Genomic DNA, 144,179 nt, shown 5'->3' on the forward strand with positions numbered 1-144,179 from the left:
AAGATTCCAACTCGTTTTCATTTATTAGAATATCAAATTATGTGTGTAAAAAAATTAACTATCATATAAAAATATGTACTTACAATTTTTTATTATGTTATTGTAAAAAAATTATTTATTTAATTATCAATAATATTAGAAAACTAAAATAATTTTAGCAAAAAATTAGCCAAATGTTTTTGAGTGAATCTAAAATCTCTACATGGATAGTGTTTATATTAGACATTAGAATATTTCTTTTCTTTGTAAATTGGATGGTTATAAATCTGTTTCCTGGAGAGGGAAAGAGGGTAAAGAGACGAAAATTAATTGAATCAGTTTTCGTAATTCACATTGCAATGATACTAAACGTATCTCCTCCCAATTTGAATATAGTAAAATATTTAATAACTAATATTTTAAATTATATATAAATAAAACTAATTACTATATTTATAATTAACTAAACTGTTCCATTCTTGGTTGATTTGGAGTTGGTTCATATACTTTTTCTTTAATTATTTTAGCTAATATGTATATTTGATTAATTCTAACTATTATTATTTAATTATTAGTCGATTCGTTGTATTTTTTAAACAAAAAGTAAAGTATCGTTTTTGTCCCCAATGTTTGGGGTAAGTTTTATTTGTGTCTCTAACGTTTAAATTGTTCTATTTGTATCTCTAACATTTATAAAAGTGATTCAATGTTATCCTACTATCAATTATACAAACAAATCAGATTATATTTTTCAATTATTCTCACTTGAATGTGTTCGATTTTAATATTATACCCACTATTTGTGTTTAGATTCAATTATGTCCCTAGAAAAATGAATTATATAAATATTGTAGGAATTAGTTTCAACTTTTGATAAGCTATTTTTTGGAGTGGATCATCGATTCTATTCCAAACATTTGCATTCTAATTTTAAGAAGAGATTTTTAAAACTAAACTAAAGCATTCATGATGTGTAATTGACGACATGATAACATTGAATCACTTTTACAAACGTTAAGGATACAAATAGGATTTATCCCAAACATTAGGGAAAAAAACATACTCTACTCTTTAAACAAAATGAATAAGTTATGTTGTGATCCAAACCGCCGTATGTTAATGTAGCATATATTAATGAAAAAAGTTTGATAATTAATATTTTTATTTTATATTTAGATTAATACAAGTTAATTTTCTAAATTTTTTGAAAATATTATTATCCTAAGCATTTTCCCTTATTAATAGCTACTATACCTGTTAGCTACCTTTCTTCCATTGCCACAGTACACAAAGAAACACACATAAGAATGGAGGATGAGAGAAGAAGAGTGATAGTGGTTGGAGCAGGGCCTTCGGGTCTCTCCATGGCTGCATGCTTAACCAAGAAATCAATTCCGTACATACTCCTCGAGAGAGAAGACTGTTCAGCTTCTCTTTGGAAGAAACACACCTACGACCGTCTCCATCTCCATCTCAAGAAGCACCTCTGCCACCTCCCTCACATGCCATTCCCCCCTTCTTCGCCTTCCTACGTTCCCCGCAACCAGTTCTTGACTTACCTCGACCACTACGCTGCTCACTTCGCGATCTCTCCGTTGTACCGGAGGACCGTGGAGTTTGCCGCGTACGATCAGGAAGCCAAGAGCTGGAGGGTGAAGGCCAGGAACGAGGATTCCGGCGAGGTTGAGGAGTATCTAGGGGGGTTCTTGGTGGTGGCTACGGGGGAGACAACTGACCCTTTTGTCCCTCAAATTGAAGGGTTGGGTAGTTTTCCTGGGAAGGTTATTCATTCCACTGAGTACAAATCTGGCAAGGGATTTGAGGCTCAGCATGTTCTTGTTGTGGGTTCTGGCAATTCCGGCATGGAGATCTCACTTGACCTTATCAACCACGGTGCCATAACTTCCATTGTTGTTCGAAGCCCGGTAATTTAAAAAAATATATATTAGAGAATTATCAAAATTTATTATTTTTAATTATTAATTAATTATTAATATTTAAAATAGTAGATTAAAATATATTATTAAATTACTAAATTAAAATAATAAAATTAATAGTTAATTATAACGACAAAAAATAATAAATTATAAGAATTTTTTTAATATTTTTTAATTTATTAAAATTGTATGTTATTGTGAGCAGTCAAAATTTTCAGGTGTGTACTAAAATTCAGTCGTTGTCTTGTATAAAAATGTATAAAAATAATACATGAAATTTATGTACAAAGATATAATAATAGTTAATTTAGTAATTTTTTTTAGCGTACGAATAATATTTTAATTTATTAACTTAAATTTTTTTTATATATTTACTGCGTTGGGTGGCTAATAATAATAGTCATCTACCATTTTTGTTTTAGATCATTTAATGTTACACTGTACTAATTCATCATAATTGTGTTAAAAAATATTAAAGTAAAAATTGTAGAGCTATTTAATTGGAGAGAAACTTATTAAAGACACTCTTTTTTTTTTTGTATGAAGAAGGAACATCTTAATAAACTAGAAGCGTCTTACTTACTTATTATACAATGATAGCTTCTTGCATTTTACTTATAAGAGCGTGTATAAATCTAGGATAGATTCTCATTATTGGTTCGTTGTAGTATATTGCAATGATTGATTCGATCTTGAAATCGTTGAACGTTTTGCATGTTCAATCAAATGATAAGTAGCATTTTCCTTATTATTATTATTTAGTTGCATTGCACAACGCAATATATGAATAGTAATTAATGGTTGTTGTTAATGATGATTAATTATGGTTAGGTTCATATTGTGTCCCGGGAGATAGCGAATATGGGGCTGTTTCTGTTGAATTATGTGGGAGTAAGGAGGGTGGACAAGTTGGTGGTGATGTTGAGCAGGTTGATGTACGGAGACATGAGCAAGTATGGGATAGCCAGGCCTAATGAGGGACCCTTTTATATGAAGGTCAAGTACGGCAAGTATCCCATCATTGATGTCGGAACCTCTCAAAAGATCAAGTCTGGAGAGCTCAAGGTATGTCTATGGTTCTAATATTATCAATGACTCTGTGTGCCTTAATTTTGTAACTAAATATGGTAAAGAGAGTGAGCATTTATTTAGGCCAATTTTATGCTGTTTTTTATTTATCGTCTAATTTTTATTTAACTTATTTTTTATAATAAAATTTAAATTTATTAATTTTTATATTTTTGAATTAAATATTAATTTTAACTTTTTTTATAACTAGACATTAATTTTTAGATATTATAACAAACATCTTTTATTAATATTATTTAATTTTTTTAAAAAATAATTTTATTTATTTTAAATTTTAAAATTTTAATTATAAATAAATTTTTGAATTTTAAAAAATTTAAAATTAAAAGATAAACTAATATTAATTACAAGTTAACTTTTTATATTTTTTCTTTATAACTATGTTACATGCACTTCTCGATAATTAATTATATTTATATTCTTTATTTTATTTAATTTTCTTATGGTATAAAAAATATTTTTTATTTTTTCATTTTATATTAATTATGTTTAGTACTAAAAAAATATACAAAATTTATATAAAAAATAGTACATATATCTTTTCTCTAAAACTATAGGTAGATATCAGATGCTCATGCACGTGTATAAGAATATCACTGCATCCAAGTCTATTAACGTTGTTTACGTTATAGTTAGATAAAATACATTGCCGTTGCTTCTCTCTCCATTTTCCTCTCTAAGGACTAAGGGGGTTGTTGGGTTGTGTGCTATACTTGGGACACTTTTAATTCCTTCATTTCATAATTGCAACTTCAATTTAAAGCTACAGATTGCATATTTTTTTTTCTCGTCACTTTAACATATATGTATCAATATTAAATTAACAAAAATACTATTCGTATATTAAAATTGACCATCAATATATTTGTGGATAATATATATGGTTTAATTTATTTATAATATATATTTATATTTTAATATATATTTTATACTAATAATTAATTTTGATATACAATTAAATTAATACTACTACTCTACTAGTACTTTGTTACAATTTACAAATATTCTCTACGAAAATATCTTTCTTTGATGACATTCAAAACAAAAAAAAAAATCACGGAGACATTATCTCTCTGCTAGTTGCATACATGTCAAAATAAAAAATACACTAACACTATTATAATTTAATGAGTAAAGTATTGTTTTTTTTTTCTAACGTTTGTGTTAAGTTTTAAATTTATTCTTCATGTTTTAATATTATATTTATATTTTTAACATTTTAAAATCATATGAATTTTATCCTACCGTTAACTTTGTTAAAAATTTTAAAAAAACTTTTAATAATAAAAAAACCTCTCTCAAAATAGAAAATACAAAACAAAAAAAAAGAAAAACTCTTTTTTCCTCACTTGCACTCTACCGTCACATCATCACCATACAAAATGTACAACTCCACTAGCGAAACAGCGCTGTCGCAGCAGTAATAGCAAAATAGTGACCAATGGCAGTAAAAATGCATGGGAGACGATGGTGCATGCGTGGCTGAGCTCGCAGAGGCGAAAGAAGGTGATCATGCTTCGCTTCAATCTCTGTCTCATACTCGTCTCCCTTCAAAACTGCATGAGGCTCCCTCTCCAAAATCCCAAATCACGAACCTTCATCCTCTTCCAATTTCTAAATTGCATTTCTAAAAGCATGTTTGTCCGCAAAACCCGATAAAACTGGCGACACCACTCCCTCTTTGGGAAAGAGGTTCCTCGAACACCACCATGCGACAGAGGATGCGAAGCTCATCATCAAGGAGAATAAGAAGAACAAGAACAAGAAAAACAAAAAAAGCCTCTGAAGTACTACATGCTGCAACCAAAACCTAAAAATTCAAACAGTGAAGTACCCTAATACCGAAATCAAAAGATCTGGTGGGGATTGAGGAATCTTCAATTTTGAGAATTTGTGCTTGTGAGAGTTGCTGGGCTTGGGTCTGGGGAGCTCTGCGGCGGAAGCGTCTCTTAGGGTCACCGTTTTTGGCAATAGGAGTATGGCGTTGGAATTTACTTGAGGATTGGGTATTGCAGCTACCTTAGCGTCGATAACCGATAATTGTTTTGGGCACCATGGGCTTGGCGGGACGGGCACGGACGATTGATGCTGACGATGCTCATGATGCAGCTGAACCAGGGAAGAAGATGAAGTTGAACGAGGGAAGAAGATGGAAGTTTCGAACTTGGCATTATGTAGTGAATGGGTTCTAGTCTCAGATTAGGTTGGGTTCTTTGGAGTCTGGGTTGGATTGGCCCGGTCTGACCCGGACAATGTCCAAAAAAATAATAATAGAGGTTAAAGGATTTTAACAAAATTGACGGAAGGATAACATTGATAGATTTTAAAACGTTAGGGATTACATATAACGATTAAAACGTTAAGGACAAATTTGAGACTTACTCCAAATATTGGAAACAAAAATGATACTTTACTCTAACTTAATTTGGTACTGATATAGTTAGTTACAGCAGCACTAAATTAGTTAGACACTTATGAAAATAGTTAGCTGCATGTGATGTGAAGAGGTATCTGTTAGCCAATACTATATTATTAGATTAGTTAATTGTAATTTAAGTCACTGAACTAGTCAGTTAATAAATAGTTAGTTACATCAAGTAGTTCGTTACCTCACTAATGTAGCTTGTATATAAACTCCCTCTCGGCACGCAAGATCAATACAACTAATTCATCATTTTCCATCTAATTTGATTTATCTAAGATGGTATTTGAAGATATTCTTCTTTTTTTTAACCTTCTGCTCCTTCATCTTTTCTTCCCCATATTCGTCTTCCATCTTCTACCCCATTCTTTTTTTTCTTCTCTCAACTCACACGATAGAGTTTGACGAGAATATATCAATTTCACAAATTCCTCGTTTGTAGAAATTGCGGTTCCGATCAACGAGTTTTGAGAAGAAGATTCATCTACTTCTTATTCATCTCTGTGCTGCATCCTTTTCTTTTGATTTATGTAGAACTCTACTTCCTCTTCTGCTTCTTCAATGAAGATTGATCCTTATTCTCTATTCTTGTCCAATCAACTAGGACTTGTGCTGATCACTCAGCAGCTTACTGAAGACAACTATAACTCCTATATTCGAGTCATGAGGAAAGCATGAGCGTTAAGTGCAAGCTCAGATTCATTGTGAAATTTTTGGCCATTCGATTGACAAATGCTACAAGATCTATGGGTTTCAACCCAAGTATGGTAGAAGTTGAAGGATAAAGACATCTGTCCATAATGTTGCTACTTCTCAATTGAATCAAGATCAAAAAGCACTTTCAACTCAGAGTTAACTCAAACATAAATTCAAAAATTGCTGAACTTGCTAAACAATCACCAAATTCATGAAGTTATCTCCAATGAGTTGACAGAAGTTGCACCTCCAATAGGTATTATCCTCAATACATCAGTGATAAGATCAAAATTACCAAATACTTATTGGATTTCAGACAATGAAACCACCATCCACATCACATGTGACTTGTCTTTATTCAATTCAATTCACACTTCACAAAATTACTCAGTTGCTTTGCCTAATGGTGACACCTTTCATGCCAATTTTATAGGCACATTCTTAATCAATAAACATATCACTCTTATACATGTTCTTTTTGTCCTTAATTTTCATGTAAATTTTCTGTGGGCATCAACTTTTTTATCGAATTTTACATTCACAGTCACAGTTGGTTCTGATTATTTCACTATTTGGGACAGAAACTCATTGAAGAAGATTCGAATAGATGATTTGCAACAAGGATTATATATCCTGAAAGTAGAATCCCAAATCAATGTTTTGTTACCAAATACACAAGCTCGTCCAGTTTCTAATTAATGTCCTATATTACCTATTTTTCTTCATCAATAAACATGTTAATTCACAATTGTGGCACACTCGTTTAGGTCATATTCCTTCTAGGCTTTTGCATCACTTAGATGACACTTTGCATTTGACAAATAAATTAAATTATAGTAACTGTGAAGTTCATTCACTACCTAAATTCAGAAAACTTCCATTTGAGTCACACAATAATATGTCTTCACAGGCTTTTGATCTTTTTCACTGCGATATAAGAGGATCTTATCATGTCCCAACTTATAATGGAAAGAGATTTTTCTTTATAATTGTTGATGATGCTACTTGTTTTTGTTGGATCTATTTGTTGACTAACAAATCTGATGCTACTATTTGCTTAAAAAATTTACTCTCTAATTGAGACTCAGTTTAGCACTAGATAAAATGCTTCAGATATGATAATGCTAAAGAGCTTGCTCTGACTGATTTTCTACAATAAAAGAAAATTCTGTATCAATCTTACCCATATTAACCTCAACAAAATGTTGTTGTCAAAAGGAAGCACCGACATTTATTGAATGTTGCAAAAGCCTTGTATTTTCAGTCTAAGGTGCCCATCAATTACTGGGATGAGTGTGTAGCTACTACTATGTTTCTAATCAATAAAATCCAAAGTTCAATCCTAAAATTCAAGACACAATTTGAATTGCTCTTCAAGAAAGCACCCTCCTATATAAATTTGATAAGTTTTGGATGCATTGTCTATCTAGCCACTATACAACCTAATTTTTCTGTCTTCATTGGATATTCAACTAGCTATAAGGGATATATACTATATAACCTGCAAAGCAAGCACATTTTCATCTCAAGAGATGTCATTTTTCATTAAAACATGATGCCATTTGCTTCATCACTTCATCTACAGACTAGTGAAGATCTATTTGTAGATCTTGTCCTCCTCAAACCTACTTAGGATCTCACTCCACAAGTACCACACTCTACATCTTCTCCCACCACTCATTCCTCTCAATATGAACCTTCCTTGTCCAATGCCACAACCAACATCTACCAAACCAACTTAGGAGATCTTTTAGGCAAATTCAAATCCTTGCTTATCTACATGATTATGTTCACCACGCTACATCTTCCTATCTCATCTCTAACTACATCAGTCACCATTGATTAATTCTTACCTACCATCACAGCATCCCCCACGCCAATGTCATACCAAAACCTCAATTCTACCACCAAGTTGTTAAATTTTAAAAATGGAGGAATGCCATGAAGGAGGAGCTTGATGCACTTGAGGCCAATCAGACTTGGCAATTAGTTCTTTTACCCACAAACAAGCATGCAATTGGATGTCGTTGGATTTATAATGCTAAAATGAGCGCAGATGGCAGTCTCAAATGGTACAAAGCACGCTTAGTCGCCAAAGGCTACACACAACAAGCAGGTGTAGATTTTCGTGACACTTTTAGCCCTATTGCCAAAATTACAACAATGAGAGCCCTCTTAACAATAGATACAATGAAGAATTGGAGTTTACTCTAGCTAGATATTAGTAATGCATTCCTCAATAATGAGCTCAATGAGAAAGTCTATTTGGACTTATCTCTTGGCCATCCACAACAAAACCAAAGTCTCGTGTGCAAACTTACTCGTTCACTCTATGGCTTATGTTAAGCCTCTTGCCAAAGGTTCACTAAGTTCTACTTAACTCTCACTGTACATAGTTTCAAACAGTGCAAGCAAGACTACTTTTTTTGTTGGGTGAAGGTAAGTCTACTATATTCTTTATTCTGTATGTAGACGATATCATTATTGCTAGATCCAAATATGAAATGGTGGACTATATTAACCAAAGACTTCAGTCAATTTTCAAGTTAAAAATATTGGGGAATCTCAAAATTTTTCTTGGCCTGGAGTTAGCAAAATCCAAAAAAGGCATTGTTCTCTTACAACGTAAATATGCTTTCTCTCTCTTAGAGGACACTAGTTACTTAGATTGCAAGCCTGCCAACATCCCATGGAGGCCAATCATAAACTCAAGGCCAATGAAGCTAAACCTGTCCCAGATCCTAAATGCTATTGACGACTCATTGGGCGCTTAATGTATTTGACAATCTCGCATCTAGACATCATATTTGCGTATGTGAAACTCGCACAATACATGTCTGACCCTTGAATCCCACATTGAATGTTGTGCATGTGTTTAGATATATCAAAGCCTCACCTGGTCAGGGTCTGCTCTTCTCGTCACGTCGTTCAACTACTGGCTATTGCACCTTTCTTTGTGACTCTTTGGTATCTTGAAAAAGTAAGAAGCAGGATGTGGTTTCGTGAAATTTGACCCAAGCGGAATACATGGTTCTAGCCAATACAGTATGTGAAATCGTGTCCATCATGGCTCTATTGAAGTTCATGAATGCCAACATCAACTTAACCATGTGTGTTACATGATAATGTGTCTGTCATTCATATGGCTAGAAACCCAGTCATGCATGAACACTCCAAATATGTTGAAATTAATTGTCATTTTAATAGAAAAAAGGTGGAAGCTAAAATTGTTAAACTGATGCATGTTTTGAGTTGGTGTCAATTAGCAGACATCTTGATGAAAGCTTTTCATGATCCTCAATTTCAATTTTTCATGACCAAGTTAGGCACATACAATTTATATGCTCCCACTGGAATGGAAATATTTGCCACTACTATATTAAATTAGTTAATTGTAATTTATTAAGTCACTGAACTAATTAGTTAGTAAATAATTAGTTAAATCAAAAGAAAAATGGACAAAAATACACAGAATTTTTATACGACAAACAGATGTACACTCCAATTTTTAATGAGTCATTTGTACACACCAATATAAAACTCTATTGTTATTTCTAATCTTTTGTCACCTAAGTAATTTTTCTGGCGGTAGTGAAGGCCAAATGGCACGTTATTGTGTAATGTGGCCATTTTGGATGACATAATAAAAATAAAATTATTAAATTTGTTAAAATAAAATTATTCTCACTGCCACTCTTCCATTTTCATTCCTCACCTCCATCACCGCAACCACCACCCTCACACCTCCATCCCCAACTTCACGACCTTGACTTCATACCCCTCTCTCCACATTCTTGTCTCCGAATTTGTTGCTTCATTCTTCCATTTTTCTGAATCTTGATGTCTTTCTTCTCTCAAACTTCTTTTTATTATGAAAAAAATGGAATGTTGTTGTTATTGTTGGAATTAAAGAATATGATGGTACTAATAGAATTGTGATGGTAGAAGTTGGCGATGACATAAAGATGAGATAGGATGGAATTGATAAATTAGAAATTTGGGAGGGTAAGTGACAACAGTGAGAGGTTAAAAGTTTGGAAGGGTGACATGGCTGGAGTGACAGTGGAAAGGTTGGGATATAATTTTGAGGTGGTACTTGTAAAAGGTGATGTTGATGTCATGGTGTTGGTGTTTGCTCGAGAATGATGTCGTGTTAGTGGCGGCAATGGCGGCGGCGAAAAGGTGAGGATGAGACTGAAAATGGAAGAGTGGCAGTGAGAATAATTTTATTTTAACAAATTTAATAATTTTATTTTTTTACCATGTCATCTAAAATAGCCACATCACACAATAACGTGTCACCTATCTTTTATCACCATCGAAAAAATTACTCAGATGACAAAAAATTAGAAATACAACGAAATTTTATATTGATGTGTACAAATAACTCATTAAAAAATTAGAATATACATCTATTCACCGTATAAAAATTCATATATACTTTTATCTATTTTTTCTAAATTAAACAATTAATTACCTCATTAATGCAACTTGTATATAAATCTCCTTTCAACAAGACCAATACAATTAATTCATTGTTTTCCATCTAATTCTAATTTATTTAAGATCACCACTGGAATATAAGTTTTTTCTTCCTCCCAAAAGAAGGTTGAGAAAATTGATTCACACATTTGATCAATGCATGAATAAACCCACTGTGATTCTCGGTCTTCTCCTTTCTTATATTTCTTGCTCACAATAATTCTGACAATTTTCACATAATTAATTCTATCATCTATCATTATAATTTTAAAAAAAATATTTAATAACAAAAAATTAATAACAAGTAGTTAAAATTTATTAATTATAATATTAATAAATATTAAATAAAATAAATTTTAGTTTTTTTGTCTAATATTACCAAGATAATGAGGTTATTTTCGGTTAATTTACTTTCTTCTTTCTTGACCGTAATTCTCATGAGTATTTAATTATCTTTAATGATAATGTTAAAGGAGATAACTAATTATCTTTTAGAGTTGCTTTGTTGTCTTTCTCTTTTTTGTTGTGTGGGTCAAATTATTATAAATTATCTAAAAAAAATGTAAGAGAATTTTAACTTTTTTGCATGTGCTGTGTAGCTTATGTTTTTTTTTTTTTGAATAAGAGAGCTCAATACAATAAGTGGAGCAAGAATAACAATAAATAAATAGAAAAATTAAAAAAAATAAAAAAACAAAAAAATAATGACAATGAAACTCATCAATTATTTTTTATGTTCCTCTTTCTATAATATACTAAAACTCTATCAATCTGACTGCAAGATCGGCATGTAAACCATATAAACTTCTGAAGCGGAAGTCCACCTATTGTATATCTTGTATCTAATTCTTAGAATCATCGTAGCCGCTGTTAATCTGGCGGCATCCTTTCTCTCCTCCACCTGCACAATTTCGTTGAAACTTCGCATATAATAAAATGGAAATTGACTTCCACCCCTTCAACACATAATTAATGCTCTCATTTATGCCAGTGACTCATTTTAAATATTATTTCATCCCAAATTAACAACAAACTGCCCGAAGCATCCCCGACCCAACAAATTTCCAACCCACAGCAATACTCTCTTAAATTTTTATTACATCAAACTTTGTCATTACCTGCTTCTTAGTCTTAAATAAGCCTAACATATTCAAATTAACATTTTTTTTGAAGTTTTTGACCATGCTCAAATTTTTATCACCCCTCAATCTCTTCGTCACTACCTGCTTTTTTTTTTCTATTTTGCCAATATTCTTTTCTGAACAATTTTTTTCATTATACGCTTGGAGAATAGTAATGATATCATCTTCTTTATTGTATAAAATTGCACCTGATTTTAATGCGAAGTCCCAAATTTTTCTATTTTTAAGCATCTGCTCCTCCAAAATACCATCTCTGTTTTTCTTACTTCCTTTATTCTTGTCCAAACCACCATGATCAACAACTCTCTTCCCTGCTACTTTTTCATTGTGTTCTGACAGCTTCCCCTTGCACTTTGTCAAAGTTGTTCCCTTTTTGCCAGAATCCATGCCACTATCATTCACAATGTCATTCCTATCACCCATTCCTTCATCAACATCTTCCGCACCATCATCATAAACATACCCACCCAACCCACCTGTTCTCCGCCACCAACTCCTCCTCGATTTTATGACCCAACATAGGCGGCGTCAGTGAGCCTCCTCTGCTTCGACTAGCCTTTAGCTTCCCTCCTTCAACATCGATTCGGCCTCCTTCGGTCACCTCCACGCTAGTCTCCAGCACAAGTGTCATAGATGAAGCTTCCTACACAATTGCCGTAGACCCTTCTCTAACGTGGCTATCCCTATCATGGAAACTATACTCCATTTCCATCAAGCCTGACTCGGGTTCTAGACCCAACCCAATATCACCGAACCAGTAGATTGAGGAAACCACGTCCAAGGATCCCTCCGTACCTTGGTTGGACATCCTTGAGTTGTTGGGCTTAGCACCAAACCTACAAAAAATCTTCTTCTTTCTTATTCCTTTTGCCCCTCCTTTCCAACCCATTAAAGTTACCTTCATAAACCCATGTAATTATATTTTCAGAGCTAGCTTCATAATTAATGTAATCACATCCCACACAATCTGTTTTTTCTTCAATTCCTTCATAAATTAGTTGATATATTACCGTTTTTATCTGACTTTATTTTGAATGATCATTAATCCACTCATTCAAAATAATTTCAGAAATTACCAACCTACCTTTATCTTTTCCGTCTTTTCTTAGCTCTTCCATCACCACATCGGTTGCCTGGTCATTGAAAATCGCCAGTTTTGTAGTTCGTGCACTCTTTAAACTCGTATCCGCACACTTCCTTTCTGCAAGTGCTCTTCGTTGTTCACAATTATAGTCACTTTTTCCATTAGCTTCTTCATAACAATTTAATCCAAAAGATTTCCGTCTCACTTTGTTCACTAGCACATTGAATCTATTGATACCTACTGTGATATGGACCCATTCATTAATCATATCCATGATATAAGTATCAAATTACATTCGTCCAACACTAAAAGACATGCGCAATTCTGTCACTTTGTCATAACCAATTATTTTTCCCCATTGGTTTCCTAACATACTAAAGGTATCTGCTGATTAGGCATGTAACGAAACTCTGTAGCATTTTAATCATATTCTTCGAATTTTACATCGCTTTGTCTCATCCCATCTCCATACACTATGGAGGAAATGCAAGAGACTATTCATTGTAAACGTATATACTTCTTCTGCATTCAATACAGATCAAAAGTCAAAAGAACTTTATACGCTTCCAGTTCTCGTACTTGGACAACTTAAGGCAAGTTTTTTCCAATCAATTGGTTTCGTTATACCGCCGACCAGACTTCTCTGTACCTAGTCCAGATTCTCTTTCACCGCCGATACTTCCACTTTCTTCGTCCACCTATTTCCATGTGGGTTTGGTTCTTTTTGGTGCCTCGTTAGTTTTTCTACCTGTCTTTGGTTATCTCCTCTCCGAGGCTAAAAATTTGTCTTATTCCGACTATCACCTTCTTTCTGAACTGTCTTTCGAACATTTGTCTTAGTTATTCTTTTATACTTTGCTTTTCCCACGTACACAATCTGCCCTCTCAATCTCATATGATTTATTTCAGCTATAGTCTTCAGAGTCTCATCTTTCGTTGTGTATCAGATGAACGCAAAAACATACATATTATCATCTTTTTATTTTTGTGATAGATAAATATTATTAATGCATCCAGTCTATTTGCACAGATAGAATAATTCATTCTTCAAAATATCTTTAAAAAAAATTATCAACAAAAATAGAAAAAAAAACTCGTTGTTTCAAACGTTAGTACTCTTTTTAATTTCAAATCATGGAATCTTTTACGTGTTCTATCCAAAAACTTAAAAGTTGCCTTTAGAAACTATCCATTCTCAGATTTTTGGTCTGAAATTCGTGCATCTTTCGGCCCAGATCTCCTTAAACAACACTCTTTGGTTGGATACCCAGCAAATAGCAATGCGCCAATGTCATAAGCTAGGAGTGTGTAGTTGACACCTAATTGAGATGAAATATTAGCATATTACCTTATGTTTCGTTATGTTAAAGTGTTAACGTGATGACAAAGAAGCAATGATTCTATTGGTGTTTACTTAGGTGTTGCCAGCGGAAATTGAAAGCGTAAGAGGCAAGGACGTTATGTTCAAGGATGGCCAATCGCACCCCTTTGACTCCATTATTTTCTGCACTGGTTTCAAAAGATCAACGCACAAGTGGCTTAAGGTTTGTAAATACTAAAACTTATTGACTTATTGTCTCCTTCATTCTATTACTTTTATCCCATCGGCGTGTCACGCAAACACAAAAACAAAGATAGCTAGAGTAGTTTTTACGTAAATATGAGATATGATAGTTCAACATGACAACATCATCAGATATTTTACTATAAAAAATTTTAAACAATCATCATAATTTATTATTTTTAGTTATTAATTAATTATTAATATTTAAAAATATAAGTTAGACTATGTTGTTAGATTATTAAAAAAAATTAAATTAATAATTTAAAATAATAATTAAAAATAATAAATTTAATATCCTTCAAACATTTTTTATTTATTATATTAATTAAATTATTTAACATATCATACTTTTACATTTTGTTTATCTTCTTCCTATAAAAACTACTTTACACGTTTTCATGTAAATAACCAATTAAGTCAAATAAAAAAAAATACATAAACCAGCTAGATAGCTATCAAACTTCAATAACATGTATACAGTATTGGAAATAAATTATCAATTATTCCAAAAATATTAATAATTCAGTTAGTTTTAGTAGTTGATTTTAATTATATATTTTTATAAAAATATTATTTATATATTAAAATCAAACACTATAATATTTATATATAAATATATATATATTATTTAATATATATTTCATATTAATAATAGATTTTAGTATATATTTATTATAATTATATTTTTTTATAATAAAAATTAATGATTAAAATTATTAAAATTTTAATATTCTTAGAACACCTGACAACTTTTTATAGTATTATTATATAAAATAAGATTTTGCTAAAGATGCTCTCTTCTCTTATACGTATAGTGGAACAATACAAAGATACAGAAAAAGAAAAAAATCACATGGATCCCTTTTTTTTCTTTTTTATTTTGACAATGAATGCGTGTCTTTATATTTTATGTATAACTTCGATATGTATGTGAGTATTTTCTTTTACTAAAAGGCTAAAGAATATACCTGGGTATCAGTCAAAGTTTAACTAATAAATATAAAATACTTAGAAATATTCTATTATTTTGTATTAATTAGTTAAATCCATGTAACAATTAAGTTTATGCGCGTAGGGGGATGATTACCTTCTGAACGAGGACGGGATTCCAAAGCCCAGTTACCCGGACCATTGGAAGGGAAAGAATGGGTTGTATTGCGTTGGGCTTTCCAGGAAAGGCTTCTATGGAGCTAGGTATGATGCTGAGAATATAGCAAATGATATAAGCTCACTCCTCGTCCAACTTTAATTATGTATAATTATTACAACACAACACAGGCACATTGTGAACTGGCACTAGTACGTACTATGCTTATGATTCTCCAAATACATAAGATAGGAAAAATAATGGGGTGTTTATAGTTTAGTTGTGAATAAATCATATTACTAGTATGATGTTGAATTCACAAGAATTGTACGCTAATGTAATAATATGTTCTGCTTTTTCTTTAAGTTATATATAATAATATTATTTATCTTATGCTATTAATTTTTTTAGATTCAACAAAGATCAAATAATCGAACTCTAGATGTTTCAATCATAAAAATTTTAATACTATATTATAATACTGTTACGGTGGGTAACTGGAGATGAATAAGATGGATGGCGTCGGTCAGCCCAAATGTATGAAGGAGGAGGACTCCAGATGGGTTTGCAACTCGGGAGGCTCCATCCGACTTGTGCTCGCGAGTGAATGGGGGGTGGTACCTGCAAAGACACTCTGATGCCTAAGTTAGCAAGAGTGTGAGCAGGTCTAGAGAGTATTGGACTTAGAGATACCTGAGGGGTGTCAGTGTACTTATAGTGGTGAGCCAATAACCACCGTTGGTGTAGTGCCGTATCTTTAGGATATTAACCGCCCCATTATCTTTGGGAGGTTAAGATATGGCTTTAGGAAGCGGTTAGAGAGATTTTAGGGGCGGTTACTCATTTGAATGAGTGTTTATCTGCCAGCTAATCTCATACCCGACTTCTTTAAGGCAAGTCGTGGTTGGTACCGACTTCTTATGTGAAGGTCGGTACTTAACTAGGCTTAATCCTTTGGGTTAGGCCTTTTATTTGGACCTGGGCCTTTGACGTTGGGCCAGGGTATGAACAGTGCCCCTACTTGAGCCCAAAGTCTCTTTAGAGCTTGGGTTCAAGTATTTAACTCGGGTTCGTAGCCGACTTACGTGGAGGAAACACGGGTCTTATAAACCGATGTGATTTTCGCGACCCTTCGCTTCTGACGGTTACGTCAATTCAAGCGTCGTGTCCGTTGGAGAAGTGTTGAGGGCTTTGGTAACGGTGCAATCTCATTAATGACTGCTCCGTTTTTACCATTATGCCCCTTGACATGTTTATAAATACTTTCCCTCTCTTTCCATTTTCCGTTTCTACAATCTTTCAAACTTCCTCTTTCTCTGTTCGTGTTGTGCTCATTTATACTATACTTTCGGGCTTCGGAGACTTCTGCTTCCTTATCTTCAGAAAGAGGTTAGTTTCTTTCTTTTGTTCATGACTTGACTTTGTAGAGGGATAGTTTTGTAGATTTTGTTTGGCTCTTTTTCCCTTCTCTAGAGACCTTTTTCATTTTTTCTTTTCCATTTTCCTTTTGTAGGTTTTTCTTTGTTTACCTTTTAGAGAAAGAAAATGGCCTCCGTAGATTGGGTTGACGTTACAGTTCTGGGGGAAGAGCCTTTGGTTGATGCGGAGTTCATCACTCACCTTCGCACCCATCATCGGCTCTGCACCTCGGAGGAAGATGAGCCTAAGTATGAGTTGCTTGTTCCTGGTTTGGAGGACCGGGTTTGTCATGGGAGAGCCAACGAAACGGCCCCCCACTTCTTCTTTATGTATGAGTGCATGATCACCCGTCTGGGCGTCTTTCTGCCCTTTTCGGATTTTGAGATGTCTGTTCTACAGCATTGTCGTGTTGCCCCTACCCAGCTTCATCCCAACTCCTGGGGTTTCTTGAAAATTTACCAATTTATTAGCCATGCTCTGGATTTCCCGACTACTCTGAAAATCTTTTTCCATCTTTTTCATATGACCAAGCCCTTTAGTGGGTTGAATAATAAACAACAATGGGTTTCCTTCCGAGCCATACAAGGTCGGAGGATTTTTACCCTTTTTGATGAATCTTTTCATGACTTTAAAAATTTCTTTTTCAAAGTGCAGGCTGTAGAGGGTCACCATCCCTTTTTCTTGGATGATGACTCTTTTCCTCGCTTTCCTTTGTACTGGCTGGAGGCCACCCCTTGCGAGAAATATAGTGTAGATGATCTGGATGAGGTAGAAGCTGCTGTCGTGGGGTTCCTCCGAGAAGTGTGGGGGAGGGCCCCTTATTTGGATACTAAAAAATTTCTCCAAAGGTCTCCGACCTTTGTCCAATCTCAGCTAGGTAGTTATTTTATAGTATGTTGAATTCCCGACTTGTTATCGTAATATTCCGACTTGTTTGATTCTTTAGCTATTTGTTTTCCTTTTCAGAAATGGCAAAGAAAAACGCTCAAGAATCTTTTCAAAGGGTCCAGGAGGCTAAAGCTAAGTCTCGCGCTCGAGCTGGTGATGCCAGGGTTATCTCTCCTCCTCCTCCTCCTCGTAATGTTGGCACCCTTTCTAATCCTATGGTGATTTCTTCTTCAACTCCCTCTCAGCCGTCCTCCGTCGTCCGACCTGCTCCCGATCCCAAGAAGCGCAAGCTCCTAGAGTCTGGTTCTTCTGGGGAGGTTAAGGCGGACGCCCTTGCCTTCGTCCGAAAGAATATCTATCCTTACGCTCGTATAGGTATGGATGATATGTCTGTTCGGAGCCACCTTACCACCATGGTCGAGGAGAGCCTTAAGGCGGCGGGGGTCTGCGGCAAGCTCTTAGACATTTTTGATAGGGCTCCTCTCAGCTCCTTAGGGGCGTCCTCGAAGGTTGAGGAGCTGGAAGGGAGGCTCCGTATTTATGAGGAGCATGAGGGTGAGTTGAAGAAAGAAATTGCCAAGTTGAAGGAGGAGAGAGACACTCTTCGGGAGAAAGGGAAAACTTTGCAGGCCCAATGTAATATGGAGGCAGAACTGAGGAAAACGGCACAGGCCAGTTATCAAAGCTTATTCAAGGATCATGTGTCCGTGAAGACTGACCTGTTTAATTTTCGGAAGGCATATGAGGAGTTAGAAGACTCTATTGCCGATGGCGCCGAGGAATCTTGGAGGATTTTTCTGGAGCAGGTCAGAGTTATTGCTCCTGACTTGGATCTGTCTCCTTTACATCCTGATAAAGTCGTCATCGACGGCGCCATTGTGGATCCTCCTGTCCCCAAAATTGTTACTGAATCCGAGTTGAAGACTCGGGGGCAGAGGATCATTGAGTCTCCCCCTCGCTCCAAAGATGCTCCGAGTACCTCAGTTGTGCCTCCGAATTCTTCTCCTCTTCCTGGTTCCGGCGGTGTTCCTCCTGGTTCTGATGTGAAAAAATGATCTAATGATTTTTAGCTATTTGGGGTCCGGCTTGTGGTTCCCCCATTTTGAACTTTTATTTATTTTCTGCAGTTCTAACAATCGTTTTTGGCCTTTTAAGGCCGTAAACAAAATGTTTTGATTTGTGCCCTTTTCTGGATAAGGGTTTTTTTTAAAAAAAAGCCAATGCCCTTTTTGGATAAGGGTTTAAGTTACCTTGTGCGCGTATGCTTTTCTGTTTTTTGATGTTTCAAAGAACCCTTTTTGATCTTTTTTCTGAAAACCTTTCTCTTGGCTTGTCTTGCTTTTTCGAGCCCTTTAGCTTGAGGGCTTTTTACGCAGCCTTCGATCCTAGGTTTTTCAATCTCTTTTTGTTATCCTTTATACTCAACTTTGCTTTTTGATGAGTTTTCATGACTTAGGTTATTTTTGCGATGCGTTTTTCTTTTACTCGGAGCTTTTCCGAGTTTGTTTTACTCGGATTCTCATTTCGACTTAAGAGTCGGATGGTTCCCGAGTTCTTACGATCAACTCATATAACCTCTTTACGCCGACTTGTACCTCGTCGTTTTATCCTGACGACCATCTAGGTCGGTTCATGGGATTTTCACGTTTTGTCGAGCTTAAGTCGGCGCGTTTCGTAGAAAAACTTAGAAAAAAAATAAAGTAGGATATTATAAGAGATATTGTAAATGAAAAAAGATCTTTATTGATTAGGAAGGTACCTTCTTGCTACTAAGGGTCTTGATAGCCTATTTTCCCTTAGCCTCTACTATGATGCCTCGTTAAAAACCCTTCTCCAGAAAAAATCCTTTTTGGAAAAAAAATCATGAAGTTGGGAAAAGAGTACATCAGGGAGTAGAGTTCGCTTTTAACTGTAGTACCTTTTCATATTACAAGCATGCCACGACCTTGGTAGCTCAGTGCCATTCAGGTCGGTTACTCTATAATAACCTTTCCCTAGCACTTCCTTGATTTTGTATGGCCCCTTCCAGTTTGCGGCGAGCTTTCCTTCTCCTGACTTGTTGACTCCAATGTCGTTTCTGATTAGGACCAGGTCATTTAAGGCAAATGTTCTTCGAATGACTTTCTTGTTGTACCTGGTAGTCATCCTTTGCTTTAATGCTGCTTCTCTTATCTGGGCACCTTCTCGGACTTCGGGGAGCAAGTCGAGCTCCTCTTTGTGCCCCTGTATATTTCCGACCTCGTCATGGAGAATTACCCTTGGGCTTTGCTCATTGATTTCTATTGGAATCAAGGCTTCTACGCCATAGACTAATCTGAAGGGTGTTTCTCCTGTGGCGGATTGGGGAGTTGTCCTATAAGCCCATAGCACCTGAGGGAGCTCTTCAGCCCAAGCTCCCTTTGCTTCCTGTAGTCTCTTCTTTAGTCCTGCCAGTATGACCTTGTTAGCTGCCTCGGCTTGCCCATTGGCTTGTGGGTGTTCCACCGAGGTGAATTGGTGCTTGATCTTTAGACTGGCTACTAGGCTTCTGAAGGTGGCATCGGTAAATTGGGTTTCATTATCTGTAGTGATGGAATAAGGTATTCCATACCTTGTGATGATGTTTTTGTAGAGGAATCTGTGACTTCTTTGAGCGGTGATAGTGGCTAATGGTTCTGCTTCTATCCACTTTGTGAAGTAGTCTATTCCCACGATCAAGTACTTGACTTGTCCTGGTGCTTGGGGAAAAGGACCTAACAAATCCATTCCCCATTTTGCGAAAGGCCAGGGAGAAGTGATACTGATGAGCTCTTCTGGTGGAGCTACGTGGAAATTTGCGTGCATCTGACATGGTTGGCATTTTTTCACAAAGTCGGTGGCATCTTTCTGCAAGGTTGGCCAATAGAATCCTGCTCGGATTATTTTCCTGGCCAGCGACCTTGCTCCGAGATGGTTTCCGCAGATCCCACTATGTACTTCCTCCAACACCTCGGTGGTTCTTGAGGTCGGTACGCACTTTAGCAATGGCGTTGATATCCCTCTTCTGTAAAGGACATTTCTCACCAAAGTATAATGTTGTGCTTCCCTTCGGATCTTTTTAGCTTCTTTCTCCTCCTTAGGGAGGATGTCGAATTTCAGGTATTCGACTAAGGGATTCATCCATCCGAGGTTTAAACCGACTACCTCAAGTGCCTCTTGTCTATCTTCCGTTTTGGATACCGAGGGCTCTTGGAGGGTTTCTTGAATCAGGCTTCTGTTGTTTCCTCCTGGTTTGGTACTTGCTAACTTGGATAGGGCATCCGCTCGGCTATTTAGATCCCGAGTTATATGTTTAACCTCGGTTTCCGCGAAGTGCCCAAGGTGCTCCAAGGTTTTTTCTAAGTACCTTTTCATATTGGGGTCCTTTGCCTGATACTCTCCGCTTATTTGGGAGGTCACCACCTGTGAGTCGCTGTAGATCATCACCTTTGTAGCACCAACTTCTTCTGCTAACTTTAATCCGGCGATCAAGGCTTCATATTCTGCCTGATTGTTTGAGGCCGGAAATTTAAATTTTAAGGAGACCTCTATCTGGGTTCCTTTTTCATCTACCAATATTATGCCTGCGCCGCTCCCTGTTTTGTTGGAGGATCCGTCTACATAGAGTTCCCATGTAGTCGGCTTTTCCTCTTGTTCTCCTGCATATTCTGCAACGAAGTCGGCGAGGCATTGGGCTTTAATTGCTGTCCGAGTTTCATATCTCAAATCAAACTCGGAGAGCTCTATCGCCCATTGAACCATTCTCCCTGCAACATCCGTCTTTTGGAGGATTTGCTTCATGGGTTGGTTTGTGCGGACTCTTATTGTATGAGCCTGGAAGTAAGGTCGTAACCTTCGTGAGGCTATCACTAAGGAGTAGGCAAACTTTTCTAGTTTGTGGTACCTTAGTTCAGGGCCTTGTAGGACCTTACTGATGAAGTAGACCGGGTGTTGTCCGACCTCGTCTTCTCTTATCAGGGCTGACGAGACAGCCCTGTTTGCTACGGATAGGTATAGGACGAGGTCCTCTCCCGGTATTGGTCGGGATAAGTTAGGAGGTTGGCTTAAGAATTTTTTGAACTCTTGGAACGCCTCCTCGCATTCCGGAGTCCATTCGAATTGGCATCCCTTCCTTAATAAGGAAAATAGTGGAAGGGATTTTAGTGCCGATCCTGCCAAAAATCTGGAGAGGGCTGCAAGTCGGCCATTTAGCTGTTGAACCTCTCTCAAACAAGTCGGGCTTTTCATTTCTAGGATAGCTCTGCATTTATCGGGATTGGCCTCAATCCCCCTCTGTGTTAGCATGAACCCTAGAAATTTCCCTGCCTCGACCGCGAAGGCGCACTTTGCAGGATTTAGCCTCATTCCATGCAACCTTATAGTGTCAAAGACTTGTGAGAGGTCGGTTAAGAGGTCGACTTCTTCCTGGGTTTTTACTAGCATGTCGTCGACGTATACTTCCATCAAGCTCCCTAGGTGGGGAGAAAACACTTTATTCATCAACCTTTGATATGTGGCTCCCGCATTCTTTAATCCGAATGGCATGACCACGTAGCAGTAGTTAGCTCTGGGTGTGAGGAACGATGTTTTCTCCTGGTCGGGTTCGTGCATCGGGATTTGGTTATATCCCGAGTAGGCGTCCATGAATGATAAGTATTGGTACCCCGAGCTGGAATCTACCAGGGCGTCAATACTTGGTAGGGGATAAGGGTCCTTAGGACATGCCTTATTCAAGTCGGTATAGTCGACGCACATTCTCCATTTGCCATTCTGTTTTTTGACTAGCACCACATTGGCTAGCCATGTTGGATACTTGACCTCTCTAATAAAGCCGGCTTCCAAGAGGGCCTGTACTTGTTCTTCCACTATTAGGGCTCGTTCTGGGCCGAGTTTGCGTCTTCTTTGTTGTACAGGTCGGGATCCCGAGTAAACCGAGAGCCTGTGGGACATGAGCTCGGGATCAATCCCGGGCATGTCGGAAGCCTTCCATGCGAAGAGGTCGGAATTAGCTCTCAGGAGTTCAGTCAACCTTTGTTTTAGGGTTTCCGCTAGGTTGGCTCCTATGTAGGTGTTTTTTCCTTCCTCTTTACCGACTTGTATCTCCTCGGTTTTTCCTCCCGGTTGGGGTCGCAGCTCCTCTCTGGCCCTTGTGCCGCCGAGCTCTATGGTGTGGACTTCTTTGCCTTTTTCTCTCAGATTTAGGCTTTCATTGTAGCATTTTCTTGCCAATTTTTGATCTCCCCTCACCGTTGCTATTCCTCCTGGGGTCGGGAATTTCATGCAAAGGTGGGGAGTTGATACCACTGCTCCAAGGCGATTAAGGGTAGTCCTGCCGATTAAGGCATTGTAGGCTGACCCTTCATCGATGACTATGAAGTCTATGCTCAGAGTCCTTGATTTTTCCCCTTTTCCAAAAGTGGTGTGAAGGGGTAAGAATCCCAGTGGTTTTATTGGCGTATCCCCTAATCCATATAGGGTCTCGGGGTAGGCTCTCAATTCTTTTTCATCTAACCCTAGCTTGTCGAAGGCGGGCTTGAAAAGGATGTCCGCCGAGCTTCCTTGGTCTACTAGGGTTCTGTGGAGATGGGCATTGGCTAGGATCATAGTTATCACCACGGGATCATCGTGCCCGGGGATTATCCCTTGCCCATCTTCTTTTGTGAACGAGATAGTTGGGAGGTCGGGTGTCTCTTCCCCGACCTGATAGACTCTTTTGAGATGTCTTTTGCGAGAGGATTTAGTGAGCCCTCCTCCCGCAAATCCCCCTGAGATCATATGGATATGTCTCTCTGGAGTCTGCGGCGGTGGATCTCTTCTATCCATATCATCTCGCTTTCTCTTTCCATGGGTGTCCGACCTTTCCATGAGATATCTATCAAGCCGACCTTCTCTAGCCAGCTTTTCTATCACATTTTTGAGGTCGTAACAGTCGTTGGTGGAGTGACCATATATTTTATGGTACTCGCAATAATCGCTGCGGCTTCCCCCTTTTTTATTTTTAATAGGTCTAGGGGGTGGCAGCCTTTCAGTGTGGCAAATCTCTCTGTATACATCCACTATAGAAGTTTTTAGAGGAGTATAAGAGTGATATTTCCTGGGCCTCTCGAGACCGAGTTCTTCCTTCTTCTTGACTTCCCTTTCCCTCTCTTTAGATGAGGGAGGGGGTCCAGGTCGCCAACTCAGGTCTCTTAATTTTGCATTCTCTTCCATGTTGATGTACTTTTCAGCCCTTTCTTGTACATCACTTAGAGAAACGGGGTGCCTTTTAGATATGGACTGTGAGAAGGGACCTTCTTTGAGCCCATTGATTAGCCCCATTATGACTGCCTCTGTGGGCAGGTCTTGGATCTCTAAACATGCTTTATTGAACCTTTCCATGTAGGCTCGTAAAGACTCTCCGACCTCCTGTTTTATTCCCAGGAGGCTCGGTGCATGTTTTACCTTGTCTTTTTGAATCGAGAACCTCATCAAAAACTTCCTTGAGAGGTCCTCAAAGCTGGTGATTGATCTCGGGGGAAGGCTATCGAACCACTTCATTGCCGCTTTTGACAAAGTGGTCGGAAAAGCTTTGCATCGAGTAGCGTCAGAGGCATCAGCTAGATACATCCGACTTTTGAAGTTGCTCAGGTGATGCTTTGGATCCGTGGTTCCATCATAGAGGTCCATATCAGGGCTTTTGAAGTTTCTCGAAACTTTTGCCCTCATTATGTCCTCGCTGAAAGGATCTTCTCCACCCGAGAGTTGGTCTTCTTGTTCGTCGCGGGAGTTGTGACTCTTGAGGGAGGATTCTAGCTGTAAGAGTTTTCTTTCTAACTCTTTTCGCCGCTCCATCTCCTCTTTGAGGTACCTTTCGGTTTCCTTCTGTTTCTCCCGCTCTTGCTCCAGTTGTTCCAGGCGGCTATGGACTAATCCCATTAATTCAGCTACGTGGGATGGTCCGCCTTTTTCTGATTCACGCCCGTCTGAGGAATTTACCTTCGGATTCTTCACTCCGGAGGTACCCTCTCTGTGTTGGTTGTTATCTTCCTGGTGTTGGGCCAAGTCTTCATTGTCATTACCCATGTCTAGATTCTCTTGTTCAGAATCTGTTTCCACATGGCCTTCTTCGTGGGATCTATCCGCCATCGATGGATGATCTCTCGGGTCCCCGGCAACGGCGCCAATGTTACGGTGGGTAACCGGAGATGAATAAGATGGATGGCGTCGGTCAGCCCAAATGTATGAAGGAGGAGGACTCCAGATGGGTTTGCAACTCGGGAGGCTCCGTCCGACTTGTGCTCGCGAGTGAATGGGGGGTGGTACCTGCAAAGACACTCCGATGCCTAAGTTAGCAAGAGTGTGAGCAGGTCTAGAGAGTATTGGACTTAGAGATACCTGAGGGGTGTCAGTGTACTTATAGTGGTGAGCCAATAACCACCGTTGGTGTAGTGCCGTATCTTTAGGATATTAACCGCCCCATTATCTTTGGGAGGTTAAGATATGGCTTTAGGAAGCGGTTAGAGAGATTTTAGGGGCGGTTACTCATTTGAATGAGTGTTTATCTGCCAGCTAATCTCATACCCGACTTTTTTAAGGCAAGTCGTGGTTGGTACCGACTTCTTATGTGAAGGTCGGTACTTAACTAGGCTTAATCCTTTGGGTTAGGCCTTTTATTTGGACCTGGGCCTTTGACGTTGGGTCAGGGTATGAACAAATACTATTCTTTCCAATAATTTAAATTGATAAAAAAGAGGTAACATGAATGATTATATTTCTAATCATTATTCTTAAATTTGAAATCTAAAGCAGGTTAGTCTTGTATATACAACTGTCATTTAATTGATACATAAAAATTAGAAATTGTAAATTTAAACTTACAATTTTATTTTACCAACAACAATTATATAATAAGTATAAACTCCAGAACCTAGAGTAATTGGACATTTGAACTTCACAGTTCACACTAGTGATATACCAGCAATTGAATTGGGGTTAAATGGGGTCACAACCTACATGGGCTTATAAAATTTAATTTGGGCCTACCTAGTTGAACATACAGCAGCTCCATTGACACTACCAAACAACACACTACAAGTTAACAAAAAAACAAAATAACAAAGGGATCAAATCCAAACAAGCAACTCTTTTATACAACTTTGTGAAGGAAAAAATAAATAATATAATATGATGTGGTTTATGTGCAAATAGTGCAATTGATTCCTTTCTTTTAACACACAATTTTGATTCTTTAAGTTTATGAACAGTTTATTTCTTGAGGTATAAAAATGTAAAAAAAAAAAAACTCTTAAAGTAAGAAAATGACTAAAGTAAAAAAGCGAAAATTAAATCACTATTAAATTTATAATTTTTATTATGTGTGAATTTTATTATTGTAATTTAAAAATTATTATAATATGATTAATTTTTTACTTTATCAATTCTTTCATACGTAAAAATGTGTTAGTAAATGATTTTGTTATTTTGCTTTGGAAAAAAAATAGTGTTTGAATTTAATAGATCAAAACTATCTAAAATAAAAAAGTTGATTAAATAAAAAAATAAGTCTAATTATTTTAAATTAACTAATTAAGACAGCAGAACTCACTCATTGATAGACATTATAAATTTAATAATAATTAATTTTCATTTTATCAATTTATAGTTTATATTTCTTTGTTTTAAAGGATGTTTTTGGAATTTAACTAGCGTGATTGGATTAAAAGGGGGGATATAGATATAGTAGCAAATAATATGAAGTGAAAAGGGATGGTGTATGGTAATGGTATAATGAATGATTGCATTGGGTGAAAGCGAAGAGCGCCGTACCAGAGTGCCAGCCTTAGCTTTCTGTTTCTGCAATCACTGACCATCCCCCATCCCCCCACCCCCCCCCCCTCTACACCTGCATCCATATATTAATGTATATACACTGCATGCATGCATTCCCATTCTCTCTTTCTCTCTCTCTCTCCAACATAATCTCTCTCATTAGTCATTACCTTACCATTAAGTCATTAACAATTAACATTATTATTAATTATTATTCAAATTATTACAATTTTTTGTAGTTTTTTTTTTTATCTTCTGTAATACTCGGAAAGTCCAGTGTTCGTTGTAATACTAATTTGAGTGAATGGCCTGGATTAGATAAGAATGATAATACAAATAATAAGGGGAAGGGAAAGGGAAAGGGAAAAGGAGAAGGAGACGGCAAAATGGCGATGCGATTCATGACGGATTTTCTTGGCATGCAGTGCAGCTTCGTTCGTATCGTCGCAAATTAGAAAACATCGCCACCATTGTTCAGTTCCTTTTTCTACTATACGTTTTCTTGATAATATAATAACAGTAATAATAATAAGAACAATAACTTGTTAACAAAAATCTTCACTAATTAATTAAGAATATATATAATACAAGAGAAGAGTGAATCGGAGGAGTACGTGATCAAGAGTCATGATATGATATGTATCTCTTTTTAAACATACAGTGTGATCGGATATGATTTAAATGCGGTTGAAATTATATTTAACTAAGCATACAGTACTTGCATTGAGTAGTAATATTTATTTTATTTTACGTTATTTTCCTTTCTGAAGCTACGGGGATAAAGGGATGGTGATACCGGAGAGAATATAAGAATGAGGTATTGAGAAGCTGCGATGCGAAAAACGGAATTCGTCTTAACACCAACACCAACACCAACAACACATGAGAATAAATAATGAAAATAAAAAGGAAAGAGAAACGCGCCCCTCGCTTTGCATTTTTCAGTTGCAGTCGTACTCTCTCTCTCTCTCTCTCTACCTAGCTACTACTGCTAGCTAAACCCCATCTCTCTCTCTCTCACTCACTTTATACGTGTTCTGTTACAACTGCTCCACCCGCGTGCGTGTACTCGAATGCACTGCATCCTTCATCGGTAACCGAGAGAGAGAGAGAGAGAGTCAGAGAGAAACCTGAAGAAACACAAGCTACCTTAAAGAGATAATAGAGATACTACTACTACTTGTCGTGGTGAAGAAACGTTTCAGCTGCTTCCTAATTCGTATGCCGATCTGCTCCATCTCCACAAAAGAACACTCTACCATTTAAAAGTTTGTTAGACGGAGAAGATCGATGGACGCTGATGGAGTCACCGCCTCTTCCTCTCCAAACGCTGCTGACGAAGGTATACAGTACGACGCCGTCTGATCTTTCCGAGTATTCCAACAATTTCGATCTGATTATATAGCTGCTTATGGAAATGATTAATTAATCTATCATTCTATCCATACTGAATGATGTTCATCTATCGATCGATCTTATAGGTGTGAATAATTATAAAAAAGATGGTGATGAGTTGTATGAGAGAGTGTGGCGAGCATGCGCGGGAGAATGTGTATATATCCCCCGTGTCGGAGATAAGGTGCTGTACTTCCCTCAAGGCTACTTAGAACAGGTTCCTTCACGTTTCTTCCTTCTTCTTCACACTCTCTATTCTATTTCTATCTTTTGTAACTACTTCTGTAAATTTAATATGAGAAATTATAAGTGACCAGCATTTAACTAAAAAAATGAGTTATCGTTAAATATAATTTCATCCATTAAAAATATTAATAATAACTAATTAATAGTTATAAATTATAAAATATGCTACACTCTAACGCTTATGATTTAATATTACTAAGGTACTGTTATTAGAATTGTTTTTAAGTTTTAATGTTTTTTATTCATAATTAGTAAAATGATATTTGAAGGAGTTTATCACTAAATTCAATAAAATTATTATCATGGCGCTTGGCATAACATAGAGCGGGGGTCTTCATCCTTACCGATTATATTTATTTATTTCGAATTTATAGTGATATATATGTTACCGTAAAAATGTATATGCAAATATTTTTTTAAAGTTAATATTTGATATTAATTAAATAATTTAATAAGTTTAATTTAATTATTGTCAAATAATTTTTAATTATTAATTTTACATAAACATAATTGTAAGTGATTTTGACCATATGTTATACATGTTATATAGGTGGGGTGATGCAAATATAATATTTTTATATGTGTAATATTTTTTAATCATTTAAGAGTTAAAGACTCCTCAATACAAATATACATATATGTTGTTTGTTATGCGTTTTATTTATTATTATTACATGTATTGCTGAAGTACTGGAGAATATTTGGAGATGATTTTATATTTTTCGATCGCCTCTCGCAAATTGCCTTTTTGATATATAACACGCGTTATGAACAAACGAAAAATAATATACCTTCTTCGCTAATAAGGTTACTGGCAGACAAATATAACTTAAAGATTATTCGTCCATGGTATTAATTTGTTATCATTTTGATTCTTAAAAGTGTATATGATTTATTAAATAAATCTACGAATTTACAGAAAATAAAATGATATTGTGTTTTTCTTTTTAAGGAATCAAATATTAAACTAGAGGCTGCTAAAAAATATCAACGTATATTGAGTCTAAAATTTACTGATCTATAAATTATTTTATGATCATTGACCTATGATTTCTTAAGCAGTTTTTGACCTCCAAATTTAATGTTATGGAATCCAGAGTGGTGTATAACTTTTATCAGACAAATTTGTGTTAATTAAAAAAGAGAAAAAAAAGGCGGTGGCGGGAAAACCGGCTCTTCTTTGCTTGATATGACTTTAATAAATTAGATAGCATTATACATGACTTTTAAGGCAGTTAATGCAAGGACCAAACACTTGTAATGATATGATAATATGTGATTTATGATTTGCCGTTACACCAACAATACAATTAAACAACTACTTTTCATCACTGATACAGAGAGTAGGGACTGTTCCATCAACTTTAATACACCCTTTCCTGTACAGATACACCTCTTTTAATTCCTTATGTGTGTGTAGTTTTTAAGTAGTTACCTAATTAGGTTGTTGGTTGTCGATAAGCATTATTGTTTATGGTGTGATTCCATAGTTGTATAAATTTTTTTACATGATAGTAGATCCATATTTCTCTAACCACTGTTTCATGGTCTTTTATTGAAATATGGAATAGGTTGCTTCATTCACTCAGCATCAGCAAGATGGTCACGTGGATATTCCTGTGCATAATCTACCTTCTAAGATCCTGTGCCGGGTTGTGTTTGTTCAGTTAAAGGTAGTATCATCTTTTTACACAGGTTAAAAATGTGTAATACCCCTTAGAAATTATATATTGTTATTAACTTGATTTACAGACTGAAGCTTCCAGAGACGAGGTTTTTGCTCAAGTTACTCTACTTCCAGAGTCCAAGGTTAGTAAGTTAATACTTAATTCTCTTCTAATATTTATATTCTTCATATTTCGCTTTCTCCTGGTTTATGGTACTGGGCCCATAATTGCTTATTACTTCTGCTCATTGGTTTGAACTTTCACTGTTGGTGTAATTTTATGTTGTTATTTCTATATGCTTTGTCTATTTTGAGTTGAATCATGAACAACGAAATGCAGTTGCCAGTGTTTATATTCAGACATGTTGATGTTTTAACTTTTAACAGAACTGGTTTTTGCTCTGGCTTATTTGCAGCAAGATGAACTTAGTTCCAAGGACACAGACACAGCTCAGATACCCAGCAGATCTTCTGTATACTCCTTTAGCAAGATACTTACTTCATCAGACTCTGGTGCTCATGGCGGATTCTCTATTCCCAAGAGGCATGCTTATGAATGCTTCCCCCCTCTGGTTGTAATCCTTATCTTGAGTTATATATCAACTTAAACAACCTTTCTAATTTACAGAATGCATTGTGTATTTTTGTGTATAACAAAGGAATATTTTGGTTGATTTAAGTTTTTAGTCGTGACTTTTTTACCAAGTCATAATGTTTTTCCAATATCAATTTCATACAGAGAACAGGTGGCCGGAATTCATGGAAGCACTAAATTATTTCTTGTTGTTTAGTTTACTCATTTTATCTTGAGCCACACGATACTTTTGTTATGTGCTTCCCTGTCAAAATTCTCGAGCACTATTTTAGCACGTTTAATTTTTTTTTTCCTTGATTCCAATAGGCATCTGCACTAGGAACCTATGTTTATTATTCTATCTGTTTCACAATAACTATGGTTTTGGAAAGAATTTGCCTTATTTTATGCCTTCGATATTGCAGGACATGACTCTTAAACCCCCAGCACAAGAGCTTGTTGCAAGGGACTTGCATGGGTACGACTGGCGCTTCCGACATATATTTCGTGGTAAGTTATTTTATTTCATGTCAAACATTCCTGATCCAGTTGCAGTAATGTAGCCATAACTGTAACAAAATTTTGGATCCTTGTGATTTTGATCAGTCCATGACACCGAAATCTTGCAACTGCTTTGGGAATTATACTTTGTTCTTTAGCTACAAATCATCCACATTCAATTGCAGCAGTCTTATGCATCATTTTGGTAAAATATTTGTTTGATTGTGTTAGAAACAAGAGACAAAGCTGAGGAAAATGTTTCTGTGTATTATTTACAGTATATTTAAAAGTACAATATACAAGGGGTATTTATAGGTGCTAGATGAATTAAATAAAAAAGACATAGAATCCTACAATTAATATACAGATATGCTATATGAATATAAACGATATTAATTGATCTAAATTGATTCTAATAATTCTCTAACATCCCCCCTCAAACTCAAGTGGGAGCTAAGGATACCAGCTTGAGTTTGGATAACAAAGTTCCGAAATGAGTCGGGTGATGAGCTTTCGTTATCAGCAGTCTGATCCAGTGTTCCAACAGCAATGAGACGAACAGCATCAATAAGGATACGTTGTCGAACAAAGTGATAATCAATCTCAATGTGTTTGGTGCTTTCATGAAACACATCATTATGGGCAATCTGAATAGCACTGCGGTTATCACAAAAAACATCAGTAGGGGACGACTGAGGAGCACCCAAACCTTCGAGAAGCCAACGAACCGAGATAACTTCAACAGTGGTGTCAGTGAGGGCACGGTACTCAGATTTTGTGCTTGAGCGAGCAGTGAACGTTTGCTTCTTAGCACGCTAAGAAATAATAGCGTCGCCAAGAAACAAACAGTAACTAGTAGTAGAACGACGATCAGTGGGATCACCAGCCCAATCAGTATCAGAGTACGCCTGAAGAGTCAAAGAGGAATTGGTAGGAAAATAAAGGCCATGAAGTAGAGTGCCTTTGATGTAGCGAAGAATGCGAAGAACTGCCGCATAATGAGTAGGAGGAGGAGCTGACAAGAACTGGATAGGCAATGTCTGGTCGAGTGACAGTCAAGTAGACGAGACCTCCAACTAACTATCGATAGAGAGTCAGATTATCTAAAATGGTGCCATCCATAGGGGTAAATCGAACATTAGGCTAAAGAGGAGTAGACTCAGTGCGACTGTCTATAATCCCAATGCGAGCAAAAGGATCTGAAGCATACTTGGCCTGAGAGAGATAGATGCCATCATCTGTGGAGATGACTTCGAGACCAAGAAAATAGCAGAGAGAACCAAGATCTTTCATCTCAAAGGTAAGGTGAAGTGAGGCCTTGAGATCAGCGATACCATCAACATCATCTCCAGTAATGATCATGTCATCAACATACAAAAGTAGAAGAACAACTCCACATTCGTTTTTACGAATGAAAATGGCATTCTCATGAGGACTAGAAGTAAAACCAAGACTGCATATGGTAGTGCTGAACTTGTCAAACCATTCACGAGGAGCTTGATTAAGTCTATAAAGTGCCTTGCGAAGGAGACAAACCTTACTAGAAGGACAAGGATACCCCAGAGGTGGTTTCATATAGACTTTCTTTTTCAAATCTCCATTAAGAAATGCATTCTTCACATCCATCTGACTGAGAGACCATTTTTTAACCACGGCAATGGCAAGAAGAGTTCTAACAGACGTAAGGCGAGCGACAGGAGCAAAAGTCTATTCATAATCAATACTATACTCTTGCGTACAGAGCAACCAAGCGTGCCTTATAACGATCAATAGAGCCATCAGAGCGTGTCTTGATCTTGTATACCCATCTACTACCCACAACTTCCTGATCAGAAGAAGGATCAACCAAATTTCAAGTGTGTTCTTTTTCAAGTGCCTGTATTTCTTCCTGCATTGTTTGTTGTCAATTTGGATTTGTGAAAGTTTTTCTAAATGACTTAGGTTCATGTTAATGAAGAATAGTAGAAAAGCAATTATAATCAAGAAAATGAGGAGGTGAATTCCTTACCCTAGAAGTACGAGTGGGAGGAGGAGGCATGACGGAAGGAGTAAGATCGCCGTCCGGGCTGGAATCATCGGGAGATGGAGAAGGTGGAAGAGCAGGGCCCTCGAGGGATGGACTTGGGGTAGATCCTGTAGTATCATCACTAAGAAAGAGACAACATTTGGGTTAGTAAAAAATGGTGACATAGTAGAAGGAATGGACTCAAAAGAGGAAAAACTAGAGAACATGTGATGCTCCCAGAAGACAACATGACGAGATATACGAATACGGCGAGAGATAGGATCCCAATAATGATAACCCTTATGTTCGGAAGCATAACCAAGAAAATAACACATGCGAGCTCGAGGTTCAAGTTTATTGTGTTCATGAGGCTGAAGAAGAATAAAACAGACACAACCAAAAATACGGAGAGAACTGTAATCGGAAAAAGTACGATAAAGACGCTCAAAGGGAGTAGTGTTACCAAGGGCAGAAGAAGGGAGTCTATTGATAACATGAACAACAGTGAGAACAGCTTCACCCCAAGCACGCTCAGGACAGGAAGAGGAAATAAGTATCGAACGGACAGAGTCAAGAATATGATGGTGTTTACACTCAGCTCTGCCATTATGTTGAGAGGTACTAGGACAAAAAAACTCGAACAAAGCACCCTATTCAGCGAGAAAGTTTAAAAGTTTGGAGTCACGATATTCCATAGCATTATCACGTCTGAAAATTTTAATGACATTTGAGAATTGAGTGCGAACCATAGTGGCAAAGTTAATATAAATCTGAGGCAACTCATAACGATTAGTCATCAAATAAACCCAAGTAAAACGTGAATAATCATCAATAAAGATGACAAAATATCGAGCCCCTCCCATAGAAGTGGTGGGAGCGAGGCCCCAAACATCAGAATAAATAAGATCAAAAGGAGAGCAAGTAATAGAGGAATTATTATTAAAGGATAAGGCAGGTTGTTTTGCAGTGCGACAAGAAATGCAATCGAAAGACTCATTTTGAACTTGACCTAAAACACCCATAGATATAAGAGGACGCAATTTTCCTAAGGAGTTATGAGCAAAACAACGGTGCCACAAGTGAAGAGTAGACGGAGAGAAAACAGCACAGAAATTTGACGTAGAGGAAACATGAAGGTTCTTGAGCTCAAATAAATGTCCGACCTTACAACTAGTCCCGATGATCTTTTCCATCCGACGATCCTGCACACGACAACCAGAAATAGAAAAAATGACATCAAAACCAAGTTCAACAAGCTGACCGACAGAGATAAGGTTAAAATTCAATTTTGGAATAAAATAAGTATCAGAAAGATGAATATTGGACTGTGAAATAATCCCGTGATGTGTTGCATGCAAGAGGGAACCATTAGCAGTGTTGACAGAAGGTGCATTTGTAGTGGGAGACAACGACGAGAAAAGACGACGCAAAGGAAACATATGATTAAAGCAACCAGAATTAAAATACCATTTAGAATTACCTGGAGGATGGAAAGAGTAGCGGGGGTATTACCAAAAACAGAGATAAGTTACTTAAGAAGAAATTCAATATCTGATAGAGAGATAGAAGGTGTGTTGAGAGATGTGGAATGGGTGGACTCAGTAGCAGCAGCAACAATAGAGGCATGCACATGCGGAGAGTTGTTGGGACGAGGTTGATACTTGTTCTGATCTGAATGTGGTGGTCTAGTAGGACAGGTAGCAATCAAATGACCCGAGAGCTGACAATAATGGCAGAACAGTTTCGGGCAATTGGAGCCAATGTGGCCTTTTTGTTTGCACTTACGACATTCAATAGAAGGATAATCGGAGAAGGAAATCACAGGCCGATTACAGTTTCGACAGATTTTGCCCTTTTTGTCAGTGGCAGCAAAGACAGTTTCACTTTTAGAACGAAGCAATCCCAAGCGCATTTCTTCAGACTTAAGACGAGGAAGAGCATCTTCAAGATTAGGCAAGGGATTCTGATGAAGAAGAGAAGCCCTGACTGGCTCATAGTCATCAGAAATTGGATGAGACGTGTCCGGTTTCGATAATCCTCATATGCCTTAGCATCAGTGAGATTTTTAAGAACAGGCTCACAAGAGGTCAATTGATCCCAAATAATCTCCATCTGAGCAAGAAAATCAAAAACTGCTTGGCCACGTTCTTGCTTAAGGCTATGAAGTTCCTTAAGCAATTGGTACTGATGAGAAAGATCAGAAATAGTGTAACGTTTTGTCAAATGATCCCATACCTCTTTAGTAGTTTGAAAATGCCCAAACTGTAAGTGAATACCAGGAGTAGAAGTGTTGTAGAACCAAGTGATAATCTGATGATTTTTACTATCCCAATCTTCTAATTTCTCTGCAAAGTCCTTCTCAGCATCCTCTTTGGATTTGGAGACACCATCTTTGGATTTGTCAGTCACAGTTGGCTTAACAGGACATGCAATATCACCAGTAACATATCGCCATAATTTTTGCCCTTTAAAAAATCCTCGCATAGCTTCGACCCAATGTGCATAGTTGGAGCCATTAAGGAAAACAGGGATAGGCTGAAAGACATCCGGTTTTTCCATAGTAATAGAAAAAAATGGTAAAAGGGAGAAGAAACTGCAAATTCGGGGCATAAAACGAGAAAACGGAGCGCGAAATCGAAAAGAGCTCACCAAAAAATCTTAGGGAGGGTCCCGCTTGTCTACCACGTCAGCAGTGACGTCAGCGCCACGTCAGCGGAACGACGACATGTGGCGGCGCCTGAGAGGAGCGGGAGGACACGCTGGCGATGAGGTGGAACGCGGTAGACCATTGGACCGGGTCGGGTCGTTCGCGAGTCATTGGAGAGCGAGGATGGCTTGCGTCGCGACACGTGGGAGCGCGATGATCGTGCGATCAGCACCAAGATCCAACGGCTGCTGAAAACTGGAGCGCGAGGATGGCTTGCGTTGCGACACGTGGAAGTGCAAGGATCGTTCGATCGGCACCAAGATCCAACAGCTGCTGAAGCTTCTGGAAGGAGAAACAATGGAGGTGGGCAGCAAGGTTCTGGCGGCATGTGAGAGCGCGTCCAAGGGCTTCTGGCGGCAATCTCGGCGACGTTGGAAAGCTGACAAAGAGAAGAACATGATGATGCCGGAGGTGACGAACCAAAGCGTCAGAAACAGATAAAAAAACGAGAGCAAAGAGGCACTGTCGGAAGAGAAAAACAAGGAGGCTATGAACAAAATTTCATTGAAAAAAAACTTTAGACTCTTGATACCATGTTAGAAACAAGAGACCAAGTTGAGGAAAATGTTTATGTGTATTATTCAGTATATTTAAAAGTACAATATACAAGGAGTATTTATAGGTGTTAGATAAATCAAAGTAATAAAGACATAGAATCCTACAATTAATATACAGATATGCTATATGAATATAAACGATACTAATTGATCTAAATTGATTCTAATGATTCTCTTAGAGATTGAATGTTTTGAAATCAAAAGTAATATATATGGGCATGTAGCATCTTTCTGTTTAGTAAGAAATGAAATGCTCGTCTAAAATGATTAGTTAATTTAGAGTTGGATTAACATCATAATGTAAACTGCCATGCAGGTCAGCCAAGACGAAACTTACTTACTAGCGGTTGGAGCACATTTTTAAACTCCAAAAAACTTGCTGCTGGAGATACATGCATATTCTTCAGGTATTCTAAAACTTTTTGTTGCATTTGCAAACAACTTTTTGAATTGTTTGGACACCGCCAATATCTTTTTCAATTAAGAATTGCTGTATCCATGATTCACGGGGTCTGAACTCTAAAAAATAGATGTCACTCATTTGATTTCATGGAGGAGAGGGGCTCAAAATTCATAAGATTCATGCTATTTTGGTTTTAAGATACAAATTTTTATACGAGGAACCCTGTAAAATCTAAACAATTGGGGTTGTTAAGTCAACCATGATAGTATTAGACCAGTGATAATGAAAGTGTGAGTAACCAGGGCAATATTTATGCCATTGCAGGGGAGAAAACGGAGAACTCCGAATTGGGGTTCGTCGAGCTATGAAACGGCAAAATATTGCATCCCCATCTGCTTCTCTGATATCAGCTCATAGCATGCAACTAGGAATACTGGCTAGTGCTTCCAATGCTGTTGCCACAGGATCCATGTTCACTGTATACCACTACCCTCGGTGAGTGCTTTGGATTTCATTGAAACTCAAATGCACATACTGCCTACTTTTCTTGTATAAAGTTTTTCTATGAATTCCTAGAAAGAGCCGTTAGCCTGATATACACATCTCTTGCAGGACGAATCCCTTTGAATTTATCATTCCTTTGCAACGTTACATGAAGTCAACTCAAATGAGCTATGCAACTGGTACGAGAGTACAATTGCTGCTTGATGTTGAAGAACCTAGAAAAAGGTGCTGGTCTCAAAGTTTGTAATAATGGTATCTACGAGAAAACGATGTATAAACATGTCCTTTTGCTTGTTTGGTTATCCAGATATGCAGGTACAGTAATCAGTATTGAAGATTTTGATGGCATTAGGTGGCCTGGTTCTGAATGGAGAAGCCTCAAGGTAATCAGATCAGATCCTTTCCGAATCTATAAATTTATTTCCTTGAGAGATTATAATACATATTTTGTTTTATTTTACCCTGATTCAATTTATTTTGTTTCTCCTGTTAGGTCCAATGGGATGCTACACCGCATGCAGATATGCATCCAGAAAGAGTTTGTCCTTGGTGGATTGAGGCCTTGGACTGTGCCAAGCAGAAACACATTCCTATTCTCCCCGCACCAAAGAAAGCCCGTCCAAATAACCTGCCGTTGCCTGAATTAAGTGGCTTTGTCAAGGATGGTCAGCTCTTAACCATTTTTTTTCTCCCCCTCAAATGCAATTTTTCAATGAAGCTATAAAATTCTCTAAATTTTCATGTTTTGTTACAATGTGTAGCTTTCCCAATGAGAATGTGACTAATTAAATCCTCTTCTTGTCATCAGAGATAATTCGGTATTCAGCTAAGCCTGCAGCTCAGAGACTGGAAAGGGACTTGCAAGGTCAAGACTACAATGATGTAGCTTCTCCACAGCCTGTGCTAAAACAACCATCATCAAAGGTTATTTGTAACTCAAACCTTGGGATTGAGAATCAGCTTCGAATTCCGATTCAAGACCCTGTTCACCAGTGTACTGGAAGCTCAATGTCGTTTCCACATGAAGACTTGTCAACTTCCAGTTCAAATGCGTACTGTCCGGGATCTGAATCCCAAGGATGGCCTTCTTCTGAATCTAAAGATGAAAACGATGTTCCTTTTGGCCCACATAGCAGTTGTACTACATACAAGCTTTTTGGGATTTACTTAACTGATTGCCAATCGGAGCTCCCTTCACCACAATTTTCTGCTTACAGCAAGATTCCAAGTACCATTTCTATTCCTCCAATGTCTCACTCAAGTATTTATGCAACAATCCAGGCAGCAAAACAGTGCGGAAATATTCAAGGTGTTTCCTCAGAGAAAAGATGCAAGAAGTGTCGCTCTGATAATAGTAGAAGTTGCACAAAGGTAGAAAGTCACATTTATGATCTAACCATGATTCCATGAATGATTTGTTTATAGTGAATATTATAGAATTTTACTCATTGAAGTGCACTTATTTATTGTTTCTAGGCTTCTAACTAAAATATGGGTAGGATCCCCTTTTCCCTTGGGTGCTTGGAAAAGGATGGGATAACTTTCATGTGAAACTTTTTTCCACTTGGCAAGGCCATGTGAAAAAATACGTACAGCACTGTGCATGGTCTTTGTTTCATTGTATACTTTCCAGATGACCCTGTCATGTGAAAAAAAACTGCATGGCAGGATCTAAATCTCTCCAAAGGGGGACCTTCATGCCTAACTGTCAAAGCATTTTGTTAGTTTGACGAACTGATTCATTCAACCTGTTTTACTACATTGTGACTGAAATAATGTAATGCTTAGCTGAAGCTGGAACAATCTATAGGCTTTTGGAAATCTGAGCTAAGGCGACCATTCATTTATTTCAGGTTCTTAAGCAAGGAACTGCTCTTGGCAGAGCAATTGATCTCACTCGTTTTGCTGGATATGACGAACTCATTTCTGAACTTGACTGGATGTTTGATTTTGGCGGAGGCTTAATTAATGGAAGCAGTGGATGGCATGTGACCTGCATAGACGAGGATGGAGATATTATGCTCCTGGGAGATTTCCCATGGCAGTTAAGTAATAATTTATCAAAAGTAATATATCATATGAAAACAACAAATATTATGCAGTTCAATGTTATTTCTTTGCAGATGTTTCTACACATTATGAATAACAAATATATGTTGTCATCACTAAACTATGAACCTGGAAAGAAACCACTGTTTTCTTTCTTTCAAAGACAAATATATTTGAAAATTACAAAAGGCAAAAATAAACTCTCTTCGAATTTTAATTTACTTATTAGCTAGTTCAGCAAGTCTTGGAAAAATTAAATGTCTTGGTTTGGTAAAGTAATTTGGTTTGCCCCTAACTATTGTGTTTTAATCTTAATCTTAACATGTGTAGGGACTTTCGATCCATGGTGCAAAAGATGATAATACGTCCAAAGGATGCAATTAACAATCCTAGTCCAAGCTCCTCTGCATATCCTGCAAGCATTTAGTGGGTGTCTGATCTCTCATTCCCTGACTTTGCGGGCACCAGGAAAGTCCTATGCTGCAGTAGTTGTGCATCTATGCTTGTTCTCTCTCAAAATTATGTGAATGCTCGCTTTATTGATATATAGCAAAAACTTTGCAATAATAGCAAAATTCAGTGTTAAAAGCTGAAAATTTTGCTTGTATTTTAAGGAATAAAATTTTCCAGATACTTGTGGAAACTTGTTAGAAATCATGGTTGTGTTGTTATAATATTGAATGCATGACAATATATCTCTATGGCCTTTCTATCTATAGTGATAGCAATGGCCAGAATTTCTAGTGCTTTAAAAATCAAAGCAAATTTCTTGGTGAGACAGTGATTTTGTTAGACCCCGTTGGTTAAACCTTAAACCAATAAAAATTAGTTAGAATTATAAATAGAAATTATTATTATTATTGCACTGGAAAAGAAATTAATTAATTGAATATTAAAGTTGGTTTAATTTTAAATTTTTCTCCTTGACTTGAAGAGAGAGTACTCCCTTAATCAATCCAAGTATTCCTCTTCAAGTTAAAAAAAACTTTAAATTAAACTAAATTTCATATTTAATTTATTTTTTTTCTTGACTTGAAGGAGGAGTACTCCCTAAATCAATGCAAGTATTCTCTCTTCAAGTTATAGAAAAAAAAAAAACTCTAAATTGAACCAAATTTAATATTTAATTTATTAATTTTTTTCAATAGTAATAGTTTTTATTTATAATCTAACTAACTATGTAATTTCTATGGATTTAATTAGTGATCCATCCTAACCATTTTAATGTAAAAAATCATCAAAGTGTATAACAATTGATTCTTTGGTAATTTTATAAAGATCCAGAGCCTAAGAAGAGATTTTTAAACCCCAAAAAGATATAGTTAACGAGAATAGTTGCACTGCCTCTAGCCCTATGGTGCCGACCTTATCCTAAAAGCTTGCATTCTATGTGGTCCATATTGGTAGCCGTTTGCATGTGCAGTCAGGACTCGGTAAAAACTAGACAATACAGCACAACCACCTTTCTACGATGAAAACCATGACAACTTTGAAACCGAATTCTGGTCAGTTCATGATTCTGTTTTCCAATGTCACCCGGTTCATCTCGTTCTCGCCCTCCTATCTTACCCTCAGTCACCAACATCCTCTACCTTTTTTATCAATGTTTCATCATCCTCATATTCAGTCCCCAACACTTGTGAAGTCCTATTCTCATTCAATACCTGATTCTGATGACCAAGTTGAAGACCTATGTATTCCAGATCATTGGTTAGAGCCAACCATGGCCTTGCAGGTACTCTTTTTTAAATAATTATGCCTAGTGGACCAAGAAAGTTAGTTGAGATTTTTACCTTTTTTTTTCTTTGAATTTGGTTAGGAATCAGAATGGCTTAGGATTACTTTGCATAAATGGTTGGATGATGAGTACTGTCCAGAGGAAACAAATGTTGAGATTAGCCGGATTGCTGCACAATCATACTACAACTCTTTGCTACAAAAGCAAACAGATCTTGGTGAGATTTTATTGAAGATGGCTCTTCAATTAGAATCTATCTCTTATAAAGAAAGTTTTCATGGGGCTTTTTCGTCGGCTAATGCTGCTGTTAACTTGATTGCAGAAAGAATAGAGCAACTTTGAAATTACTTGAATTTGTTTTTGCTCAACTTGTTTTTGTTAATTTGTAGTTAAATGATGATATAAATCTGGTCTTGCTAATTTCTGTATGTGATCTTGTGATCTTAGACTATTGTTTTAGGAATATTATGATGCTTATTTCTTATAGTAGCCAATAAATAAACCAAAATTATGCAAAGAAATCTGTCTGCATACTCAGCTAGGTTAGTTGAGAAAAAAAAAATCTAATATGACAAAATCCATTGAAGCCAAAGTTGTTGCATAGGTTTTCCTTACAAGCTCAAGTGAATTAAGTTCAAGATGTATATAAATCAAACAGGAAACGAAAGAGAAAAGGCAAGGAAATGCAGAAAAAATTCGAAAAAGAAAACGAAATCCTTTATATATTCGCGCGTTGATTAACTGAAAAATCTGTTAAATAGGCATGTGAAACATAAGGTCCAAAGAGAAGCGCGTTTTAGGGATAAGGGATATTGAGGACTTGTAAGACTTGTATAGGAAAAAGACTTGTATGTGGAGATTTTCTGTAAATCAAACATATTTTGGATGAACCAAAAATTGGGCAAATTTTATCCTAAACATTCTCTGTTTACATTTAACTCCTTTTCTAGATAGCTTTGTGTTAACCTGTATTTTTGTATGTTTGTCCTACAATAGTTACCAAATGGGGCCTTAAAGTTTATTTTTTACTCTTCAAAATTCTTTTCTCCCTCCCTTTCCCCTCAAGAACAACACTTCATAAACAAACAATTAGGTTAAGTTTCAAGTTTTAACTTCCAATCATTAGACAAAGTTCAAGGTGATGTAAACTATATTTGTATATGAATCTTTTTTAAGTGTGGTTCCCTTCGCCAAGTAATATATGGGAGGCAGCTGTAAGTGTTATCATGAGGAGGCCTACTGATGGAAAGTTGATTGGTTTCATTATTGATAGTGAGATTTCTGTCAAAGTTATTTTACATCTTTTCATGGGTGAGTATACTCTAAGCATATAAGCATCTTTCTATACATTATAAAGTAAACAAAAGGATCCAATTATTGTATCAAAGAGGAGGTAATGAATGACACGAAATGACTGTGGTCTAGAGAAGATTATCAAATGTCTATTCAGAAAGTGGGGAATCTTTTCTGGCTCATTCCAATTGAAAAGTGATTGCTGATTTATCATTCTATGAAATTGTTTAAACCAGAATCGTAGGAAAAAGTAATTAGAAAAAAATATCTTGAACTTCAATGTTCTTGACAGTGAAAAAGTAACATCTGTTTGGCTGAACTAATTAGGGAGATAAGTTGCAAATGGGGATGCTCACAATTTTCTCCAGTTGCAGGGTGAATAGTTCTGTTTGTTGAAGCAAAAGATGTCGGAAGGAAGAACTTCCCTTCCATGCAAAAAGTAAGTTGAGTTGTTGTTTTTAACTGCAGCTATGATCTTCAAAATTCTAAGGTTGACTTTGTGAATTGTGGTCTTGGAGAGAACGGACGGAAAGGAATGACTTGATGAGTTGCTCACAATGATCTCATGTTTTGATCCAACAAAAAGTGCATTACTACAGTAAATGTTGTATGCAACTATGCATTCTCCAATTAAAGTAGATTATCCTATAAAATCCATCATATGTGGGTTAAAAGTTTAGGTTATGGAAAGTCTATGATCTTGTTTTCCGATCATATTGTATGATAGTACTATGACTGCCTAGTTTCTATACATACTTTTTGAAAAGTCATTCTCTCTGTAATCATAGTGAGATAAGTAATGAGAAAGTGAATTTGGCTTTCTGAAAAATAATCTAAAATTTGAAATTGGCAGGTTCTTTTCATCATTGTGATGATTTTTTTCTCTATAAATATAAATTACACAAACTTCTACTGCACTTGATCTGGTGCAGGAAAATCCAAATTCTTGAAGGATGTAAAACCTCCATCCACAACCAAATTATGACCACTAACATACTTAGCATCATCAGATACAAGAAAAAGGGCAGCATTAGCAATATCATTTGGTTCACAATTTGCTCCCTTCAGAACACCAGCATTATGAACAATTTCCATATGTCTCTGAGCATCAACATTTGGATACAACAGATTCATCTCCTCCATAACAAAAGTAGTAGGAATTGCAAAAGGTGATATGCAATTCACTCTTATTCCATGCCTGCATAGCTCTGAAGCCATGGATTTAACAGTACCTATAACAGCACACTTCGATATTGAATATGTGTGTTGTGACATCCCTCCCATCACACCAGTGATACTTGCTGTGCAGAGAATCGAGCCCGTTCCATGCGGGATCATAACTCGTGCTGCATGCTTGATACCGGCCACAAGCCCGCCAACGTTTATCTTCATGACTTTGTCAAATACTGTCATGTCTAAGTCCACAATACTTGGAGGAGTTCTACATGCTATCCCTGCATTGTTGAACATGATATCAAGCTGTTTGTGTTCAGAAATTGCAAAATCAACAGCATTGGATATGTCTGATTCTTTTGTGACATCACATGTTATAAAACTGGCATTAGGCCCTAGTTCATTTGCGGTTTCTTGACCAAGTTTTTGTTGGATATCTGCAATAATAACTCTGGCACCATTATTGATAAATTTGGTTGCTGTAGCTTTTCCTATTCCACTAGCTGCCCCAGTTATCAGTGCTACCTTATCTTGTAGCTTCCTGGACCACCACAAGAAATTTGAATTGAAAGCAACCAGTAAAGTTACATGGCATCTTCTGTACAATAACATTATTTACCAACAAAATTTTGGCGTCTATTTAGGCGCTTATTAAATGATATTAAAGTTTATTGTAGAGTCTACGTCAGCTTATGTGACTTTTTATCGTCCATTTCAAGGAGAAAGTCTGAAAGTGCTGTAAAGAAACAAATCCATTTCTCATTAAGAAAGCAAGTGCACCAACTCAAAGTGTTACCTATATTATTTTTATTAGTTTAATATTGATAGTAATTAATTATGATAGGAGTACATAAAGAGTACATAAAGTTAATCATTCATTTGAATTTACTTAGATTATTTTTTATTAGTTTAATGTTGATGATAATTAATTATAGTAAAAATACATAAGGTTAACCACAAAATATTTTTTTACATAATAAAACGTAATATCCTATCATAAATATTCAGATATGCTAAATAATATTAATTGATCCTAAATTTACTCTAACACAAAGCCAAAAAAAGAAAATTTTGTAAGAATACTAATGTTTTACTAGTTTTAGCCTGTATATATATTTTATGATTAAGATCAATGGCTAAAACCATTGAAACACCAATATTTTCAAAATATTTAAAAAGCTTCTAAATATATATTCTGTTTAGAAGTAAACAACTTTTGGAGAGGAAGTCCAACTAAGTGACAAATAACAGGTTAAATGTCACATCCTAATCCAAATCTTCAAGAAAAAAAAATATACCGCCAGTCTACCGATGTAAATTTCATCTCTCATACTTATATCTCAGCAACCTATGTTATTAAAATATAGATCAAAATTCTTAAGTGTCTAATTATTTACAGTGAAATTGGAAGGACAAAGGTGGAAATGAAATGAACTAAAGATATGGAATTCATGAAGCATGCTAGTTGAATAGTTGTATTGTGTCTAGATATGGATACATTATGAACATTCATTTCTTCATTTATTTATTCCCTTTGCTTCTTCTCTACCTTCCATTCCTAACTATGGCAAAGAAAAGTAAAACAGAGAGAAAATTAGCTGAAAGGTAAGTTGCCTTAGTACCTTCCAGTGTGAGTAGACAACAACCTGTGGAAACTCTCTCCAAACAAAGCCCTTGAATAGGAACCGTTTTCACTGTTTCAATAATCACCACAAATTATTAATAAACACAGTAAGCTATGGTTTAAGGTTACTTTAATCAAAGAACGAACTGAAAGGAAAATCCACATGTACGATCAAAGGTAAACAATTAAATAAAGAAAATGTGTCTCATAGCCATTTTCGTAGTTCAAGATGCTTCTAGTAACAGAAATTAAGCTGAGTAATTAAAGAGATTCAATAGTAGATGAAAGTGGCAAGTCGAGAGATGCTTCATGTTTTCAAATCATCAAACGGCAAAAACATAAAGTTTCTATGAATAAAAACACAAAGGCAAGTGAAGCCAGTAAGGTGAAGTTTGAAACAAAACAAACCTTAAACCAATTCTCAGCATGATTTTTTGCTAAAAATAGATGGCTGTGATGCAATTCACAGAAAGGCTAGTGTTCTAGTTTGACCTTTAGCTTTGTAGGAGAACCTTGCTTTGTTTCCAGCTAGAGAGAGATATTATGATATGTGGCACTTTCTAAGCATCATACAAAACGAGTCAAGGGTAATATGGTAAATGTGGATAACGAATCTATCTATATCTTATAAATATGCATATGATTGAAGGTTGAATTACCTTTTCTAAATGCATGGCGGAATCAGCTCCAAGACTCTGACATAAATAACATGAATCTGAATATATCATTGGTACATGTAAGATCTATTAATATAAAAAGGTCAAATCACATGGACTCATAAGTCATAATAAAAAATACACAGAAAAATATGTGCATTAAAATATTGAAATAATACATTAAAAATAAAAAAGTTGACTATGTCAAATCCAAAGAAAATTTAGGGGCATTCCGAGAATTGAACTCGGGACCTCTCGCACCCTAAGCGAGAATCATACCACTAGACCAAATGCCCATTTGTCACTAGCTGTCAAAATTAATTTATATAAAAAAAAATCTTAGTTGTTTCCCTCCAAAAGATTGAAATGAAAAATTTATGCTTCATTTTTGTTTCTCTCTCATTTCCGCTCCAAAACCCACAGATTAAGGGGTTCCTTCATGAACTCGTTGCGCTGATTTCCGAAACTCATCATCATCATCATCATGTTCTTCTTCTTCTTCTTCAGCTGCATTCTTCTATGATCATTGTTTTAGGGTTTCAGTTCAGTTTGACGCTAATCAAATTTCTCATTTACATGTGCCTAACCCTTGATCAACGCTAACACTGTTCAAAATACTCCAATGGCTGATGCCTCCTACGTCATTTGTTCTTCGTCACCACCTGGTACCTTTTCATTCCTCATTATTGCTTATTTTTGTTCTGATTTTGTTGTTAACTTGTTTGTCATTTACGTTGATCATTCCGCTTCTCGTTGAAATGGAAAAATAACAAAAGAAATTCACTGATCATAATGAGTTTTCCATGCACATGAAATTTTGTACCAAACTATGCAAGCTGTGTACGAATTAAAGCTGATTGTAGTGAAAATAACGCAAACAAATCTCATTCATGATCTTCGATAGTGGGACTGCTTATGAGTGTTCTTGTAGGAATTAAAAAGCATTTGTGGAAGTTGTCACTTCTGATTGTAAGTGTAGAGAATATGATAGATAAAAGTATCTTAGCCTGATGATTATGTTGTTATGTTTATAATTAGGAGGTAAATTCAAAGATGCTGATGAAGATGCTCAGTTTCAAGAAACTGAACTCGTCAATGACACCTTAGTGCTCAATAGCCCCTTCACTGAACCCCAACTGGAAAATCTCAATCTGAACACTGAGCTTGTGGAGGATTCTGACCCTTCGGAGAATGTGGAAAGTGGTCCAACATGCGAGAATGGACAAGAAGTTGTGCTTGATAGCGAAGATGACGAAAGGGACAATGGAAGGGCAGCATCTGCTGTGAGAGGGTTGGCTGATGATGGAACCAGTCCAGCTGCAAGAATTCCTTCAATGCACTTCCAGAAGGGACCTGTAAAGCCACCTTTCAAACAAGCAGATTCAAATGGCACTGCTTTTAGTAAAGCTGCTATTGGTATGTTTTTGTTATGAACAACATAAGAATGAGTTCAACGTTTCTTTTTTATATGTATAGTTCTTCCTATTAAATGTCAAAGTTATTGTTGATAATGGTATACTGAAGTAAAGAACAAACACCACATGCTTGCAGGGGAGAAAGGAATTTCAGTTGATACCAAGATGTTAAATAACATTCACTCACCAGAGCCTGGGGATTCAACCCAAGCTGCTCTTGGGTTTGTGGATGAGTACTTGTCATCTAGTGATATGGACTTGCTTCAAGGAATTTATCACATAAAGCCCACTAGAGAGAAATCACTCCATGTCCTGAGTGCAAGAGGATCACTAAGTTTGGCTAGAAAAATTAAAACTCAAACCCAGAATAGAGAAAAAGAACCCTTCAGATGGGATGGCGATGATCAAGATGACAAAGGAGCTGGTATCTTGTGTAGAAAGGTTAACACAGCTTCAAATATTGGAAGTGAAAACCAGAAAGAAGGTGGACATCTTCAGAGCCAAGGAATACGGTGTGCAGGTGTTAGATGTGATGATGAGATTGAGAACATGGTCCAAAGACATGGAATTGAAACAAAAAATGAAAGTAACTCTCTCAAGGAGTTGGATGTTCAGTCAAGTTTAATGAGAGAGAACGAGACTCCTTATTCAAGTGTGATACATACAGAAGACATGTTTGGTATTGGTTTAGATACTCAAATAGCTGCTGAAGCTATGGAGGCATTAGCATTTATGCCCACAACTGGCTGCCATTTCCATGATGCTCACCAACCTGAGAAAGCACCTGATGGCTCTTTGAGTGATTTGATAGAGAATAAAGGTCACTTGAAAAACTTGTTGCATAAACAGAATTCTGGTTTACAGTCCATAACAAAGAAATCAAAGAAGAGAAAGCACACTGAGAATCAGGAGCCAAATACTGTGTTGGTGGAAACACAAAAAATGATGAAAAGCAAGTCAACTATTATGGGACAGTCTGAAAATAATACCACTTCACCAATACATAGTGAACTTGTCTCAATTGAAGAGGTTTGCTCAACAGGAGAGTATACTAGTTTTCAACCAGCCACCACAGAATCCAAAAATAAGAACAAGAGCAGAAGGCCAAGAAAGAAAAATCAATCAATCCATCATACAGAGAGGAACAATAATGTCAAGGCGGATGACACTATTAGGTGCAAGAGGAAGGGGGCTGATATAGAGGCTGATCCATTGAAGTTGGGAATTAGGACAAAACGTCTCAATTTACCTACCAATTTGTCTGGGAAGACTGGGAAAAACAGCCTGAATCACCAGGTTGAAGTTAGTCCACAGCTATCTGGATCCAGCAGTTTTTTAATAAATGATTCTCCTTCTTGGCTTTATCCTAAAAGAGCAAGGGGGAAAAGAAAGAAGGCTAATGTGCAAGACAATCTTGATGCACCTACTATTTTGTGCATTGATGGAAATGAAAGCAATGTCTGGTCCACTAACAGTATAGAACGCCAAAATGATGAGGATAAGTCATGCGTTGACAATAGCAGATGCTTGTCACAGGGGAATTCTGTTCAACCTGGTTCAGCTGACGATACCATGAAATTTGAAAGCTCACTTGATAAGCGATCCTCGTTGGCACGTGTTGAAATATCAGCTAATAAGAGCAGTGCACAATCCAGTCCAGAAATTCCAACAACAATCTCCTCCAGTAAAGACTTAATAATGTCAAATAACAAACGCCTTCGAAAGTCTCCCCTTTTGAAGGAGCTTATTAGATTAGGAGTTTCTGAGCCCACATCAGCTTCAATAGGGAAAGATCCAAGACAGCGAAGAGATATGACATTTGTTCGAGTTCTCTTTAGCCAGCATTTGGATAACAATGTTGTCAAGAGGCAACAAAAGGTAGCTGTTGATTTATGCTTGTCACGGATGTGAAATATAACCAGTTCCTAGTGGTGATTGTTTCATCTTTCTCCGACAGGTTGTGGCAAGGCTCAATATATCTACTGCATCAAGCTCAATGGATGCCACACATTTCATAGCAGACAAATTTATACGCACAAAGAATATGTTGGAAATTATGGCTCTTGGTAAATTAGTGGTGACACACTTATGGCTTGAGAGCTGTGGGCAAGCAAACTGTTTTATTGATGAGAAAAATTACATTCTGAGGGATGTGAAAAAAGAAAAGGAGATAGGCTTTAGCATGCCTGTGTCTCTGGCTCAAGCAAGACAAACACCACTCCTGAAGGTATTGATGCAAATGTTCCTGTGCTCAAATTTTTGTGTACTCATCACTTTCTGCCTTAAAATGTGTTTGTAATGTTGCATGCCTCCACAGGGTAAAAGAGTCTACATCACACCTCAAGTTAAACCTGATAAGAAAGTGGTTGCAACCTTGGTCACAGCTGTTCAAGGCCAGGTATGCATATTCACCTTTGTTTAATGCTCTAGAACTGCAGCACACTTGTGGTTCCAATATTTGGTGTTTTCTACTAATTTAATGGGTTATGCTTCTTTCTGAGTATAATTTGATAAATTGGTTCACTTGTAAAATGTCTCAACTCTTTAGGTAGTTGATGAAAGTCAGGTATGTGCAGAGAAGGATGATAAATTCTTAGATGATCTGTTGATTCTTTCTTGTGAAGAGGACTATGCAATATGCCACCATTTCCTTAGTAGAGGTACTGGCTCCTTCCGTTCCTTGATGAGGCAGTTATGATTTATCGAATTTTCATTCATTCGTCCTATGGAATTACTTCAACTTGCAGGAACTGCTGTCTACAGTTCAGAGCTTCTTCTGAATGGCATTATTATCCAGAAATTGGAACCTGAGAGGTATGATAAAATTTGGAAGTCATTCTTCCTCAACTTCAACCTTATTCCCTCTTTTTCCCCTGGTTTTCTTATTTTACATAACCTCAAGCATATACTTAAGGGGGAAAACAATTTCCTTCCCAATATTTAGTGATGATGCATCATCTCAACAGCTCCTGCAACATTCTAACATTAATTTTTGAACTTTGACAGACATCAACTCTTTGTGAATCAAGCTACAGGAAAAAGGCCAGGTATGTCTAATCGATTTGGGAAGGTATATTACAGAAGGCATTCGAGACCCATATCTGCATCATAGTTGATAATTGAGACAGTGCTATTATGTTTCAAAGTAAGACTCACATTAACCAATGGACATGTTCTTTTGTTGGGTACTAACGCTTATTCTGTCTCTCCCTTTGGACATGTTCTACTTAGAGAATCCAACTGATGACAGACAAAGCATAGCTGCATCCTGCATGCATAGGTTAAGGTTAGTGTAGGGGAGGGACAATGTAAGTTTGCTGAGGCAATAGTGTACAATGATTCTAACAAATTGGCCTATCCTATTCCTATGTAAATAAAGTATATGTATTTTCTTTTGGTGGTTATGTGTCGATGTCGTTGAAGAGGTGAAAAAGAGAGTTAAAACAAACCGTAGGGGATTCATTCACCACAGAACAAATATTAGAAGTTGCTTGCTTCCTGCTGTGGCTTTTGTCATTAATGCCTCAACCAAGCTGCGGACTTTCTTCAATTTTTTTTTATAAAGGCGGTATAATTAATCTGGAAATGAGAAAGATTTAGTTTTGGGCTTGTGCTAACCGATACTCTGCATAATACTTTAGATTTTTAATGGTGAAAAGTTTTTTCTTCCTCAACTTTGAATATATTGGCAATTCAAAAACTTTGCTTGACTCGTTTTTTGTTTTGTTTGATCTTTTTCTTCGTAAGTAAAATTCATTGATATATATCAATGAGATTTAATTTCTTTTCTATGTCTAAATAGACTATACCAAGGCTATGTTTGGTTGTATAGGATATAGGGTGAAATGTTTGTTTGGTGTAAAATAGCTAAGTATATGTTTGATAGGTGTAAAAAATAGGTAAACATTTGTGTAAAGTTAAACATCATGAAACATTGCTTTTATTATTATTATTATTATTATTATTGGGTATGACAAATTTTAGAACTAAGTAGCTACTAGCTATCAGTTAATTATGTAATTGTTATATTTCATTCTAGTGATTGGGGTTTCCACTTTCCAGCCGTCCATGAAAAAAAAAAAGGAAAAGAAACAAGTTTGAAAAACAATTGAATATTTAAGCTTTATTTTTTTCATAAATATGTTGAAGTACTTCTTTCGGTCCAACAATACTATTCAAGTATCAAACTGCATCATACAGCAAGATCCCAAAAGAGAGGCGCACGAAAAATCTGAATTTTATTGTTGTTGTTTCTTGTTTAGGAAGTGGCCCAACCCAAGAATGATGTTCCATCACACTCATCTCTTTGCATGTATCTCAACCGTCACTATCGTTTATAAACCCCATGAGATTTCATTCCCCACGAAGATATATATATATAGATAACATAGCATGCACTTTTTTGTATTATACACATAGCATGCACTTATATATATGTATAATATGTGTGCTTGTGAGCAAAAAATAAATGAATGAAAAAAGGTGCCTACTAGATGTTGATTTGAGCTAGCTTGGTTGGTCCAATTGGACTTGGTAGCAATTTTATTTACCTTTTGGTGAATGATGAATGCAGCTTCCATATTCCAATATTGGGTCGATGGCTCTAGTTGCTCTTTTTGCTTCAAAGTTGAAAGCAATGGCCCTTTTAATTTGCAGTTTACTCAATACTCACTCACTCACTGTCCTTTTTAGTTTTTATATCATTTATATATATCCCTTGTTATCATGTGGCCACGAGACTCGATAAATATCCAATCTCATTCTTCCATCCCTCACCACCAAAAAGGTAAGCGTCCTTTACACAACCATTTGACAATCTTTATATTTGACTTGATAGTGAAATTAAAATAAAGTGAAAAGGAGCTGTCACCTATCTTTAGTTTTAGTGTGATTGATTTTGATTAGGGTCTTCTTCCACTTATTCATCTTATAGACAAATCATTAATATTATTGACTAAGGAAATATACAATTAAACTTAACGGATAACGAATGTTCTTTGTTTGATTGTTCAATTAATCAATTCGTGACACAATGACATTTCTAATTTAAATCTAGGATGCATGCATCTTTGACCATACGAGGAATTTACTTTCGACATATGTAGACAATTAATACAAATCTCACATGTTAGGAAATTTACTATTCATACTATATATTCACACACCTAATGAGCCTATGAGCAGTGTAGATTCCAAAATCTAAAAAGATAAAGCGGGAAAAAAACATTCTTGTTAGTGGAAGTAATTTACTTTTTGTATATAAAAATAATATAAGATTGTCGCTTATGGTATTTTAATAAAATATTACTACAAATGAAAATTAACTAACATGCAAGAAAGATTACGACCCAAAAACAACATTAATAAGAAACCAAATTGAGGCCAATGACTATTAAAGGCATTAGTCATTGCATGAAGTTGTGTCATATAATTGTCAAAAGCAAAACTAGATTGTGGAGAGAATAAAATAAAATAAGTGGCCTGGATTGGTGCCGTTGTTATGGGAACAGTAAAATGGATAACAATTACCTTAAAATTTAATTACTAAATCATTTAAAACTATAGGATATATATCAAAATATATACCTTGAATATGAATTAGGAAAAGTTTAATTTTGATATACTGATTAAAATATTTTATAAAGTTTTTTAATTATATTTATTTTTTTAGATGATCAATTATACAATAAATATAAAATATAATTATTTATAATAATATGATATTATATAATTATATATATGTATAAAATTATTTTATACTAATAACATATTAAAATTTAATTTTATATTCATATACAAGTATATAATAATTAATTTAGTGATAATTAATTTTTTATTTATAAATAATATTTCTGAATAGATAAATATCAATTTGATAGTATTTGATTTGGAGATTGGAGATATTTAATAAATATAAAGTTCAATTTGAAAACACAAAATAATGCTAAAAGCTTTATTATCTTACAATAAACCAACTCAAAAAGCACTATGATTAATCAGAGGAAAAAAAGAGAGTAAGTAAATAAACTAGGGTAAAAGAAATTTGAATGGTGTGTTCGTTGTCTTGATTTGGCACTTGGTAGAGAGAGGAAGATGGCAACATCCATCAACCATTTGCGCTGTCTTGGCGGGACAGTCTGGCGTACTTATCTTTGTACCTCGTTTTTCTCGCTTACTACCATTCTACCCTTTTCTGTTTATTTACTTCCCTACCCTCCTCTTTATTTATTCTCCAATTTTATTTTAGTTTATTTAAATACAATAAGCAACGACATTCACACATTTATAATTTCATTCACATTGCTTGTAGCTATAAGTAAGTGTTTATTGATGGGGTGAAATTGGGTTTAATGTGATTTAAATTTGGTTTGAAATATATAGTGGGTCTATTTGTTAGATTCGAATCTGATTATAGACATGATGAAATCTACACATTTTTGGATCACAATTATACTGGATAAAAATTAGGTAAAAATCGGGCCATTAATATTATCTTCTTAAGCTAATATGTGAAAATATCTAAATTTTAAAGACTCCAACCATTATTTCATATGGTAAAATTCACTTAGAAAAATATAATAAAAACTAACCCTTCCCTAAAATTAAAGCATAACCACAATCAATACTAGTATTATCTAATAACATCAAATATTTAAATCAATACAAATAATACAATATTATGCATTAGTCTAAAGTCTTATGCATTTTAAACATAAAATATTAATTTATAGTCTTATAATAACTAATAACACAAAATATTAAAGTTTACAATACTTAAATTTCATATAAGAATAACTATCATCCATCACTAATAACACAATATTAATTGTGTATGATAACCGAACCACTAAATCAAATTTAGATAACCCAAACTGTCATACTCGACCCAAAATAATGATCTCTATTTTTAAAACTCATATCCGATCTTAAATTCAGTAAAATCATACCAAATTAGTCTCTATAAAATTTAGAGTCCGACCAAATTTTCAAATCGGAAAGAATCATTAACACCCGTAGCTATAAGTTATTAGAACACCATTTTTATCACATTGTGGAGTTGTGGAGTATGTACTAACACTGCATTGTTTACTTTCATAATAAGGTAACTAAAATGCACGCAAAGCCATGTGTTTTGATGGGTAAGGTATAGTTTATTTTATGTTTTCTTTTTTAAAATTTTCTTATATAGTCCTTTACTATTTAAGTGAATATTAGAATTGTTGAATTCAACGACTAATAAATTGTAATAGCTGAAGAAGCTAACTATGATCAGCAAGGCAATGATGGGACAATGGACATTCTTTAATTTTTCACCGATTCTGTTTGGTCTTTTCTTCACCTTTCTCAGAAAATCTTTTTTTTTTTTTTTAAGATTGAAGAGAATTTAAGAATGTCAGATAATAACGGCTGAATTGACACCAATTCCGTTTTCATAAGTAGAAGGAGTTGTGTAAAGAATAAATAATAAAAATATTTTATATATAGTAAAAACAAATTATTTATTAGTTATATATAAACATATATGTTATTTTATATTTTTAATATTTATTGACATTTTAACATATATTTTATATATATATTATTAATTCAGTAATTATTTTTTATATATATGTAATATATATAATAAACAAATTAACATATAATATGTAATTAAAAATTAGTTATTAAATCAAACATTTATATAAAATATATATTAAAATATAAATTGTATATTAAAAATATATAAAATAATATATAAATATATATAATAATTTTTAGTAGTTAAATTTTAAATTTAAATTTTTAAAATAAAAAATTGATAAAATAATAAAATAAAATATTAATTATCATTAATTTTATAATTTTTATGAAATGTGTATTTTATTATCTTAATTTAAGAGTGTTCAATTTTTTTATTTTACCACTTTATCAAACTTCTCATTTTTAAAGAATCTTGATCCTTAAATTTTAGTGTAGACATAGAATTTTAATTTTTGTAAACTATACTAACTGTAAACCAAACTAAAAGACAAAAAGAGAGATTAATCTTTAAAGTTTAAACATAAGCAATAATATATTATAATCGGGTCAAAATACCCTTTTGGAAAAGTTCAAGCGAATATAAAATATTTAAAGAATATGACCAACACTTTTAGCCAATATTTTGTTAATATTTTTTTTAAGTATTAAATTATAAATTTTAAATACTAAATTTTAACTCTTAATAGTTTAAAAATAAAATATTAATTAAAAATATTAATTAATATTGATAAAAATTAGTAATGTTTTAATATTTTTATTTTAATCAATATTATAATAGGAAGGAAAAGGAAAGTGCGACCAAATTTGAAGTTAACTATTTAAGGTATCAGAAATTCACAGTTATCCTTAAGCAGCTGAACTTGAATTAATTTTCTTCTTTAAAAAAATGGAAAAAACGCGGCAGCAGCTATTGCTAAGGTGCCTAACTCATCCTTACTTAACAAATACAAATGTTTATTTTCACTTTCATGGTTAGAAACTTAAGACTTAGAATATAGAAAACAACTGCTCGTGAAAATTGGTGAAAATCGATCACCATGGTTGGCAAATGCTAAAAGATAAAAAAAATAATAAAAAATACTGATTTGTGGAGCTTCGTGTATGCTCATATGAAAGATCAGATTGGACACTGGACAGACATCATAACTGGATTTGAATTTTTTTTTCAGGCTACATTAAATTAATAGCACAATTTTTTTTAACTATGGTCAAACAATAATGTCTGAATAGCAAAGGTCAAATAACAAGCTGCAAGTTGCATTTTCTGGTTATGATGCATTATTTTATTGCTATTTCATTTCGTATTTAACATAAACATTTAATTATTTACTTTTCTGCCTTTTAGAAATTCAACAACTTACAAAGTTGCAAAAACTCCCGTATCTAAAAATTAAGAAGAAAAAAACAAACAATCTTTGATAATTATTTCAATAATTTTTTTTGTTATTGATTTTTATTTTTGTAAGATTGATTAATTTTTTATTAATATTTTTTATTTAGGTTATCAAAAAATTTTATATGGCACGTTAAATTGATGATTTGTTCCTTAAATACCAACTAGGATTAATAAATTTTTTATTGAAGGTCTCGGTGATTTTTAGAAATAATTGTCTAAATTATTGAATATTTTATTTTTTGTTATTTTTTTATATATATTGACTAAATTTATTATATAAGAACTAAAAAATATTAATAATTTTTAATTTTTTAATTTATAAAAATTAATAGATGATATAATTTTTTTAATCTTTTCATTGTTGTTTGAAAAAATTATTAAGATATTATATTAGTAGAATTATATTAAATTTGAGGTGTACTCAATTTAAATTAATCATCATAATTTACATAAACTCATTATTATCAGAAGAAGTGCATATTCTATTTTATAATAAATAATAAAAAATTGATACAATATTTTATCTAAAACAAATACAAAAAATAAAAATATGTATGCCAACTATTTACATAGATATAACATCAAAGATTTAAATTTTAACATTTTAAAATAATTAGTAACAATTAATAAATAGATAAGAATGATAATAATTAACAATATTATTTTTATTAATATGTATAATCTCTATTCAATGTAAAAAAAATTTAAAATTACTAATATTTCTCAATTTTTATACAATAAATTTAGTTAATGTATATAAAAAAAGAAACTAACAAATAGAAAAATTTAAATGACCCCTAACAATTATTTTAAAAGACAACGAAATCTCTTGATAAAAAAAATGTAAATTTAAAATGACACTTTAATGAACAGTAATTATTCTTATTAACGTACTATATAGACATATTCCTTTAATTCAAGAGAGATCATTAATAAATAGACTAATTAATTTTATAGAGTTAAATATCAAAGATCCAAAATAGTATTTTTTGATTTATTTGGACGTTATTTTCGAAAAATATCTTTTTTCTAATGATAATTTTTTAAAAAATCTTTTACAAAAGTAAAAGTAATTTTATATTTGGATATCTCATGTAAAAAAAATTTATTTATCAATTATATTTGGATAAAATAAGATAAAAGTACTTTTTTTTCGTTTATTATGTAAAAAATATATTTTTTAAAGAAAAAAAAATCTTTTTTTTAAAAAAAGTAAATTATAATTTTTCAAAAAGGATGTTTTTTTTATTTTTCTAATACTTTTAATTTTACTATTAAAAATTTACTAAACACACTAAAAAAATATTTTTTATTAAAAAAATATTCTTTTACCAATTTAATAGCGACCAAACAAAAATTTTATTAAAATCTCATGATCCTGAAAAAAAAAATAAGTATTGTCTGCTATCACATTTTCTCACTAATGAAACAAATTATTTTAAAGAAAATTATTATCGATTAAATTTTTTGCAAGACTTTGCTTGTTAGAATGATATGATAATATTATTGATTCTTAGATGATTAAATGGGATATCACCTCGTTTTTTGTTTTTTTTGTTTTTTATATGCAATGGGTCTTAAACTTTGTTTTTTCTGAGGCGAAGTAGGAAGAAAACTAGCTAAAGAGAAAAAATAGAAGAGAAGTATAGAAGAAAAATAAAAAAAGTAATGAGACCTACCTAAATAAGAATTTATTTTCCACGTATATATTTATTTTTATCTAAATAACTAAAAAGAATTAAACTTTTACTTCGTTTATTTTCTCTTTCTTATTTTTCATGTACTTCTCTACTATTATTTTCTTCCATCTAAACTAAGTCTTAGAGTGAAAAGAAAAAATGACAGAAATCTAGGATCAGTAATACCTCGAGAATTAGCACAAAGATGCTAATTAAGTAAGGCAAAGCAACCTAGTTTAGCCACGCATCTGCTCCCGTAAGTAATTTAGATAAATTTGTAAGCAACTTTTTTTTTACACTCTCAATTTATAAAAAGTTATAGGATTAATATTTAGTGTAAATTTTAAGATCAATTTATAATTTTTTAAAAAATTATTTAAGTGTTTAGAGAAAAAAACTTTTTATAATAATTTTTTTATTATTTTTCTTTTAAAATAATACTTTTAAAATTACAAAATTAAATACAAATAATTTATTTATATGTTACTTTTAATATAAGTTCTTATATTTAATTTTTTTAAAGAGCTTAATTACATTATTTATCTAAACTGGCCTAGAAATATAATAATCTATATGTTTTTTTTTCAATTAACGTAAATTTTTAAGGAGAAAAAAGTCATATGATAAAAAAAATTAAACGTAATTATTTTTATGAGCTCTCTCTCCTATCCTAAATTAGGTTATATTGAGTTGATACAAAGTCATATCACAGGATCTCGCAGTTCCAAACTTCCAACAAATTTTTGAAACAAATTATCATGACTTTCAATCTTATATTCAAATGTCGCATTATTTTTTTTAAACCGCACCACATTACAACAAGTAGTAAAAAGTAGCTTCCTAGGGATACCATCATAACATTTAAAGAGTCAGCGTTACATTATAAATTCCTCGCTAACCAATCATCCCCACCAGTTTCTTTTTCTTTTTTTTTTTTAAAAAAATATAGCCTAAACCATTACTTCGTATTATCCGACTATTTTCGTGTGTGTTTGGATTGTGGTTGGTTAAACTAGAGTTTGAATAAAAGTGATTTTATAAAATTGATTTTGGGTAGAAGTAAGTTTGTGTCAACATGATTTATGTTTGGCAACTCTATACTAAAATTGATTTTGATAAAATAAATATTGTTTGGATAATATTAGTTAAAATCACTTTTAGATAGATAATTACTAAAAAGGACATGACATTAAATTATAATGTTATTTTTTATATATATTTAATTTTTTTATATTTTTTTATATGCTTTTATATAGTATATTTTTAGTATTTTTAGTACTCTTTTTTTGTACGCTATAATTTTTTATTATTATTATTATTTATGATTAATTTTTTTGTTTAATTTATTTTACCTAATGGAATCAATAAATTATATTATAAAAAGATAATAATAAATATAATGCACAAAAATTACATTATAAATATATATAATGTCAAATAAAAAATTAATAAAAAATATAAATAATAAATAATAGAAAAAAAAGAACTCATGTAAAGAGAAATAATAAGAATTCTATAAATAATACAATAATATATATAGAGAATAAAGTTGGTAAAAAAAATAAAGGTTAAATGTCAATGGCTAAAAGCCGGTTAGTGCAACGCAGAAGCTAAAAATTCTTGCTTCTTGTAAACGTGATTTTGTAATCAGAATCACTTCTGCGTTTATAGATAGAAAAATTAGCCAAATCAAAAATGGAAGCGTTCAAAAAGCTGTAACGTATTTTTCCTCTTTCAACGTGCTTTTCCTCTATGAATTTCGTCAACGTTCTAGTTAATTTATCCTTACTATATATCTTATTTTATTTTAATGGTTTTCTTTTGATATATTGGTGGTAACGTATAAACTTTGATCTTAAGATTTCATATACTTTGATAATAAATGTTAATATAGTGTCAAATATTCATTGTCATTGATGATAGGTCATAGGACTATTAATTAGTTTTTAAACACCAAGAATTAAAAAAAAGTTAATATTGTAGCAGCCAATAAAGATTCAGAAAATAGTAAAATATCCAATCCAATTATGCTGTATAATTAATTGATTATCCATCCCAATGATTAGTAGAAATAGAAATTATTCTTTAAAAAAAATTAGAGAATTATTAAAAGAAAAAGAAAACATAACTGCCAAACTGGCTAATGAGTAGTTAGCGCAGTGAGTGAGAAGACGAAAGTGCAAATCCAGCCAGCACACGGAGGGCGCCACTACCAGCTGTACCCCAGTGGCCCTCTCGTAATTAAACCCAAAACCCTTCCCTATTTCTAACACTTTAATAATTAAAAAATTATCTGCCAAATTTTATATTTAGGCATTGAATTGAAGATCCAAAAGTTTTCGCCATCCCCAATTTCCCACTCCGACGACTCCAAATCCAAATCTCACAGAAACAGAAGCAGAAGCAGCAGAAGAAGAAGAACAACAAGAAGAAGAAGGAGAGAGAAGAACACGCAGACATAACAGAAGAAGAAACAGCGCGAGATTTTAGAGAGAGAGAGAGAGAGCGCTTAATCTGAGGCATTAATGGCGGAAGCGAAGGAAGAGAGCAAATCTAGCGAGGAGAGTGTGAAGCTGTTCGTAGGTCAAGTTCCGAAGCACATGACGGAATCGGAACTGCTGGCAATGTTCAAGGAGTTCGCGTTGGTCGACGAGGTCAACATCATCAAGGACAAAGCCACGCGCTCCTCTCGAGGTCAGTGCCTAACTTCTCATTTCTCTTTCTCTCTCTTACGCGCTTCCTACGCTCCTTCCCTCCCTCCGATTCCGAATCTCGCATTCCCCGCTTTCTCTCTTCACTTCGTTTCCAAGATTCCTCAGATTCGTTTTCAGTCACGTTGCAGTAACTTCCAACCCTAATTTCGCGGCTTTTTTTTACCTTTTTTTTTTCCGCCACAGGTTGTTGCTTCGTGATTTGTCCGTCGAGGGAAGAGGCTGATAAGGCCGTCAATGCGTGTCACAATAAGAAAACGCTGCCAGGGGTTGGTCAAATTTTTTAATGCTACACTATGCACTGCGCTGTATTTTTTTTTTTGTGGTTGATTTATTGTTTTCTACTGTACATGATACCATTAAAGGTGATCCGTCTTGATTGAATGATATGATAGGCGTATAACGCTATAAATGGGGGCTAATATATAGTTTGGGGATGCTGACGACTACCTAGTAGTAATGATGATGAGGGTCTTAATTGGGCAAGAACATGTGTCTAATTTTAGGAATTTATGTGATGGTGTTTACCATATTTAGGTAACGGACGCAACTCTCTTCGAGTGTGTCTTTTGTCCCACTACGTCGTGTTCCATACTGTGTTGTGTTTTGTTCGGTCTTTATCTTAAACTATTAATGTTGGTCATTGGGAAGTGTCTAATGAACTTAGTAATTTTAGTATGCATGAATGCGCGAGCAGCTTCATGATATTAGCACCAAATATGCTGGGTGGGAAATATTATGTATAATGGGTTTCTATTTCTTGTTCAAGCTGGACAGAATTTTCTTGCTATCATTTCCTCTAAGACGGAGTTTGTGGCTAATAGCATATTATAAGTACGACCATGCTTAAAAATTCTGTTAGATGCCCAGCTTCTTAGGCATCACGGGTTTGGGATAATATATTTTAAGATATATAATATGATGTGATTTTTAGTTAATTCCAAATCTTAATCTCTGATATCTCTTTAAAATTTAATTATTAGCCCTGAACCTTTATTAGCATTAAGAAATTTAGCAGAAATGTAAGTTAAAGGACAAGTATAGTATAGATTTTATTCTTTAATTTTTTATAATTCTGATATATCTAATTGTTTCTGTGGCTATAATTTCACAGACAGCTTGAATACTCATGCATCGTGTGAATCCCCCCCCCCCCCCCCCCCTTCTTGCGGGGGGCCCTTTTTGTTTGTGTATTATCATCTTTTTTTCAACGTTGTGATGTGTTTGGCTAGGAAATCAATTTTCATGGGAGATCATTCATGAAATTTGTGCATAGAGCTCATTTATGAAAATTTATTCCCCATAAACCTTCAACCAGACATACCATTAGTTTTGCCCTGTAATCAAACACACCATACAGTTGGGACTTTGGATAACCAATGAATCTGTGGTTTGTTGAAAATTTGGATTTCTTGATAATCCAGAGCTTTTCACAGAGCACTGAAGTGATTATTGTATGAATATTATTGTTTTAATAGCTGTACAATTTGATATTTTTTTTCTCATTTTAATTGGAAAGCATCATTTGTTTTCTGTATCCAATCCAGGCTTCTAGTCCATTGCAAGTAAAGTATGCTGATGGCGAGTTGGAAAGATTAGGTGTGCAAATGTTTAATTTAGTTAAATATATCTGCGGTTCCGGTTGATTTTCATTCATGTAGCAGGGTTACTTTGTTGTATTGACAAATTTCCCCCCCATGATTCCAGAACACAAACTCTTCATCGGAATGCTTCCAAAGAATGTTTCTGAAGTTGAAGTCTCTGCACTTTTCTCCAAGTTCGGAACTATAAAAGATTTACAAATTTTAAGAGGTTCTCAGCAAACAAGTAAAGGTACTTTTTTTTTTTTTACAGCTTACTGCATCCTTTGTTCTTTTAGTAGGGCTTTGGATTTTTTAAACACAAAACATTATTCATAGTTCTCTTTCGTGGTAGGTTGTGCATTTTTGAAGTATGAAACCAAAGAACAAGCCCTTGCTGCTTTAGAGGCAATCAATGGAAAGCATAAAATGGAGGTTGGTGGTTATTAAAATTGCACCTCATTTTATCCCACTAATTTAAATCTGCTAGTAATGAATCTGGATGTGTGATATAATCAATTTTTTTTCGTATGTTATTGATGGAGGAAGGATACAAATAACATGTGGTTAGCTTATTGATACTATTTGCCAATTCAGTTGTGATGTGATATTTTTTCTGATGCAGACTGAAACCCAGACCGATTTAGATGGCATGATTAGTCATTCAAGCACATATGGACTGTTTTAAATTGTATAAAATGTTTTTGGTTCCTAGTCTGTGGTAGAATGAAAAGTGAATGCTTTTAAACTCAATTACAATTTTAGTTGTAAATGGTGTTTGCAGTATTTTGGATCTTCAAGCGGCATTCAGCCACAAAATCCAGGTGGTGAGAGACATGAACATTTAACCATGTGCCTTGGATTCAATGTAGATGCACAAATACTTGTTATTCTGACTTCCTATTCATGTGATGCTTTAGAAATCTAAGATTAGCTTTTTGTTTCCTAAAATCCTAATTCCTACACTGGATGGCATAAGATAATGTTACAGGCTCAGAATCTATCAGTTTTGACAGGATCAAATTGGATCCATGCTTTCAAACGGAAATTCTGTCTCTGGCCTGTGAGGCTTATCTTATGTTGTGCCAAAAGAAAGTTGAACAGTTCGTGCTTGGGATTGTTGCTTATGCACAGTATTAGTCATCATAATTATTATATAATAACAATAAATGAAAGCAGATTAAAAATGGTGCCTTACTATTCCATGTCATACATTCATAACCAATTGTCCAATTAGATTGGCATTCACCAAAATATTACATTTTCTTTTGGCAGCTAATCTACCAGTGGGATGAGTATGACTCATCAAATACTAAATTATATTGATATGTTTGCATACCTCAACTTTTGTTTGGCTGATATGTTGTCAACTCATGATAAAAACTGTTGGTGATATTGCAAATTTGAGAACTACACTAGTTTGGACATCCACGACCTGATTTGTTTTGCTTTCTACAGGGTTCTAGTGTTCCTTTGGTAGTCAAATGGGCTGATACTGAAAAGGAAAGACAAGCCCGACGAGCTCAGAGAGCACAGTCCCAAGCTTCCAATGCACCACATGCTGATTCTCAGCACCCATCATTGTTTGGAGCCTTGCCAATGGGTTATGTTCCTCCGTATAATGGATACGGTTACCAGGTTAATACTTCTTTATACCGTAAACTAATATTTAATAGCATTTTGATATATTTGATGATAATTCTGTTTCTTCTTAGGCTCCTGGAGGTTATGGGATCATGCCATACCGGATGCCACCGATGCAGAATCAACCTGGTTACCATAACATGATGCCGCACATGAATCAAGCAAATGCACTACGGCCCGAACTTGGCCCCAATATGAACCCAAGAAATTATCATGTGCCTCCTGCAAGTTATGTTGGCTCTTATCCTGCTGTTCCAGGCCTACAACATCCAATCGCATACGCAGGAGGCATGATTAGTCCAAGGCCTATGAGTAGTTCTCCTGGTTCTATTTCACCTGCAGGTGGTAATGGCAACTCTGGTACATCATCTTCAAGTGCTAGCAAGAGTTCTGGGGGTCAAGTTGAAGGTTGTTATAGATATATGTTATAAATGTTGGTACATGCATATTTATGTTGCTGGTTTCTTACATCTCTTTCATTATAAAGAGAGTTTAGGTGGTGACTATTTTGGTATCGTTTTAATTTATGTATTAGGACCACCTGGTGCCAACCTGTTTATTTATCACATACCTCAAGAATTTGGAGATCAAGAGCTTGCCACTGCTTTTCAACCATTTGGTAGAGTTTTGAGTGCTAAAGTTTTTGTTGATAAAGCAACCGGTGTTAGCAAATGTTTTGGTAAGCCCTTGCCCCATTTACTGATGAATTTGATAGGTAGTTTCCTATGGAGCTTGTGCCTGATGAGCTCCATTTCCTGCAGGGTTTGTTAGTTATGATTCCCCTGAAGCTGCTCAATCAGCCATTAGTATGATGAATGGGTGCCAATTAGGAGGTAAGAAATTAAAGGTCCAGCTTAAGAGGGATAACAAGCAGAGTAAGCCTTACTGATGAAGCTTAACAATGGAATTTTGTATAATTCACGTTGTAATTCATGATCCATCTGATGTTTATACAATTTGTAATTTCTGTAACATGAAATTTCATTTAGACATTGATTATTAATTTATTGATTTTTCCCCCCAAGAATGGCTATTGATTGTATTGTCTTCTGTAGTTTCATCCAGGATAAGAGGACTCTTTTCCTTTGGCTCTCTGCGTCCTGCGGCAACAACAACGTTTTCTTTTTTTCCTCTGTTTTCGTTTACTTTTCTTGTTTCTCACAGGTTCAGGTAGTGAGGCGAATATTGTTTGCACCAGCCGCTATCTATTGTATAGCCTTTTGGCCAATTGTCAGCAGCACCATGGAAATTATGTGGCACCTAAAACATGGCCCTTTACACACATATAGCAATTAACATAAAATAATACTGTGACAAAGCATAACATATAGATGGTTGATTGTATTTTTGTTCGGATTATTACTGCTAGATCACTAACTTTCCTGGAAAGTGGGCAGCGGGAAAGTGGACGCCGGATTTTTTAATTAGGATTCGTAATGGATGGGACAAGCATAATCGTCAAAACTGAATCAGTGATCGAATCGGTTAATCTACTGGATGATTGGTTCAATCGGTAAAATTATGGGTTGAATTACTTAATTTGGTCCCACATAAATAAAAAATAAAAAATAAAATTTACATAAATATAGACAAGCAATAACATTGTAAGCAGATTGAATAATTACAAATTTTAAACTTAAGAATTATAAATAGATCTTGAACCATATGTATTATATTTAGAACAAATTATTCTAAAGACGTAATTTCAAAGTTAGCATCTACATGACTAAATCTTTGTAGGATAAATTTAGAATTTGACCAATATTTCTTTCATGATTAACAAATTAAAAATAATATTTAAGTTTATTCTTTTCATAACAAATTCATCTCATTGTTGATTTTCAAATAAACAAATTAACCAACTCAGATCGAGTGGTTAAATCACTCATCTACTTAAATAATTGTAAAAAATTTGAATTTTTTCCATAACAAATTCATCTCATTGTTGATTTTCAAATAAACAAATTAACCAACTCAGATCTAGTGGTTAAATCACTCATCTACTTAAATAACCGTAAAAAATTTGAATTCTATCTTATAGATGAAGCAATCGCATTAAGAGATAACATAAAAACCAAATAGAGATTAACACCGGTAGAAACAAGACTCTCAACTTTAGAGATGGCCTCAAAATTTTCAGGTATTATGTCAAACTCGAAAAGAACAAAAATAAAAAAATCCATATAAACTACACCAATACCATAACAAAATAATCAGTGAGGTGAACATTCACCTAAGTTTCTTTAAGTAAAATTATAAATGATGTCGATACCCTGCACTACAAAACTGAAGAAAGCGAATTGAACAAACCAAACAAATTATAATGGTATGTTATTCAGTGTAACTGTGTTAGCACAATAATTGAGAGAGAGAAAAAACAAGATGATGTTACTGGAAACAATGTTACTAGACAAGTGAAGAAGCACGTATACGTACACCAGTGTGACTTTTGTGTGGTCGAGATTGACAAACTCAAGATGTGAGCTTCCTCCAAATCTACACCTCACTCATCTCTCCTCATTTTCTGATCCAGACTCTGGACAAAATCATAGAATAATTATGGTGTAAATTTTTCGTAAACAGAAGTGAATGTACAGAAAATTATTATAAAGTTTTAAAATTGTATGAAATTAGTCACCAAAAAAAAATTGTATGAAATTATATTCCAGAGAGTATAGTTTGGTTTTTATTTAGTGTTTTACTTAAAAAGATTTATTCATTTAAAATAAGCTTTAAATGTTTTTTATGTTCGTTTCAACCACAATTGTGGAATTCTTTCTTTTTCGAAGTCAGAAACCACCTTGTTAGAAGAAAAAATAAAATTAAACTAAAAAGAATATAGAGAAATTAAAGAAAAATAATAATGGTGGAAAAAGCAGCAGTGATAAATTGATAATCGTAGGTGCTACTGGAACTTCAGGTTTAGCTGCTGTAGCATGTTTAACACAAAATTCAGTTCCATTCATTCTTCTCGAAAGAGAAGATTGTTTTGCTTCCTTATGTTAAAAATACACCTATGATCGTCTTCACCTTCACCTTGGGAAAAAAGTGTGTAAGCTTCCCTATCTTCAATTCCCTATTTCCTACCCTCGCTATGTTCCTAAGAAGCTCTTCACTGAGTAGTTAGACAACTATGTGAAGCACTTCAACATCTCCCTCTATTTTCTATTTTTCACTTCAAGCTGTCCCCTTCTCTCCCTGTCTCGCTCGAAACCCTAAATCCCATTTTCCCGTTCATTCTCTTCTGGATAGCTCAGTCCCCTCCTTCTGGCCTATATCATCTCTGTCGATGTTGTGATCCCCCGTCCAACTCCTCTGTGTGACCTCCCGTTTTCTCCCCTTTTCTCGCTTTGTCTCTCACAGTGTCGCGGTCACTTTCAAACCCTAGCCCTTCAACCCCGATTTTTTCCATTCCAGATCGTGTTTCTCGAGCCTTTCTTGCATTATGCCATCCTGTGCTTGAGACGCTCTCTCGCTCTCTCTTGTTTGGTGTATCTTTCGATCCGAAACCCTAGACCTTCTTTCCCGCTGTCCTCCTTCCAGTTCGGGTAAATTGTTGATATCCAGAAGAGAATGAAGGGAAAAATGGGATTTAGGATTTCTTCGATTACTCAAAACGCCGGTATATGCCGAGTGGAATCAAGAGCTGGTCCAGTCGAAGCCAGATGGCTGGCGATAGAAGCCCTGAAGGTGAAGGTTATCATCATGTTTTCTAGGATTTATTAGATTATGTTTCAAATAAATGTTAATTTACTATTATTTATACTGCGATCTGTTGGTATATGAAGGTGTTTAAAAGATCAAGTGAGAATCCGTGCTGGATTCTGATATGAGATTGCAACATAGTTCTACTGGAGTCAGAAAGTTTGCAAGAAAGTTAAGTTAAATAATTTTTTTTCTTGCTTTTTTTTATAAATTATGTTTAATTTGTTAATTTTTGTGGTTTTAAAATATTTTTTTGTTATTCGAGATAATGTATATTTTAATATTTTAAATTGATAATCTTTTTATTATTACTCTAATCACTGTTAGTATCTCTTACCCTTATTTCAAATCTATCAAATTAAGTGTAAGATTTGGGAAGTGCATGAATAAAAAAGAAAACATTTGTGTTTTTAGCAAGTGCCATGATTTGATAGGATCTTTAGGGTGGGTTTGGAATTGTATATTGGTATATGTAGTTTTTTAAAAGCAAGATATTTGTATTTCAATATTGATATTTGTATTTTTTCTGTTGATTTCCTTTGGCTAAGGCACGTTTATATATTTCCAGTGTTGTTTTAGTGTTGCAAAGCAATGAATTAGCTCTTTTTATATATAGTATATGTACGTGTGCATTGGACTAGCTACCTTAGTTCTTCTTGCAATTGTCACACTTTAGAAATAACTACACCATGCATGTTAATAAATGGATTTTTAAAATAAATTTTGTCTAACTCTTATTCTTCTAACTGTTATTTTTTTATTATTATGAACACATCAAAATCACTTTGTCAAGGGTGCTTCTTCATCTTTTTTGCAAATGAATACTGCTGATGGGTTTGGTGCCTATTTTCTGGAGAAACTCATTCCATCAAAGTTGAGGAGCTCCTCTTCAAGGATCAGTCATAGTACCAAGAAGCCTTGGTTTTTGAGGTTCAGCATCTTCCTCTCAAATTGTTCTTTAATTTTTTTTTCACAAGCAATTACGTAAGCTTTGTTTGTTTGCAGTCCGCGGCACAAAGTGCTGGTGTTTGACGGGGTTGTTCAGTTGACCAAGAAGGATGAATGTGCTTAGCACGAGATGATTGCTCATCTTCCCCTTTGTTCAGTTGAGTCCCCCAAAAATGTGAGTCAATTTGATATAATGAATTTTATGGTTGATCCTATTCAAGATATTTCTTTTTTTACTGAATCATTCCCTAAGTATGCCTTCAATTGTTCAGATAACCTTTTATCCTTTTTCCCGTTTATTACTATTACTATTACTATTGAAAGTTGTTCATATTTGTTAATTGTGATTTGTTAGAATATGGAGTTTATATATCATGATCATGTATTCTAGGGTTTCTTTGTTTTTTGTTTCAAATGATTGTGGGTTTTCTTTTTTTTTTTTTTTCTTTTGGTGATTGTGTCTGTTAATCAGACTATTTGGTTTGTGAGAAAGTGCTGAAAATTTTGAACTAACAACTAAGCAATTGAGACTGTAGTTTTATATCCTTTTTTTTGGAGTATTATTTTTGCTCACTGAAAATATAGCTCAAAGTAAACAAAATTTCGTGAGAGTTTGCTTTGATTGATTTTTGGCATGGTGGTGTTACCTATCTTGATTTGATTGATGATGCTAAATTAGATTTTAATCTTTGAATTATTGAGGCCCGATTTCTTCTTGGGTATTTAACTAAATAAATAATTAGCGTTGTTGTTCTACCTTTTTTTTCCCCGCCATTTGGTTCGCACTGGAACTCTTAACTTTTATTTTTTTTTAACTCTTAAATGATTCATTTTTATGCATTTATTTTTAAAAAACTTCTGCAGTAAAAAGTGGAAAATTCTATAAAGATCAATGCAATGCACTTTCTTTCTATTGAATCTGTAACCACCAAATATCTCTTCTTTGCCTTTTCATCTTCTCCTTTCATATCAGTTACTTTTTTATTATTTCATTCGTCATTATTAATACTAACTGCCAATTAACAAGTTTGGGTCTTCTTTTGCCACAGTAATTGACTAATCCTTGGCATGTTTGTGCATTTACTAAATGCCATTTTTTTAGTGTTCTCATTTTAGGGACCCAAAAAAAAAATAAAAAATAAAAAATAAACATTATCTTTTGGCATATCTAGATTTTTTTGCTCTAAGATAACTTTATTAAGATATTATTGTAGCTTTTCTGCACTTTATCCACTTGGATGTGTTTATAAATAGATTCAGTTCCTCTTGGTTTAATCACAGCTGTCTCGGTTCTTTCTACTTTCTTGGTGTTGTTAGTTTACAAAGTTTGTTAGTGTTTTGGCAATTGTTAGTTTACCATTCTCTTTGTCCCTTAACTTAGAGGAGAACATACATAATAAAAATGAAAAATAATATTCTTTCAAATAAAAAAATAACGACCTTGAATTTCAGTTGCTTAATAATTTCTTTTCATAAACAATGACGTAATCTTTTATTATTTCATTCGTTATTATCATTATAAACTTTTTTTCTTTGGTTTGTTTTTTTATATGTTAATTGGTAGGTGAAAAACGTTAATGCATTGCTGGAGGTTGAGGTGAGTTTTATTATTTCAGTTTTTTATTTTTCCCAAAAGTTGATTCTGCGTAGGTTGGAGCAAATTTCTAATTTTGGACTTCTGCGTCTCTTTGATTTTTATTTTATTATTTGATAAATAAAATCTTGTGACAGTTTGCTTTGATTGAATTTTTGGCATGGTGGTGTTTTTTATTTTACTTTTATTTATGATGCTAAATTAGCTTTTCATCTTTGAATTATTGATGTCCTATTTCTTCTTGGGTATTTAACTAAATAAATAATTCGCGTCGGTGTTCTGCTTTTTTTTTTTTCACCTTTTGCTTCGTCCTGGAACTATTAACTTTCTAACTCTTTAATGATATATTAGTCATTTAATTTTAAAAAAGCTTCTGTGGTTTTAGGTGAAAATTTCTATAAGATTCAATCCAATGCACTTTTTCTCTATTGAATCTGTAAGCATCAAAGATCTCATCTTTGCCTTTTCATCTACTTCTTTTATATCACTTGCTTTTTTATTCTTTCATTCGTTATTATTATGAATTTTTTTATTATTGGTTTGTTTTTCGAATGTTAATTGGTAGATAGAAAACATCAAGGCATTGATGGAGGCTGAGGTGTGTGTCATTATTTCCCAGTTTTTAGTTTTTCCCAAAATTTGATTATGCTTAGGTGGGAACAAGTTTTAAATTTAGGAATCATGCGTCTATCTGAGAATTTTTTTATTAATTGATAAACAAAATCTCGTAAAGTTTGCTGTTATTGTTTTCTGGCATGGTGTTGTTAGTTATTTTATTTTCATTTATGATTTTACATTAGCTTTTATTTTTTTTATGCCCTATTTCTTCTTGGGTATTTAACTAAATAAATAAATAGTATTGCTATTTTTTTTTTACCATTTACTTCGCACTGGAGCTCTGAACTCTTATTTTTCAAACTCTTAAATGATACAGTTTTATGCATTTAATTTTAAAAAAGTTCTGTGGTAAAAAGTGGAAAATGTTATAAAAATCAATCCAATACATTTTTTCGTTAATTTATATTTTGAAAAATCGTCATGTGTTTTGTTACTATTCTTTATTTTGTTCTTTTTCTGTTTCTCTGATTTTTTGGTTTTTATCTTCTTGAGAATTTATTCTATGAATACATATTTTGTTTCTCTGTTTTCTGAAATAATATTAGTAAGCGGCTTATCCTTTTTTAGTATTATTCTATAGTGCTAGAATTGTACTTAAATTATTCACATTTTTCTTTTTCAGAAATTTTTGCACCCAAACGAATTGAGAGCCTGTGCCTTTTTGACTCTTTTTTTCATTGTGTTGTTACTTGTTAGTAACTAGACTTCATTTGGATAATAAGCACTGCTGTTGTGAATGTGATAACCGACACTGGAATCAAATTTTTTAATACATGAATTTTGTGTCTCTGAGAGTTTTATTTTATTATTTGATAAACGAAATCTTGTGAGAGTTTGCTTTGATTGAATTTTTGGCATCGTGGTATTATTTATTTTATTTTCATTTACGATGCTAAATTAGCTTTTAATCTTTGAATTATTGATGCCCTATTTCTTTTTGGGTATTTAACTAAATAAATATTTAGCGTTGTTGTTCTGTTTTTTTTTAACCATATGCTTTGCACAGGAAAACTCTTAACTCTTATTTTTCTAACTCTTAAATGATACATTTTTATGTATTTAATTTCTAAGCTTCTATGATAAAAAGAGAAAAATTCTATAAAATTCAATCCAATGCACTTTCTCTCTCTAAGTTTCTTTAATTTCTATAACAAATAATCTCTCTAACTTTATACTGTGCAATTTCAAGTGCTGGTTTCTTTAATTTGTATTTTGAAAAGTCGTCACGTGTTCTGTAACTATTCTTTAATTTGTTCCTTTTCTGTTTCTCTCATTTTTATTATTTTTTATCTTCTTGGTTATTTATTTTAGAAATACATATTCTCTTTTTCTCTTTTTTTGAAATAAAATTAGTGAGAAGCTTATCCTTATTTGTATTATTATACACCACTTGAATTGAACTTGGATTATTTAGATTTTGTTATTTATTTTTTGTAATTTGTGGTACAATTTATTTTTTGTAGTTTGCTCTTAGATAATTTTATTAAGATATTATGTAGTTTTTCTGCACTTTATCCACATGGATGTGTTTTTAAATAGATTCAGATCTCCTTGGTTTAATCACAGCTGTCTCAGTTCTTTCTGCTTTTTTGGTGCTGTAAGTTTACAAAGTTTGTTAGTTTACCAATTCTCTTTGTCCCTTAACTTAGAGGAGAACATACATTTTAAAAATGAAAATATATTATTCTTTCAAATAAAAAAATAACGCCTAATAATGGAGGTTGAGGTGAGTGTCATTATTTTTCAGTTTTTAGTTTTTCCCAAAATTTGTTTCTGTTTAGGTAGGAACAAGTTTTAAATTTAAGAATCATGCATCTATCTGGAAATTTTAATTTATTAATTGATAAACAAAATCTCGTGAGTTTTTGCTGTTATTGATTTTTGTTATGGTGTTGTTAGTTATTTTATTTTTATTTATGATTCTAAATTAGCTTTTATTCTTTTTTTATTAATGCCCGATTTCTTCTTGGGTATTTAACTAAAATAAATAGTATTGTTATTTTCTTTCACCATTTGCTTCGCACTGAACCTGATCTCTTATTTTTGAAACTCTTAAATGATAGTTTTATGCATTTAAATTTAAAAAGGTTCTGTGGTAAAAAGTAAAAAATTCTATAAAAATCAATACAATACATTTTTTTCTTTGTAAAATTATTTAATTTCTATAAGAAATACAACAAAAAAGTCTTGTCCCACTAGGAGGAGTCGACTATAAGAAATTTCAGCTACTGACTTTATTAATTTGTATTTTTAAAAGTCGTGATGTGTTTTGTTATTATTCTTTATTTTGTTCTTTTTCTTTTTCTTTTTTTTTTTTTGAAATAAGATTAGTAAGTAGTTTATCCCTTTTTAGTATTATTCTACCATGTTAGAATTGTACTTGAATTATTCACATTTTTCTTTTTCAGAATTTTTGCACCCAATCGAATTGAGAGCTACATTTACCTTTGTGCCTTTTTGACTCTTTTTTTCCTTGTGTTGTTAGTAACTAGAGTGCATTTGTATAATAAGCACGTTTTGAATTTGATAACCGACATTGGAAGCAAATTTTTTAATATAGAAATTGTTTCTTAAGAGTTTTATTTTGTATCTCTATATCTCTATATTCAACAATTTATAACTGATCTTTTGTTTACTTTGTCTTTTAGATGGATCTCTTAGATACATGTTGGCCAAATTAGTTAATGTAGCCTAAGTGGCAAAATAGTATATTCTTTTTGTTTTAACTCTTTATATCGGCACTTTCTTTTAATTTTACTTTCTTTTAATTTTACTAGGGCTTTGCGGAGAATGTTTGATCCATGAAATGTTTATTCATGTCTAAATTGAGTGTGGAGATTTTGGCTTTATTTTTCATGTCCCATCTCATATTGCTCTCAGTTCAAGATTGAATTCCTAATCTAAATATATATAGCATCATATCTCATTTTTTGTGATTTTTTGTGATTTGTGATAGTGTGATATTATTGATATTTTAATTTTCTTTGTCCTATATTAACAAATTCAAAATTTATCTTCTAAAATATCCTTATGAAGGCAATACGTTTATACCTCATGTTTATTTTATGTTTGGTTGATTATTCCACTTCAATTTATCCGAAACTAATGATCAAAAACTCATAAAATCAGTTGCTAATCACGACAATTATATTTTTCACTTTTCACATTTGTTTAAGATTTTGTAGTTTTTTAAATTGAATTAATTAGTTTTTGAAACACATGATTAGGTATATGTTAAATATTAAGTTGGTATGGCTAAAAAAAATAATTTTAATAGTTAATTAGTAAAAAAAAACTTCAATAGTTACTTTTATTTTTATATTACAATAAATGTATCTTTTTTTAAAATTTAGTTAAAATTTGTTCTAAAAGTTGTCTAAAAATTAATGTTAAAATACTTGAAAGCATGGGTATTTTTTGGTTATAATCTTGAGGAGAACATATGACATATGAAAACAATCTAAATGCGTGACTGATATTTTAGTTTTTTTTTTTTACAATATAAGTCTTCAAATCAACTACGACATTGGCTCTAAGCCATGCTTGGTTTTAGGAAAATTATTCAAACTACAATGTTTTGGTGGTGTTGAATTTTATTGTATCTTTTGTTGAAAATGATATAATTAAAATATTCTTTATATTTTTTTAGTCAATACATATTACACGTAGTTTTTTAATAAAATAATAATAAAATCATTTTTAGAAGCATAATCAAATAGAGGAATTTAACAAATAGAAAATTTTCACCCGTGCATGGCATCGGTCTTTTGCTAGTACAACATATACAATAAACAGGACAAGAAGTAAATGCGATTTATCTATGTACTTGTATAGGTTTTTGTGTAGTCCTTGTGATGGACTACTGAAAATGTTCAGGTATACTATATTACATAACAATACTTAAGTAGTGAGTTGTATTATTAGTTTGTTGTATTGTATGACATATAATGTTGTCGTGTAGGTGTTATCGGCAAAAATAGAGAAATTAGAGGTAACGAGGTATTGTTGAGAGATGGCAAGTGTCACTCATTTGATTCGATCATATTCTGCATTGACTTCAATATATCAACACAAAAGTGGCTCAAAGTACAGAACAGATTAAATAATGCCTACACTACTTCACTTATTAAACATACCTAAACTTTATATATCAATCGTGACATGGTTATATATACGAATTACTAAGAACAATTTGTACTGCGTTGGGCTTGCACATAGATGATTCTTTGGAGCTACCAATGATGCTCAAAATGTAGCAAATGATATTGCCTCACTTCTCAATTAACTTTCATGGTCTGTATGGTTACTTTGTAGAGTAATTTAGAATAACAAAAAATTAAATTTGATTAAAACTAATTAAATATATTATTATGAAGAGAAAAGAAAGAAGTATAAAAAAGATAACTGTTACTTTCATTCATTGTCATCGTACAAATTACAAATATAACTCAATGAGAATTAATTGGAACAATAAAACTAATTAAATATAAAACTATAGAACTATATGTAAATACACTAACTAAAATAGAAATAACTGAAAAGCATCTTCCTCTAAGGGTACTATATGAAAAATCACCAAAACCTACTGTCATGGTAATTATAGTCATATAAAAACTATCAAACCAACTTATATCCTCTATAAGATGGGTTATAAATGTTCCGAAAAAAATAACTACCATGACAATGCCTATGGCAAACCTAACTCTTATCTTACGGACCATCTTATACCCAACTATCCAACTATTTGGTATGCATTGTGGAAATGTTGTAATTACCCAGGTTTCTAACTCTTCAAGAAAGTATTTAATGAAACTTTTAAGAATGTTAGAAACAAAAGTGCAACCAAGAGATAAAAACATAACTCCTACTTTACTCACTACAGAAAGAGGAATAATATCTCCATATCCTACTGTACTTAAAGTGACGGATATAAAATATAGAGCATCTACATATTTTTTTTTGTAAATTTAACCTTAAATTTTCCTAACATATAAACTAGACTTCCAACAAAAAAATAAACTATAAAACAGATTAAAACGAGCACAAAAAATAAGATGGTAAGATGTCCCTGCAATTAAATAAAAAATAATTAGTAACTAAATTATAAATTTTTTATAATAAATAAATTAAAAATATATAAATAATAACAGTTAAAAAGTCATATACTAGTTATATTTAAAAAATATTTTAATTATATATTTATTATTTTTTTTAAATATTTTTTTAATAAAATAATTAAAAAATTGGAGTAAATTTCTTTAATTATTCTAAATATTTTTTAATATTTTTTTAAATTTAAATAAAAAAATATAATTAAAAACATTTTTTTAATGGCCGGTTTAAACATCTTATTCATTCTATGATATTATAAGTTTGTAAGAGAAGCTTAAGGTTTAACGCACACACCTGTAGAAAAGTTGGGGATGCGAGATAACGGGATTTTGCCATGGTGGTTCAATTCCAGTATTACCACCACCTCCAGACTATACAGATTGTTCAGGTTGAACAGCTTCATCTTCAGACACATCTATAGCAACTTCAGCACCTCCAGCTTGTTCAGATTGAACAGGTTCACCACCACCTTCAGACACATGTATAGCAATTTCACTATCTCCAGCAATTTCACTACCTCCAGATTGCTTAGTGGTAGTGATGATTGAGGAGGTATAGGTGTACGTTGGGGTGGATGCTTGTGGTAGTGTGGTAGAGATGGGATGACGGCGGACTGGGGCTGCGGAGTGGTGGGGGTGGCAGTGCCGTGAGTTGTGGGGGTGGCTGTGGGGGTGAAGGATGGGTGTGGCGGTGGGGGTGGGATGATGGGGGTGGGAGTGGTGGGGGTGGAGATGTTGTGGCTTGTGGTGGTGGGGGTGAGGATGCGGGGTGGCGGTGAGAGTTGGTGGTGGGGGATGGTGGTAATTATGCCACCTGCAATATAGTAGAAAATATAAGTCATTTTTTGGACGTGTCATCTTTCTTTAATTACGGGCTTTTATTTTGTTGGGCTTTTTAATTAATTGGGACAAATATTATGCACACAGAAATGTAATCAAGCATAATTGCTTGACAAAAAAAAAAGTATAATTGTATACTAACCAAAAAATTTTACACATACAATAATTATATTTTGATATTAACATCATTTTGATATTAATATCTTCTTTTAGTAATTATGCATGTATTTTTTATTTTATTAATTAAAAATTAATTTATATATTATAAATATATAAATATAAATTAAATAGTTTTTTAGCCGGAAAAACCAAGCAATTTGAGAGGGAATGCTAAAGGAGATTTGGTGCAATATGTAAAATTTAATCAAAGTATGCTTGAAAGCACTACAAGTTAAAATATGAGCTAGAATGGTAAGTGAATAATTAAAGTATTATTTCCTCGTTAATAAGATTATTCATTTTTGTATCTTCAATATGAGAATAATAAAAGAAAATCTAAGAGGTATATAATTAAAATAACTTTTAACAAAAGTGCCTTTTCTTATCCAATTTTGTAACAGAAGACACACCTGTAGAGAAGTCGGGGCAAGCGAGATAATCGGATTTTCACCACCTCCAGATTGTCCAGGTTGAACAGTTTCACGACCAATATTAGCATCACCTTCAGACACATCTATAACAACTTTAGCACCTTCAGCTTATTCAGGTTGAACACCTCTAGATTGTTCAGGTTGAACAGGTTCACCACCACCTTCAGACACATGTATAGCATTTTCACTACCTCTAGTAATTTCACTACCTCCAAATTGCTTAGTGGTAGTGATGATTGGAGAGGTGTAGGTGTAGGTTGGGGTGGATACTTGTGGTAGTGTGGTAGAGATGGGGGTGGTGGCGGACTGGGGCTGCGGAGTGGTGGGGGTGGCAGTGCTGTGAGTTGTGGGGGTGGCTGTGGGGGTAAAGGGTGGGTGTGGCGGTGGGGGTAGAAGTGGTGGAGGTGGAGATGCCGTGGCTTGTGGTGGTGGCGGTGAGGATGCCGGGTGGCAGTGGGAGTTGGTGGTGGGGGGATGGTGGTAATTCCGTTGCCTGCAACAAAGTTGAAAATATCAGTCATTTTTTATGGACGTGTCATCTTTCTTCAATTAACGGGCTTTTGTTTTGTTGGAATTTTTAATTGATTGGGACAAAAATTATACATACAGAAATGTAATCAAGCATAATTGCTTGACAAAAAAAAGTATAATTGTATACTGACCAAAAAATTCTACACATACAATAATTAAATATTGATATTAACATCATTTTGATATTAACATTTTCTTTTAATAATTATACATGTATTTTTTATTTTATTAATTAAAAATTAATTTATATATTATAAATATATAAATATTAATTAAATAGTTTTTAGCCGGGAAACCATGCAATTTGAGAGGGAATGCTAAAGGAGATTTGGTGCAATATGTAAAATTTAATCAAAGTATGCTTGAAAACACTACAAATTAAAATATGAACTAGAATGGTAAGTGAATAATAAAAGTATTATTTCCTCGTTAATAAAATTATTCATTTTTGTATCTCCAACATGAGAACAATAAAAAAAATCAAAGAGGTATATAATTTAAATAACTTTTAACCAAAGTGCCTTTTCTTATCCAAGTTTGTAACAGAAGACACACCTGTAGAGAAGTCGGAGCAAGCGAGATAATCGGATTTTCACCACCTCTAGATTGTTCAGGTTGAACAGCTTCACGACCAATATTAGTATCACCTTCAGACACATCTATAGCAACGTCAGCACCTCCAGCTTGTTCATGTTGAACACCTCTAGATTGTTCAGGTTGAACAGATTCACCACCACCTTCAGACACATGTATTGCATTTTCACTACCTCCAGCAATTTCACTACCTCCAGATTGTTTAGTGATAGTGATGATTGGGGAGGTGTAGGTGTAGGTTGGGGTGGATGCTTGTGGAAGTACGGTAGAGATGGGGGTGGTGGCAGACCGGGGCTGCGGAGTGGGGGGGGTGGCGGTGCCGTGAGTTATGGGGTGGGGGGAGGGGTTGTGGGGGTAAAGGGTGGGTGTGGCGGTGGGGGTAGGAGTGATAGGGGGTGGAGATGCCGTAGCTTGTGGTGGTGGCGGTGAGGGTACGGGGTGGCGGTGGGAGTTGGTTGTGGGGAGATGGTGGTAATTCTGCCGCGTGCAATAAAGTAGAAAATATAAGTCATTTTTTTTTGGACGTGTCATCTTTTTACAATTAACGGGCTTTTGTTTTGTTGGACTTTTTAATTTATTAGGACAAAAATTATGCACATAGAAATGTAATCAAGCATAATTGCTTGACAAAAAAAGGCATAATCATATACTGATCAAAACATTCTACACATACAATAATTATATTTTGATATTAACATTTTCATTTAATAATTATACATGTATTTTTTATTTTATTAATTAAAAATTAATTTATATATTATAAATATATAAATATAAATTAAATAGTTTCTTAGTCGTGAAAACCAAGCAATTTGAGAGGAAATGCTAAAGGAGATTTGGTGCAATATGTAAAATTTAATCAAAGTATGCTTGAAAGAACTTCAAATAAAAATATGAACTAGAATGGTAAGTGAATAATTAAAGTATTATTTTCTCGTTAATAAAATTATTCATTTTTGTATCTCCAACATGAGAACAATAAAAGAAAATCAAAGAGGTATATAATTAAAATAAATTTTAACCATAGTGCCTTTTCTTATCCAAGTTTGTAACAGAAGACACACCTATAGAGAAGTCGGGGCAAGCGAGATAATCAAATTTTCGCCACCTCCATATTGTCCAGGTTGAACAGGTTCACGACCAATATTAGCATCACCTTCAGACACATCTATAGCAACTTCAGCACCTCCAGCTTGTTCAGGTTGAACATGTTCACCACCACCTTCAGACACATGTATAGTATTTTCACTACCTCCAGCAATTTCACCACCTCCAGATTGCTTAGTGGTAGTGATGATTGGGGAGGTGTAGGTGTAGGTTGGGGTGGATGCTTGTGGTAGTGTAGTGGAGATGGGGATGGTGGCGGACTGGGGCTGCGGAGTGGTGGGGGTGGCGGTGCCGTGAGTTTTGGGGGTGGCTATAGGGGTAAAGGGTGGGTGTCGCGTTGGGGGTGGGAGTGATGGGTGTAGAGATGCCGTGACTTGTGGTGGTGGCGGTGAGGATGCGGGGTGGCGGTGGGAGTTGGTGGTGGGGGGATGGTGGTAATTCTGCCGCTTGCAATGAAGTAGAAAATATAATCAATTTTTTTGGACGTGTAATCTTTCTTCAATTAACGGGCTTTTATTTTGTTGGAATTTATAATTGATTGGGACAAAAATTATGCAAATAGAAATGTAATCAAGCATTATTGCTTGGCCAAAAATAAAGCATAATTGTATACTGACCAAAAAATTCTACATATACAATAATTATATTTTGATATTAACATCATTTTGATATTAACATTTTCTTTTAATAATTATACATGTTTTTTTTATTTTATTAATTAAAAATTAATTTATATATTATAAATATATAAATATAAGTAAAATAGTTTTTTAGCCAGGAAAATCAAGTAATTTGAGAGGGAATACTAAAGGAGATTTGATGCAATATGTAAAATTTAATCAAAGTATACTTGAAAACACTACAAATTAAAATATAAACTAGAATGGTAAGTGAATAATTAAAGTATTATTTTCTCGTTAATAAAATTATTCATTTTTGTATCTCAAACATGAGAACAATTAAAGAAAATCAAATAGGTATATAATTAAAATAACTTTTAATCAAAGTGTCTTTTCTTATCCAAGTTTGTAACAGAAGACACACCTGTAGAGAAGTCGGGACAAGCGAGATAATTGAGTTTTCACCACATCCACATTGTTCAGGATGAACAGCTTCACAACCAATATTAGCATCACCTTCAGACATATCTATAGCAACTTCAGCACCTCCAGCTTGTTCAGGTTGAACACCTCTAGATTGTGCAGGTTGAACAGGTTCACCACCACCTTCAAACACATGTATAGCATTTTCACTACCTCCAATAATTTCACTACCTCCAGATTGCTTAGTGGTAGTGATGATTGGGGAAGTGTAGATGTAGGTTGGGGTGGATGCTTGTGGTAGTGTGTTAGAGATGGGGTGGTGGCGGACTGAGGCTGCGGAGTGGTAGGGGTGGCGGTGCCGTGAGTTGCGGGGGTGGCTGTGGGGGTAAAGGGTGGGTGTGGCGGTGGGGGTGGGAGTGGTGGGGGTGGAGATGCCGTGGCTTGTGGTGGTGGCGGTGAGGGTGCGGGGTGGCGGCGAGGGTTGGTGGTGGAGGGATGGTGGTAATTCTGCCGCTTGCAATAAAGTTGAAAATAGCAGTCTTTTTTTTTGGACGTGTCATCTTTCATTAATTAACGGGTTTTTATTTTGTTGGACTTTTTAATTAATTGGGACAAAAATTATGCATATAAAAATGTAATCAAGCATAATTGCTTGACAAAAAAAAAGTATAATTGTATACTGACAAAAAATTTCTACACATACAATAATTATATTTTGATATTAATATTTTCTTTTAATAATTATACAAGTATTTTTTATTTTATTCGTTAAAAATTAATTTATATATTATAAATATATAAATATTAATTAAATAGTTTTTTAGCTGATAAAACCAAGCAATTTGAGAGGAAATGCTAAAGGAGATTTGGTGCAATATGTAAAATTTAATCAACGTATGCTTGAAAGCACTACAAATTAAAATATGAACTAGAATGGTAAGTCAATAATTAAAGTATTATTTTCTCGTTAATAAAATTATTCATTTTTTGTATCTCCAACATGAGAACAATAAAAGAAAATCAAAGAGGTATATAATTAAAATAACTTTTAATCAAAGTGTCTTTTCTTATCCAAGTTTGTAACAGAAGACACACCTGTAGAGAAGTTGGGGCAAGCGAGATAATCAGATTTTCACCACCTCCAGATTGTTCAGGTTGAACAGCTTCACGACCAATATTAGCATCACCTTCAGATACATTTATTCCAACTTCAGCACCTCTTGCTTGTTCAGGTTAAACACCTCTAGATTGTTCAGGTTGAACATGTTCACCACCACCTTCAGACACATGTATAGCATTTTCACTACCTCCAGCAATTTTACAACCTCCAGATTGCTTAGTACTGATAGTGATGATTGGGGAGGTATAGGTGTAGGTTAGGGTGGATGCTTGTGGTAGTGTAGTAGAGATGGGGTGGTGGCGGACTGGAGCTGCGGAGTGGTGGGGGTGGCGGACTGGGGCTGCGGAGTGGTGGGGTGGCTGTAGGGGTAAAGGGTGGGTGTGGCGGTGGGGGTAGGAGTAGTGGGGGTGGAGATGCCGTGGCTTGTGGTGGTGGCGGTGAGGGTGCGGGGTGGCGGTAAGGGTTGGTGGTGGGGGAATGGTGGAAATTCTGCCTCTTGCAATAAAGTTAAAAATATCAGTCTTTTTTTTGGACGTGTCATCTTTCTTCACTTAACGGACTTTTGTTTTGTTGGGCTTTTTATTTGATTGGGACAAAAATTATGCATACAGAAATATAATCAATCATAATTGCTTGACAAAAAAAAAGCATAATTGTATATTGACCAAAAAATTCTACACATACAATAATTAAATTTTGATATTAACATCATTTTAATATTAATATTTTCTTTTAATAATTATACATGTATTTTTTATTTTATTAATTAAAAATTAATTTATATATTATAAATATATAAATATTACATAAATAGTTTTTTAGCCGGGAAAACCAAACAATTTGAGAGGGAATGCTAAAGGAGATTTGGTGCAATATGTAAAATTTAATCAAAGTATGCTTGAAAGCACTACAAATTAAAATATGAACTAGAATGGTAAGTGAATAATTAAAGTATTATTTTCTCGTTATAAAATTATTCATTTTTGTTTCTCCAACATGAGAACAATAAAAGAAAATCAAAGAGGTATATAATTAAAATAAATTTTAACAATAGTGCCTTTTCTTATCCAAATTTTTAACAGAAGACACACCTGTAGAGAAGTCGGGGCAAGCGAGAGAATCGGATTTTTACCACCTCCAGATTGTTCGGGTTGAACAGCTTCACGACAAATATTAGCATCACCTTCAGACACATCTATAGCAACTTCAACACCTCCAACTTGTTCAGGTTGAACACCTCTAGATTGTTCAAGTTGAACATGTTCACCACCACCTTCAGACACATGTATAGTATTTTCACAACTTCTAGCAATTTCACTACCTCCAGATTGCTTAGTGGTAGTAATGATTGGGGAGGTGTAGGTGTAGGTTGAGGTCGATGCTTGTGGTAGTGTGGTAGAGATGGAGGTGGTGGCGGACTGGGGCTGCGGTGTGGTGGGGTGGCGGTGCCGTGAGTTGTGAGAGTGGCTGTGGGGGTAAAGGGTGGGTGTGGCGGTGGGAGTGGGAGTGGTGGGGGTGGAGATGCCGTGATTTGTGGTGGTGGCGGTGAGGGTGCGGGGTTGCGGTAAGGGTTGGTGGTGGGGGATGGTGGTAATTCTGCCGCTTGCAATAAAGTTAAAAATATCAGCCATTTTTTTGGACGTGTCATCTTTCTTCAATTAACGGGGTTTTGTTTTGTTAGACTTTTTAATTGATTGGGACAAAAATTATGCACACAGAAATGTAATCAAGCATAATTGCTTGACAAAAAAAAAAGCATAATTGTATACTGACAAAAAAGTTTTACACATACAATAATTATATTTTGATATTAACATCATTTTGATATTAACATTTTCTTTTAATAAATATACATGTATTATTTTATTAATTAAAAATTAATTTATATATTATAAATATGTAAATATTAATTAAATACTTTTTTAGCCGGAAAAACCAAGCAAGTTGAGAGGGAATGCTAAAGGAGATTTGGTGCAATATGTAAAATTTAACAAAGTATACTTGAAAGCACTACAAATTAAAATATGAACTAGAATGGTAAGTGAATAATTAAAGTATTATTTTCTCGCTAATAAAATTATTCATTTCTGTATCTCCAACACGAGAACAATAAAAGAAAATCAAAGAGGTATATAATTAAAATAACTTTTAATCAAAGAGCATTTTCTTATCCAAGTTTGTAACAGAAGACACACCTGTAGAGAAGTTGGGACTAGCGAGATAATCAGATTTTCACCACCTCCAGATTGTTCAGGTTGAACAGCTTCACGACCAATATTAGCATCTCCTTCAGACACATCTATAACAACTTCAGCACCTCCAGCTTGTTCAGGTTGAACACCTCTAGATTGTTCAAGTTGAATAGGTTGACCACCACCTTCAGACACATGTATAGCATTTTCACTACCTCCAGCAATTTCACTACCTCCAGATTACTTAGTGATAGTGATGATTGGGGAGGTATAGGTGTAGGTTGGGTGGATGCTTGTGGTAGTATAGTAGAAATGGGGGAGGTGGCGGATTGGAGCTGCGGAGTGGTGGGGGGTGGCTGTAGGGGTAAAGGGTGGGTGTGGTGGTGGAGGTGGGAGTGGTGGGGGTGGAGATGCCGTGGCTTGTGGTGGTGGCGGTGAGGGTGCGGGATGGCGGTATGGGTTGGTGGTGGGGGGATGGTGGTAATTCTGCCACTTGCAATAAAGTTAAAAATATCAGTCATTTTTTAGGACTTGTCATCTTTCTTCAATTAACGGACTTTTGTTTTGTTGGATTTTTTAATTGATTGGGACAAAAATTATGCATACAGAAATATAATCAATCATAATTGCTTGACCAAACAAAAGCATAATTGTATACTGACCAAAACATTCTACACATACAATAATTATATTTTGATATTAACATCATTTTGATTTTAATATTTTCTTTTAATAATTATACATGTATTTTTTATTTTATTAATTAAAAATTAATTTATATATTATAAATATATAAATATTAATTAAATAGTTTTTTAGTCGGGAAAACCAAGCAATTTGAGAGGGAATGCTAAAGGAGATTTGGTGTAATATGTAAAATTTAATCAAAGTATGCTTGAAAGCACTACAAATTAAAATATGAATTAGAATGGTAAGTGAATAATTAAAGTATTATTTCCTCGTTAATAAAATTATTCATTTTTGTATCTCCAACATGAAAACAATAAAAGAAAATCAAAGAAGTATATAATTAAAATAAATTTTAACCAAAGTGCCTTTTCTTATCCAATTTTGTAACAGAAGACACACTTGTAGAGAAGTCGGGGCAAGTGAGATAATCGAATTTTCACCACCTCGAGATTGTTCAGGTTGAACAGCTTCACGACCAATATTAGCATCACCTTCAGACACATCTATAACAACTTCAGCACCTCCAACTTGTTCAGGTTGAACACCTCTAGATTGTTCAAGTTGAACAGGTTTACCACCTACTTCAGACACATGTATAGCATTTTCACTACCTCCAGCAATTTCACTACTTCCAGATTACTTTGTGGTAGTGATGATTGGGGAGGTGTAGGTGTAGGTTGAGGTGGATGCTTGTGGTAGTGTGGTAGAGATGGGGGTGGTGGCGGACTGGGGCTGCGGAGTGGTGGGGTGACGGTGCCGTGAGTTGTGGGAGTGGCTGTGGGGGTAAAGGGTGGGTGTGGCGGTGGGAGTGGGGGTGGTGGGGGTAGAGATATCGTGGCTTGTGGTGGTAGCGGTGAGGGTGCGGGGTGGCGTGAGGGTTGGTGGTGGGGCGATGGTTGTAATTCTGCCGCTTGCAATAAATTAGAAAATATCAGTCATTTTTTTTGGACGTGTTATCTTTCTTCAATTAACGGGCTTTTCTTTTGTTGGACTTCTTAATTGATTGGGACAAAAATTATGCACACAGAAATATAATCAAGCATAATTGTCTGACCATAAAAAAGCATAATTGTCTACTGACCAAAAAGTTTTACACATACAATAAAAATATTTTGATATTAACATTATTTTGATATTAACATTTTATTTTAATAATTATACATGTATTTTTTATTTTATTAATTAAAAATTAATTTATATATTATAAATATATAAATATAAATTAAATAGTTTTTTAGCCGAGAAAACCAAGCAATTTGAGAGGGAATGCTATAGGAGATTTGGTGCAATATGTAAAATTTAATCAAAAAATGCTTGAAAGTACTACAAATTAAAATATGAACTAGAATGGTAAGTGAATAATTAAAGTATTATTTCCTCGTTAATAAAATTATTCATTTTTGTATCTCCAACATGAGAACAATAAAATAAAATCAAAGAGGTATATAATTAAAATAACTTTTAACCAAAGTGTCTTTTCTTATCCAAGTTTGTAACAGAAAACACACCTGTAGAGAATTCGAGGCAAGCGAGATAATCGGATTTTCACCACTGCCAGATTGTTCAGGTTGAACAGCTTCACGACCAATATTAGCAACACCTTCAGACACATCTATAGCAACTTCAGCACCTCCAACTTGTTCAGGTTGAACAGGTTTACCACCACCTTCAGACACATGTAAAGCATTCTCACTACCTACAGATTGCTTAATGGTAGTAATGATTGGGGAGGTGTAGGTGTAGGTTGGGGTGGATGCTTGTGGTAGTGTGGTAGAGATGGGGGTGGTGGCAGACTGGGGCTGCGGAGTGGTGGGATGGCAGTGCCGTGAGTTGTGGGGATGGCTGTGGGGGTAAAAGGTGGGTGTGGCGGTGAGGGTGGGAGTGGTGGGGGTGGAGATGCCGTGGTTTGTGGTGGTGGCGGTGAGGGTGCGGGGTGGCAGTAAGGGTTGGTGGTGGGGGATGGTGGTAATTCTGTCGCTTGTAATAAAGTTAAAAATATCAGTCATTTTTTTGGACGTGTCATCTTTCTTCAATTAATGGGCTTTTGTTTTGTTGGGTTTTTTAATTGATTGGGACAAAAATTATGCACACAGAAATGTAATCAAGCATAATTGCTTGACCAAAAAAAGCATAATTGTATACTGACCAAAAAATTTTACACATACAATAATTATATTTTAATATTAACATCATTTTGATATTAACATTTTCTTTTAATAAATATACATGTATTATTTTATTAATTAAAAATTAATTTATATATTGTAAATATATAAATAGTAATTAAATACTTTTTTAGCCGGGAAAACCAAGTATGTTGAGAGGGAATGCTAAAAGAGATTTGGTGCAATATGTAAAATTTAATCAAAGTATACTTGAAAGCACTACAAATTAAAATATGAACTAGAATGGTAAGTGAATAATTAAAGTATTATTTTCTCGCTAATAAAATTATTCATTTTTGTATCTCCAACATGAGAACAATAAAAGAAAATCAAAGAAGTATATAACTAAAATAACTTTTAATCAAAGTGCATTTTCTTATCCAAGTTTGTAACAGAAGACACACCTGTAGAGAAGTTGGGACAAGCGAGAAAATTAGATTTTCACCACCTTCAGATTGTTCAGGTTGAACAGCTTCACGACCAATATTAGCATCTCCTTCAGACACATCAATAGCAACTTCAGCACCTCCAGCTTGTTCAGGTTGAACACCTCTAGATTGTTCAGGTTGAACAGGTTCACCACCACCTTCAGACACATGTATGGCATTTTCACTACCTCCAGCAGTTTCACTTCCTCCAGATTGCTTAGTGATAGTGATGATTGGGGACGTGCAGGTGTAGGTTGGGGTGGATGCTTGTGGGTGGCGGTGCGTGAGTTGTGGGGGTGGCTGTGGGGGTAAAGGGTGGGTGTGACGGTTGGGATGGGAGTGGTAGGGGTGGAGATACCGTGGCTTCTGGTGGTGGCGGTGAGGATGCGGGATGGCGGTGAGAGTTGGTGGTGGGGGGATGGTGATAATCCTGCCGCCTGCAATAAAGTAGATAATATAAGTCATTTTTTTGAACGTGTCATCTTTCTTCAATTAACGAGCTTTTATTTTGTTGGAATTTTTAATTGATTGGGACAAAAATTATGCACACAGAAATGTAATCAAGCATAATTGCTTGACAAAAAAAAAAAACAAAATTGTATACTGACCAAAAAATTCTACACATATAATAATTATATTTTGATATTGACATCATTTTGATATTATCATTTTCTTTTAATAATTATACATGTTTATTTTATTTTATTAGTTAAAAATTAATTTATATATTATAAATATATAAATATAAGTTAAAGAGTTTTTTAGACGGGAAAACCAAGCAATTTGAGAGGGAATGCTAAAGGAGATTTGGTGCAATATATAAAATTTAATCAAAGTATGCTTGAAAGCACTACAAATTAAAATATGAACTAGAATGGTAAGTGAATAATGAAAGTATTATTTCCTCGTTAAGAAAATTATTCATTTTTGTATCTCCAACATGAGAACAATAAAAGAAAATCAAAGAGGTATATAATTAAAATAACATTTAACCAAAGTTCCGTTTGTTATCCTAGTTTGTAACAGAAGACACACCTGCAGAGAAGTCGGGGCAAGCGAGATAATCGAATTTTCACCACTTCCAGATTGTTCAGGTTGAACAGATTCACGACCAATATTAGCATCACCTTCAGACACATCTATAGCAACTTCAGCACCTCCAACTTGTTCAGGTTGAACGCCTCTAAATTGTTCAGGTTGAACAGGTTCACCACCACCTTCAGGCACATGTATAGCATTTTTACTACCTCCAGCAATTTCACTACCTCCAGATTGCTTAGTGATAGTGATGTTTGAGGAGGTGTAGGTGTAAGTTGAGGTGGATACTTGTGGTAGTGTGGTAGAGACGGGGGTGGTGGCGGACTGGGGCTGCGAGTGGTGGGGGTAGAGATGCTGTGAGTTGTGGGGGTGGCTGTGGGGGTAAAGGGTGGGTGTGGCGGTGAGGGTGGGAGTAGTGGGTGTGGAGATGTCGTTGCTTGTGGTGGTGGCGGTGAGGGTGCGGGGTGGCGGTAAGGGTTGGTGGTGGGGGATGGTGGTAATTCTGCCGCTTGCAATAAAGTTGAAAATATCACTCATTTTTTTTGGACGTGTCATCTTTCTTCAATTAACGGACTTTTATTTTGTTGGAATTTTTAATTGATTGGGACAAAAATTATGCACACAAAAATGTAATCAAGCATAATTGCTTGACCAAAAAAAAAAAGCGTAATTGTATACTGACCAAAAAATTCTACACTTACAATAATTATATTTTGATATTAACATCATTTTGATATTAATATTTTTTAATAATTATACATGTATTTTTTATTTTATTAATTAAAAATTAATTTATATATTATAAATATATAAATAATAATTTAATAATTTTTTAGCCGGAAAAATCAAGCAATTTGAGAGGAAATGCTAAAGGAGATTTGGTGTAATATTTAAAATTTAATCAAAGTATACTTGAAAGCACTACAAATTAAAATACGAACTAGAATGGTAAGTGAATAATTAAAGTATTATTTTCTCGTTAATAAAATTATTCATTTTTGTATCTCCAAAATGAGAATAATAAAAAAAAATCAAAGAAGTATATAATTAAAATAATTTTTAACCAAAGTGTCTTTTCTTATCCAAGTTTGTAATAGAAGACACACATTTAGAGAAGTCGGGACAAGCGAGATAATCAGATTTTCACCACCTCCAGATTGTTCAGGTTGAACAGCTTCACGACCAATATTAGCATCACCTTCAGACACATCTATAACAACTTCAGCACCTCCAGCTTGTTCAGGTTGAACACCACTAGATTGTTCAAGTTGAACAGGTTCACCACCACCTTCAAACATATGTATAGTATTTTCACTACCTCCAGTAATTTTACTACCTCCAGAATGCTTAGTGGTAGTGATGATTGAGGAGGTGTAGGTGTAGGTTAGGGTGGATGCTTGTGGGTAGTGTGGTAGAGATGGAGGTGGTGGCGGACTGGGGCTGCAGAGTGGTAGGGGTGGCGGTGCCGTAAGTTGTGGGAGTGGTTGTGGGGGTAAAGGGTGGGTGTGGTGGAGGGGTGAGAGTGGTGGGGATAGAGATGCCAGGGCTTGTGGTGGTGGCGGTGTGGGTGCGGGATGGCAGTGAGGGTTGGTGGTAATTCTGCCGCTTGCAATAAAGTAGAAAATATCAGTCATTTTTTTTGGACGTGTCAACTTTCTTCAATTAACGAGTTTTTGTTTTGTTGGACTTTTTAATTGATTGGGACAAAAATTATGCACACAGAAATTTAATAAAGCATAATTGCTTTACAAAAAAAAGCATAATTATATACTGACTAAAAAATTCTACACATACAATAATTATATTTTGATATTAACATCATTTTGATATTAACACTTTCTTTTAATAAATATACATGTATTTTTTATTAATTAAAAATTAATTTATATATTATAAATATATAAATATTAATTAAATAGTTATTTAGCTGGAAAAACCAAGTAATTTGAGAGGAAATGCTAAAAGAGATTTGGTGCAATATGTAAAATTTAATCAAAGTATGCTTGAAAACACTAGAAATTAAAACTAGAATGGTAAGTGAATAATTAAAGTATTATTTCCTCGTTAATAAAATTATTCATATTTGTATCTCCAAAATGAGAACAATATAAGAAAATCAAAGAGGTATATAATTAAAATAATTTTTAACCAAAGTGTCTTTTCTTATCCAAGTTTGTAATAGAAAACACACCTGTAGAGAAGTCGGGACAAACGAGATAATCAGATTTTCACCACCTCTAGATTGTTCAGGTTGAACAGCTTCACGACCAATATTAGCATCACCTTCAGACACATCTATAGCAACTTCAGCACCTCCAGCTTGTTCAGGTTGAACACCTCTAGATTGTTCAAGTTGAACAAGTTTACCACCATCTTCAGACACATGTATAGTATTTTCACTACCACCAGTCATTTCAATGCCTCCAGATTGCTTAGTGGTAGTGATGATCGGGGAAGTGTAGGTGTAGGTTGCTGTGGATGCTTGTGGTAGTGTGGTAGAGATAGAGGTGGTGGCGGATTGGGACTACAGAGTGGTGGAAGTGGTGGAGCCGTGAGTTGTGGGGGTGGCTGTGGGGTAAAGGGTGGGGGTGGGAGTGGTGGGGGTGGAGATGTCGTGGCTTGTGGTGGTGGCGGTGTGGGTGCGGGGTGGCGGTGAAGGTTGGTGGTAATTCTGTCGCTTGCAATAAAGTAGAAAATATCAGTAATTTTTTTTGGACGTGTCATCTTTCTTCAATTAACGGGCTTTTATTTTGTTGGGCTTTTTAATTGATTGGGACAAAAATTATGCACACAGAAATACAATCAAGCATAATTGCTTGACAAAAAAAAGCATACTTGTATACTGACCAAAAAATTCTACACATACAATAATTATATTTTGATATTAACATCATTTTGATGTTAACATTTTTCTTTTAATAAATATACATGTATTTTTTTATTAATTAAAAATTAATTTATATATTATAAATATATAAATATTAATCAAATAGTTTTTTAGCCGAAAAAACCAACCAATTTGAGAGGAAATGCTAAAGTAGATTTGGTGCAATATGTAAAATTTAATCAAATTATGCTTGAAAACACTAGAAATTAAAACTAGAATGGTAAGTGAATAATTAAAGAATTATTTTCTCGTTAATAAAATTATTCATTTTTGTATCTCCAACATGAGAACAATAAAAGAAAATCAAAGAGGTATATAATTAAAATAACTTTTAACCAAAGTGCCTTTTCTTATCCAAGTTTGTAACAGAAGACACTCCTGTAGAGAAGTCGGGGCAAGCGAGATAATCGGATTTTCACCACCTCCAGATTATTCAGGTTGAACAGCTTCACGACCAATATTAGCATCACCTTCTATAGCAACTTCAGCACCTCCAGCTTGTTCAGATTGAACACCTCTAGATTGTTCAGATTGAACAGATTCACCACCACATTCAGATACATGTATAGCATTTTTACTACCTCCAGATTACTTAGTGGTAATGATGATTGGGTAGGTGTTAGTGTAGGTTGGGGTGGATGCTTGTGGTAATATGGTAGAGATGGGGTGGTGGTGGACTGGGGCTGCGGAGTGGTGGGGGTGGCGGTGCCGTGAGTTGTGGGAGTGGCAGTGGGTGTAAAGGGTGGGTGTAAAGGGTGGGTGTGGCGGTGAGGGTGGGAGTGGTGGGGGTGGAGATGCCGTGGCTTGTGGTGGTGGCGGTGAGGGTGTGGGGTGGCGATGAGGGTTGGTGCTTGGGGATGGTAGTAATTCTGCCGCTTGCAATAAAGTAGAAAATATTAGTCTTTTTTTTGGACGTTTCATCTTTCTTCAATTAACAGGCTTTTATTTTGTTCGGCTTTTTAATTGATTGGGACAAAAATTATGCACACAGAAATGTAATGCTTGACAAAAAAATCATAATTGTATACTGACAAAAAAATTCTACACATACAATAATTATATTTTGATATTAACATCATTTTGATATTAACATTTTCTTTTAATAATTATACAGGTATTTTTAACTTTATTAATTAAAAATTAATTTATATATTATAAATATATAAATATTAATTAAACAGTTTTTTAGCAGGAGAAACTAAATAATTTGAGAGGAAATACTAAAGGAGATTTGGTGCAATATTTAAAATTTAATCAAAGTATGCTTGAAAGTACTACAAATTAAAATATGAACTAGAATGGAAAGTGATTAATAAAAGTATTATTTCCTCGTTAATAAAATTATTCATTTTTGTATCCCCTACATGAGAACAATAAAAGAAAATCAAAGAGGTATATAACTAAAATAACTTTTAACCAAAGTGCCTTTTCTTATCCAAGTTTGTAACAGAAGACACTCCTGTAGAGAAGTCAGAGCAAGCGAGATAATCAGATTTTTACCACCTCCAGATTGTTCAGGTTGAACAGTTTCACGACCAATATTAGCATCACCTTCAGACACATCTATAGCAACTTCAGCACCTCTAGTTTGTTCAGATTGAACACCTCTATATTGTTTAGGTTGAACAGGTTCACCATCATCTTCAGATACATGTATAGCAATTTTACTACCTCCAGCAATTTCACTAACTCCAGATTGCTTAGTGGTAGTGATGATTGGGGAGGTGTAGGTGCAGGTTGGGGTGGATGCTTGTGGTAGTGTGGTAGAGATGGGGTGGTGGCGGACTGGGACTGCGGAGTGGTGGGGGTGGCGGTGCCGTGAGTTGTGGAGTTGGCTGTGGGGATAAAGGGTGGGTGTGGCGGTGGGGTGGGAATGGTGGGGGTGGACATGTCGTGGCTTGTGGTGGTGGCAGTGAGAGTGCGGGGTGGCGGTGAGGGTTAGTGGTAGGGGGATAGTGGTAATTTTGCCGCTTGTAATAAAGTTGAAAATATCAGTCATTTTTTTAGACGTGTCATCTTTCTTCAATTAACGGGCATTTGTTTTGTTGGGCTATTTAATTGATTGGGACAAAAATTATGCACACAGAAATGTGATCAAACATAACTGCTTGACAAAAAAATATAATTCTATACTGACCAAAAAATTCTACACATACAATAATTATATTTTGATATTAACATCATTTTGATATTAACATTTTCTTTTAATAATTATACATGTATACTTTATTTTATTAATTAAAAATTAATTTATATATTATAAATATATAAATATTAATTAAATAGTTTTTTAGCCGGAGAAACCAAGCAATTTGAGAGGGAATGCTAAAGGAGATTTGGGGCAATATGTAAAATTTAATCAAAGTAGGCTTGAAAGTATTATAAATTAAAATATGAACTTGAATGGTAAGTGAATAATTAAAGTATTATTTCCTCGTTAATAAAATTATTCATTTTTGTGTCTCCAATATGAGAACAATAAAAGAAAATCAAAGAAGTATATAATTAAAATAACATTTAACCAAAGTACCTTTTCTTATCCAAGTTTGTAACAGAAGACACACGTGTAGAGAAGTCGGGGCAAGTGAGATAATCAGATTTTTACCACCTCCAGATTGTTCAGGTTGAACATCTTCACGACTAATATTAGCATCACCTTGAGACACATCTATAGCAACTTCGGCACCTCCAGCTTGTTTAGAGTGAACACCTCTAGATTGTTCAGATTGAACAGGTTTACCACCACCTTCAGACACATGTATAGTATTTTCACTACCTCCAGCAATTTCACTACCTCCAGATTATTTAGTGGTAGTGATGATTGGGGAGGTGTTGGTGTAGGTTAGGGTGGATGCTTGTGGTAGTGTGGTAGAGATGGGGTGGTGGCAGACTGGGGCTGCGGAGTGGTGGCGGTGGCGGTGCCATGAGTTGTGGGAGTAGCAGTGGGTGTAAAGGGTGGGTGTGGCGGTGGGGGTGGGAGTGGTGGGGGTGGAGATGCCATGGCTTGTGGTGGTGGGGTGAAGGTGCGGGGTGGCGGTGAGGGTTGGTGGTGGGGGGATGGTGGTAATTCTGCCGCTTGCAATAAAGTTGAAAATATCAGTCATTTTTTTGGACGTATCATCTTTCTTCAATTAACGGTCTTTTGTTTTGTTGGACTTTTTAATTGATTAGGACAAAAATTATACACATAGAAATGTAATCAAGCATAATTGCTTGACAAAAAAAGTATAATTCTATACTGACCAAAAAATTCAACACATACAATAATTATATTTTGATATTAACATCATTTTGATATTAACATTTTCTTTTAATAATTAAACATGTATTTTTTATTTTATTAATTAAAAATTAATTTATATATTATAAATATATAAATATTAATTAAATAGTTTTTTAGCCGGAGAAACCAAGCAATTTGAGATGGAATGCTAAAGGAGATTTGGTGCAATATGTAAAATTTAATCAAAGTATGCTTGAAAACACTACAAATTAAAATATGAACTAGAATGGTAAGTGAATAATTAAAGTATTATTTTCTCGTTAATAAAATTATTCATTTTTGTATCTCCAACATGAGAACAATAAAAGAAAATCAAAGAGGTATATAATTAAAATAACTTTTAACCAAAGTGCCTTTTCTTATCCAAGTTTGTAACAGAAGACACACCTGTAGAGAAGTCGGGGCAAGCGAAACAATTGGATTTTTACCACCTCCAGATTGTTTAGGTAGAACAGCTTCACGACCAATATTAGCATCACCTTCAGACACATCTATAGCAACTTCAGCACCTCCAACATCTTCAAGTTAAACACCTCTAGATTATTCAGGTTGAACAGGTTTACCACCACCTTCAGACACATGTATAGCATTTTCACTACCTCCAGCAATTTCACTACCTCCAGATTGCTTAGTGGTAGTGATGATTGGGGAGGAGTAGGTGTAGGTTGGGGTGGATGCTTGTGGTAGTGTGGTAGAGATGGGGGTGGTGGCGGACTGGGGCTGCGGAGTGGTAGGGGTGGCGGTGCCGTGAGTTGTGGGGTGGCTGTGGGGTAAAGGGTGGTTGTGGCGGTGGAAGAGGGAGTGGAGGAGGTGGAGATGTCGTGGTTTGTGGTGGTGGCAGTGAGGGTGCGGGGTGGCGGTGAGGGTTGGTGGTGGGGGTGGTGGTAATTCTGCCGCTTGCAATAAATTAGAAAATATCGGTCATTTTTTTAGACGTGATATCTTTCTTCAATTAACGGGCTTTTGTTTTGTTTGACTTTTTAATTGATTTGGAGAAAAATTATACACACAGAAATATAATCAAGCATAATTGCTTGACAAAAAAAAAACATAATTGTATAGTGACCAAAAAATTCTACACATACAATAATCATATTTTGATATTAACACCATTTTGATATTAACATTTTTTTAATAATTATACATGTATTTTTTATTTTATTAATTAAAAATTAATTATATATTATAAATAAATAAATATTAATTAAATAGTTTTTTAGCCGGAAAAACCAAGCTATTTGAGAGAAAATGCTAAAGGAGATTTGGTGCAATATGTAAAATTTAATCAAAGTATACTTGAAAGTACTACAAATTAAAATATGAACTAGAATGGTAAGTGAATAATTAAAGTATTATTTTCTCGTTAATAAAATTATTCATTTTTGTATCTCCAACATGAGAACAATAAAAGAAAATCAAAGAGGTATATAATTAAAATAACATTTAACCAAAGTGCCTTTTCTTATCCAAGTTTGTAACAGAAGACACACCTGTAGAGAAGTCGGAGCAAGCGAGATAATCGGATTTTCACCACCTCCAGATTGTTCAGGTTGAACAGCTTTACGACCAATATTAGCATCACCTTCAAACACATATATAGCAACTTCAGCACCTCCAGCTTGTTCAGGTTGAACACCTCTAGATTGTTCAGGTTGAACAGGTTCACCACCAGCTTCAGACACATGTATAGCAATTTCACTACCTCCAGCAATTTCACTAACTCCAGATTGCTTAGTGGTAGTGATGATTGGGGAGGTGTAGGTGTAGGTTGGGGTGGAAGCTTGTGGTAGTGTGGTAGAGATAAGGGTGCTGGCAGACTGGGGCTGCAGCGAGAAACCACGTAACTCTCTTCACCACCTCACCCCACTTCTTTTTCTCATATTTATACGCCCACTGCTTCTACTGTGTCTCCCTTTTTCAACGCAAGAAACAGAAGGCAGCAAAGAGAGGGAGGGAGAGAGAGAGAGAGAGCAGAACCAAGACAGAAAGAAGGAGAGACAGGATGAGTTCCTCCACTTCTTCTGCTACTTATATGAGTGCTTGCTTCATCTGGGTCATCACAGACACGCACAAATAGAAGAAAGAAAAGAATAAAACGGAGCTGAGGAAGAAGGGAGGAATGATCGAAACTTCAATTTTGTGTGGCTAGGATTTTTAATTCAAGGAAGAAGCAGAAATAGATTTTTGAACTTCAAAAGAGGTAAGGGTTAGGACAATTAGATTACTATTCCTGTGGCTGTACCTGTTATGAGAATAGATAAACTGTTATGTGCTTGATTGATGCTAAATGAGGCTCTAGTATGTGTTTGAATGATGGTTAGGTTATATAAATTGTTATGCTTGATAAAAATGCAGAAAGGTGAATTTGAGTTATGAATGTGTGTTTGTAAAAAGGGGTAAATTAATGAGTATAACCTCTTAGAGTTAGGATGACCATGCTATCAACTTTATTTAGTTAAAAGAAAGGTAAAACTATAGTTTTAGATAAATTATAGGCTTGAATATAAGATTTGGTATGAGAGGTTGTTGAAAATACATTGTGCAGAATTTATGCAAAATCTGCATAATTGGCAGCAGAACGAAAGATTTTCTGGGAGCAGTCCAGACCTAATTTTTAAATGAAATTATTTTTTTATAAAACTTCTGTATGTCTTGAATATGCCATAAAAATTTCAGAAAATTTGGCCAAGCGGTTTGGAAGATATGAATTTTTAAAGTTTAGTTGTTGCTGCAGATTTTTTTGGTTTTCTAGTTCTGCAGTACCAACTTCCAAACGCTATAACTTTTGATTTAAATGAAATTTTGACTTGATTTCAAAATAGTTTTAAATATTTATCATTTTGTTTTGCGTGAGAACAAGTTTCATGTCCATATCTATTTTGTAGGCTTAAATAAGTCATTTGGAAGATGGGTTGTTTGCTGAAAATTCTGCACTGATTTATAAAAACAGGGCACCACTTCCAATTGAAAATTAATTACCCAAATGAATTTATATGATCCTGAAACTTGTGGATTCTGAAATTTAGGGATATTGACTACAATCTCAGCAAAATTTAGAAGCAACGGATTAGAATTGAAATTATTATGGATTTTATAAAAACACTGCTGCTTGCTGTTTTTCTGGATCTTTACAAGTGCAGTAGCAGAATTTTAAAACCTTGTATAAAATTCAATTCTGATCCAGATGAAATAAAATCTAATTCAAACTAAAGGTTAGGATCTCTAGAGTTACTTTGATACGAGAGATAGTCCGTGCGTAAACTTTCACAATCTAAAAACCACACAACAAGACAGCAAGGTGCTGCTCCAACAAACCTAGGATAACAGTCTCGGTTTTTCCTTAATATCTGAAGATATACTGCTAAAAAAAATATGATTCTTAGTTCTTTAGAAACTTGAGTTCAATACGAACATGTGGACATAAAATTTGCATGAATCTGAGCCCGTTTGTGATATTAATCGTTAGATAGAAAACCGGTCACCAAAAAGTTATTAGGCTAAACAGGCTAAAAAATGAATAAGAATGCAAGTTACCCCTAGGAAGGTTAAAGTTAAAAGGGTGATGCGGAGGTATGCTTAGTAATATGGTGATGTGGAGGTATGCTTAGTTATGTGGTGATGCGGAGGTATGTATATTTATAAGGTGATGCGGGGGCATGATGAAAAGAAAGGAAATAAGAAACAATGAATGAAAAGGATAGTTGAATGTTATTTGTTTGACTGGGCCTTTGTGCCAAACTGCTAAAGCAAAAGTGCCCGCCTGACTGATACCCTAAGATTGCTAATGCGCGAATGTCTGCCTAACTGATAGCATATTGTATGTTGAATAGGCCTTTATGCCAAATTGCTAATGCGAAAGTGTCCATCTAACTGATAGCCTGAGATTGCTAATGCGGAAATGTTCGCCTAATTGATAGCACTGTTCTTTACTGTGATACATATTAAAATATTATTATAATGAGGCTTAATTGACATGGGTAGCCATGATGCCAAGGTGTCTAATTGACATAGTAAAGGGACCATATTCGGGGTTCACTCCGAGTAACGTCAGGTTGCGGGTAGACAACCGACGCATGAGCTCATGGCCTGCACTAGGAACAGGCATGCATCATAAATTGTTTGCACATTTGATTTTGATTGTTTACTATTCATTCTGTCTACGATGTGCCATCTGCTTCTTGTTAATTCTCTATTTTCTTATTCTTGTCTGTATTTTAAGATTATGATGTAACTTTCTCAAAGTTTAGAATAAGATAATAGAGTTAAGAGTAATAGTCATAGAGAATAATGTGAGAACGTCATTTATCCCAAAAAAAGATGCCAAGAAAGAGTTATGTCAGAGCCCACGATACGGAAGTAGCCAAGAGAAGCGAGTTATTACGATAGAGCCAAAACTCTAGGTTTCACGAGAGAGATATGCTTTCACGATGTCGCCTTACTGGTAACCATATAGGTTCTCACCCCTTCCTTTTCCCTTCCCCACAGATGGAAGATCCATACTTGATCGCCGCCATGGGAGTTATATTCAGAGAGGTACCAGAGGAGCACGTGTTGTCAAATCCTACAGGAGATGCTCGAAACTAGTCTTGAGCTGATGGTTGCAAAGTTGTGCCTCGACGGTAGAAAGAATGTACGATAGATGGTATTCATTCATTAGACTTTGCTTTCCCTCACTTCTGTAGCATTTTTGAGGGATAGGACTTGATATTTTCTTTTCTTTTAGCCCGGGTACCAAATTAGGGGTTTTCTATATGAACCAGGTATCTGGAAAGCTGTCAGTTGTTTATATATGTATATATATAAGTTTGTCAAGTTTGTAGGAACTAACTTAAGACGTATATTTGTATGAAAGCTTTTCTGTGATTTTATTGCTAAATTTAATTTTGCTGTTAGTCTAGTGTTTATTTTATATTGTATATCTCTAAATATGTTCATGGTTTTATTAATAGGTTTGTTATAATAAGTATGTGATAAAAATAAGTTAACATATGCGATTCCGATAGTACGAAAGGCTTATATGTAGTAAATATTATCGAGTCTAGAGTTTTATAGGGCTACTGAAAAGTAACACCTGATGATTGACAGTGATCTGGACCTGTCGAAAATCGGGTCGTTACAATGGGGTTAGTGGGGGTGGAGATGCCGTGGCTTGTGGTGATGGCGGTAAGGGTGCGGGGTGGCGGTGAGGATTGGTAGTGGGGGGATGGTGGTGATTCTGTCGCCTGCAATAAAGTAAAAATATCAGTCATTTTTTTGGACGTGTCATCTTTCTTCAATTTGAGAGGGAATGCTAAAGGAGATTTAGTGCAATATGTAAAATTTAATCAAAGTATGCTTGAAAGCACTACAAATTAAAATATGAACTAGAATGGTAAGTGAATAATTAAAGTATTCTTTCCTCTTTAATAAAATTATTCATTTTTGTATCTCCAATATGAGAACAATAAAAGAAAATCAAAGAGGTATATAATTAAAATAACTTTTAACCAAAGTGCCTTTTCTTATCCAAGTTTGTAACAGAAGACACACCTGTAGAGAAGTCGGGGCAAGTGAGATAATCGGATTTTCACCACCTCCAGATTGTTCAGGTTGAACAACTTCACGACCAATATTAGCATCACCTTCAGGCACATCTATAGCAACTTCAGCACCTCCTACTTGTTTAGGTTGAACACCTCTAGATTGTTCAGGTTGAACAAGTTCACCACCACCTTCAGACACATGTATAGCAATTTCACTACCTCTAGCAATTTCACTAACTCCAGATTGCTTAGTGGTAGTGATGATTGGGGAGATGTAAGTGTAAGTTGGGGTGGATGCTTGTGGTAGTATGGTAGAGATGGAGTGGTGGCGGACTGGGACTGCGGAGTGGTGGGGGTGGCAGTGCCTTGAGTTGTGGGGGTGGCTGTCGGAGTGAAGGGTGGGTGTGGCGGTGGGGTGGAGATGCCATGGCTTGTGGTGGTGGCAGTGAGGGTGCGGGGTGGCGGTGAGGGTTGGTGGTGGGGGGATGGTGGTGATTCTGTCGCCTGCAATAAAGTAAAAAATATCAGTCTCTTTTTGGACGTGTCATCTTTCTTCAATTTGAGAGGGAATGCTAAAGGAGATTTGGTGCAATATGCAAAATTTAATCAAAGTATGCTTGAAAGCACTTCAAATTAAAATATTAACTCGAATGGTAAGTGAATAATGAAAGTATTATTTCCTCGTTAATAAAATCATTCATTTTTTATCTCCAACATGAGAAGAATAAAAGAAAATCAAAGAGGTATTTAATACTCACGGTATTTAATATGTAGTAAGACAGTGATGAGAAAAAAAAGAGTACTAGTAGTGAGTGTGAGTATGACGGTATTTGAGATAGTGGTGGTGTTGTAGGAAGTGGTAATGACGTACCACGTATTAGAAAACCATAATTAGGGAACAAAATCAGAAAAATATCAAAGAGAATTAGAAAAAAATCAATGTAATTTATTAGGATATTATTCCATAACGAGTGTACTCTTAGCGTACTCTTGGTCTATATATTAGTAAGAACTTTGTAATAAAAAATGAGAAATATGAATAATAAAAATAATACTTTTCTAAATAATTCTTCTTTTCTTTTCTAAATTCTTTGTACCATGGTAACACCACGGTGGTAAGGACTTCAAATTAAAATATTAACTCGAATGGTAAGTGAATAATGAAATTAAAGTATTATTTCCTCGTTAATAAAATTATTTATTTTTGTATCTCCAACATGAGAAGAATAAAAGAAAATCAAAGAGGTATTTAATACTCACGTCTCTATCAACCATGAAGAATCGACAACGTTGCTTTGTGGTAAGGATACAACGAGGAATACATATAATGAGGAACACGGTATTCAATATGTAGTAACACAATGATGAGAAAATAAGTAGAACACGTTATTCAATATGTAGTTGAGGAAAAAAAAAAGAGTTCGAGTAGTGAGTGTGAGTGTGACGGTATTTGAGATAGTGGTGGTGTTGTAGGAAGTGGTAATGACGTACCACGTATTAGAAAATCATAATTAGAGAATAAAATCAGAAAAATATCAAAGAGAATTAGAAAAAAATCAATGTAATTTATTAGGATATTATTCTATAACGAGTGTACTCTTAGCGTACTCTTAGTCTATATATTGGTAAGAATTTTGTAATAAAAAATGAGAAATATAAATAACAAAAATAATTCTTTTCTAAATAATTCTTTTTTTCTTTCCTAAACTCTTTGTACAATGGTAACACCGCGGTGGTAAGGACAATCCTTAATGCATGCAAAATTCTTATAATTTTTGTTATTCTTATTACTTTATAACATAACAAACTTTATGTCGTGCCATTTAAAATCCTGAGACGTACAAAAGGAGAGAAAAAGGGGAGAGGGGAATGAAGAAACAAGGTCCCATTCTACGTTTATGAAATTCCAATGTTTTATATGTACTATTACTTTTTATCTTGTAGCTGCCAATAAAAGGATGAATACAATCCTTCAAAGACAAAAATAAAATAAAAATTATAAAAATTCCTTCTACTGTTCTACACATAAAAATTTGAGTTAAATACAAAAATTTTTAATAATAATTTTTAATTTTAAATTAAAGTCCGTGTAAATATTTTTTTCTTTATTTAAAAATTTATGAAGCAGACATTTCGTTGAGTTGCTGAGTTCTCGTGTCAGACACATTTTGAACACGACACTCATTGATACTCGTCCGACACACGTGTCTGTCGTGTCCAATCATGTATTAATAAAAAATAAAAAATATTCTCCAAACATACTTGAACACAACTAAATATTATCACATGTCAGCGTCTCCAGCCTTATTTTTAATATGTATTCTTGAAATGAGTTTAAAAATATTATATATTATTATTTATTAAAACAAATTTATTTAAATACTTTATACAATTGAAAAAATATATTAAAAATAGTTAAAAAATTAATTTATATATATTTTGATATCAATAAAATATCAAAATATCATTATAATTTATCTAAAAAATACTTTATATTTTATATATATGTCGTATCCCCATGTCACATAAGATTTTTAATATGGTGTGTCAGCGTGTCTCGTGTCATGTCGTGTCTATTCGTACATCATAGTTAATTTTTTTATTTAAGTTCTAGAATAAAATCTTTCCTAAAAAAAGTATATAATTATAAAATAAAATAATTAATTTTACATAAAATTTGTGAAAATAGCAAGCAAAATTCTTAAAATTTTGACTTACTGGCTACTAGTTTAAATTACATAAGCACAATAAGAAATGCTAGATGAACATATATATTGTATATTATGATTCTTTTATTAACGGTTATTTTTAGGTATAGTTATCAAAATCGAATTGGTAATCGATCCGGTGAAGTTATTGGGTCACTAGGTTAATGGTTCAACCTATAGATCAGTGGTCGAACCGTTTAACTCGGTAATAATTAAATAAGTATATAAAATTATAATACAATATTTATTAAAAATAAAATATTATTTAAATTTAAATAAATTATATATAAATTTCTTTAGCTTATTACTTTAATATGATATATATATATATATATATATATATATATATATAATTTATATAAATGATTAGCCTTTAATTTAATAGATTTAATCTAAAAAAAGTCACATATAAATAAAATTAATCTTACACATATAGACTAGTGTATGGTTGTAGGTTTAAGCATTCTCATGTGAACTTTGTTATTATATATTTTATTATTAGCCTATAATTTACATAGAAGATTGTTTGGCTTAGTGGTAGGAGTGTGCATGGCCCGACCCGGCCCGGCCCCGAACACTTTAGGGACTAATTTGGTGTGATTTCATTGAGTCTAGGATTGGGCAAGGGTCTCAAAAATAGACCCGGTCATTATTTCGGGTCGGGTCCGAGTCATGGCTCGGGTCACCTGAAGTCGGCCCGGTGGCCCGGTCATCATACACAATTAATATTTTGTGTTATTAGTGATGGATGATGGCTATTCTTATGTGGAGTTTAAGTATTGTAAACCTTAATATTTTGTATTATTAGTTATTCTAAAACTATAAGTTAATGTTTTATGTTTAAAATGCATAAGATTTTAGACTAATGTATAATATTATGTTATTTGTATTGATTTAAATATTTGGTGTATTAGATAATATTAGTATTGATTATGGTTATACTTTAATTTTAGAGAAGAGTTGGTTCTTGTTATATTTTTCTAAGTGAATTTTATCATGTCAAATAATGGTTGGAGTCTTAGAAATTTGGATATTTTCACATGCTAGCTTATTAGAAGGTATCAAGCTAATGAAATGTTAATGGCTCGATTTTCACCCGGTTTTTACCCGATATAATCGTGACCCAAAAAGTGTATAGATTTCATCAGGTCTAGGACCGGGTTCGGGTCTAACAAATAAGCTCGGTATATATTTCGGGTCGGGTCTGGGTCACATCAAACCCGATTTCACCCGCCCCATGCACACCCCTACTTAGTGGCATTGAAAACCAAAATAGTTTCTATGGTTTAGTTTGAAAAAAACATTTTATAACACAGTGATGAGAAAAATAAAAAAGAGAGTAGCTCAGAAAATAAGTAAAAAACAAAAGGGATCAAACATTTTATAGAGGAATTTTTGGGAATGTATTGTACCAGTAGTGAGTGTGAGTGTGGCTATGGCTGTATTTGAGATAGTGGTGGTGTTGTAGGAAGTGGTAATGACATACCATGGTGGTAAGGACAATCCTCAATGCATGCAAAATTCTTATAATTTCTGTTATTCTTATTACTTTATAACGTAGCAAACTTTATGTCGTGCCATTTAAAATCCTAAAATAATAGAATAGACGTACAAAAGGGGAGAAAAAGGGAGGGAGAATGAGGAAGCAAGGGCACGTTCTGCGTTTATGGAATTTTAATGTTTTATATGTACTATTACTTTTTATCTTGTAGCTGCCAATAAAAGGATGAATACAATCCTTCAAAGACAAAAAAAATAAAAATTATATAAATTCCTTCTACTGTTCTACGCATAAAAATTTGAGTTAAATAAAAAATCTTTTAATAATAATTTTTAATTTTAAATTAAAGTCAATGTAAATATATTTTTTCTTTATTTAAAAATTTATGAAGTACAGACATTTCGTTGAGTTGCTATGTTTTCGTGTCAGACACATTTCGAACACGACACTCATCGATACTCGTCCGACATACGTGTCTGTCGTGTCCAACTATGTATTAATAAAAAATAAAAAAATATTCTCCAAACATACTTGAACACACCTAAATATTATCACATGTCAGTGTATCTAGCCTTATTTTTAATATGTATTCTTGAAATGAGTTTAAAAACATTATATATTATTATTTATTAAAACAAAATTATTTAAATACTTTATACAATTGACAAAACATATTAAAAATAGTTAAAAATTAATTTATATATATTTTGATATCAATAAAATATCAAAATATCATTATAATTTATCTAGAAAATACTTTATATTTTATATATATATCGTATCCCCATGTCACATAAGATTTTTAATATGGTGTGTCAGCGTGTCTCGTGTCATGTCGTGTCCTGTGTTCGTGCATCATAGTTAATTTTTTTTATTTAAGTGCTAGAATAAAATCTTTCCTAACAAAGTATATAATTATAAAATAAAATAATTAATTTTGCTTAAAATTTGTGAAATTAGCATGCAAAATTCTTATAATTTTGACTTATTGGTTACTAGTTTAAATTACATAAGCACAATAAAAAATGCTAGATGAACATATATATTGTATATTATAATTCTTTTGTTAACTGTTATTTTTAGGTATAGTTATCAAAACCGAACTGATAATTAATCCAGTAAAATTACTAGATCATTGGGTTAGTGGTTCAACCGATAGGTTAGTAGTCGAACTGTTTAACTCGGTAATAATTAAATAAATATATAAAATTATAATACAATATTTATTAAAAAATAAAATATTATTTAAATTTAAATAAATTATATATAAATTTCATTAGCTTATTACTTTAATATATATATATATATATATATATATATATATATATATATATATATATATATATATATATATATTAGCCTTTAATTTAATGGGTTTAATCTAAAAAAAATTATATATAAAGTTATAGGTTTAAACATTCTCATGTAAACTTTGTTATTATATATTTTATTTTTAGCTTATAATTTTCAAAGAAGTCTTGACCTAGTGGCGTGGGTACATAGGCTTCTGCAAGAGGTTCCTAGTTCCAGTTCTAGGTCCTAGGTGCTACGTTTGCACTCATCACCCCCATTCAGTGCTTCACACTTAACACAGTCTTCAACCCACCACTCACAGAAAAAAAGCCAGTATACTGGCGGGTATATTTTTGTCATTTAAAAATTATTGTTTTCAAAAAGGTGATTTTAATATTCAATTGAATGTGGGACTCATTTTAAATAAAAAAAATAAAAATAATTTTCATTTTCAAACTAAATCATAAGATTAAAATTATATTTAACCTATTTTTTTTATTATGACGTACCATATACTTATGTTATCTATTACCGATTTTTACTATTGTACTCTTAAAAGAAAAAAAATAATAATTATTTAATTTAACAGTATTAGTGATAATAAATTTGAATAATATTAAATTTATACTTAATAAATTGTTAATTTAGGTGTAAAGAAAGAAAGGTAATTTAAGTTAATTAAGTATTATTTTATTAATTAAGGTGTGATAATAGTTCCTCTCTTCGTATAATAATAGACAAATATTCAAATAAAAATTACACCAATAAAAATAACAAAAAACTACATTTATAAAAGAAATAATTTATCTTTCTTATCTGAAATAAACTGTCGTGTTGCTAACTAACTGAACTAAATAAGTGGTTATAGTTGACTTTAAATAATTATAGCTAATTTTTAAAAAAAAATATTCATACACCAAATATTATTGATGTTTGTATAAAAATATAATAATTATCAATTAATTATATATTTATATAAATTAATTTTTAATTAATCAAATAAAAAATGCATATATAACTATTAAATAAATATTAATATCAACATGATGTTTATTATAAAAGATATCGGGCCTGCTACATATACAAGTTTACAAGCTTACAAGTTGGCCCAACCCAAATAGAACTCACGCGCATGAAGAGAGATAACATGGCGCGTCAAAATCACGCGCTCAACACTCAAACGGTTACGTATGGCAGACTCTTCCACTTCTTCCACTTCTTCCACTTCTCAAAGCGCTTTGAAAACAAGGAAACTCTCCCATTTTCGAGCGAAAATCAAAGTTCAAAATATACAAATCGTTGTTCGAAACCTCCATCAAAACACCATCAAACTCTCCGTGAAGAATCTGAAGAGAAAATAAAGCAACAATACTCAACGTAAGTTCATTAAGATTCCTGTATATTTTACTTTTCTTCTACGTCGTTCTTCTAGGGTTTACTATTATTCTTGCTTCTTTGTTACACTGTTCTAAGTTCTACGTCGTTCTTCTAAGTTCTACGTCGTTCTACGTTGTTGTTCTAAGTTCTCCTGCTATTGTTGTTGATTTTTGGGGGTTTATTCCGTAGATTGGGGGGTGTATACTGCTTAACCTTGTAATGTGACTTGATATTGAAGCATGGTTGAGTAATATCTGACTGATATCTATATGGATGTATCTGAATAATATCTATGGGTGTATCTCACTGTTATCAATGGGTGTATCTTGCTGATATCTTTGGGTGTATCTGACTCATATATATGGGTGTATCTTACTGTTATCAATGGGTGTATCTTATTGTTATTAATGGGTGTATCTGACTCATATATATGGGTGTATCTTACTGATATCTTTGGGTGTATTTTTCGTTTTAGAGAAAATGGCAGCAAGAAACCAAACAAAGGACCTTAAGTGTGCCACACATCTCCTGAGTGATAAATTCAGAAACATGACTGAGGAGAAGAAGGCGATTGTGAGGGATCTTGGATTCGGTGGGTTGATGCACATCCCACCACTAAGGGTGGATCACCAACTCTTAAGGGAGCTGGCAAACAACTTCAAACTTGGGGAGAATAGACTGAAGACAAGATATGGTTCTTTCCAAATAACACCAAAAAAAATAGGTCATGCGCTTGGCATCAATGCAACAGGTAACTAGCTTAAAATTATAGGTGTATATTAAGTTGTTGCTTGGGTGTATTTAAGTTGATGCTCGGGTGTATTTGAACCGACTTGAATACTTTGTTGTCTTCCTTTTTGCAGGAGATCTATTTCCTGAGAAAGTTGAGTATAAGAAACTTTCTGATGATGACAAAATAATTTATAGAAGATTCCAGGGTAAGACCCTCAAAAGTCTTACCGATGAAATGATGAAAATCGGCGTTGGCAACGAAGAAGAACGCCTGATGTTCAAGAGGATATTCATCCTTGTAGAACCTATGCACAATTACTCAAGAGGGGGGTGAATTGAGTATTGCAACAACAATGAATCTTTTTACGAAAGTTAAAGACAATATACAAAAATGTTATTGTACTAGTATTTTTCCAAGAGCTTAACTCAATTGCTAAGCATTTATAAGGAGCTTTTACTTTCCAATAGACACCAACTCAAATAAATTGATCAAGCTTTTCACCAATCGGACTTAAGCCACTCCTTAAGTACTTACGAAGCTACTTTTCGATCACAATTTATTTTCTCAAAGGTAAAAGACAATAATATTGAAGAGATGAGTTTGGAGAGATGCAAACGCTATTTAGAGTGGTTCGGCACAATCCTTGTCCTACGTCCACTTTCTTTCTCAATCGCAATTGAGAAGTTCCACTATTGCCAAGCTTCAAGGTGCTCGCGCAAAACCTTTTACAATCCGAGTCCTTAGTTTCTAACACCTCACGGTATATGATCACCACTCGTATACTAACCCACTCCACTTAGAGATACCTTCTCTAAGATTTGCCTTGAGTACTTAGTATACCTCTTTGGTATCCTCACCGACTATAGTGTTTATAACTCTTGACTCAACCTTGGAGATCACACTCCAATTTACAAGGTGTACAAGAAAACAATTCTCAAAGAATTGTTGAGATGAAATGAGTACTCTCTAGAAGAGTGTATGATTACAAGTTTAGCACTATTGAACCAATTGATATTGCTCTCTCAAATTGTGTATTATATCACTTTAAAAATGTGTAGAATGAAAGAATATGAACAAGATAGTTTCCAAATACTCAAAATTTGTGAAATAAGGCTTCAATCCATCTATTTATAGATTCCCCAAACCTTAGAAACGTTGGGGAATTAATGGGATGAAGCCTTTATGTCAAAACTAGCCGTTTTTTATGTTTTTGAATTATTTGCATCGATGCATAACACTTTGCATCGATGCAAATGTGTCTTTGACGCTGAAATTTGAATTTTCAGCTAGGTTGCATCGATGCAAACATCTTTGCATCGATGCAACAAGTCGTTGCATGCTTTGCATCGATGCAAGATGAGTGTGCATCGATGCAAACCTTAAAGAATGGCTTAAAATCACTTCAAAATGCTTAGGATTGATCTCAAACTTGTTGGAGTCAATTCCTATGCTTTTGTACCTTTGAAAACAAGTTTTTAAACCATTTGGCTAGCATCGAATTGCAAGATGTGCATCAAAACATTTTGTGAGTGTGTGTTGAGAGATTTAGCAATTGGTTCTTAACAAGAAGTTACCTAAGTCCTAAGACACTATACTTGTCTTCAAATGTTGTGGACTTGAGTTTCTTGTTGTTGTTGTGTTGCTTTCAACTCTTCATTCCTCAATGTTGAATGTTGGTTGATCTTTCAATCATGCTTGTTCATTCAAGTTGTTTGTTGGTTTGTCTTTCATGTCGTTTGTTGGTTTGTCATTCATCAAAACCTATGAATACAAACTTCACATACAAGCAACATGATTTACAATTTCCCCCTTTTTGATAATGACAAACCAATTTTGAGGATATGTATTTATAAATGATTTTGAAAGCAACAATAATGCACTTTGTTTTATAGAAAGCTTTGGAGAAGACTTCACAAAAAAAAATTTTGCAGGAGTTCCCCATAAATATGTGCATTTGTTCCTTTAAAGGGCGTTTATCAAAGAAAACGATTTAGATATCAAAGTTTTTGCTTAGCGGAAGTCTTTTTGAAATCATTGTTTCGCAAACTTATTTCTTCTTTTCAAATCCTCAAAAAAGTTCAAAACTTCAAATATTCTCAAACTTTTCTTCCTTTTTCAAAAGTTCAAAACTTCAAATATCCTCAAACTTTTCTTCCCCCTTTTGACATTATCAAAAAAAAAGAGTTTGAAATGTGTCATAGAAGCATGCATAAAACAATGAATTTTTTTTTAAATTCAATTTCTCTATTAATCTCAAGGATGAGATATTCCCCCTTTCAAAAGGAATTTGATTTCCTCTTTTTATATATAATAAGCATGCATAATTCCCCCTAAAATATATCAAGGCATGCACATTAACTTAAAATAGGGGTACCAAGCCTATTTTGAGTTATTTACCAAATAAGCATACAAGCATTAATCATTAAACAAAATTATGAAGGAAATATCAAAGTATTTAAACCATAATAGAAATCCTTAACTTACTAGGAGTTAGTTTAACAATTCATATAATCAAATAAGCATAAAGCAATAAAAAGTGACTTGATGAAGAGGAGATAATCAATCTTGGTCTTCATCATCATCAGTATCCTCTTCATATGGTAGGTGGATGCCGAAATGCTCATATAAGTCATCAATACGACGATCCAAGCGACCCGTGCGATGATCTACACGAGACACACGATGATTAAGTGCTTCAAGTTGCCTACCATGCTCTACTTCAATCCTTTGGATGTTTTGGTTGATGGATTGTAATTCTCTCATTACATCAACCAAGGAGGGTGGTTCTTGAGCTTGAGGTGCTTGTGGAGGAGCTTGCTCTTGAGGATCTTGTTCATCAACATTTCTTCTTCCCATTTTATTGAGAAGATGAGTGTTGATACAAGATTGAGGTGGTACTTCCTTGGCAATCTCATTTGATACATCAATACCAACATAATCAAAGACTTTAGACCATAGGCAAAGGAATCCTAATCCACCATTCCTATCCTTCATCTTGAGCCTAATCATATGTTGTACTATAAAGTATAGCCAATTAATCTTAATCCCATTTATCATAGCCCACATGACAATCAAATCTTCATCATTTACATTCGCATGCCCGGATATTCTAGGTTGCAATACATAGGTGACTAGATATAACAAAGTTCTATGTTCCGCACTCATTGAATTGCAACTAATTTTGGAGTGAGCTCCTTGTACAAGGTTGAACAAATGCATGGCATTTTCCTTTGAATAACCCCATTCATCAATTGGGGTTTTACCACCTTGAAACAAGTCACCTTGATTTGGCAACTCCCAAATGGTGGCTAACTCATCACCATCTAGCCTATAATCCTTTCTTCCTATCTTGAAGAATAATGTGAAATTTGATTCATCTTCCTCATCAATCTCAATCATGAGTGTACTATAGGCTATGGCAACTAAATCCGGATAATATTTACTCTTAATTTGAACAAAATCCATGAGGCCTTGTTGAACTAGAATAGCCTTAAGAGTATCAAACTTATGAATGACAAGAAGGGTCGGATCCAAATACCTCGGAGGAATTTCCTTTCTTCCGGCGAGCCTTGCCTCATAGAATTGAAGATCTTCATTAGAAGCAAAGTACCTTGCCAAAGGATGATTATTTGGAGGTGGAACCACACTTGAAGAGCCTTTTGACTTCTTCATGGTTCTCTTGATTCTAGGCATTGTGGATGATTTTGTTTTATGGGTTTTGTAGAGGAGAATGTGGGGACTTCAAGTATGTAGTTTGTTTGTAGTGGGTATCAAAGTTTTGTGAGTTGTATGAAGCTATATGTGAGCTTGTTTTGGAGGTTATGGAGGTTTGAATTTGGGGATATGAGTTGTGAGGTTGAAGATGATGAAAAAGTGGGGTTTTGTTGCTTAAAAATGCCAAATTCACGTGTTTTTGTGCAATTTGGTCGAGTTTTCATCGATGCAATAGGCTTTGCATCGATGCACATAGCACGTCGTGTGCTTTGCATCGATGCAAAGCTTGGTTGCATCGATGCAACATACATCATTTTGCCCGAAATCACCAAATTTTCATCCTTTGGTGGTTCTTTCTTCAATCCTTTGAGTTTCATCATGTATATACTCACTTAAACCATTATAAACTTCAATTTGTTGATCCTCCATTGTTTATAATCTTCAAATTCTTCAATCTACCTCAAGATTGATCACTCATTCATCAACTCATAAACCTACAAAACAATGGCTAATTGGATATCTCCAATGCTTAAGTTAGTAAGAGATACAAAAAAAGCAATATGAATACAATGAATTCAAACAAATCATATTAGATTAGAATCCAAGATACCAAGTTCATTTCGGATGTTAAAAAAAACTTTCTTTACATAAAGGTTTAGTGAAGATGTCCGCTAGTTGTTTACTAGTTTCGACAAATTCAATAACCACATCACCCTTTTCAACATGGTCTCTTATGAAGTGATGTCTAATCTCAATATGCTTGGTTCTTGAATGTTGAACCGGATTCTTGGTTAAATTTATTGCACTAGTATTATCACATTTGATAGGAATGTGATCAAGCATGAGTCCATAGTCCATAAGTTGTTGTTTCATCCATAAAATTTGGGCGCAACAACTACCGGCGGCTACATACTCGGCTTCGGCGGTAGACAAGGCTACACTTACTTGTTTCTTACTATGCCATGAAACAAGAGAGTTTCCTAGCAAGTGACAAGTGCCGCTAGTGCTTTTCCTATCCAATTTGCAACCGGCAAAATCGGAATCGGAATAACCAATCAAATCACAAGTGGATCCTTTCGGATACCACAATCCAACATTTAATGTTCCTATGAGATACTTCATAATCCTTTTTACCGCACTTAAGTGAGATTCCTTAGGATTAGCTTGGTATCTCGCACACATGCATACACTAAACATGATATCTGGCCTACTTGCCGTTAGATAAAGTAATGATCCTATCATGCCTCTATACTTCTTTACATCTATGCTTTTACCTTGTTCATCTTTGTTAAGGTAGCAAGTAGTGCTCATTGGTGTGTCCATTGCCTTAGCATTGTCCATTCCAAATCTTTTGAGCAGTTCCTTGCAATATTTGGTTTGGCTAACGAAAGTTCCTTCTTTTCCTTGTTTGATTTGCAGACCAAGGAAGAAGTTGAGTTCGCCCATCATGGACATTTCAAATTCACTTTGCATGAGGTTTGAGAAAAACTTGCAAAGTGATTCGTTAGTTGAACCAAATATTATGTCATCGACATAAACTTGTACCAAAAGGATATTTTTGTTTTCAATCAAGATAAATAAAGTTGTATCAACCTTCCCTCTTCTAAAACCCTTTTCTATTAAAAACTTGCTCAAACGTTCATACCAAGCTCTTGGAGCTTGTTTAAGACCATAAAGAGCTTTCTTGAGTTTAAAAACATGATTAGGATTTTCATAATCCTCAAAACCGGGAGGTTGTTCAACATATACTTCTTCTTTAATGAAACCATTAAGAAAGGCACTCTTAACATCCATTTGATAAAGTTTGAAGTTATAAGAGGATGCAAAAGCAAGTAGCATCCTAATTGCTTCTAATCTAGCTACGGGAGCATAAGTTTCGTCATAATCAATGCCTTCCTCTTGATTATAACCTTTAGCTACTAATCTAGCTTTGTTTCTAACAATTGTACCATTTTCATCGAGTTTATTTCTAAAAACCCATTTTGTTCCTACAATTGTTTGATTACTTGGTTTAGGCACCAATTCCCAAACGTCATTTCGTTTGAATTGGTTAAGCTCCTCTTGCATTGCCATAGCCCAATGTTCATCATCAATTGCGGACTCAATGGTAGATGGTTCAATTTGAGAAACAAAAGCACTATATGCAAATAAATTTCTAAAAGTGGATCGAGTTGTTACCCCTTTCGAAACATCACCAATGACGTTGTCTAGAGGATGATCCTTTGAAGTACGCCAATCCTTTGGAAGTGCATTTATTTGTACTTGTGATGGTTCAATTTCTTCAACTTGAACGCTATCCTTTGTTGAGCTTGTAGAGGCTTCATTTAAATCTTTTTCTTTGTCTTCACCATTCAAATTTAGTGAATCAAAGTTTTATACATTTTCATCAAAATCTTTTCTAGCACAACAACGGTTAGTTTCATCAAAAGCGACATGAATACTTTCTTCCATAGTCATGATGCGTTTATTATATACTCTAAAAGCTTTGCTAGTTAAAGAGTAGCCTAAGAAGATTCCTTCATCAGCCTTAGCATCAAATTTGCCTAAGTTATCTTTTCCATTGTTTAGAATAAAGCATTTACAACCAAAGACGTGAAGGTGGGAAATATTTGGCTTTCTTCCTTTGTACAATTCGTACGGTGTTTTCTTAAGAATAGGTCGAATGATAATCCTATTCATAACATAACACGCGGTACTAACCGCATCCGCCCAAAAGTACTTAGGAATATTAGCCTCATTGAGCATAGTTCTCGCCATTTCTTCTAAATGACGATTTTTCCTTTCAACCACACCATTTTGTTGTGGTGTTCTAGGAGAGGAAAAATTATGCTCAATGCCATTTTCTTCACAAAAAGTTTCAAAAAGATTGTTTTCAAATTCTCCACCATGATCACTTCTAATAGATGATATATGCAAATTCTTTTCATTTTGAATAACTTTGGCTAATCTTTTGAATGCTCGAAATGCATCACTCTTGTTTGCTAGGAACAAGGTCCATGTAAATCGAGAGTAATCATCAACAATAACTAAAGCATAGTAATTGCCACCAAAGCTCATAGTCCTAGAAGGACCAAACAGATCCATGTGCAAAAGTTGTAATGGCCTTGTTGTTGAAACAATGTTTTTGGATTTAAAAGAGGCCTTTACTTGTTTTCCCTTTTGACATGTGTCGCAAAGGACGTCTTTTTCAAAACGTAGCTTTGGTAAGCCAATTACTAACTCTTTAGAGACCAACTTGTTAAGATGGTCCATGTTAGCATGAGCTACTCTACGATGCCATAACCAAGTTTCATCATTTTTACTAACAAGGCATTTCACATCATTTGAGGAAACTTCATTTAGATTAATCATGTATACATTGTCAACACGGTTCCCAATTAGCACAATTTCATTAGTGTCTTGCCTTTTTATCAAACAACATTTTGAATCAAAGGTGACTAAGTTTCCTTTGTCACAAAGTTGGCTAACACTAATGAGATTATGTTTGAGACCTTTGACAAGTATAACATTATCTATGGAGGTAGAAGGATTTTTACCAACTTTTCCAACGCCGATTACTTTGCCGGTGTTGTTGTCTCCATAGATCACGTTTCCTCCGTTTGTAGGCTCTATTGCGGTGAACTTTGATTCATCGCCGGTCATGTGTTTGGAGCATCCACTATCAACATACCAATTTGTATCCTTAGCTCCAACACGTACCTACAAAATAATTAAAATTGGGATTTAGGTACCCAAGTGAATTTGGGTCCTTGATGGTTAGTATGAGCATAATGCCCATAAGGTGCCCATCTCGTATCTTGACTACGAAAGTTTATATGTTTAATTCTAGTAAAGCATACGGGTGCTATATGACCTACTTTATTACAATAATGACATATGACATTTGGATTATGCATCCTATGCATGTTTCTAAATGGTTGCCTAGGTTGTTTCCTAAATGCAACATCTTTTGATCTATATGCATTGTGATTATAATTTCTAAATGAAGCATGTTGAGGAGGATGTTTAAAGGCTTCATTCCTTTAGGCATGCTTACCTTTTGGGCTTGCGGTTGCCTAATAGGAGTTTTAGCATTTTTAAATTTTCCTTTTTCAAAACCCAAACCTTCCTTATTATGAACATGCTTTTGGTTTTTCAACATTTTATCTAAGTTCTTTGAAGATTCATTGAACTTAGCTAAAGTGTTCTTAAGATTTGTAATTTCATTTTCATGCATTTTACAAGATTTGTATGGATCACTACTTGTGCTACACTTATCTTTTCCAAGATTAATATTCTCGTTTTTCAACATCTCATTTTGTTTTAAAAGTTCCATATTCTTTTTCTTTAGGAGAGAATAATCTTGGGTAAGTTTTGTGTACACCTCAAGTAAGGCATCATATTCATCTTGTAAATTAAAAGAAGTGGAGTTGTGGTGGACGAAATTGTGATCACATCAATGTAGTATTCTTTGTTGTTGTATGGAATCCTTATTATGGCACTTATGTGTGGACATAACTCCGTTCAACTAACCAGCAAGTGTACTGGGTCGTCCAAGTAATACCTTACGTGAGTAAGGGTCGATCCCACAGAGATTGTTGGTATGAAGCAAGCTATGGTCACCTTGTAAATCTCAGTTAGGCAGATTGAAATGGTTTATGGGTTTTCGAAAATAGTAATAAGAAAATAGAATATAATAAAAAGGGATAGGATACTTATGCAGATTCATTGGTGGGAATTTCAGATAAGCGAATGGAGATACTGTATGGCTCAAGCACGCCTACTTTCCTACTGCTTCAACTCAATCCTTCTTACTCCTTTCCATGGCAAGCTGTGTATAGGGGTTCACCATCAGCGGTGGCTACTTTCAATCCTCTCGGGAAAATGATCCTATGCGGCTGTCACTCGCACGGCTAATCGTCTGGAGGCATCACCCATGGTTGCTGGCTACATCCCATCCTCGCAGTGAAAACTACGCTCACGCACTCTGTCACAGCACGGCTAATCACTGGTTGGTTCCTGCGCCTACTGGAATAGAATCCCTTGATTCTTTTGCGTCTGTCACTAACGCCCAGCACTTGCAAGTTTGAAGCACGTCACAATCATTCATTACCGGAATCCTACTCGGAATACCACAGACAAGGTTAGACTTTCCGGATTCCCAGGATCCTACTCGGAATACCACAGACAAGGTGAGACTTTCCGGATCCTCATAAATGCCGCCATCTATCTAGCTTATACCACGAAGATTCTGTTGGGGAATATAAGAGATATACATTCAAGCTCTGTTGCATGTAGAACGGAAGTGGTTGTCAATCACGTGCGTTCATAAGTGAGAATGATAATGATCGTCACTTTCATCATTACATTCATCATGTTCTTGGGTACGAATGAATATCTTGGAATAAGAATAAGAGAGATTTGAATAAAAGAGAATAGAATTGCATTAATACTTGAGGTACAGCAGAGCTCCACACCCTTAATCTATGGTGTGCAGAAACTCCACCGTTGAAAATACATAAGTAAAAGGTTCAGGCATGGCCGAATGGCCAGCCACCCATGGTCTAAGAACTATGCGTTCAAAGATCTGATCCTAAGATCTAAAGTGATCAAAAGATGTCTAATACAATAGATAAATGTCCTATATATACTAGACTAGCTCCTAGGGTTTACATGAGTAAGTAATTGATGCATAAATCCACTTCCGGGGCCCACTTGGTGTATGTTTGGGCTGAGCTTGATCAATCCACGAGCTGAGGCTTCTCTTGGAGTTGAACTCCGAGTTATGACGTGTTTTGGGCGTTCAACTCCGGATCATGACGTTTTTCTGGCGTTTAACTCCAGACAGCAGCATGAACTTGGCGTTCAACGCCAAGTTACGTCGTCATTATTTGAATAAAGTATGGACTATTATATATTGCTGGAAAGCCCTGGATGTCTAATTTCCAACGCCGTTGAGAGCGCGCCAATTGGAGTTCTATAGCTCCAGAAAATCCATTTCGAGTGCAGGGAGGTCAGATTCCAACAGCATCAGCAGTCCTTTTGTCAGCCTTTTTCAGAGTTTTGCTCAAATCCCTCAATTTCAGCCAGAATTTACCTGAAATCACAGAAAAACACACAAACTCATAGTAAAGTCCAGAAATGTGAATTTAACATAAAAACTAATGAAAACATCCCTAAAAGTAGCTCAAACTTACTAAAAACTACCTAAAAACAATGCCAAAAAGCGTATAAATTATCCGCTCATCAAGTTGTCATCACTAACCTTTTCTTCGCTTGCCATTAAGCAAAGATTTGCAACCTCGTCGTCATCGGAGTCGGATTCATCCTCGTTCTCCCATGATATGTATGCTTTCTCCTTCTTCTTAAATTTCTTGTTTTTGTCCTCCTTTTGAAGTTTTGGACAATTGGGTTTGATGTGTCCAACTTCTCCACACTCATAGCATTTTGGTACCTTTGTTTTGCTCTTGAAGTTTTTCTTCATTGCAAACTTATTGAATCTTTTTAATAAGAGTGCAAATTCTTCATCTCCTTCTTCTTCATTATCATCACTCTCTTCTTGCAGTGATGTTGTTTTAAGGGCGAGACTTTTCTTCTTGCTTTCTTCACCTTTTTGTCTATTTAGCATAGTCATTTCATAGGTGAGTAGATTACCTCGTAGTTGATCAAATGTAAGTTGATCATAGAGCCTTCCTTCCACAATGGCGTTCACTTTGGAGTTCCATTTTGGTGTAAGGCTTGTAAGCACCTTGGTCACAATTTGTTTATCATTGTATTTTGTGCCAAGCATGCTTAGATTGTTGAAGATCTTGGAGAGTCTTTCAAGAGCTTCTTCAATGCTCTCTTCATCTTTCATTTTAAAATTTTCCCATTCATGAACCAACATAAATACCTTTGATTCTTTAACGTGGTCGGTTCCTTCGTAAGTGATTTGGAGTTTATCCCAAATCTCTTTAGCGGTTTCACATGTAGAGATCTTCATATAATCATGCTCGTTAAGTGCACAATGAATGAAGTTGATGGCTTTATCATTCATTGCCACTTTCTTCCAATCATCGTCACTATATTCATCTTCTCCTTTCGGTACTTGCTTTGAGACGGAGACTTCTCCTTCTTTAGCGCTTGTTGTCCTTGTTAGAATGTGATTTCCATTCTCAATCACTTTCCAAATTCTCACATCTTGAGAACGGATCCAAATTCTCATCTTATTTTTCCAATAAGAGTAATTTATTCCGCTGAAAAGAGGAGGTCTAGCGGTTGAGTTACCTTCGCTAGTGTTGTTGTTGTTAAAGCCTGTGCTTGCCATGATCTTTTCCCTTAAACGGTTAAGTCTTTCAAAGGGTTAAGCTCTGATGCCACTTGTAGAACCTATGCACAATTACTCAAGAGGGGGGGGGGTGAATTGAGTATTGCAACAACAATGAATCTTTTTACGAAAGTTAAAGACAATATACAAAAGTGTTATTGTACTAGTATTTTTCCAAGAGCTTAACTCAATTGCTAAGCATTTATAAGGAGCTTTTACTTTCCAATAGACACCAACTCAAATAAATTGATCAAGCTTTTCACCAATCGGACTTAAGCCACTCCTTAAGTACTTACGAAGCTACTTTTTGATCACAATTTATTTGCTCAAAGGTAAAAGACAATAATATTGAAGAGATGAGTTTGGAGAGATGCAAACGCTATTTAGAGTGGTTCGGCACAATCCTTGTCCTACGTCCACTTTCTTTCTCAATCGCAATTGAGAAGTTCCACTATTGCCAAGCTTCAAGGTGCTCGCGCAAAACCTTTTACAATCCGAGTCCTTAGTTTCTAACACCTCACGGTATATGATCACCACTCGTATACTAACCCACTCCACTTAGAGATACCTTCTCTAAGATTTGCCTTGAGTACTTAGTATACCTCTTTGGTATCCTCACCGACTATAGTGTTTATAACTCTTGACTCAACCTTGGAGATCACACTCCAATTTACAAGGTGTACAAGAAAACAATTCTCAAAGAATTGTTGAGATGAAATGAGTACTCTCTAGAAGAGTGTATGATTACAAGTTTAGCACTATTGAACCAATTGATATTGCTCTCTCAAATTGTGTATTATATCACTTTAAAAATGTGTAGAATGAAAGAATATGAACAAGATAGTTTCCAAATACTCAAAATTTGTGAAATAAGGCTTCAATCCATCTATTTATAGATTCCCCAAACCTTAGAAACGTTGGGAAATTAATGGAATGAAGCCTTTATGTCAAAACTAGCCGTTTTTTATGTTTTTGAATTATTTGCATCGATGCATAACACTTTGCATCGATGCAAATGTGTCTTTGACGCTAAAATTTGAATTTTCAGCTAGGTTGCATCGATGCAAACATCTTTGCATCGATGCAACAAGTCGTTGCATGCTTTGCATCGATGCAAGATGAGTGTGCATCGATGCAAACCTTAAAGAATGGCTTAAAATCACTTCAAAATGCTTAGGATTGATCTCAAACTTGTTGGAGTCAATTCCTATGCTTTTGTACCTTTGAAAACAAGTTTTTAAACCATTTGGCTAGCATCGAATTGCAAGATGTGCATCAAAATATTTTGTGAGTGTGTGTTGAGAGATTTAGCAATTGGTTCTTAACAAGAAGTTACCTAAGTCCTAAGACACTATACTTGTCTTCAAATGTTGTGGACTTGAGTTTCTTGTTGTTGTTGTGTTGCTTTCAACTCTTCATTCCTCAACGTTGAATGTTGGTTGATCTTTCAATCATGCTTGTTCATTCAAGTTGTTTGTTGGTTTGTCTTTCATGTCGTTTGTTGGTTTGTCATTCATCAAAACCTATGAATACAAACTTCACATACAAGCAACATGATTTACAATCCTCTACATACAGATGGCGTTCCTTTTGCCAACGACGATAAACAAAATATCCCCCGTGCACCTGGCCCCAATTTTTAAGATGGACGGCATATCGGAGAGAAACTGGGGGGGCATGTTTTGACCTTCATGGTCAAGGGCATCACAGACTATTAGGAGAAGAAGAAGAAGACAATTAATGGCTGCCTCTTCGCCCTGATGATAATCTACTTTCATCTTTCAAAAAACAAAGGCAAGAGGAGGCTTGAAAGACCACCAAAGCTCTGGATTGCCAACTGGACTAAGGAGCAGTTGTTGGAAATAATGACTGTAGAAAGAGAGGAAATTTTGGTAAGTAAACATAATAAGTTGGGTGTATTTTATTTACCTGAATGCTGCTAACTAAAATATCTCATGTTTCAGGGGATTGTGAAGATGGCAGAGACAAGAGAAAAAATGAAAAACAAAGAAAAAAAAGAAAAAAACAAGAAATAAAAAAAACAAAAAAAGGAAGGCGAGTCCAACATCGTCTTCAGAGACATAAACTACTGACAGTGACACTTCTACCTCTGAGTCTGAGGCTCCAGAAGACTCAGAGGATTCAGGAAGAAAACACCCCAACAAAAAGGGGAAAAGGTAAGTACCATACTTGGGTGTAATTTCTTTTTCGAGTTGGGTGTATTTTGTTTGATCACGTTGGGTGTGTGTAGTTTATTAAGCAGGGTGTGTTTCGTTTGCTGCGTTAGGTGTATATTGTATATTCAGTTGGGTGTATCTTATGAATTCATTTGGGTGTATTTTTAGTATGTTCTAAATGATGATTGTTTGCCTTCCAGAATGGACTCCAGAAAAAGAAAGCAGAGGCAAGAGGAGTCAGATTCTGATTCAGAATCTGAATCTGAACCAAGTGATGAGTAATGTCCTGAAATTATTACTCCTTTCTTTTGGCTTCATTATAAAGATTTCGTGTATTAACTGAAGTGTCTATTATTAACTTATAGGAGCGAAGAATCATCACCTGCGGAGAAGGAGAAGAAAAAGAAAAAAAAAACAAAAACAACACCAAAAAAAGTAAGCACTTCTTTGGATAATATTCCGTGATAAAATTAATTTTTTCTTTCTGATTGGTACTTTTTTTTCCATCCAGAACACAACAAAAAAAAGAAAAAAGTTGTTGTGGAGGATTCACCTCTTGAAAAAGATCAACACTTTGACGGGTACAGTACCTCGTAAGCTATATTATGGTCTATCATCGTAATTATTTTTGTTAACATCTTATTTTATGAATGTAGTGAGAGATATGAAATATCAAGTGATGAACTCGATGAATGGCTAAGGGAAAACGTTGATAAATCTGCTGCAGAGGGGTATGGCTTGCTGGGCTGTGTATTTGAGATTTTGGTGTGTTTTTTTTTATAATAATTGTATCTTGTTTGGCAGGGAGAACCAACCTGACCTGCGATCGACAGAAGGTCGCTATGTGTCCTCTGAAACGTAAGAAGCTTTATTATTTAATAAAATCTTGTTATCATGATTTTGGTGTATTTTGTGGACCCATTTGGGTGTATTTTGTGGATCAAGTTGGGTGTATGTTGTTTACTAAGTTGGGATATTTCGTTTGTTTTGTTGGGTGTATATTGTCCATTCGGTTGGTTGTATCTTGTGCATTCATTTGGGTGTATTTTATACCTGTATCTTATTTTGTCTGAATAACATGAAATCTGTTTAGACTACCGGCTATGAACTTGGGAAGTGATGATCCTTCCTCTCAAGGACGCACAGAACAGAGTAGTGTAAACCAGCCGTCATAGAGCATGTAATTTCTCTTTCAAATAACCGTTACTTTTGTTCTTCTATTACCCTTCTACTTCTAATTCTGTATATATTTTTTTTTAGAAAAAAAAGCCCTTTATTATTTTATTCAAGAAAAAAAAGGCAGGAAAAAAAAGCAAAAACTGTAAGTATGTAAGTTCTCAAAAAACAAAGCCTGTCTTCTTTTTGAATTGTTCGGGTGTATTTCTTGAATTTCTTTGGGTGTATTTTAGGTTGAGTCTGATTGATTCGAATATGATGGTTGTGAGGGAACAAACACCGTCGGAAGCGCTTGCAGTGTGAGTTTTCCAAGAATATTTCAACCTTATAACCTTATTATTTTCAAATACGTTGTTAACTTTTCATTTTTCTTCTTGTTTAGAGTCCCGATCCAGGTTTTTGTGCTGGCATCCCAAACAACCACTGAGACAGATTTTGAACCAACCCCTATCCTACAGATTGAAGGGACTACAGAAACGTAAGAAATAGTATTGGGTGTATATTTATTTAGAGTTTGGGTGTATATTTGCTAACAGTTTTGGTGTATATTGTTCCTTATTAGTTTTTTTTGACACCATGATTAATTTTGTGTAACTGTGCAGCACTCATCCAGCTGCAGAAGACGCTGCTGCCCTTATGATGATGGCACGGACAGCATCCTATGTTCCTAAAACAGATCCAGTGCCATCATTCAGCCTTGGCTTGACTGATTCAAGCCAGGAGAGGGCGTCGACGCAGGAGACAGAAAACGCAAAATCTCCAGAAACTGCAAATTTGATAGAACAACTGGACAATTTGGTCCAAAAAATAGCAAGCAGCGCGGCGAGGGGAAAAAACGAAAGTCCACAAATTCAGAAGGAGATTGGGAGAGAAAGTTCTGCAAAGTTTGAAACTCCTGGGGGAATAAATCAAATTCCAGATGATATGAAACAAAAGTGCTACATCTGGGGGACGAGACTGAAAGAAGAGGCAGATGGCAATACTAACGAGTATGAGGAGATGTGCACTCTGATTGGCCAAGGAGAATACATTTTGATGAGAATGCACCTTGCATCCCTCCAGGCAAAAAGTGATATAGAATCTCAGGTAATATTAGAATAACATTAATGTTTTTACACCAAAGTCAATTGCAATGCTTATTAATGTAAAATTGATTTCAGCATATATTTCTAGATTGTATCTGCCATCTGCCTCATCCTCAACCAGAAAAATGAAAAGAGGTTTCAAGAACAAATATACTATCTCCCCCCCGATATTGTGGTAAGTGTTACTTCTACGAACTTTGGGTGTATTTTATGTATTGATTTGGGTGTATTTTTAAGGTTCGATTGGGTGTAAGTTGTGTATTTTCAGTATTTCATTTCTTGTTTCGCAATTCTTGCAGAGCATGGCATTTTCGGATCACCCAAAGGGGGAATTCATATCACCGAAAACGAAAAAGGAATTCAGGGTGGAAGCCTACCCGAGTTTCATTCCCTTCATAGACAGAAAAAAAATTAACTTCGCATCCATATGTAAGTTTTCGTTTGCTAAATTTGTTAGTACGCTTATTTACTTATATGCCAAATAAAATAACACACTGTTGAAATGTGGCAATCCTTCAGATTTTTGCTCCTGTTTGCCACTCGGGACATTGGTGGTTATGGCTGATAAATACAACAAAGCGGAAATGTCAAATACTTGACTCGCTACACAAAAAAGCTCCAAGCGATGAGAGAAAGGACATTAATAAATTCACTGTAAGTTGCCTCTGTCTTCTTTACTTTAATAGATAGGTCTATTTCGTTAGTTCTGTTGGGTGTATATTGTCCTTTCAGTTGGGTGTATCTTGTCCATTCATTCGGGTGTATTTTCTGATTTGTTTTGGTATTTAAGGGATACGTATTTTCAAGATTGATAACATATGCCGACGGAGAACCTCTGCAGAAAGGAGAGAACGAGAAGAAAATTAAAGCATCATATGTTAAAATATCAGGCCAAAAAAAAGGTATAAATTTGTGACTCTGAACATTAAACTTTCCTAAATGAGATTTGTAATTTATTTTCTTCGTTTTCAGCTATGACTGCGCTATCTACGTTATGAAGTGGCTTGAGTTAATTGAGCCGGAAAACATCAAAAAGGGGGAGTATGAATGGGATAATTGGCCACAGGTAACTGTCTTTAGAACTATATAACTCTGTATTACTTTACTGAATTAATATTGCTGTTTAAACAGAATATACTTTTTAATTGTAGGAGGAGGTGGACCACTATAGAGTGGAGTATGCTTCCCGGATACTATTCAGTGAGATGAATAAACAGAGAGATCGGGCAATTAGAGAAAGTAGTGCTATAAGGCTGTCGAAGCCATCCTCTGTATTATTGAGTCCGTTTTGTCAGATTAATTCTGCTGATATAGAAACTGGGTAATCCAACTGTTGGGTAGTTTGTAAATTGAACAAATGATGTAAATATTTGCCATTTATCAACAACTTCTATTCCATGTATATTTTTTCCCATAGTTAAACTATCTGTGCTGGTAAACTGTCTGTGATGTATTCAAAAGCTGTACAATTATACTCTTACTTTCCACGTTTTACGGCAAACTGAAATTTAAGCCATCCCAATATCATAATAACTAATAAGAATAAGAACCACGTGAACTTCTAATTGAGACAATAATTAGTAGATCTCATAATCAATTTCAACATTCTTCTTATATCATATATCAGCAATTACTGATTTCTTTTTTACCCAAAGAAATGCTTACTCTATGCATATGACTGAAACATTATCTATTGTCTCAAGCTCTTCCAATTTTTCTTGCATAGTTTAAGAAAACACAGGAAATTAATTAGTTTGAAAAATGAATAGCAATAAAGTTTGCGAGAAATTCTAACAGATAACAGACAATTCAGAATTTGCAAAGGACTTTGGTTGCAACAAAATTAGATTCCAGTTACCTAGTAAGCAAATCAAAATTATAATAAATAAAGAAAGAATCAATCAGTAATTTATTGTCATGATCGAGGAGCTTGAGTTTTGCAAGAATCCTATGCTTACCTAATTTTACCCGCCAATTACAGAATCATTTACGACAACACTTTAAGCTGCAACTCGTTTGTATATGTGTGAAACCTAAATAGGAAGACAAAAGCGACAAAAAAATTAATACTTGAAGCAATTAGCAAAAGAAAAGAACTCTAATGTTGAAAACTGAAGCCCAACAGTGTTAACCCCGCTTTAGAATAGATACATATGTTGGGTTTTTTTCTCTCCTTTGTGAGGCCCAAGTCCAATATTTTGGGGGTGTATTCTTACACCCTAGTGTCACAACCCTAATTCAGTTTTTTGAAGTTTCTTGAGAGAGAGAGAATAGCCACCAAGTGAGAGAGAAGAGGGAAAAACAGAATTTCTGTTTTTGCCCAAAGCAGTAAATTTCAAATGGCAGTTTCTCAATTGTTCACCGTTGGATTGGCTTGAAATTTAAACTACATGTTTCTATCATCTCGTTCTTCATTCTGGTCGGTGGAGATGTTGATTGGAGGTTTGCAGTAGGAGAAATTGGCTTCGCAAAAGAGAAATTAGGTTTCCCGTTTTTACACAGAGTAGCAATCTTGAAACAGCATTTTCTCATTTTTTCACCGTTGGATCAACGTGAAATTTGGACTGTAGATTCTTCACATTTTGTTCTTTATTCTGAACGGTGGAGATTTTAATTGGAGGGCTGCAGAGAGAGAAATTGGCTTCGACATCAGCTCTGTTTTTTTGGGTATATTTCATCTTCTTGCCTATTACTTGTAAGCTTTGGTGCATTGATATTTTGGCTGGTTATTTGTACATTTTTGTGCTTTGTGAGACTCTCTTGTACCTCATTTGATTATAGTGGAGCTATTTCATTGGTCTGGACGACCCGTGGTTTTTACCTCTCATATTGAGGGGGTTTTCCACGTTAAAATCTTGTTGTGTTCTTGTTATTGCTTTACTTGCTATATTTGTGTTCTTGCCTGAGCGAACGGAGGTATAACTCGGTTCCTGACGAAGGTCGGTGATCCTTCCCTGGAAAGTGCGGTATACGTCGGTTGATTGGAGCGGGGGCTTGGGTACCTGCAAAGGCACTCCGATGCTTAAGTTAGTAGAGTAATATAGGTGTGTGAATACTTCCTTTCCTAAAAAGATGATCTTACCTTTGGTTGTTTTCTCGTCCCTTTATATCCGTGTGGACGAGGTTGTAACGTCTGAGGAGAGGATTGATTGCATATCCGACGTTATCAATTAGAGATTAATGCTGTCCTTCAAAAAGGTCGGTTATTACTGAGGATTATACGTTTCCGAGCTTATAACTCGTAACCGATGTTTACTGGTCATATCACAGCCCCCAAGCTTGTCCTGACTTAAAAGAGACAAGTTAAGCTTTTAAATTGTCGTTAGCGAGTTATAGTTTGGCGTATGGGGCCCCCAGCTTAACGTGGTTCATTTAAGTAAAACCGTTTTGTGTTGAGAGGTTTTTGGGAGATGGAAGGGTAGTGGGAATTAATTCTTTTGGTTTTTTGTATCACACTTTATTTATTGTGTTAATAATAGTTGTGCTATTTCCAATGCGTTGCATCTACCGTTGGAAGTGGGTGGACTTGAACGGTTGATATCGTCCTACGGATCTGAAAAGTTTTGTTAAATGAAAAGTAAAGGGACTTGGTGTTTTTCTTCCGTTGCAGTACAAGAAGTCTTCAGAGGATCTTAAGGAGAATGAGTACTAGAGGTTAGTGAGATTTTCTTCATCTCTTATTCTCAGAAGTAGTTTTATTTTGTGTTCAAAAATGGGTGAGGGAAAGAAAAAGGTGTTGCCCAAGGTTGAAGATGGTGATTCTTATGACTGGGTAGATAGTGATGTTCAGATACGGGCTTCGCTTTTCTCTGATGTAGATAGTGTTGGCAGAGTGGTTTTGTCCAGGATAGTGAAACCAGGATTTCGTCTGGAATTGTTGCCATGCAATCGGTCTGATCGAGTCTATCATAGGAGGAAAGATTTTGAGAGTTTTTATATGTACAGTCCTGTGTTGGAGGAGTTGCGTGTTAAGCTTCCTTTTTCCAGCTTTGAGTGTGATGTTATGACACAGATGAATTGTGCCCCTTCTCAAATCCATCCTAACGGCTGGGCATTTATTAAATGTTTTGAAATTTTGATGGATTTTCTTGAAGTTGAAACAGATTTAGAGTTGTTCTTTTCACTATTTCAAGCCAAAGGTGTTTGGAAAGGGTTATGGATAAATCTGAATAGCGCCCCAGGTTTTGCTGTTTTCAAACTTTACAAATCATCTTTTAAAGATTTTAAAGAAATGTTTCTAAAGGTAAAATCTGTAGATGAGGAATTTCCATTTTATCTTGATGAGCACTTGGGAGAGAAATTTCCCATGTATTGGTGTTGCCAACCAAATCATATACTAGGGCCCGAGCTTATTAGTGGTCGGAATGAATGCATTTTGTCTTTTCTGATTGAAATGGTGGATAAGGGTGGTTTAGTGTCTGTGTCAGAGTTGCTCCCCTGGGAGGATGACAAATTGGCCGTTTTGGATTATCTAGGTGAGGAATTTTGTGGATGTGGGCTATGTTACGTAAGGTATATTTGATCTGGTTTTGTTATAATAAATTTTTTTTTTGTAGCCGGGAAGTATCCTGGAGTATCGGCTTCTAGCTTAAGATCTCGTTTTAAGGCAAAAAATTTTGAAGGTTCCTCTTCAAACCCGGAAAAGGTTGATGGTGGGGCCGAGGTTAACCAACCTCCGAAGAAGAAGGGAATTGTGTTTAAGAAGAGGAAAACAGATTCGGTGGAGTTGGATGGTGGAGGAAGTAAACAAGAGATGTTATCACTGGAAGATTTGTCGAGTTTTACCTTGAAACAAGAAAAATTGCACGCTTTTGATAATGAAGGGGAGAGTTCTTCTGTTTGGTGTCCGAAGTTTCCATTTAACGTTGTCGCTGATGAGGTTGTTCAGTCATCTACCGACGTTTCTTTGGTGGAGGAGGTCGGGGACATAGGAGTCAATCAATTTCTGCAGGTTAGCTCTTTTTTTTTTTATAGAGAAAATAGTATATTTACTTACTTATGATCATTTTGAATGGTAGGTGCTGGGGTTTCGTCTTGCTAGTATTGGTCGGAGTCAAGAGAAGAAACACAAAAAATTGTCGAATGATGCTTCTGCAGCTGTTGCTTTAAAGGAGGAGCTTCTGTTGAAAGATAAATCCTTATCTGATCTGAAAGAAAAATTTGCTGAAGTTGAAAGTGAATTGAAGGATGAGAAGGAAGGTCGGGAAAAGACAGTGAAATTATTGGCGAAGAAGGAAGAGGATCTGATTAGTCTAGGCAATCAAGTTATTGAATTGACTTCTAAAATGAAAGAAATGGAGGGTGCTAAAGAGGGTGACATTCTGGATGCATTTGCAGAGGGGTTTGAGCGAGCTGTGACCCAGGCAAAATTTCTTGTACCTGACGCAGACTTCTCTGCCATGAACCCTGGGAAAATAATTCGTGACGGCGAGCTTGTTGATGACGAGGAAGCTGCCGAGGAAGGCGATGACAACTTAGCTGATTAGGGCTTTTATTAGCGTTTTGGGCTGTATTTTTGTGGAACTTTATCTCTTACTTTTTGGAATAGGATCTGTGATTTGTGTATGCGTTGGGAACTTTTCTGTTTGTGTTTGCTGAATGCATGTTAAGATTCTGGTTTATCCTTATGAGGATGTTTTGACTGTTTTAAGCGTTTGGTATTTGCTTAAATATTGCGCATTCGTTACTGAATAATGCGACTTTGTCTGGTAACCTTTTTGTGAAAGGTCGTTGGAGTCTGATAGTTTGGTAACAATTTTTACTGAAAAAATGCATGAAAAATATGCTAAGAAATGTTCAGTTTTATTATGAATAGTACCTTGACATGTTATATGTCGGTAAGCTAGCCTCGTTAAAACCTTCTTGAGCAAAACCTCTTTTGGGAAAAATCTCAAGTTAGGAAAAAGAGTACTAGCATGCTGTTGTCCTTAACTGTAGTATCGCTTTAAGGAGTGTACATTCCATGTGCTGGAGATTTTGTCTCCATCTAAATGTTCTAACTTGTAGGCACCTTTTCCTAAAACTTCACATATTCGATATGGACCGTCCCAAGTTGCTGCGAGCTTTCCATGGGTGGAAGGTCGGCGAGCCTGTTCTGTTTTTCTTAGTACTAAGTCGCCGATCTGGAATCCTTTGGGAATTACTTTCTTTGAATATCGTCGGGCAAGTTGCTGTTGTAATGCTCGGTGCCGAATGGCTGCTATATCTCTGATTTCTTCGACTAGGTCAAGCTCGGCCAACCGAGCTTGGTCATGATTTATAGCTTGCGTTCTTAGCGAGCTTTGTGAGACTTCGATGGGTATCATCGCCTCCGAGCCATATACTAGGCGAAATGGAGTTTCCTTAGTTGTTGAGTGTGTTGTAGTGTTATATGCCCATAGCACCTCTAGAATGAGCTCGGCCCACGCCCCTTTTGCGTTATCGAGCTTTTTCCTTAAGGCTTGTAAGAGGACCTTGTTCGCTGCCTCTGCCAACCCGTTTGATTGTGGGTGCTCTACAGATGAGAAGTGTTACCTGATCTTTAGATTCTGCAAAAATTCTTTGAAATTGTGATCGGTAAATTGTCGACCATTGTCAGTAATAACGTGCTGTGGTATGCCGAATCTACAGATAATATACTTCCAAACGAAATTTACCATTTGTGATGATGTTATTTTTGCTAAAGGTTGTGCCTCGATCCACTTAGAAAAGTAATCGATGGCGACTACCAGGTATTTTACCTGTCCCGAGGCCGTGGGGAAAGGGCCGAGGATGTCAATGCCCCATCTATTGAAGGGCCAGCTTACCACGGAATGATGAAGTTCCTCGGCAGGTAGGTTAATGATCGGCGCGTGCTTCTGGCATTTGTCACAAGTCTTGACTTTTTTGCTGCTATCTTCCTGATGAGCGGATAATTTGTACACTTTTTGGCATTGTTTTTAGTATGTTTTTGGTATGATCTAGTTAGTTTTTAGTATATTTTTATTAGTTTTTAGTTAAAATTCACTTTTCTGGACTTTACTATGAGTTTGTGTGTTTTTCTGTGATTTCAGGTATTTTCTGGCTGAAATTGAGGGACCTGAGCAAAAATCTGATTCAGAGACCAAAAAGGACTGCAGATGCTGTTGGATTCTGACCTCCCTGCACTCGAAGTGGATTTTCTGGAGCTACAGAAGCCCAATTGGCGCGCTCTTAACGGCGTTGGAAAGTAGACATCCTGGGCTTTCCAGCAATATATGATAGTCCATACTTTGCCCAAGATTTGATGGCCCAAACCGGCGTTCAAAGTCACCCTCAGGAATCCCAGCGTTAAACGCTGGAACTGGCACCCAAATGGGAGTTAAACGCCCAAACTGGCACTAAAGCTGGCGTTTAACTCCAAGAAGAGTCTCTGCACGAAAAATGCTTCATTGCTCAGCCCAAGCACACACCAAGTGGGCCCGGAAGAGGATTTTTATGTCATTTACTCATTTCTGTACACCTTAGGCTACTAGTTTTTCTATAAGTAGGACCTTTGACTATTGTATTAGAAATCTTTTGATCACTTTAGATCTCTAGATCATCTTTGGACATTTTAGTTCTTAGATCATTGGGAGGCTGGCCATTCGGCCATGCCTAGACCTCATGCTTATGTATTTTCAACGGTGGAGTTTCTACACACCATAGATTAAGGTGTGGAGCTCTGCTGTACCTCGAGTATTAATGCAATTACTATTGTTCTTCCATTCAATTCCGCTTGTTCTTGTTCTAAGATATCACTTGTTCCTCAACTTGATGAATGTGATGATCTGTGACACTCATCATCATTCTCACCCATGAACAAGGTGACTGACAACCACTCTTGTTCTACAAGCGATCAAGGCTCTAGTGAATATCTCTTGGATTCCTGATTGCACGATGCATGGTTGATCGCCTGACAACCGAGTGCTCGTCTGACAAACGAGCCAACCATTCCGTGAGATCAGAGTCTTCGTGGTATAGGCGAGAACTGATGGCGGCATTCAAGAGAATCCGGAAGGTCTAACCTTGTCTGTGGTATTCTGAGTAGGATTCAATGACTGAATGACTGTGACGTGCTTCAAACTCCTGAGGGCGGGGCGTTAGTGACAGACGCAAAAGAATCACTGGATTCTATTCCGGCCTGATTGAGAACCGACAGATGAATTCCGCTATGCTGTGACAGAGCATATGCAATCGCTTTCACTGAGAGGATGGGAGGTAGCCACTGACAACGGTGAAACCCTTGCTTAAGCTTGCCATGGAAAGGAGTAAGAAGGATTGGATGAAGACAGTAGGAAAGCAGAGAGACGGAAAGGAAGGCATCTTCATGCGCTTATCTGAAGTTCCTACCAATGAATTACATAAGTATCTCTATCTTTACCTTTGTGTTATTTTCGTTCATCGCCCATATACATTTGAGTTTGCCTGACTAAGATTTACAAGATGACCATAGCTTGCTTCAATACTAACAATCTCCGTGGGATCGACCCTTACTCGCGTAAGGTTTATTACTTGGACGACCCAGTGCACTTGCTGGTTAGTTGTGCGAAGTTGTGTAATGCCATGGTATTGAGCTACCAAGTTTTTGGGGCTCATGACCGGGGATTATGAGAGTTGTGAAAAAGTATTGTTCACAATTTCGCGCACCAAGTTTTTGGCGCCGTTGCCGGGGATTGTTCAAGTTTTGAGCAAGCTTTTGGTAACATCAGTGCCAAGATCCGGCAACAACACCAAGTTTTTGGCGCCGTTGCCGGGGATTGTTCAAGTTTTGAGCAAGCTTTTGGTAACATCAGTGCCAAGATCCGGCAACAACACCAATTTTTTGGCGTTATTGCCAAGGATTGTTCTTGTTTGGACAACTGACGGTTCATCTTGTTGCTTAGATTAGGTATTTATTTTTTTTTTCGAAATTCTTGAAGATGAATTCTAGAGTTTCATGATGATTTGTTGAAATCTGGCTGGCTGAGAAGCCATGTCTAATTTCATTGGACCGAGGTTTCAACTTATCATCACAAGAGCTTGTTGATTTTTATCAATCTTGCTTTTGGAGCAGTGATCTGCTAAGGCTTGGCTGGCCTTTGGCCATGTCTAGTGTTTTGGACCGAAGCTTTCTTTGAAAGCTTGGCTGGCTGTGAAGCCATGTCTAATTCCTGGACCGGAGTCTTAGACTAGCATTGCACTAATTCCTGGAATTCTCATTAAGAATTTTGATACCTTTTTTCCATTTAATTTTCGAAAAACACAAAAAAAAGTATAAAATCATAAAATCCAAAAATATTTCTTGTTTAGAGTCTCATCTTAAGTTTAGTGTCAATTGCATGTTTCTGCTCTTTTTGCATTCATTCATGTGTCTTAGTGATCTTCAAGTAATTCTTGATGATTTCTTACTCTGATCTTTGAATTCTCTTGACTTGAGTGTTTGTGTGTCTCATATGCATTCTCATTAGTGTCAGTAGTGCACAAACTGCTAAGTTTGGTGTCTTGCATGCATTGTTATTTAATTCTTGTTGCATTTTGATTTTTCCTTATTATTAAAAATCCAAAAATATTTTTTTGTGTCTTTTCAAGTCAATAATAAAGAGAATTGAAGATTCAGAACATACAGCAGAGGAATTGCACAGAAAAAGCTGGGCGTTCAAAACGCCCAGTGAAGAAGAACAGACTGGCGTTTAACGCCGTTGAGAGCGCGCCAATTGGGCTTCTGTAGCTCCAGAAAATCCACTTCGAGTGCAGGGAGGTCAGAATCCAACAGCATCTGCAGTCCTTTTTGGTCTCTGAATCAGATTTTTGCTCAGGTCCCTCAATTTCAGCCAGAAAATACCTGAAATCACAGAAAAACACACAAACTCATAGTAAAGTCCAGAAAAGTGAATTTTAACTAAAAACTAATAAAAATATACTAAAAATTAACTAGATCATACTAAAAACATACTAAAAACAATGCCAAAAAGTATACAAATTATCCGCTCATCACAACACCAAACTTAAATTGTTGCTTGTCCCCAAGCAACTGAAAATCAAATAAGATAAAAAGAAGAGAATATGCAATGAATTCCAAAAACATCTGTGAAGATCAGTATTAATTAGATGAGCGGGGTTTTTAGCTTTTTGCCTCTGAATAGTTTTGGCATCTCACTCTATCCTTTGAAATTCAGAATGGTTGGCTTCTTTAGGAACTCAGAGTCCAGATAGTGTTAATGATTCTCCTAGTAAAGTATGATGATTCTTGAACATAGCTATTTATTGAGTCTTGGCTGTGGCCCAAAGCACTCTGTCTTCCAGTATTACCACCGGATACATACATGCCACAGACACATAATTGGGTGAACCTTTTCAGATTGTGACTCAGCTTTGCTAAAGTCCCCAATTAGAGGTGTCCAGGGTTCTTAAGCACACTCTTATTTGCCTTGGATCACAACTCTTTATTTCTCTATATATATTTTTTTCGTTTTTTTTTCGATTTTTCTCTTTTTTTTTTGAATAGATTTTTCTTGCTTCAAGAATCATTTTAATGATTTTTCAGATCCTCAGTAACATGTCTCCTTTTTCATCATTCTTTCAAGAGCCAACATTCATGAACCACAAATTCAAGATACATATGCACTGTTTAAGCATACATTCAGAGAACAAAAATATTGCCACCACATCAAAATAATTAAACTGTTATAAAATTCAAAATTCATGCAATTCTTCCTTTTTCAATTAAACACATTTTTATTCAAGAAAGGTGATGGATTCATAGGACATTCATAACTTTAAGGCATAGACACTAAGACACTAATGATCACAAGACACAAACATGGATAAACATAAGCACTAAAATTCGAAAAACAGAAGAATAAAGAACAAGGAAATCAAAGAACGGGTCCACCTTAGTGATGGCGGCTCTTTCTTGCTCTTGAAGATCCTATGGAGTGCTTGAGCTCCTCAATGTCTCTTCCTTGTCTTTGTTGCTCCTCCCTCATGATTCTTTGATCTTCTCTAATCTCATGAAGGATGATGGAGTGTTCTTGATGCTCCACCCTTAGTTGTCCCATGTTGGAACTCAATTCTCCTAGGGAGGTGTTTAGTTGCTCCCAATAGTTTTGTGGAGGAAAGTGCATCCCTTGAGGAATCTCAGGGATTTCATGATGAGTGGGATCTCTTGTGTGCTCCATCCTCTTCTTAGTGATGGGCTTGTCCTCCTCAATGGGGGTGTCTCCCTCTATGTCAACTCCAACTGAATAACAGAGGTGACAAATGAGATGAGGAAAGGCTAACCTTGCCAAGGTAGAGGACTTGTCCGCCACCTTATAGAGTTCTTGGGCTATAACCTCATGAACCTCTATTTCTTCTCCAGTCATGATGCTATGGATCATGATAGCCCGGTCTATGGTAACTTCGGACCGGTTGCTAGTGGGAATGATTGAGCGTTGTATGAACTCTAACCATCCTCTAGCCACGGGCTTGAGGTCATGCCTTCTCAATTGGACCGGCTTTCCCCTTGAATCTTGCTTCCATTGTGCGCCCTCTTCACATATGACTGTGAGGACTTGGTCCAACCTTTGATCAAAGTTGACCCTTCTTGTGTAAGGATGTTCATCTCCTTGCATCATAGGCAAGTTGAACGCCACCCTCACACTCTCCGGACTAAAGTCCAAGTATTTCCCCCGAACCATAGTAAGATAATTCTTTGGATTCGGGTTCACACTTTGGTCATGGTTCTTGGTGATCCATGCATTGGCATAGAACTCTTGAACCATCAAGATTCCGACTTGTTGAATGGGGTTGGTAAGAACTTCCCAACCTCTTCTTCGGATCTCATGTCGGATCTCCGGATATTCACCCTTTTTGAGTGAAAAGGGGACCTCGGGGATCACCTTCTTCAAGGCCACAACTTCATAGAAGTGGTCTTGATGCACCCTTGAGATGAACCTATCCATCTCCCATGACTCGGAGGTGGAAGCTTTTGCCTTCCCTTTCCTCTTTCTAGAGGTTTCTCCGGCCTTGGATGCCATAAATGGTTATGGAAAAACAAAAAGCAATGCTTTTACCACACCAAACTTAAAATGTTTGCTCGTCCTCGAGCAAAAGAAGAGAGAAGAGAGTAGAAGAAGAAGAAGAAATGAGGAAGAGGGAGATGGTGGTGTGTTCGGCCAAAGAGGGGGAGAAGTGGTGTTTAGGTTGTGTGAAAATGAAGGGTTGAAGAAGGGTATATATAGGAGAGAGGGGGGGTAATGGTTCGGCCATTATGGGTGGGTTTGGGAGGGAAAGTGGTTTGAATTTAAAGGGTGAGGTTGGTGGGAATTTATGAAGGATGGATGTGAGTGGTGAAGAGAAAGATGGGATTTGATAGGTGAAGGGTTTTTGGGGAAGAGGTGTTGAGGTGATTGGTGAATGGGGGAAGAAGAGAGAGAGTGGTGGTGGGGTCCTGTGGGGTCCACAGATCCTGTGGTGTCAAGGAAAAGTCATCCCTGCACCAAATGGCATCAAAATTCACGTTTTGAGCCAATTCTGGCGTTAAACGCCGGGCTGGTGCCCATTCCTGGCGTTTAACGCCAGGTTCTTGCCCTTTCCTGGCGTTTAACGCCAGTCTGGTGCCCCTTTCTGGCGTTAAACGCCCAAAATGGTGCCAGACTGGGCGTTAAACGCCCAACTGCTAGGCTTACTGGCGTTTAAACGCCAGCAGCATCTTCCTCCAGGGTGTGCTGTTTTTCTTCCTGTTTTTCATTCTGTTTTTGCTTTTTCAGTTAATTTTGTGACTTCTCATGATCATCAACCTACAAAAAAGATAAACTAACAAAAGAAAATGATTAAATATAAAACATTGGGTTGCCTCCCAACAAGCGCTTCTTTATTGTCACTAGCTTGACAGAGGACTCTCATGGAGCCTCAGAAATGCTCAGAACCGTGTTGGAACTTCCCAACACCAAACTTAGAGTTTGAATGTGGGGGTTCAACACCAAACTTAGAGTTTGGTTGTGGCCTCCCAACACCAAACTTAGAGTTTGACTGTGGGGGCTCTGTTTGGCTCTGTTTTGAGAGAAGCTCTTCATGCTTCCTCTCCATGATGACAGAGGGATATCCTTGGGCCTTAAACACCAAGGATTCTTCATTCACTTGAATGATCAACTCTCCTCTATCAACATCAATCACAGCCTTTGCTGTGGCTAGGAAGGGTCTGCCAAGGATGATGGATTCATCCATGCACTTCCCTGTCTCTAGGACTATGAAATCAGTAGAGATGTAATGGTCTTCAACTTTGACCAGAACATCCTCTACAAGTCCATGGGCATGTTTTCTTGAGTTGTCTGCCATCTCTAGTGAGATTTTTGCAGCTTGCACCTCAGAGATCCCTAGCTTCTCCATTACAGAGAGAGGCATGAGGTTTACACTTGACCCTAAGTCACACAAGGCCTTCTTGAAGGTCATGGTGCCTATGGTACAAGGTATTGAAAACTTCCCAGGATCCTGTCTCTTTTGAGGCAGTTTCTGCCTAGACAAGTCATCCAGTTCTTTGGTGAGCAAAGGGGGTTCATCCTCCCAAGTCTCATTTCCAAATAACTTGTCATTTAGCTTCATGATTGCTCCAAGGTATTTAGCAACTTGCTCTTCAGTGACATACTCATCCTCTTCAGAGGAAGAATACTCATCAGAGCTCATGAATGGCAGAAGTAATTCCAATGGAATCTCTATGGTCTCAGTTTGAGCCTCAGATTCCCATGGTTCCTCATTGGGGAACTCATTGGAGGTCAGTGGATGCCCAGTGAGGCCTTCCTCAGTGGCGTTCACTGCCTCTTCTTCCTCCCAAAATTCGGCCATGTTGATGGCCTTGCACTCTCCTTTTGGATTTTCTTCTGTATTGCTTGGGAGAGTACTAGGAGGGAGCTCAGTAATTTTCTTGCTCAGCTGACCCACTTGTCCTTCCAAGTTTCTGATGGAAGACCTAGTTTCAGTCATGAAACTTTGAGTGGTTTTGATTAGATCAGAGACCATGGTTGCTAAGTCAGAGGTATTCTGCTTAGAACTCTCTGTCTGTTGCTGAGAAGATGATGGAAAAGGCTTGCTATTGCTAAACCTGTTTCTTCCACCATTATTGTTATTGAAACCTTGTTGAGGTCTCTGTTGATCCTTCCATGAAAGATTTGGATGATTCCTCCATGAAGGATTATAGGTGTTTCCATAGGGTTCTCCCATGTAATTCACCTCTTCCATTGAAGGGTTCTCAGGATCATAAGCTTCTTCCTCAGATGAAGCTTCTTTAGTACTGCTTGGTGCATTTTGCATTCCAGACAGACTTTGATAAATCATATTGACTTGTTGAGTCAATATTTTGTTCTGAGCCAATATGGCATTCAGAGTGTCAATCTCAAGAACTCCTTTCTTCTGACTAGTCCCATTGTTCACAGGATTTCTTTCAGAAGTGTACCTGAATTGGTTATTTGCAACCATTTCAATCAGTTCTTGAGCTTCTGCAGGCGTCTTCTTCAGATGAAGAGATCCTCCAGAAGAGCTATCCAAAGACATCTTGGACAGTTCAGAGAGACCATCATAGAAAATACCTATGATGCTCCATTCAGAAAGCATATCAGTGGGACACTTTCTGATTAATTGTTTGTATCTTTCCCAAGCTTCATAGAGGGATTCTCCTTCCTTCTGTCTGAAGGTTTGGACTTCCACTCTAAGCTTACTCAATTTTTGAGGTGGAAAGAACTTTGCCAAGAAGGCATTGACTAGCTTTTCCCAAGAGTCCAGGCTTTCTTTAGGTTGAGAGTCCAACCATGTTCTAGCTCTGTCTCTTACAGCAAAAGGGAATAGCATAAGTCTGTAGACCTCAGGGTCAACCCCATTAGTCTTGACAGTGTCACAGATTTGCAAGAACTCAGCTAAAAACTGATGAGGATCTTCCAGTGGAAGTCCATGGAACTTGCAATTCTGTTGCATTAGAGAAACTAATTGAGGCTTAAGCTCAAAGTTGTTTGCTCCAATGGCAGGGATAGAGATGCTTCTCCCATAGAAATCGGGAGTAGGTGCAGTGAAGTCACCCAGCACCTTCCTTGCATTGTTGGCATTGTTGTTGTTTTCGGCTGCCATTTGTTCTTCCTCCTTGAAGAGTTCGTTCAGGTGCTCTAAAGAGAGTTGTGCTTTGGCTTCTCTTAGCTTTCTCTTCAAGGTCCTTTCAGGTTCAGGATCAGCCTCAACAAGAATGCCTTTGTCTTTGCTCCTGCTCATAAGAAAGATAAGGGAACAAGAAAATGTGGAATCCTCTATGTCACAGTATAGAGATCCCTTTAGGTGTCAGAGGAAAAGAAGAGTAGAAGACAGGAGTGGAAAATTCGAACTTAACAAAGAAGATGGAGTTCGAATTTTGCATTAAGGGATAGTGTTAGTCCATAAATAGAAGGATGTGAGAAGGAGGGAAGTAATTTTTGAAAATTAAGTGAAAATTTTGAAAACAATTTTGAAAAACATTACTTGATTTTCGAAAATGAAAATGGAAAAGAAATCAAGTGATTTTTGAAAAAGATTTTGAAATTAGAAATCAAAAGGATTTGATTGAAAACTATTTTGAAAAAGATGTGGTTAAGAAGATATGATTGATTTAAAAAAATGTGATTAAGAAGATATGATTTGAAAAACATTTTAAAAAAAGATTTGGTTTGAAAATTAAAAACTTGACTAACAAGCAAAGATATGATTCAAACATTAAACCTTTCTCAACAGAAAAGGTAACATACTTAAAATGTTGAATCAAATCATTAATTGATAGTAAGTATCTTTAAAAATGGAAAGAAATTGGTTTTGAAAAAGATTTGATTGAAAAATTGATTTGAAAAAGATTTGATTTTGAAAAGATTTTGAAAACTAAAAAAAATTTGATTTGAAAACAGAATCTTCCCTTCTAGCCATCCTGGCGTTAAACGCCCAGAATGGTATCCATTCTGGCGTTTAACGCCCAAAATGCTACCCTTTTGGGCGTTAAACGCCCAACCAGGTATCCTGGCTGGCGTTTAAACGCCAGTCTGTCCTTCTTCACTGGGCGTTTTGAACGCCCAGCTTTTTCTGTGCAATTCCTCTGCTGTATGTTCTAAATCTTCAATTTTCTGTATTATTGACTTGAAAAGACACAAATTAAAAATATTTTTGGATTTTTAATAATAAGGAAAAATCAAAATGCAACAAGAATCAAATAACAATGCATGCAAGACACCAAACTTAGCAGTTTGTATACTACTGACACTAACAAAATGGAAATGCATATGAGACACACAAAACACTCAAGTCAATAGAATTTCAAAGATCAGAGCAAGTAAATCATCAAGAACATCTTGAAGATCACTAAGACATATGAATGCATGCAATTGACACCAAACTTAGGATGAGACACTAGACTCAAACAAGAAATATTTTTTTTTGATTTTATGATTTTTGTAATTTTTTTTTGTTTTTCGAAAATTAAGTGGAAAAAGATATCAAAATTCTTAATGAGAATTCCAGGAATCAGTGCAATGCTAGTCTAAGACTCCGGTCCAGGAATTAGACATGGCTTCACAGCCAGCCAAGCTCTCAAAGAAAGCTTCGGTCCAAAACACTAGACATGACCAAAGGTCAGCCAAGCCTTAGCAGATCACTGCTCCAAAAGCAAGATTGATAAGAAATCAACAAGCTCTTGTGGTGATAAGTTGAAACCTCGGTCCAATGAGATTAGACATGGCTTCTCAGCCAGCCAGATTTCAACAAATCATCATGAAACTCTAGAATTCATCTTCAAGAATTTCGAAAAAAATAAATACCTAATCTAAGCAACAAGATGAACCGTCAGTTGTCCAAACTTGAACAATCCCTGGCAATAACACCAAAAACTTGATGTTGTTGCCGGATCTTGGCACTGATGTTACCAAAAGCTTGCTCAAAACTTGAACAATCCCCGGCAACGGCGCCAAAAACTTGGTGCGCGAAATTGTGAACAATACTTTTTCACAACTCTCATAATCCCCGGTCATGAGCCCCAAAAACGTGGTAGCTCAATACCATGGCATTACACAACTTCGCACAACTAACCAGCAAGTGCACTGGGTCGTCCAAGTAATAAACCTTACGCGAGTAAGGGTCGATCCCACGGAGATTGTTAGTATTGAAGCAAGCTATGGTCATCTTATAAATCTTAGTCAGGCAAACTCAAATGATAAAGGTGATGAACGAAAATAACACAAAGGTAAAGATAGAGATACTTATGTAATTCATTGGTAGGAACTTCAGATAAGCGCATGAAGATGCCTTCCCTTCCGTCTCTCTGCTTTCCTACTGTCTTCTTCCAATCCTTCTTACTCCTTTCCATGGCAAGCTTAAGCAAGGGTTTCACCATTGTCAGTGGCTACCTCCCATCCTCTCAGTGAAAGCGATTGCATATGCTCTGTCACAGCATAGCGGAATTCATCTGTCGGTTCTCAATCAGGCCGGAATAGAATCCAGTGATTCTTTTGCATCTGTCACTAACGCCCCGCCCTCAGGAGTTTGAAGCACGTCACAGTCATTCAGTCATTGAATCCTACTCAGAATACCACAGACAAGGTTAGACCTTCCGGATTCTCTTGAATGCCGCCATCAGTTCTCGCCTATACCACGAAGACTCTGATCTCACGGAATGGTTGGCTCGTTTGTCAGACGAGCACTCGGTTGTCAGGCGATCAACCATGCATCGTGCAATCAGGAATCCAAGAGATATTCACTAGAGCCTTGATCGCTTGTAGAACAAGAGTGGTTGTCAGTCACCTTGTTCATGGGTGAGAATGATGATGAGTGTCACGGATCATCACATTCATCAAGTTGAAGAACAAGTGATATCTTGGACAAAGAACAAGCGGAATTGAATGGAAGAACAATAGTAATTGCATTAATACTCGAGGTACAGCAGAGCTCCACACCTTAATCTATGGTGTGTAGAAACTCCACCGTTGAAAATACATAAGCATGAGGTCTAGGCATGGCCGAATGGCCAGCCTCCCAATGATCTAAGAACTAAAATGTCCAAAGATGATCTAGAGATCTAAAGTGATCAAAAGATCTCTAATACAATAGTCAAAGGTCCTACTTATAGAAAACTAATAGCCTAAGGTGTACAGAAATGAGTAAATGACATAAAAATCCTCTTCCGGACCCACTTGGTGTGTGCTTGGGCTGAGCAATGAAGCATTTTTCGTGCAGAGACTCTTCTTGGAGTTAAACGCCAGCTTTAGTGCCAGTTTGGGCGTTTAACTCCCATTTGGGTGCCAGTTCCAGCGTTTAACGCTGGGATTTCTGAGGGTGACTTTGAACGCCGGTTTGGGCCATCAAATCTTGGGCAAAGTATGGACTATCATATATTGCTGGAAAGCCCAGGATGTCTACTTTCCAACGCCATTGAGAGCGCGGCAATTGGGCTTCTGTAGCTCCAGAAAATCCACTTCGAGTGCAGGGAGGTCAGAATCCAACAGCATCTGCAGTCCTTTTTGGTCTCTGAATCAGATTTTTGCTCAGGTCTCTCAATTTCAGCCAGAAAATACCTGAAATCACAGAAAAACACACAAACTCATAGTAAAGTCCAGAAAAGTGAATTTTAACTAAAAACTAATAAAAATATACTAAAAACTAACTAGATCATACTAAAAACATACTAAAAACAATGCCAAAAAGTATACAAATTATCCGCTCATCACTCGTCTGACAAACGAGCCAACCATTCCGTGAGATCAGAGTCTTCGTGGTATAGGCGAGAACTGATGGTGGCATTCAAGAGAATCCGGAAGGTCTAACCTTGTCTGTGGTATTCTGAGTAGGATTCAATGACTGAATGACTGTGACGTGCTCCAAACTCCTGAGGGCGGGGCGTTAGTGACAGACGCAAAAGAATCACTGGATTCTATTCCAGCCTGATTGAGAACCGACAGATGAATTCCGCTATGCTGTGACAGAGCATATGCAATCGCTTTCACTGAGAGGATGGGAGGTAGCCACTGACAACGGTGAAACCCTTGCTTAAGCTTGCCATGGAAAGGAGTAAGAAGGATTGGGTGAAGACAGTAGGAAAGCAGAGAGACGGAAGGGAAGGCATCTTCATGCGCTTATCTGAAGTTCCTACCAATGAATTACATAAGTATCTCTATCTTTACCTTTGTGTTATTTTCGTTCATCGCCCATATACATTTGAGTTTGCCTGACTAAGATTTACAAGATGACCATAGCTTGCTTCAATACTAACAATCTCCGTGGGATCGACCCTTACTCGCGTAAGGTTTATTACTTGGACGACCCAGTGCACTTGCTGGTTAGTTGTGCGAAGTTGTGTAATGCCATGGTATTGAGCTACCAAGTTTTTGGGGCTCATGACCGGGGATTATGAGAGTTGTGAAAAAGTGTTGTTCACAATTTCGCGCACCACTTCCCACAATGTGGGCCAGTAAAATCCGGCTCGTAAAATCTTTTGTGCTAAGCTTCGAGCTCCGGTGTGTATTCCGCATATGCCTTCGTGGGCTTCAGATAAAATAAGGTCGGCTTCATCCCTGTCTAAACATTTTAAGAGTGGTCGAGAGTAACCTCGCCTATATAAAGTGTTATTTAACAATGTAAAGAAAGATGCTTGTCTCTTAAACTTTTTCTTGTCTTGAATTTCATCAGGAATAGAACCATGGCGGAGGTACTGGAGATAGATTTTTGCCAACTGTCTTTGTTCAGGGTAGTTAGAATCCTTATTGTATCAATGCTTGGTTTATCTAAAGTTGATTGCAACAGTTTGGCAGTGTGTGCTTGTGTTGTTGCTAACGTTGACAAAACATCTGCTCTATGATTTTGTTCTCTAGGTATGTGGTGTATTTTAACATTCAGAAAGTTTGCTAACAGTTGTTGAACAACATCTAAATATTTTTGCAAAGTCTGATCTTTTACTTGGAAACTTCTGTTTACTTGTTGAACAACTAATAAAGAGTCACAAAGTATTGTTAAATTTGTAATATTTAAATCGGCTGCTAACTTGAGCCCAGCAATGAGGGCCTCGTATTCCGCTTGGTTATTGCTAGCTTTGAAGGAGAAGCGGAGAGAGTGCTCCAGGACTATGCCGTCTGAACTTTCCAGTAGTATGCCGGCTCCAGACCCTTGAGGGTTTGAGGCACCATCAACAAACAAGGTCCATGTCTGGTTTACCTGTTCTGGGTGTGAGCTTGTTAATTCTGCAACAAAATCGGCTAACCATTGTGGTTTGATAGTGCCTCGTGGCTGGTATGAGATGTCAAACTCGGAAAGTTCGATAGACCACTTAATTAGTCGGCCCGCTAATTCAGGCTTACTGAGTATTTGACGAAGTGGGTAGTCGGTTCTCACGATGATTGGGTGGCTTTGAAAATAAGGTCGGAGTCGTCTTGCGGAGAAGACCAGGGCTAGGGCGAGCTTCTCGAGTCTCGGATAACGAAGTTCTGCATTCTGTAATGACTTGCTTACAAAATAGACATGTCGCTGTTGCTTATCTTCCTCTGCAGTGAGAACAGAACTAATCGCCACGTCAGTGATAGATAAATACAAATATAGTGGTTTGCCAAGTTTGGGCTTCTGTAAAATTGGTGGTTTTGAAAGGAGTTGTTTTAAATCGGCGAACGCTTTTTCGCACTCTTCAGTCCAAGTAAAGAATTTTTTATCTTTTTTCAGACATTGAAAAAAGCTGTGTGACTTAGACGCCAAGCATGGAAGGAATCTCGATAGAGCTGCTAATCTGCCTGTTAAACGTTGCACTTCTTTTATGTTTGTCGGACTTTGCATGTTAAGTATTGCTTGACACTTTTCTGGGTTTGCTTCAATACCTCGGCTTGTCAGGATAAAGCCGAGGAATTTGCCTCCTTGGACGCTGGTGCACGAAATTGCAATCACACTTTTGCAATCCCGCACAACTAACCAGCAAGTGTACTGGGTCGTCCAAGTAATACCTTGCGTGAGCAAGGGTCGATCCCACAGAGATTGTCAGCTTGAAGCAAGCTATGGTTATCTTGTAAATCTTAGTCAGGATATCAGAAATTATCAGGATTGATTGTGAAAAGCAAAAGAACATGAAATGATTACTTGTTTTGCAGTAATGGAGAATAGGTTGGGATTTGGAGATGCTCCATCTTCTGAATCTCTGCTTTCCTACTGTCTTCTTCTTCAAACACGCAAGTCTCCTTCCATGGCAAGCTATATGTAGGGTTTCACCATTGTCAATGGCTACCTCCCATCCTCTCAGTGAAAGCGATTGCATATGCTCTATCACAGCATAGCGGAATTCATCTGTCGGTTCTCAATCAGGCCGGAATAGAATCCAGTGATTCTTTTGCGTCTGTCACTAACGCCCCGCCTTCAGGAGTTTGAAGCACGTCACAGTCATTCAATCATTGAATCCTACTCAGAATACCACAGACAAGGTTTAGACCTTCCGGATTCTCTTGAATGCCGTCATCAATTCTAGCTTATACCACGAAGATTCCGGTTAAAGAACCCAAGAGATAACTACTTAATCTAAGGTAGAACAGAGGTGGTT

The 144,179-nt window shown here is 35.4% G+C and overlaps 5 protein-coding genes, 2 long non-coding RNA genes and 2 other non-coding genes across 10 annotated transcripts; 7 read left to right on the top strand and 2 right to left on the bottom strand.

Moving 5' to 3' along the window:
- Nucleotides 1-1,236: 1,236 nt before the first annotated feature.
- LOC112695856 (probable indole-3-pyruvate monooxygenase YUCCA10) lies at nucleotides 1,237-15,884 on the top strand. Its single transcript, XM_025748372.3, has 4 exons — nucleotides 1,237-1,904; nucleotides 2,748-2,981; nucleotides 14,250-14,375; nucleotides 15,471-15,884. The coding sequence occupies exons 1-4, from the start codon at nucleotides 1,287-1,289 to the stop codon at nucleotides 15,642-15,644; spliced, it is 1,152 nt and encodes a 383-aa protein (XP_025604157.1). The 5' UTR covers nucleotides 1,237-1,286; the 3' UTR covers nucleotides 15,645-15,884.
- Nucleotides 15,885-29,454: 13,570 nt separating this feature from the next.
- On the top strand, nucleotides 29,455-39,855 carry LOC112695858 (auxin response factor 2). The gene is made up of 13 exons (XM_072198071.1): nucleotides 29,455-29,469; nucleotides 29,807-29,908; nucleotides 29,988-30,044; nucleotides 30,318-30,473; nucleotides 30,901-30,985; nucleotides 36,562-36,652; nucleotides 36,973-37,143; nucleotides 37,261-37,377; nucleotides 37,460-37,535; nucleotides 37,646-37,817; nucleotides 37,961-38,523; nucleotides 39,006-39,196; nucleotides 39,532-39,855. Exons 1-13 carry the CDS (start codon nucleotides 29,455-29,457, stop codon nucleotides 39,626-39,628), a joined length of 1,893 nt encoding a protein of 630 aa, XP_072054172.1. The 3' UTR covers nucleotides 39,629-39,855.
- A 1,428-nt stretch (nucleotides 39,856-41,283) lies between these two features.
- Nucleotides 41,284-43,748, top strand: LOC140173412 (uncharacterized). The gene is made up of 2 exons (XR_011862130.1): nucleotides 41,284-42,671; nucleotides 43,165-43,748. It is a non-coding gene; the product is annotated as an uncharacterized lncRNA (long non-coding RNA).
- Nucleotides 43,045-45,822, bottom strand: LOC112695860 (zerumbone synthase). 2 transcript variants are annotated; one of them, XM_025748375.3, is made up of 4 exons: nucleotides 45,689-45,822; nucleotides 45,438-45,589; nucleotides 45,028-45,099; nucleotides 43,045-43,946 (listed from the first exon to the last, which is right to left on the bottom strand). In XM_025748375.3, exons 2-4 carry the CDS (start codon nucleotides 45,455-45,457, stop codon nucleotides 43,142-43,144), a joined length of 897 nt encoding a protein of 298 aa, XP_025604160.1. In that variant the 5' UTR covers nucleotides 45,458-45,589; nucleotides 45,689-45,822; the 3' UTR covers nucleotides 43,045-43,141. The 2 variants fall into 2 exon arrangements, with proteins under 2 accessions (XP_025604160.1, XP_072052751.1); XM_072196650.1 differs by lacking the exon at nucleotides 45,689-45,822 and having other exon boundaries at nucleotides 43,045-43,686; nucleotides 43,777-43,946; nucleotides 45,438-45,666.
- An 87-nt stretch (nucleotides 45,823-45,909) lies between these two features.
- TRNAP-AGG (transfer RNA proline (anticodon AGG)) lies at nucleotides 45,910-45,981 on the bottom strand. The gene has a single exon. It is a non-coding gene; the product is annotated as a tRNA-Pro (tRNA).
- Nucleotides 45,982-46,102: 121 nt separating this feature from the next.
- On the top strand, nucleotides 46,103-50,504 carry LOC112695859 (uncharacterized). Its single transcript, XM_025748374.3, has 8 exons — nucleotides 46,103-46,350; nucleotides 46,724-47,101; nucleotides 47,237-48,978; nucleotides 49,058-49,327; nucleotides 49,418-49,498; nucleotides 49,649-49,760; nucleotides 49,848-49,914; nucleotides 50,107-50,504. Exons 1-8 carry the CDS (start codon nucleotides 46,308-46,310, stop codon nucleotides 50,210-50,212), a joined length of 2,799 nt encoding a protein of 932 aa, XP_025604159.1. The 5' UTR covers nucleotides 46,103-46,307; the 3' UTR covers nucleotides 50,213-50,504.
- Nucleotides 50,505-59,967: 9,463 nt separating this feature from the next.
- On the top strand, nucleotides 59,968-64,655 carry LOC112695862 (RNA-binding protein BRN1). The gene is made up of 9 exons (XM_025748379.3): nucleotides 59,968-60,390; nucleotides 60,594-60,676; nucleotides 61,955-62,006; nucleotides 62,115-62,240; nucleotides 62,343-62,422; nucleotides 63,446-63,625; nucleotides 63,703-64,039; nucleotides 64,167-64,310; nucleotides 64,393-64,655. The coding sequence occupies exons 1-9, from the start codon at nucleotides 60,222-60,224 to the stop codon at nucleotides 64,518-64,520; spliced, it is 1,299 nt and encodes a 432-aa protein (XP_025604164.1). The 5' UTR covers nucleotides 59,968-60,221; the 3' UTR covers nucleotides 64,521-64,655.
- Nucleotides 64,656-65,942: 1,287 nt separating this feature from the next.
- Nucleotides 65,943-73,070, top strand: LOC112695863 (uncharacterized). Its single transcript, XR_003150549.3, has 5 exons — nucleotides 65,943-67,321; nucleotides 67,420-68,266; nucleotides 68,342-68,459; nucleotides 69,849-69,881; nucleotides 72,905-73,070. It is a non-coding gene; the product is annotated as an uncharacterized lncRNA (long non-coding RNA).
- Nucleotides 73,071-137,224: 64,154 nt separating this feature from the next.
- LOC112700443 (small nucleolar RNA R71) lies at nucleotides 137,225-137,332 on the top strand. The gene has a single exon (XR_003153352.1). It is a non-coding gene; the product is annotated as a small nucleolar RNA R71 (small nucleolar RNA).
- The last annotated feature ends 6,847 nt before the right edge of the window (nucleotides 137,333-144,179 follow it).

Source organism: Arachis hypogaea, chromosome 6 (assembly GCF_003086295.3).
Source record: "Arachis hypogaea cultivar Tifrunner chromosome 6, arahy.Tifrunner.gnm2.J5K5, whole genome shotgun sequence".
In the NCBI taxonomy this organism is placed as follows: Eukaryota; Viridiplantae; Streptophyta; class Magnoliopsida; order Fabales; family Fabaceae; genus Arachis; species Arachis hypogaea.

What these genes read in the sequence shown, in the direction of transcription:
- LOC112695856 (XM_025748372.3), top strand. Translation starts at nt 1,287, where the DNA reads ATGGAGGATGAGAGAAGAAGAGTGATAGTGGTTGGAGCAGGGCCTTCG. An exon ending in CCATTGTTGTTCGAAGCCCG is followed by an intron (nt 1,905 to 2,747) that starts GTAATTTAAAAA and finishes AATTATGGTTAG; the next exon opens with GTTCATATTGTGTCCCGGGA. An exon ending in CAACGCACAAGTGGCTTAAG is followed by an intron (nt 14,376 to 15,470) that starts GTTTGTAAATAC and finishes TTATGCGCGTAG; the next exon opens with GGGGATGATTACCTTCTGAA.
- LOC112695858 (XM_072198071.1), top strand. An exon ending in ACTGTATACCACTACCCTCG is followed by an intron (nt 37,144 to 37,260) that starts GTGAGTGCTTTG and finishes CATCTCTTGCAG; the next exon opens with GACGAATCCCTTTGAATTTA. An exon ending in GTTGAAGAACCTAGAAAAAG is followed by an intron (nt 37,378 to 37,459) that starts GTGCTGGTCTCA and finishes TTGGTTATCCAG; the next exon opens with ATATGCAGGTACAGTAATCA.
- LOC112695860 (XM_025748375.3), bottom strand. Translation starts at nt 45,457, where the DNA reads ATGCTGAGAATTGGTTTAAG. An exon ending in ATGCTGAGAATTGGTTTAAG is followed by an intron (nt 45,100 to 45,437) that starts GTTTGTTTTGTT and finishes TTATTGAAACAG; the next exon opens with TGAAAACGGTTCCTATTCAA. An exon ending in TTGTCTACTCACACTGGAAG is followed by an intron (nt 43,947 to 45,027) that starts GTACTAAGGCAA and finishes GTGGTGGTCCAG; the next exon opens with GAAGCTACAAGATAAGGTAG.
- LOC112695859 (XM_025748374.3), top strand. Translation starts at nt 46,308, where the DNA reads ATGGCTGATGCCTCCTACGTCATTTGTTCTTCGTCACCACCTG. An exon ending in CCACCATTTCCTTAGTAGAG is followed by an intron (nt 49,761 to 49,847) that starts GTACTGGCTCCT and finishes TTCAACTTGCAG; the next exon opens with GAACTGCTGTCTACAGTTCA. An exon ending in CAGAAATTGGAACCTGAGAG is followed by an intron (nt 49,915 to 50,106) that starts GTATGATAAAAT and finishes GAACTTTGACAG; the next exon opens with ACATCAACTCTTTGTGAATC.
- LOC112695862 (XM_025748379.3), top strand. Translation starts at nt 60,222, where the DNA reads ATGGCGGAAGCGAAGGAAGAGAGCAAATCTAGCGAGGAGAGTGTGAAG. An exon ending in TGGCGAGTTGGAAAGATTAG is followed by an intron (nt 62,007 to 62,114) that starts GTGTGCAAATGT and finishes CCATGATTCCAG; the next exon opens with AACACAAACTCTTCATCGGA. An exon ending in ATGGAAAGCATAAAATGGAG is followed by an intron (nt 62,423 to 63,445) that starts GTTGGTGGTTAT and finishes TGCTTTCTACAG; the next exon opens with GGTTCTAGTGTTCCTTTGGT.